Here is a 144179-nt window from a genome sequence, read left to right on the forward strand (position 1 = left end):
CCTGCGCCAGTCTCAACGCTCGTGCAGGTACAATTACGTAATAACAGTGTCCGATGAGAGTGCAAATTTTTATTTTGACCAACATATCGGGAATTATTGCGCACAATGATAAAACGAAAACTGCCAGGAACCCGACGTTGATTTTTGTTATGAATCGTCCGCAGCAAGCATGCTTCGTTTGTTTTCAAACTGTAGTAGTGTCCTTCTTTATCTCCAGTAAATACTGCATGTTTATAAATTTTTTGAGGTACCTACGACTAGTCACGATGCACCAATGTAGGTGAGGCTGTATGAAGAGGGAAATACAAAATCTGTATTACGAGTTGCTTTCTATTTTAGCAAGGATTTGAATGCGGATCGGAGACATCTAGTTTCGTCTCATCAATCCGACCATTCTTGCCTTCGAAGAGCATGCAGATCAGGGACAGCCAAAGAAAACAGCTTCTTCACTATTGCTCTAAGGATAGTCTGAGTTAGGGGCCAAAAGTTTGAGCTGACTCTTTTAGAACCCTGATTGTACTGAAGGAACATTAGCCTCATAGCTAAAGGAATTTTTTTTTTAATTTGTAAGGTGTGAAAAACAGCTCCCTTTTTGTACGAAACATCATTTTTGCTTTTGGAGAATTCTTATAGAACATCAACGCACGCTCTAAGCCAAACTTATGCAACAACAGCTGGGTTGGCATTACGATTTCTAATCTAGTTCCTCTATAACCGCCTGTTGTGCCTGTAGCATGTGGCTGGGCGTTTGCATGTCGCTGAATGTATCGCTTGGGTTCGACCGCTTTTGGCCGTTATCAGAGGCTTGCGATTGGCGCTCGCACAATGTGCATACATGCTACTCCAAACTGAAGCCCTTCTGTCCTCGGCAGCTAACTGAAACCACTGGCCAGTCGAGATTTTCCTGTGCATGGAGGAGCTGTTAGGATCGACGTCAACCGGCCTCGGCTAGAAGCACCCCCCTCCCCTCCCTTTTGTAAACATTTAGATCATAGCAGCTTATGCGTAATTGAAGAAAGGTGTCTCGCAGGCCTGCCAGGTTAGATCATGACGAGGCGAGCTGCATGAAAAAGCCTCTAGTTAATTCAGGGGCATCGCTCAGCACACGGGCGCCATGCTTTTCGCCTCCATCGATAGGCGGTTGCCGTGGCCGGGATGCGTATTTGGCTTTACTCGGGGCGGTGGCTCCGCGAGAGAGAAAACAACAGAAGAGTCGAAGAAAGCGGGCTGTTCCGACTAGCATCTACCGCCCCCAGAGGCGGTGCAAGCTTAAGGGAGCCGTGCGGGTGGCCTAGCGATTCAAGGCGCATTCTTTTTCAATGGCCGTCATGTCGGCCGCGGCACTAGCTTGAGAGAGCCTTGATATACAGCCCAAGGGCTAGGGCTTGAAACCGGCTCTTCCATAGCTTTGCGAAGCTTGCTGTAGTTGTCTTTGCCACTGTAGGTAGGAACAAAATAAAATGCATGGGCTCTGGCTCTTGTTTTGAGGAGGACTGCTTTTGTTTGTTTTTTTCTGGAGTTTACCTTTAAATCATTATTCTGACCCCATTCGCAGCGGTGGGTTAGCAAATTCAATAATAATAATAATAACCAATCAATCTTTATTTAATGTGCGCAGGAACAACCATGTGGTCTTCGTGCTGCAGCACAAAAAAAAAAAATGAAAATGCACACACAAGTTTTACACACACAGATAGAACACAAAAAGAAGAAACAAATAACACATGAAATGAAACTGAGAAGAAAAGTGTCACGCAAAGTAGAATGTCTTATATACACAGTCAGAGAATTATAGAGCACATCACGAAAAAAACATAGATAGGGAAAAAAGCAAATAACTGACATTGATTATAGTAATAGAAGTATACATAAAATAAACAACCATTCCAGGCGCAGTACAGGCTAGAAACACAGGGAAATACAATATAAAAATTGAATTTAATGAGGGACAGCAATATTCTAAAATAAATTTTAAAGTTAAAATAGTGCTACATTAGGCGGTGTATGCACTGATATCTGCATAAGGACGGAAGAAGAAGAATCTCATGAGTTTTGGTGAAGACGACGTTCAAGCAGTGTCGGTTGGTGCCCGGTTAACGCTGCTGTGTTTCTGTGTGCTGTATGCGGAGTCATCTTGGACTAATCTCTTGGCCTTACCTTGCCACGTATCATCTTGGTGGAGGTGACTAAAGATACCCGTGCGCTCAGAACAGAATATAAGAGCAAAATAGCACAGAAAAGCTGGATTTGCGCAGTGGCCGCCACCTACCTGGGCTCACAACGACATCAGCAACGACCACTATGACCTCCGAGGCAGCCCCTACCATCGCAGCAATATCGGCTCAGCCAGTGGTACTCACGAAGATCCGCCATCCTCCCATCTTTATGGCGAAGACAAGCCGGACGTTGACGACTGGCTAGATGAGTACGAGCGCTGCAGCAGAAACAACCACTGGGACGCGACCATTATGCTGGCGAACGTAATCTTCTATTTGTCGGGAACAGCTCGGACGTGGTTCCAAAATCACGAGCAAGAGCTAGTGACCTGGGAAATCTGTAAACAAAAGCTACAAGACTTGTTCGGGAAGCCGATTGGGCGGGCTGTCGCAGCAAAAAACAGAACTTTCCACTCGCACCCAATCCCCCACGGAGTCCTACCTTGCTTATATAGGGAACCTGCACTGGAGTTTTCCACGTACCGTCAGCGCCGCCTAGTGGCCGTCGCGCCACCACCTCGGTAGGACGGCTAAGACTGCCGTGGCTGGAGGCGCTGAAGAGCGTCTAATTTATCGCGAAACCAAAGACATGCTGCTGCGTTTAGAAGTGCTCTGTTACGATAAAAAGACTGCTCTGTGCTCTATTTCACCGCAGCTGTACAAAACACAGCGAGCTCAATTCAGGAGACTGGATGAGTACGGGGGATTGTTGAGCTTCTCGTTTGAGCGCTGCTCATTGCACTGCATAACGTGGCTTCTGTCATGCCGTACCGTACCCCTGCGGACAAAAGTAAACGGAGCGCGCTTTTTCTTCTATTATTTTTCATGCGTTGCATAACTGAAATTTGCAGTCGTGTTATGTGAGATCCGGTACAAGCTACGCCAGTGCCTTTTCACTACGACAAATATTGTTTTCGTATCTCCAGTGTAGAAGGCGTGATTTTAATTTGAACGTAAAAGCGTGCTCCGTTTACTTATGTCCGCACCTGTACATATAAAGTTCTGTTTATTCGCGTTTATCAATTGTGCAACCTGATGAGAACGTTTTGCGAAGGGCGCCTTTTAGAACTGGGCGTGAGTGGGGCCATTGCAAGACGGATGGAAAGTTAGCAAAGGGGGAACGTAAGTGGCATACCGATACGCATATTGCCATCATCTAGATGACAAACCGAGAGAATTTGCAACCTATCCGAACACGCAGTATTTTGTCGGAATTGCAGAGTCGCGCACTGCCTTAACCGGCATGCTTTCAGTCCTGCATTAAACTATCGCAACTCACCTAGTGACCGTTCAACAATTTTTCAATAGGTCAGTGAGTGAGCTGTGATTGAAAAAAGCTCCACAATTAGAGAATTCATTCGTTCGTTGTTTGCTTCGAATAAAAGACGTATTGCTTCGGAGAAAGCGCTTTTTGTTTTTGAGTTGGATGATATAGTTTGCTGGCTGAAGTACAGCTGAAAGTATTCATGCAGTATTAGTTTTACGATACCTACGAATTAATAGGTAGATATTCTTTCTTCATATTCAATAGAGAGCTTGCCTATTATAAATATCGCGCTGTACGATCTAGCTGCCTCACCATGAATGATTGTTATAAGGCACGTATGCTGATAACTGACCATGATTGCTCGAGTCGTTTATTTCGGCACGAAATAGTATAGATAAGCCGATCTCCAGTAGCAGTCGGCGCACGGGGCGGGTGGCAGCGCAGGTTCCCTATTTCCCAGGCTCCCAGGTTCCCCCTGGGCAGCGCAGGTTCCCTATTGAAGACGTCCTTTCGTTGTGCCGCAAGGTAAATAGCTCCATGCCAGAAAGTGGCAAGATAGGGCATATTCTCAAGGGTATAGCGGATGATGCGTTCAGCATCCTCTCCTGTACGGATTGCGCTACCGTCGACACGGTACTTCAAGTATGTCGAAAATTCGAGCAGGCTAAACAACGCCGTCTCGTACATCGCTTTGACCGCCTTCCAAACACGGCGGCTACATCATCCTGCGCTGACCTGCGGCCTTTGGAACAGCCTTCTCATCCAGCGAACATCACTCGGATCATCCGGAGAGAACTCGAGGTCTTGGCTCTTGCACCACTCACGTCTCCGCCGCCAGACACCATGGCCATGATACAGGCTGTTGTTCGCCAAGAACTCGCCAACGTCGGCATCTCCTCCAGCCCGTGCCGCCACCGTCACCAACGAACCCTGTTCCTGTAGTGGCTGCTGCTACCGCGAGCCAGGCTTCCCCACGTCGCTACCTTAGCCGCAATCCTGCAGAGTGGCGCACCTCAAACGATGGGCCAATTTGCTTCATTTGCTGTCGCGCCGGCCACACATCTCGTTATTGCCGTAGCCGTACCTTATTCGCCCCTCGCTCTTATTACAATGCCGACCGTCGATACTACAATAGACCTCGACGCATCCCTGCCCAACCAGAGGAGCCCCGCCCCGCCTATGATGGACCTGGACATTATCTTCCTCAAACAGATCAGCCTCGCAACGAAACCGTCCCCACTTCCCGTTGCCATACCCAGACGTACCCTCATTGACATTCTTGTGGACGGAGTCTCCGTTTCTGCCCTTATCGACACTGGAGCCCATATTTCAGTACTTAGTTCGTCGTTCCGCCAGCGCCTCAAAAACGTTCTTACGCCCGCTAACACCTCTACAGTTCGTGTTGTTGATGGAAACACTGCTACCATCATCGGAATGTGCACTGCGCGCGTCAGCATCGCCGGCCATCACGTCCCTGTGCTCTTCGCCATCCTTACTACTTGGCCTCAAGACGTGATTTTAGGCCTAGACTTTATAACAGCCCATTCCACTCTCATTGAATGTGCCTCCGGACTTCTGCGCCTAGGCCTGCCCCATTGTGTTCACGACTCTAGTGCTGACCATTCCCAGCCTCGTCTCCGCTCCAGTACATTTACTCGCCTACCTGCCGAGGCGGCAGTATACGTGCCCATGTCACCTTTTCCCTCCCTTCCTGACGGCGACTACGTTGTCAACCCCATCACCGACGTCACTCTACAGCGCAACATCGTCCTACCTCATAACATTGTACATGTCGAGCATAACCTCACCTACATTCCCGTACTCAACTTCAGCATGTCTTCGCAAGTTCTCCCGGAGGGCATTTTTCTTGCCGAGCTGTCACCTTTGTCCAGCTTTACTATTTCTGCAGTGCTGTCAGAACGTCACGCCGAGGTACCTGCACAACCTGTCCCGTCACATAGTCCGGAGGACCGCATTTCAGCCATGGTTGCCTCTGACCTGCGTTCCGAATATTCAAGCGCCCTTGCCGACCTTTTGCGGTCATACAGCAACATTTTTTATTTCGGTCGCGGATCCCTGGGCCAAACGTCCGTCGTCACACATCGCATCGATACTGGAGATGCCCGCCCTATTCACAGACGGCCTTACAGAGTTGCTCTTTCTGAACGCCGTGTCATTCAGGAAGAAATGGAGAAAATATAGCCCCTGGGCGTCTCCAGTAGTACTCGTTAAAAAGAAAGGCAACAGCTGGAGGTTTTGTGTAGATTATCAACACCTAAACAAAATAACAAAGAAAGACGTGTACCCTCTTCCAAGGATCGATGGCGCCCTCGACTGCCTGCATGGTGCCAACCACTTCTCCTCCATCGATCTCCGTTCTGGATATTGGCAGATCTGTGTTGACGAAAGAGATCGTGAAAAGACGGCTTTTTTCACCCCAGATGACCTCTACTAATTGAAGGTGATGCCTTTCGGCTTATGTAATACCCCTGCGACCTTCGAGCGCATGATGGACTCCCTATTACGGGGGCTTAAATGGACCACATGTCTGTGCTACCTCGATGACGTCATCGTATTTTCATCAACCTTTGAGGGCCACCTTCATCGTGTTTCAGCTAATCTTGGCGTCTTCCGACGAGCTGGCCTTCAGTTGAACTCCAAGAAGTGTAGCTTTGGTCACTGGGAACTCGAGGTCCTAGGACATTTAGTCAACACCCATGGCATCCAGCCGGACCCTGACAAATTCGCGCTGTAAGGGATTTCTCTATATCGAAATCTAGCAGCGACGTGCGTAGCTTTCTCGGACTTTGCTCATATTTCCGGTGATTTGTACCAAACTTCGCGGAAATTGCCGTCCGCTCACGCAGCTTCTAAAACAAGAGGTCTCGTTTTCCTGGGGCCACGAACAATCGGCCGCCTTCGTCGCTCTTATTGCCCACCTCACCGGTCCGCCAGTGTTGGCTCACTTCAATCCCTCAGCGCCCACAGAAGTACACACCGACGCAGGTGGTCATGGAACTGGTGCCGTTCTCGCACAACGTCAACTCGGTTCTCCTCGCGTCATCGCCTATGCCAGCCGACTCCTTTCTGCGGCCGAACAGAATTATTGCATCACTGAACGTGAGTACTTAGCCCTAGTTTGGGCCATTACAAAGTTCCGCCTTACTTGTATAGGCGGCCATTCACAGTAGTCACTGACCACCACGCATTGTGTTGGCTTTCCACACTCAAAGACCCTACTGGCCGCCTTGGATGTTGAGCCTTGCGCCTTCAGGAGTACAATTTTTCAGTATTTTATAAGTCTGGCCAGTGGCATCGAGACACCGATTACCTGTCCCGTCATCCAGTCGACCTGCCAAGCCAGCTTGAATGTGACAATGACGCTTGCGTGCTCTCTATTTCCGACTTTTCCAACATTCGCCGGGAGCAACGCCAGGACTCTCAGCTTCGCGAAATTAACAATCGCTTCAGCGCCGATCGCCATGACCCTTCCCTTCGTTTGTTTGTGCTCCACGACGGCACCTTATACCGGCACAATATGCGACCTGATGGCCCCGACCTTCTACTAGTAGTCCCTAAGCACCTACGCACAGCCGTCCTTGAACAGCTTCACGACGTTCCCACAGCGGGTCATCTAGGCGTCTCTCGCACATACTACAGTGTGCGCCGTCGGTTCGTTTGGCCAGGCCTATACTGCGCAGTCCGCCGCTACGTGGCTGCTTGTGACCACTGTCAACGCCGGAAAAAGCCATCAGTTTTACCAGCTGGACTCCTGCAGCCGATCGACATCCCCATAGACCCATTTTCTCGAGTGGGTCTGGATCTTCTAGGGCCTTTTCCACTGTCCGCATCGGGGAACGAATGGATTGCGGTAGCCACTGATTACACCAAACGCTACGCGGTAGCACGAGCATTACCAACCAGTTGTGCAACTGATTTTGCGGCTTTCCTCCTAAAAGACGTTATACTCGTCCATGGAGCTCCCCGCCAACTGCTCACCGACCTTGGCAGTTGCTTTCTTGCTCATATAGTCGACGAGATCCTACGGTTGTGCAACGTTCGTCATTAATTCACGACTGCCTACCATCCACAGACGAACGGGCTTACCGAACGCCTTAACCGGACACTGACTGACATGTTGTCTATGTACGTTTCTGATGACCACCACGACTAGGACATAACGCTGCCAGTTGTGACATTTGCATACAATTCGTCGCGTCACGACACTACTGGCTGACTCCCCCTTCTATCTTCTATACGGCCGTGAACCTCTTCTTCCTTTTGACAGTCTGCTCCCTTCTTCCGCCGCTGCTAGCTCATACGCTCGTGAAGCCATAGCCCGAGCTGATGCTGCCCGCTTTGTTGCTCGCAACCGACTAGCAGCCTCCCAGCACTCCCAGAAACGTCGCTATGTTTCCTGTCATCGCAACACCCAGTATTCTTGCGGCTCTGTCGTGCTTCTTTGGACCCCAGCTCGCCGCGTTAGCCTCTCGGAAAAACTTCCCCGTTATACAGGACCCTACCGCATTTTACGACAAGTGACTCTAGTAACATACGAAATCCGCCTTTTGCGGGAGGATGTCGCGCCATCATGCGGGAGCGGGCGAGAAACACATTGGACGGCAGTGTAGCAGATGACGCGAAAGCGCACCATACGAAATGGCCACGCCAACGCAGGTAGAAAGCGAAAGCTCCCCCTCCCCCTTTTTTTGGCCTCGGGGCGGAAAGTAGTGACAGTGATTGCAGTATATCATGTTCACGCAGTATGGGGGAATGTACAGCGTTTTCCCAATCCACTCATACCGCACGTACGCATATACTATCTTCGTATTGTAAGAGCGTGTAGCGCGGGCCGTTTTCGACGTGACAGAATGAGACGATCTCAGTGTGCAGGTTTTCGGCAGACAGGAGAGCACGGTGGCAGAGAGAGAGAGGGGGATCTCAAAGGGCAAAGCAGCCAGGGGTTTGTTGATGCTGCAGAACTAGGTTGAATCGTCTCCTGTGACTTCGAGCGGCGCATATGCGCGGGGTGTTTTGAGTTACCGAGCACAATGCGGTCACCGCGGCGCCGGCATGGTGCAAGGGCGTCGCTTCTTCCTCGCGTCATCTACAAGCGTGCAGCTATAGGATTTCATCTGCGAAGCTCGGAAGAGAGACACTTATACACACCCCCTGAAAAGGGCATTGTCCCGGCCGGAATGCACACCTGCAGGAAACGCGCGGCAATTTTCTGGCAACGGATGATTCAGCGCTGTAGCCGGTTTCTGCCCTCAGGAATCAGAACGGATGTGGTCGCAGTGGTGAAAAGGTTCTCAGTGCACAGAGAATGGTCATTCTGTTGTGAAAAGATCCACAACCGTTCTGCCTCCGCCGCGATTTCTGCGGAATCAACGACTTGGTGACACATGTGCATCTCGTGCATATCGGATGCGCATCTCGGTCAGGAACCAACCCTGTTCTACGTCCAGAGTGATCCACTCTGCAAGTGAACGAGCATGAACCCTCCAGGAGACTCATTTGTGGCGGGCAGTTTCCTTGCCGTTGCAAACGGTTGGACGAAGACGACAATTATCAAGCTCCCTAAGGAAGTGCATCTGATTGCGCACACCAAAGGAACAAAATCCGGATGCTTTGGCGTGCACGAAGGCGAGCCTTTAAGGTAAAAAAATACTCTGCGTCGTGCAAGAGTGTCAAGTGCATCATATGCTCCGAGCGGCAAAAACACACATACTACAGGTATGTATGCATCTGAAGGAAATATGCATGATGAAAAGTACCTACTGGAGTTTGCACCCAGCCTATATCGCACCAGTGATAGCTGCAATGAGGATTTCTTCGGTGCGTGATTGCTTTGGTTGCGCCGGGGCCTGAAGGCGATGTATTCTGTCGTTTCTTTTCTTTATGTGCGAAAGGGCTACGTAGCTTAGATATCACAGGCGGCTGTGTGCGCTAGGCCGTAATATTTAGCATGTTTTATCATGTCTGCCACCTGACTAACAAGAGAAAAAATACAGCGTTTTAATGCACTGCCCTTCGCGAGCCTCATGACCAGCTCAACAACTCGGCTCGCGAACGGCGGTGCATCACAACAAACGCCCAGTTTGTTTTTCTTTTCAGTCAGGCGGCAGTCGCGATAAAACATGCTAAATATTACGGTGTAGCACACACAGCCACCTGTGATATCTGCGCTGCCTGGCCCCTTCGCACATAAAGAAAATAAACGACAAAATACGTCGCCATCAAACACGCCGAAGAAATGCTCATTGCGGCTATCACTGGTGGGTTACAGGCTTGGTGTAAACTCCGGTAGAAACTTTTCATCATGCACATTTCCTTTAGATGCATACATACCTGTAACGAAGTGTTTTTCGCACAGTCGAGAGTACGCAGTCGGTTGCTAAGTTGGCCATTCACATCTTGACGCTTGGTGGCCCAAATTCAAGCTTCACGTCGTTGTTGGTCGCGGCTCGCCGAAGGAAACCTGAAAAACCGCGTCTTGGATCTTGGCACGCTTACAGAGTGGCAACCGTACGCGACAGATGTGGTTGGCATTGCTTTGCCAAGCCTGTGACGGTCACCGTGCCGCCCGGTGCCTCCAGCCCCGTGCACTGGCGGCGGCGAGAAACGCCGTCGACGCCGTCCAATGTGTTTCCATCGGTCGCCGCTACGGCTTCGCGCATGCGCAGAAAACTCGCGCAAAAGGTGGATTGCGCCCTTGCGCACCGCAACGCATACCTCCACACCACGCACCGAGACGGTCCATGTTGCACGCCTCAAGCCGTACTACATGGACCCTGGTTTGAACGCTAGTACGCACCGGGACGGCGCTTTTCAGCCGGCGGGGTAGTTCTACATTAGGCGGTGCATGCACTGATATCTGCATAAGGACGGAAGAAGAAGAATCTCGTGAGTTTTGGTGAAGACGACGTTCAAACAGTGTCGGTTGGGGCCTGGTTAACGCTGCTGTGTTTCTTTGTGCTGTGTGCGGAGTCATCTTGCACTAATCTCTTGGCCTTACCTTGCCACGTATCAATATAGATAGGAAACGGATAAAAAGCAGTACAATATACTTTAAACAGCACTGAACAGGAGAAAAAGCAATACGTGAAGTAAATAAATACAATACTTAAGCTAGAAAGTGGAAGTTATATGTGATAATTACAGTTTAGAATACAAAGCTACGAATGTCCAATATAAAATGAAGAGAGCGAATTTTGGAAGATGTTAAGGTGAAGACAAAAAGAGTTAAACAACATCTGCATTCTGTCAAGAGGGGAATGAGAATGTAGAAACAGAAAAACTTGAAACGGTATGAATTCCCCCATGCTCTTTCGCGGAACGCGCACAAGGATATGCTCTAAGAGCTGACGGCACATAACGTGGCCATGAAGGAGATTGTAGACAAAAACTATATCTACTCTGACACGACGGCAGTTAAGAGAAGAAAGATTCAGTGGGGCACTATTAGTGGAGCGAGAGAAGGAAGTTGAGAAAGGATACCGATATCGAAATATCCGTACACATTTTGGCTGTACTCTGTCAACCTTGTTCCAGTTCGATTTACAAGTGCCACTCGAACCAACCGACGCATACTCCAAAAGCGGCAAGCATATGGACAGGTACTGCTTTAGGAATGGAAGTGGAGTACGGAACTCTCTCGAAAGTCTGCAGACGAATCCTAGTGTCCAAGTAGCCCGCTGAGCAATGAGTTTAGTATGAGAGGAGAAGCTGAGGGTGCAGCCAAAAAGTACACCAAGGTCATTAATTTCATCAACCCTGTCCAACAGCCCAGCATTCACAGAATAATGGTAGAGAACGCTGTGCGTTTTACGAGTAAAGGAGACAACCCTAGTTTTAGAAGAATTGAGGGTAAGTCGATTCTTCGCACACCAATAAGAAAAAGCAGATATGTCCAATGGCAACAACAAGCAATCTTGAAAAGAATGTATTACCTTGAATATATTTATATCATCAGCATAAAGAAGAAACGAGGAGTTCTTGATCGCCGAGGAAGCATCATTAATAAAAACGGAGAAGAGAAGCGGGTCTAATACCGAACTTTGAGGAACTCTACTGGTTGCAGGATAAACGAAGGAGGTCTGTCCATTGACACTGACAAAGCAGGAGCGATCAAGGAGATAGTTGCATAGAAGGGCTACGAGTGAGACTTCAACGCCAGAGAGTAGAAGCTTTTCAAGAAGCAGTGAGTAACAACGGCGAAAGCTTTGCTCATATCACAATACACAGTGTCAACCTGACCTGTCTGAAGGACTGCTGCAGAAGCATACGTCATAAACGTGACTAGGTTGGTAGAAGTAGAGCGACCCGACATGAAGCCATGTTGATTCGGTACTATGATATCTTTGAGATGGAAAGTAAGTACGTTGTGCAAAGCTAATTCGAAAAGCTTAGAGGTTGCACACAGAAGAGAAATCGGACGATAATTGGAAACATCAGATTTGTTTACAGACTTGAAGACAGGAACCACGCGTGCTATTTTCCACACGCGAGGAAGGGCAGCATTTTTAAAACAGTTATTAAATATAGCAGTCAGTACTGGTACAAAAATATAACTGAAGGCTTTTATTATGGCGCTGGAATGCCATCAGGTCCAGGAGACAAAATGGTCTCAGACGCTTAAGAATCGCAGTTATTAACTTCTCGACAAAGAGCAAGGAATTAGATGGTGCACCAAATGGAAGGCATACGGAATCGCAGTGTGAAAGTTTGTATACAGAGGAAAAATGTTGGGCAAAACTGTCGGCAACATCCCGAATTTCAGACCCCAGAGAGTCAACTAAGTTGATACTAGAATCTGATTTAGGGGACGCTTGCGAACGGCCGCCAGAACTGACTAGGACGACTTGTGGCACTCCTCTCTAAAGACTCAAGATAACAATCGTAGTCCCGCTTGTATAAGCGTTTGCAAAGAGAACGCAAGCGGCGAACCTCCTCTGCCCAATTCTGAGCCCCAGGGCGTTTCGCTTTACGATGGGCCCGTTCCTTAAATTTTAACGCCGTTCTCAGTTCTCTTGAAAACCAGAAAGGAAACTTCCTGCGAGTAGGAATATGCAGAGGTATGTACTGATGCATACCATTAAGAACTATTTCAGTGAAGCGACTGACTTGTCCGTCGGCATCACTAATGTCATTTAAAAGGGTCCAATCCACAGAAGAGAAGAAATTGAAGAGACCAACCTAGTCACCACGTGCATAAGCGAAACGGGGCGAATTCCCCACTCGATCTGAATTAGTAGATGGTGAGGCAGAGACAGAAGTAGGTACAAGAAGTGGAGGGTGAAATTTGTCACAGCGAGTAAGTGGTATGTCGGAACTCGAGACTCGAACACTTTCTAAATTCGATAGACAGATATCGAGAATATTACCACAGCAGTCTTCATGAAATTGTGTTGCTGCAAAGAGTTAAAGGCTACAAAATCAAGTAGATGCTACTATTACTTAATATATAATGATTATTGTGAGAAGAAGTAAAGGAGTTCCAGTTGATACCTGGAGTATTAAAATCACCTAAAATGAGAAGTCTGTGTTTAATAATAATAATAATATCAATCAATCAATCAATCAATCAATCTTTATTTAATGTGCGCAGGAACAACCATGTGGTCTTTGTGCTGCAGCACACAAAAAAAAAATGAAAAAGCACAAACATGTTTACACACACAGAGAGAACACAAAAAAAAGAAATAAATAATACATGAAATGGAACTGAGACGAAAAGTATCACGGAAATTAAGCAAACAATGAGTATCATCACTTATATACACAGTGAGAGAATTTTTTAGCACACCAGGAAATAAAGAAAAAAAAAAAGAACGGTAGGTAGAAAAGAAAAAAAAACAGATGACTGACATTGATTATAGTAATATAGAAATATACATAAAATAAACAACCATTCCAGGCGCAACAAGTGCATGGTACTTAAAACACAGGCTAGAAATACAGAATAATACAATAAAGAAGTAAAATTGAACAAGGGACAGTAAGATTCGAATATAAAGTTTAAAGTTGAAATATAAGCAAGAAACGGATAAAAAGTAGTTCAAGATACAGACAGCATTGAACAGGAGAAAAAGAAAAAAGTGAAGTAAATACAATTTAAGGCTAGAAAGTGGGAGTTATATGTGATAAAGTACTATTTAGAATACAACGCTACGAACATCCAATGTAAATGAACAGAGCGAGTTTTGGAAGATGTCAAGGTGAGGACAAAAAGAGTTAAATAACCACTGCATCCTGTCCAGAGGGGAGTGGGAATGAAGAGGAGAAACCTGAAATGGTCTGAATTCCCTCATGCTCTTTCGCGGAACGCGCAGTAGGATGTACTCTAAGAGCTGAGGGCACATAATGTGGCCATGAAGGAGTTTGTACAGAAATATGATATCAAGTCTGATACGACGGCAGTGAAGGGAAGGAAGATTCAGTTGGGCGCTCCTGGTGGAGCGAGAGGGGGAAGTTGCGAAAGGAAAGCGATAATGAAATATCCGTAAAAATTTTTTTTGTACTCTGTCAACCTTGTCCAAGTTCGATTTGCAAGTGCCATTCCAAACAACCGACGCATACTCCAAGACCGGGAGGCATATGGACAGGTACAGTTTTAGGAACGGAAGTGGAGTATGGAACTCTCTCGAAAGTCTGCAAACGAATCCGAGTGTGCGCATAGCCCGCTGAGCAATGCGTTTAGTGTGAGAGGAGAAGCTGAGGGTGCGGTCAAAAAGTACACCAAGGTCATTAATTTCATCAACCCTATCCAACAGCACAGAATTGACAGCATAATGGTAGAGAAAGCTATGTGTTTTACGAGTAAAGGACACAACCCTAGTTTTGGAAGAATTGAGGGTAAGTCGATTCATCGCACACCAATCAGAAAAAGCAGATATGTCCGATTGCAACAACACGCAATCTTGAAAAGAATGTATTACCTTGAATATTTTTATATCATCAGCATAAAGAAGAAACGAGGAGTTCTTTATCGCCGAGGAAACATCATTAATAAAAACGGAGAAGAGAAGCGGGCCTAGTACTGAACCTTGAGGAACTCCACTCGTTGCAGGGTAAACGAAAGAAGTCTGTCCATTGACACTGACAAAGCAGAAGCGATCAAGGAGATAGTTGCGTAGGAGGGCCACGAGAGAGACTTCAACGCCAGAGAGTAGAAGTTTTTCAAGAAGTAGTGAGTGAGTAACAACGTCGAAAGCTTTGCTCATATCACAGTACACAGTGTCAACCTGACCCCTCTGAAGGACTGCTGCAGAGGCATACGTCATAAACGTGACTAGGTTGGTGGAAGTAGAGCGACCCGACATGAAGCCATGTTGATTCGGTACTATGATATGTTTGAGATGGAAGGAAAGTACGCTGTGCAAAGCTAATTCGAAAAGCTTAGAGGTTGCACATAGAAGAGAAATCGGACGATAATTGGAAACATCAGTTTTGTTTCCAGACTTGAAGACAGGAAACACGCGTGCCATTTTCCACACGCGAGGAAAGGCAGCATTTTTTAAACAGTTATTAAATATGGCAGTCAGTACTGGTACGAAGATATAACTGAAGGCTTTTATTATGGCAGCTGGAATGCCATCAGGTCCAGGAGACAAAGATGGTCTCAGACGCTTAAGACTCTCAGTTATCAACTCCTCGTCAAAGAGAATGGAATTAGATAGTGCACCAGATGGGAGGCAAACGGAATCACAATGTGGATGTTTGTAAACGGAGGAAAAATGTTGTGCAAAACTGTTGGCAACATCCCGAATTTCCGAACCCTGAGAGTCAACTAAGCTGATACTTAAATCTGATTTAATGGAACGCTTGCGAACGTAACGCCAGAACTGACTAGGACGATTTGAGGCATACCTCTCTAAAGACTCAAGATAGGAGTCGTAGTCCCGCTTGTATAAGCGTTTGCAAAGAGAACGCACACGGCGAAACTCATCTGCCCAATTGTGAAACCCAGGGCGTTTCGCTTTACGATGGGCCCGTTCCTTGAGCTTTAACGCCGTTATTAGTTCCCTTGAAAACCAGGAAGGGAACTTCCTACGCGTAGGAGTATGCAAAGGTATGTACCGACGCATACCATCAAGAACTATTTCTGTAAAGCGACTGACTTGTCCATCTGAATCATTAATGTCATTTAAAAGGGACCAGTCGACGGAAGAGAAGAAATTGAAAAGACCGACATAATCACCACGTGCATACGCGAAACGGGGCGAATTCCCCACCCGATCTGAGTTAGTAGAAGGTGAGGCAGAGACAGCAGTAGTAACTAGAAGCGGAGGGTGAAATTTGTCACAGCGAGTCAGCGGTATGTCCGAACTCGAGACTCGAACACTTTCAAAATTCGATAGACAGATGTCAAGAATATTACCGCAACAGTTTTCAATGAAATTGTATTGCTGCAAAGAGTTAAAGGCTATGAAATCAAGTAGAGCGTTACACTTACTTAATATGTAATGATTGTTGTGAGAAGAAATAAGTGAGTTCCAGTTGATACCAGGAGTATTAAAATCACCTAAAATAAGAAGTTTGTGTTTGCTATGACGGGTTATAACATGTTCGATTGAGAGCAGAACATCATCATAGGCTGAAGGAGGTAGATTCGGAGGAATGTAGAAAGCTGCAAGTAAAAGTTTTTCATGTCGATTTAAAGTGAGCTCGAGCCACACACATTCTTCAACAGTTTCCAGATCGGAACGTCGAACACACTTCACAAAACTGTCAATAGCAATGAGCACTCCACCTCCTCTTGATTTGGGACCTGTTTCAGGGCGGTCGCTACGAAAAACAGAGTAATTATTTGGAAAGAAATCATTGGAAGGAATATCACTTGACAGCCAGGTTTCGGTAACCACAACAGCGGTATAACAAGAGGACAAGACGCTAGAAAAAAATTCTGATCCCTTAGTCCGAAGACCTCGGGCGTTTTGATAATAGATATCCAAATTAGGGGCCACTGCAATTTTGCGTCAGTTCAGAGGGATGAAGCATATCGTCGTAAAGCTTCCCACGAAAGTCCTTGTATATGCAACCCATCGGCCACATCGAAGGCTCAACAAGCTTACTGTAGGATTCTTCATCAACTTCAATATGGAAGGACGAGTAGGAGTCGTACCTTGTTTTCAGCTGCCGGCAGGAAATGGGAGTAATATTCACTGATTTTAGATGGTTGGTAAGGTCTACCGATGTAGTATCGGGACTGAGTTTAGAGACGAAAATAGTCTTCGGACGCTTCTTTTGGTAAATGGCAACGTTCAGGACAGATGAGCTCGATGCGCCAGTAATGGCTCGACTTCGGTGCTTCTTCATCTCACTGGGTAAGTCAACCGCACGGCGAGGAGCAGAGGCAGAAGATGAACAGGGAATATCTCCAGGAGTCATCCCTCGATGAAGAGCGGCGGAGTAGTCCACAGATGGCTGCTCCTCACGGGTAGGATTGCCCACGGAGACAACGAGAGGACGCTCGACGAGAGGACGCTCACACTGCGAAGCAGCGCACCGCACAAGCTCCTGGCGTAGGCCGCGAACATCGGCACGTAAAGAGGCGATAACCTCGGCTTGTTGTACGAAAGCCCGCGAGTTCTCTACACGAAGGCGCTCGTTCTCTTCCCGTAGCTGGGCAACCTCATCGCTCAGAAAAGAGATTCCCTCAAGCGCGTCGAGGAGGAGAGCCCGTAGCGAGGCAAACTCACCGCCATGTTCGCCGGTCGCGGCTGAAGGGGGAAAACCGGTCGGGTGGCTGGGCAGGAGCGGGGCACCAGGGACTCTAGCACCACCGTCGCTAAGACTAACACCGTCAGACGACGACGACGCACACAAATTACACAAGAATGGCCGAGAGCCGGACTTCAGAAGTTGCAGCTCGTCATCCGCCCAGGTGACGCACTTCGTGTGAACACGTTTCGCACAGTCGGCACATCGTAAAAACTGCTGCTTGCCAAAAAACGGGCGGGAGCACAGCGCACATGCGTCCTTACTGGGCGCCATCTTGGAATATAATAATAATAATAATAATAATAATAATAATAATAATAATAATAATAATAATAATAATAATAATAATAATAATAATAATAATAATAATAATAATAATATTAATAATAATAATAATAATAATAATAATAATAATAATAATAATAATAATAATAATAATAATAATAATAATAATCATAATAATATGAAATAATATTAATATTATTATTAATGTATTCATAATATTAATAATAATCAATCAATCTTTATTTAATGTACGCGGGGGCAACCATGTGGTCTTTGTTCTGCAGCGCAATTGAGAAATGAAAAAAATGAAAATTGACACACAAGTTTCACACACAGATAGAACACAAAAAAAGAAGTAACACATAAAATGAAACTGAGACAAAAAGTGTCACGGAAGGAAAGAAATCAATTAGTAGCATTTTAAGATACACAGTGAGAGAATTGTTGAGCACATCACGAAAGAAAGAAAAACGATAAATACAGAGATAAAAAAACAACAACAAATAACTGACTGCTTAGAGTAATAAAGAAATGTACATAAACAAACAACCATTCCAGGCGCAACAAGTGCGTGGAACTTAAAAAACAAGCTGGAAATTACAGGAAAATAAAATAAAGGATTAGAACTGAACGCGGGGCAGTAAGGTTCGAATATAAAGTTTAAAGTTGAAATATAAGCAAGAAACGGATAAAAAGCAGTTCAAGATACAGACAGCATTGAACAGGAGAAAAAGCAAAAAGTGAAGTAAATACAATATTTTAGGCTAGAAAGTGGGAGTTGTATGTCATAAAGTACCTACTATTTAGAATACAACGCTACGATCACCCAATATAAATGAACACAGCGAATTTGGGAAGATATCAAGGTGAGGACAAGAAGAGTTAAATAACCACTGCATTCTTTCCAGAGGAGAATGGGAATGAAGAGACGGAGAAACTTGAAATGGTCTGAATTCCCTCATGCTCTTTCGCAGTACGCGCAGTAGGATGCATACACTTTAAGAGGTGAGGGCACAAATGCGGCCATGAAGGAGAATACTGTTAATAATGATAATATAATAATATTATTATTAATTTATATTGGACGTTCGTAGCTTTGTATTCTAAACTGTATTTATCACATATAACTTCCACTTTCTAGCCTTCACTTTTTGCTTTTTCTCCTGTTCAATGCTGTCTGTATCTTGAATTGCTTTTTATCCGTTTCTTATTTAAATTTAAACTCTAAACTTGATATTCGAATATTATTGTCCCGTATTCCATTTTGTTTCTTTATTGTATTATTCTGTATTTCTAGCCTGTGTATTAAATACCATGCACTTGTTGCGCCTGGATTGGTTGTTTATTTTATGTACATTTCTATATTACTCTAATCAATGTCAGTTATTTATTATTGTATTTTTCTCTATCTATCTATCGTTTTTTTTTTTTCTTTCGTGATGTGCTCAACAATTCTCTCACTGTATATAAGACGTGCTACTCATTGATTCCTTTCTTTCCGTGGCACTTTTCGTCTCAGTTTCATTTTCTGTGTTATTTATTTCTTCTTTTTGTGTTCTGTGTGTGTGTGTAAAACTTGTGTGTGAATTTTCTTTTTTTTTCTTTTTTTTTATTTGTGCTGCAAAACAAAGACCACATGGTGGCCCCTGCGTACATTAAATAAAGATTCATTGATTATTATTTTTTTATTATTATTTTTTTTTTCAAGATGGCGCCCAGTAAGGACGCATGTGTGCTGTACTCTCGCCCGTTTTTTGGCAAGCAGCAGTTTTTACGCTGTGCCGACTGTGCGAAACGTGTTCACACGAAGTGTGTCACTTGGGCGGATGATGAGTTGCAACTCTTGAAGTCCGGCTCTCCGCCATTCGTGTGCAATTTGTGTGCGTCTTCATCGTCTGACGGTGCTAGGCTCAGCGATGGTGGTGCGCCGGCAGCTACGTTCCTTTCTCCCATCGCCCCGCTCCTGGCCAGCCACCCGACCGGTTTTCCCCCTTCAACCGCGACCGGCGAACATGGCGGTGAGTTTGCCTCGCTACGGGCTCTCCTCCTCGACACGCTTGAGGGAAGCTCTTTTCTGAGCGATGAGGTTGCCCAGCTACGAGAGGAGAACGAGCGCCTTCGTGGAGAGAACTCGCGGGCTTTCGTACAACAAGCCGAGGTCATTGCCTCTCTACGTGCCGATGTTCGCGGCCTACGCCAGGAGCTTGTGCGGCGCGCTTCTTCGCGGTGTGAGCGTCCGTGGGCAATCCTACCGTGAGGAGCAGCCGTATGTGGACTACTCCGCCGCTCTTCATCGAGGGATGACTCCCGGCGACATCACCTGTTCATCTTCGGCCTCTGCTCCTCCCTGTGCGGGTAACCCACCTAGTGCGATGAAGAAGCACCGAAGTCGAGCCATCAGTGGCGCATCGAGCTCATCTGTCTTGAACGCTGCCATTTACCAAAAGAAGCGTCCGAAGACTATTTTCGTATCTAAGCTCACTCCCCAAACAACATCGGTAGACCTTACCAACCATCTAAAATCAATGAATATTAGCCCCATTTCCTGCCGGCAGCTGAAAACAAGGTACGACTCCTACTCGTCCTTCCATATTGAAGTTGATGAAGAATCCTACAGTAAGATTGTTGAGCCTTCGATGTGGCCGATGGGTTGCATATACAAGGACTTTCGTGGGAAGCTTTACGACGATATGCTGCATCCCTCGGAATTGACGCTAAATTGCAGTGGCCCCTAATTTGGACATCTATTATCAAAACGCCCGAGGTCTTCTGACTAAGGGATCTGAATTTTTTTTCTAGCGTTTTCTCCTGTTGTTATACCGCTGTTGTGGTTACCGAAACCTCGCTGTCAAGCTATATTCCTTCCAATGATTTCTTTCCAAATAATTACTCTGTTTTTCGTAGCGACCGCCCTGAAACAGGACCCAAACAAAGAGAAGGTGGAGTGCTCATTGCTATTGACAGTTCTGTGAAGTGTGTTCGACGTTCCGCTCTAGAAACTGATGAAGAATATGTTTGGCTTGAGCTCACTTTAAATAGACATGAAAAACTTTTACTTGCAGCTTTCTACATTCCTCCGAACATTCCACATCCAGCCTATGATGTTGTTCTGCTCTCAATCGAACATGTTATAACCCGTCATAGCAAACACAAACTTCTTATTTTAGGCAATTTTAATACTCCAGGTATCAACTGGAACTCATTTATTTCTTCTGACAACAATCATTATATATTAAGTAAGTGTAACACTCTACTTGATTATATAGCCTTTAACTCTTTGCAGCAACACAATTTCATTGAAAACTGCTTTGGTAACATTCTTGACATCTGTCTATCGAATTTTGAAAGTGTTCAAGTCTCGAGTTCAGACATACCGCTGACTCGCTGCGACGCATTTCATCCTCCACTTCTAGTTACTACTGCTGTCTCTGCCTCGCCTTCTACTAATTCAGATCGGGTGAGGAATTCGTCCCGTTTCGCGTATGCATGTGGTGATTATGTCGGTCTTTTCAATTTCGTCTCTTCCGTCGACTGGTCTCTTTTAAATGACATTAATGATTCAGACGGACAAGTCAGTCGCTTCACTGAAATAGTTCTTGATGGTATGCGTCGATACATACCTTTGCATACTCCTACGCGTAGGAAGTTCCCTTCCTGGTTTTCAAGAGAACTAATAACGGCGTTAAAACTCAAAGAACGGGCCCGTCGTAAAGCAAAACGCCCTGGGTTTCACAATTGGGCGGATGAGTTTCGCCGTGTGCGATCTTGAGTCTTTAGAGAGGAGTGCTCAAATCGTCCTAGTCAGTTCTGGCTTTACGTTCGCAAGCGTTCCATTAAATCAGATTTGAGTATCAGCTTAGTTGACTCTCAGGAGTGGGAAATTCGGGATGTTGCCGAAAGTTTTGCCCAACATTTTTCCTCCGTTAACAAACATCCACATTGTGATTCCGTTTGCCTCCCATCTGGTGCACTATCTAATTCCGTTCTCTTTGACGAGGATTTGATAACTGAGAGTCTTAAGCGTCTTAGACCATCTTTGTCTCCTGGACCTGATGGCATTCCGGCCGCCATAATAAAAGCCTTCAGTTATATCTTTATGCCAGTACTGACTGAAATATTTATTAACTGTTTAAAAAATGCTGCCTTTCCACGCGTGTGGAAAATGGCACAAGTGTTTCCTGTCTTCAAGTCTAGAAACAAATCTGATGTTTCCAATTATCGTCCGATTTCTCTTCTATGTGCAACCTCTAAGCTTTTCGAATTAGCTTTGCACAACGTACTTTCCTTACATCTCAAACATATCATAGTACCGAATCAACATGGCTTCATGTCGGGTCACTCTACTTCTACCAACCTAGTCACGTTTATGACGTATGCCTCTGCAGCAGTCCTTCAGACAGGTCAGGTTGACACTGTGTATTGTGATATGAGCAAAGCTTTCGACGTTGTTACTCACTACTTCTTGAAAAACTTCTACTCTCTGGCGTTGAAGTCTCTCTCGTAGCCCTCCTACGCAACTATCTCCTTAATCGCTTCTGTTTTGTCAGTGTCAATGGACAGACTTCCTTCGTTTATCCTGCAACCAGTGAAGTTTCTCAAGGTTCAGTACTAGGCCCGCTTCTCTTCTCCGTTTTTAGTAATGATGTTTCCTCGGCGATAAAGAACTCCTCGTTTCTTCTTTATGCTGATGATATAAAAATATTCAAGGTAATACATTCTTGTCAAGATTGCTTGTTGTTGCAATCGGACATATCTGCTTTTTCTGATTGGTGTGCGAAGAATTGACTTACCCTCAATTCTTCCAAAACTAGGGTTGTGTCCTTTACTCGTAAAACACATAGCTTTCTCTGCCATTATTCTGTGAATGCTGGGCTGTTGGACAGGGTTGATGAAATTAATGACTTTGGTGTACTTTTTGACCGCACCCTCCAGCTTCTCCTCTCACACTAAACGCATTGTTCAGCGGGCTATGCGCACACTCGGATTCGTTTGCAGACTTTCGAGAGAGTGCCATACTCCACTTCCGTTCCTAAAACTGTCCCTGTCCATATGCTTGCCGCTCTTGGAGTACGTGTCGGTTGTTTGGAATGGACCTTGCAAATCGAACTTGGACAAGGTTGACAGAGTACAAAAAAAATTTTTACGGATATTTCATTATCGCTTTCCTTTCGCAACTTCCCCCTCTCGCTCCACCAGGAGCGCCCAACTGAATCTTCCTTCCCTTCACTGCCGTCGTATCAGACTTGATATCATATTTCTGTACAAACTCCTTCATGGCCACATTATGTGCCCTCAGCTCTTAGAGTACATCCTACTGCGCGTACCGCGAAAGAGCATGAGGGAATTCAGACCATTTCAGGTGTCTGCGTCTCTTCACTCCCATTCCCCTCTGGACAGAATGCAGTGGTTATTTACCTCTTTTTGTCCTCACCTTGACATCTTCCAAAACGCGCTCTGTTCATTTATATTGGATGTTCGTAGCGTTGTATTCTAAATAGTACTTTATCACATATAACTACCACTTTCTAGCCTAAAATATTGTATTTACTTCACTTTTTGCTTTTTCTCCTGTTCAATGCTGTCTGTATCTTGAACTGCTTTTTATCCATTTCTTACTTATATTTCAACTTTAAACTTTATATTCGAATCTTACTGTCCCGTAATCTATTCTATATCTTTATTGTATTATTCTGGATTTCTAACCTGGTGTTTTAAGTACCATGCACTTGTTGCGCCTCGAATGGTTGTTTATTTTATGTATATTTCTATATTACTATATTCAATGTCAGTTATTTGTTGTTGTTTTTTTTTTTCTCCTCTATCTACCGTTCTTTTTTTTTTTCTTTTTCTTTCCTGATGTGCTCAAAAATTCTCTCACTGTGTATATAAGTGATGCTACTCATTGATTGCTTACTTTCCCTGATACTTTTCGTATCAGTTTCATTTCGTGTATTATTTATTTCTTCTTTTGTGTTCTCTCTGTGTGTGTAAACATGTTTGTGCATTTTCATTTTTCTTTCTTTTTTTTGTGCTGCAGCACGAAGACCACATGGTTGTTCCTGCGCACATTAAATAAAGATTGATTATTATTATTATTATTATTATTATTATTATTATTATTATTATTATTATTATTATTATTATTATTATTATTATTATTATTATTATTATTATTATTATTATTATTATTATTATTATTATTATTATTATTATTTTCGTAGCGACCGCCCTGAAACAGGTCCCAAATCAAGAGGAGGTGGAGTGCTCATTGCTATTGACAGTTTTGTGAAGTGTGTTCGACGTTCCGATCTGGAAACTGTTGAAGAATGTGTGTGGCTCGAGCTCACTTTAAATCGACATGAAAAACTTTTACTTGCAGCTTTCTACATTCCTCCGAATCTACCTCCTTCAGCCTATGATGATGTTCTGCTCTCAATCGAACATGTTATAACCCGTCATAGCAAACACAAACTTCTTATTTTAGGTGATTTTAATACTCCTGGTATCAACTGGAACTCACTTATTTCTTCTCACAACAATCATTACATATTAAGTAAGTGTAACGCTCTACTTGATTTCATAGCCTTTAACTCTTTGCAGCAATACAATTTCATTGAAAACTGTTGCGGTAATATTCTTGACATCTGTCTATCGAATTTTGAAAGTGTTCGAGTCTCGAGTTCGGACATACCGCTGACTCGCTGTGACAAATTTCACCCTCCGCTTCTAGTTACTACTGCTGTCTCTGCCTCACCTTCTACTAACTCAGATCGGGTGGGGAATTCGCCCCGTTTCGCGTATGCACGTGGTGATTATGTCGGTCTTTTCAATTTCTTCTCTTCCGTCGACTGGTCCCTTTTAAATGACATTAATGATTCAGATGGACAAGTCAGTCGCTTTACAGAAATAGTTCTTGATGGTATGCGTCGGTACATACCTTTGCATACTCCTACGCGTAGGAAGTTCCCTTCCTGGTTTTCAAGGGAACTAATAACGGCGTTAAAGCTCAAGGAACGGGCCCATCGTAAAGCGAAACGCCCTGGGTTTCACAATTGGGCAGATGAGTTTCGCCGTGTGCGTTCTCTTTGCAAACGCTTATACAAGTGGGACTACGACTCCTATCTTGAGTCTTTAGAGAGGTATGCCTCAAATCGTCCTAGTCAGTTCTGGCGTTACGTTCGCAAGCGTTCCATTAAATCAGATTTAAGTATCAGCTTAGTTGACTCTCAGGGTTCGGAAATTCGGGATGTTGCCGACAGTTTTGCACAACATTTTTCCTCCGTTTACAAACATCCACATTGTGATTCCGTTTGCCTCCCATCTGGTGCACTATCTAATTCCATTCTCTTTGACGAGGAGTTGATAACTGAGAGTCTTAAGCGTCTGAGACCATCTTTGTCTCCTGGACCTGATGGCATTCCAGCTGCCATAATAAAAGCCTTCAGTTATATCTTCGTACCAGTACTGACTGCCATATTTAATAACTGTTTAAAAAATGCTGCCTTTCCTTGCGTGTGGAAAATGGCACGCGTGTTTCCTGTCTTCAAGTCTGGAAACAAAACTGATGTTTCCAATTATCGTCCGATTTCTCTTCTATGTGCAACCTCTAAGCTTTTCGAATTAGCTTTGCACAGCGTACTTTCCTTCCATCTCAAACATATCATAGTACCGAATCAACATGGCTTCATGTCGGGTCGCTCTACTTCCACCAACCTAGTCACGTTTATGACGTATGCCTCTGCAGCAGTCCTTCAGAGGGGTCAGGTTGACACTGTGTACTGTGATATGAGCAAAGCTTTCGACGTTGTTACTCACTCACTACTTCTTGAAAAACTTCTACTCTCTGGCGTTGAAGTCTCTCTCGTAGCCCTCCTACGCAACTATCTCCTTGATCGCTTCTGCTTTGTCAGTGTCAATGGACAGACTTCTTTCGTTTACCCTGCAACGAGTGGAGTTCCTCAAGGTTCAGTACTAGGCCCGCTTCTCTTCTCCGTTTTTATTAATGATGTTTCCTCGGCGATAAAGAACTCCTCGTTTCTTCTTTATGCTGATGATATAAAAATATTCAAGGTAATACATTCTTTTCAAGATTGCGTGTTGTTGCAATCGGACATCTCTGCTTTTCCTGATTGGTGTGCGATGAATCGACTTACCCTCAATTCTTCCAAAACTAGGGTTGTGTCCTTTACTCGTAAAACACATAGCTTTCTCTACCATTATTCTGTCAATTCTGTGCTGTTGGATAGGGTTGATGAAATTAATGACCTTGGTGTACTTTTTGACCGCACCCTCAGCTTCTCTCACACTAAACGCATTGCTCAGCGGGCTATGCGCACACTCGGATTCGTTTGCAGACTTTCGAGAGAGTTCCATACTCCACTTCCGTTCCTAAAAGTGTACCTGTCCATATGCCTCCCGGTCTTGGAGTATGCGTCGGTTGTTTGGAATGGCACTTGCAAATCGAACTTGGACAAGGTTGACAGAGTACAAAAAAAATTTTTACGGATATTTCATTATCGCTTTCCTTTCGCAACTTCCCCCTCTCGCTCCACCAGGAGCGCCCAACTGAATCTTCCTTCCCTTCACTGCCGTCGTATCAGACTTGATATCATATTTCTGTACAAACTCCTTCATGGCCACATTATGTGCCCTCAGCTCTTAGAGTACATCCTACTGCGCGTTCCGCGAAAGAGCATGAGGGAATTCAGACCATTTCAGGTTTCTCCTCTTCATTCCCACTCCCCTCTGGACAGGATGCAGTGGTTATTTAACTCTTTTTGTCCTCACCTTGACATCTTCCAAAACTCGCTCTGTTCATTTACATTGGATGTTCGTAGCGTTGTATTCTAAATAGTACTTTATCACATATAACTCCCACTTTCTAGCCTTAAATTGTATTTACTTCACTTTTTGCTTTTTCTCCTGTTCAATGCTGTCTGTATCTTGAACTACTTTTTATCCGTTTCTTGCTTATATTTCAACTTTAAACTTTATATTCGAATCTTACTGTCCCTTGTTCAATTTTACTTCTTTATTGTATTATTCTGTATTTCTAGCCTGTGTTTTAAGTACCATGCACTTGTTGCGCCTGGAATGGTTGTTTATTTTATGTATATTTCTATATTACTATAATCAATGTCAGTCATCTGTTTTTTTTTTTTCTCTTCTACCTACCGTTCTTTTTTTTTTTCTTTATTTCCTGGTGTGCTAAAAAATTCTCTCACTGTGTATATAAGTGATGATACTCATTGTTTGCTTAATTTCCGTGATACTTTTCGTCTCAGTTTCATTTAATGTATTATTTATTTCTTTTTTTTGTGTTCTCTCTGTGTGTGTAAACATGTTTGTGCTTTTTCATTTTTTTTTTGTGCTGCAGCACAAAGACCACATGGTTGTTCCTGCGCACATTAAATAAAGATTGATTGATTGATTGATTGATTGATTATTATTATTAATTTTATTATTATTATTATTATTATTATTATTCTAGTCAGTTCTGGCGTTACGTTCGCAAGCGTTCCATTAAATCAGATTTAAGTTGTGGGATTCGGGCTTGCTGCGGCTGCCCTTTGCGCGGCCGCCGCCCGCTTCCCAATTGTTCTCCCCGTTCCCTTTCTCCCGCCTGAGGCGGCGGAGAGGGGCTCGAGCGACTTGTCACTGTCGTTCGGGCCACAGCTCCGCCCTGGCGTCCCAGTGGCTGTTCCCATTGGCGCCTTTTGGCGGGAACACGGCACCGCTTCGACAGCCGCGCTCGCGCGACTGTCCGAGCGGAGCTCAGAGAGAGAGACTCCTCCGAGACATCGCAAGGTGCGTACGCTACTGTTCTTGTCTGCCGACCTTTGTCCGCGCAGACCAGTGTGTACTCGAGTTCGTCTGCTCCGGGTCTTACCTGAGAGCGAAGCTCGAGCCTGTCGATCGTGATCCAACGATCCGCGACAGGCGTACCTTGCGGTGGTTGCCCACACTCTCTCAAAGGAACCCTTTGGTCACTGCGAGAGAGATCACAGCACGCCCTTGCGTGTTTGCGGCGCGCACTCCGTGTCACTTGTGCGCGCAGGGGAGCCTTGCTCCTCGCGCGCTCCCTTGACACGGTAACTGCGTATATGTGTGTATGTGCGTTTGTAAATATGTGTATGTGTGTGCGTGTGTGTGTGTGTGTGTGTGCCGCTGGAGGATGGCGTTTCAATAAACGTCTCCTTTGTGAACTTGGAGGTCTGTCCCTGCAGCGCAGTGCTCTCCTCCCGGTGGAGGTTGAGTGCGCGCTGCAGTGTTTCAGTGCGCGCGCGGTGACGGCTGATCGGGGCTTCGGCTCGCGCGACGCTCGAACCCGCGGTGGTTGGTGGCCTATGTCCACGTGGAAACCACAACTGGCGCCCAACGTGAATTGTCCCTGGCTCCATGAGTCGTTGGACAGCACATCGGCCGAGCCGGTCGCCTTGACGATCAAGCTCATGCGCCATGCCTGCCGCCCCCTGCGCGGCACTCGGCAAAGGCACTGAAACACGCTACATGGTTCTTCGGACCACCCTGCGGTGCGACCGTTGACCATATGCCTCCGCTGTTTGAGCTTTACGCCGTTGCGGAAGCAATGTGCGCGACGCCGCCGCTGCCGGCATCTTCGCACAACAGCACCCGTACCCCGCTTGCAGACATTTCTGTTCGGGGAACGGCGAGGCGTCGGCCGGGCTCCCTCTGGAGACCGGACCGACAGCGCGCTCAGTTGGCTGATGCGGCTCCTTGAACTTGCGAGCCGGCTGGCGCGCCATTCTCTCTTGGTACAGCATTTCGACTTTTCGGTGCAGTGTCTACAGGGGAGAACGAACGTGGTAGCTGACGCGCTATCCCGTGCCCCACTCGCCCGCGGCGGCGTCTTTACGGACGGCGGGCGAAGGGGGCGAAACAGCGGACGAGCCGCAGAGCGGCACGGAGGGGACGCCCGCAGACGGGTTCCCCATTCCGCTATCCGGGTAAGCAGCGCTTCGCAAAGCAGGCGAGGGTGAAAGCTCTTTGTGAGCACATCTGAGACGCCGATGCTAGCGGAAGTTTTGCTGCGAACCTGCGGGGGGACGAAACCAGGCTCTCCTTTGAGATGACTGGGATCGTTTTCGGCCATGAAGAGCTACGACGGTCCAGCAAAATGACCCGTTTTGTCGCGATGTCAGCGACGGTCTCTGGGAGACGAAGCGCCGTTACGCTGCTTGTATTGCAGCGGGCGCAGCGCCGTTACGCTACTTGTATTGAGCGGGCGCAGGGGGGCACGAGCCAGCGTGTGTCGCGGCGTGCCCCGGGGATTCATATTTGCTGGGCCATGACGGGCTCGCGCTGAAATACATAGCCACGGATGATGAGTCCTTGAACCATTTGAAGTGGTTATTCCCCAATGTCTGAGCGGCGCTCTGTTGCGTTCTCTCACGACAAACCATTGGCTGGTCATCTGAGTGGCTCCAAGGTTTTAAGAAACTGAGTCAATCGGTGACTGCAGCCGGCATGAAGCGCGACATTTTCCGCTGTTGCCGTTCCTGCCATGTCTGTCAAATGGAGAAGTCGAGGGGTGGCAGGCCACCGGGCATGACGAAACCAACTGACAGTGTGCGTCCGTGGCAGATGGCCACCTGCGATTTCATGGGGCATTTCCCCAGTAACAAGCAGGGGCTCATTGCTGGAGAATCCCCCTATGGGGAAAGCCAGCCGTGCCTACATAGCAGACCTGAAGGCCTTTGCGTAACGGTCTGACGAGCTTGCGCTGGTGCCCATTGTCACCATAGGCAAGCGCCAAGGCACACCCGATGCGGTGGAACGCAGCCGTGCCCCGCACCGGTACAAGGTGAGGCGACGATCACCTGTGTGATTGATGCCGGACGACGGGCCTTTTCCGCAACCGAAGGCATACCGCCTCACCGAGCGAGCTTGCTCGTTTAACCCTACCCAGAAGCAAGGTTGGTCTCCCCCTTTTCTGGCTCGCTCAGTTCCAGCCTGTGTGCTTTATTATTATTATTTTTTTTTGTGTGTGTGTGCCTCTGTTCCCATTTTTCGCTTTCTTCTGTTTCCATTCTTGATTCTTAACTTGTAAACTTTGTACAGCGAGTGCCTTCTTTTGTACAGCGCGTCATCTCTCTTCTTTTTTTTGAAATTGCGAGGGCTGCTCATTAGGCAGCCCCGACGCGCGGCTTTTCCGGTGTGTGTGGAGATGAAGTTGGGGCCATTTGGGGACGGGGAACATGGATGATGCCCCTTTCACCCAAGGCCGCCGCGGTTGCGAAGGTGCTCGGGACAGGTTCGTCGCTGAAGGTCGGCATCACCCTTTGTTTGGTGTGTGAGTGGCTGTGCGTGTGCGTGCCTGGGCGTGGAGGCGACGACGTCGCGCCATGTGTGTTTGCCGGCGCGTGCGGAGCGCGGTGGAAAGGAAGCCCCGCGCGGTCTTCCCATGTGCGCCTTGGATCGCCACGGAGTCACGGACTTTCAACGCCTGGGGCCCCTTCGGCGTGTTCGCTGCTCCTGCACCTAACCTGCACCACCACCGACCGAGATCTTTTGCAGCCAAGGATGAACGTTGGCCACCCAGAAGTCAACGAGCGGTGAGTCACCGCAGGCTCCCAGAGCTGCACCGACGAACTTTGAACTTCTCTACATAGTTGTGTTTGTACATAGTTGTGTTTGTACATAGTTGTGTTTGTACATAGTGGTGTTTGTACATAGTTGTTCTGTACATAGTTGTGTTCTGTACATGATTCTGTTCTGTACATAGTCGTTGTTACTTAGCCTCCGGAACTTTGTACATTATTCTTCATATCATCTTGTTCATTTTTTTTTTGTGCGCCTTGCTAATGTTTGTCTTTCTTGAGTGTCTGTCTTCTCGAGATCTTTCTTGCTGGAACTGAAGTGTAGTTGATTTGTTGCGTGAGGATAGCATTCTTTTCCTCATGCTGGGGACCTGCCGCGTGCTTTCACTGATGGGTAGGAGGGCAATTAAGGAGAGGAGGATGTGGGATTCGGGCTTGCTGCGGCTGCCCTTTGCGCGGCCGCCGCCCGCTTCCCAATTGTTCTCCCCGTTCCCTTTCTCCCGCCTGAGGCGGCGGAGAGGGGCTCGAGCGACTTGTCACTGTCGTTCGGGCCACAGCTCCGCCCTGGCGTCCCAGTGGCTGTTCCCATTGGCGCCTTTTGGCGGGAACACGGCACCGCTTCGACAGCCGCGCTCGCGCGACTGTCCGAGCGGAGCTCAGAGAGAGAGACCCCTCCGAGACATCGCAAGGTGCGTACGCAACTGTTTTGTCTGCCGGCCTTTGTCCGCGCAGACCAGTGTGTAATCGAGTTCGTCTGCTCCGGGTCGTACCTGAGAGCGCAACTCGAGCCTGTCGATCGTGATCCAACGATCCACGACAGGCGTACCTTGCGGTGGTTGCCCACACTCTCTCAATGGAACCCTTTGGTCACTGCGAGAGAGATCACAGCACGCCCTTGCGTGCTTGCGGCGCGCACTCCGTGTCACTTGTGCGCGCAGGGGAGCCTAGCTCCTCGCGCGCTCCCTTGACACGGTGACTGCGTATGTGTGTGTATGTGCGTTTGTAAATATGCGTATGTGCGTTTGTAAATATGTGTATGTGTGTGTGTGTGTGTGTGTGTGTGTGCCGCTGGAGGATGGCGTTTCAATAAACGTCTCCTTTGTGAACTTGGAGGTTGGTGTCCTTGCAGCGAAGTGCTCTCCTCCCGGTGGAGGTTGAGTGCGCGCTGCAGTGTTTCAGTGCGCGCGCGGTGACGGCTGATCGGGGCTTCGGCTCGCGCGACGCTCGAACCCGCGGTGGTTGGTGGCCTATGACCAAGTAGAAACCACAAAGTATCAGCTTAGTTGATTCTCAGGGTTCGGAAATTCGGGATGTTGCCGACAGTTTTGCACAACATTTTTCCTCCGTTTACAAACATCCACATTGTGATTCCGTTTGCCTCCCATCTGGTGCACTATCTAATTCCATTCTCTTTGACGAGGAGTTGATAACTGAGAGTCTTAAGCGTCTGAGACCATCTTTGTCTCCTGGACCTGATGGCATTCCAGCTGCCATAATAAAAGCCTTCAGTTATATCTTCGTACCAGTACTGACTGCCATATTTAATAACTGTTTAAAAAATGCTGCCTTTCCTTGCGTGTGGAAAATGGCACGCGTGTTTCCTGTCTTCAAGTCTGGAAACAAAACTGATGTTTCCAATTATCGTCCGATTTCTCTTCTATGTGCAACCTCTAAGCTTTTCGAATTAGCTTTGCACAGCGTACTTTCCTTCCATCTCAAACATATCATAGTACCGAATCAACATGGCTTCATGTCGGGTCGCTCTACTTCCACCAACCTAGTCACGTTTATGACGTATGCCTCTGCAGCAGTCCTTCAGAGGGGTCAGGTTGACACTGTGTACTGTGATATGAGCAAAGCTTTCGACGTTGTTACTCACTCACTACTTCTTGAAAAACTTCTACTCTCTGGCGTTGAAGTCTCTCTCGTAGCCCTCCTACGCAACTATCTCCTTGATCGCTTCTGCTTTGTCAGTGTCAATGGACAGACTTCTTTCGTTTACCCTGCAACGAGTGGAGTTCCTCAAGGTTCAGTACTAGGCCCGCTTCTCTTCTCCGTTTTTATTAATGATGTTTCCTCGGCGATAAAGAACTCCTCGTTTCTTCTTTATGCTGATGATATAAAAATATTCAAGGTAATACATTCTTTTCAAGATTGCGTGTTGTTGCAATCGGACATATCTGCTTTTTCTGATTGGTGTGCGATGAATCGACTTACCCTCAATTCTTCCAAAACTAGGGTTGTGTCCTTTACTCGTAAAACACATAGCTTTCTCTACCATTATTCTGTCAATTCTGTGCTGTTGGATAGGGTTGATGAAATTAATGACCTTGGTGTACTTTTTGACCGCGCCCTCAGCTTCTCCTCTCACACTAAACGCATTGCTCAGCGGGCTATGCGCACACTCGGATTCGTTTGCAGACTTTCGAAAGAGTTCCATACTCCACTTCCGTTCCTAAAACTGTACCTGTCCATATGCCTCCCGGTCTTGGAGTATGCGTCGGTTGTTTGGAATGGCACTTGCAAATCGAACTTGGACAAGGTTGACAGAGTACAAAAAAAAATTTTTACGGATATTTCATTATCGCTTTCCTTTCACAACTTCCCCCTCTCGCTCCACCAGGAGCGCCCAACTGAATCTTCCTTCCCTTCACTGCCGTCGTATCAGACTTGATATCATATTTCTGTACAAACTCCTTCATGGCCACATTATGTGCCCTCAGCTCTTAGAGTACATCCTACTGCGCGTTCCGCGAAAGAGCATGAGGGAATTCAGACCATTTCAGGTTTCTCCTCTTCATTCCCACTCCCCTCTGGACAGGATGCAGTGGTTATTTAACTCTTTTTGTCCTCACCTTGACATCTTCCAAAACTCGCTCTGTTCATTTACATTGGATGTTCGTAGCGTTGTATTCTAAATAGTACTTTATCACATATAACTCCCACTTTCTAGCCTTAAATTGTATTTACTTCACTTTTTGCTTTTTCTCCTGTTCAATGCTGTCTGTATCTTGAACTACTTTTTATCCGTTTCTTGCTTATATTTCAACTTTAAACTTTATATTCGAATCTTACTGTCCCTTGTTCAATTTTACTTCTTTATTGTATTATTCTGTATTTCTAGCCTGTGTTTTAAGTACCATGCACTTGTTGCGCCTGGAATGGTTGTTTATTTTATGTATATTTCTATATTACTATAATCAATGTCAGTCATCTGTTTTTTTTTTCTTTTCTCTTCTACCTACCGTTCTTTTTTTTTTTTCTTTATTTCCTGGTGTGCTAAAAAATTCTCTCACTGTGTATATAAGTGATGATACTCATTGTTTGCTTAATTTCCGTGATACTTTTCGTCTTAGTTTCATTTCATGTATTATTTATTTCTTTTTTTGTGTGTTCTCTCTGTGTGTGTAAACATGTTTGTGCTTTTTCATTTTTTTTTTGTGCTGCAGCACAAAGACCACATGGTTGTTCCTGCGCACATTAAATAAAGATTGATTGATTGATTGATTGATTGATTGATTGATTATTATTATTATTATTATTATTATTATTATTATTATTATTATTATTATTATTATTATTATTATTATTATTATTATTATTATTATTATTATTATTATTATTATTATTATTATTATTATTATTATTATTATTATTATTATTATTGAACCGCTGGATCACGAGGCTTTCTCAAGCTAGTGCGGCGGCCGACATGACGCCCATTGAAAAAGAATGCGCCTTGAATCGCTCGGCCGCCCGCTCGCCTCCCTCAAGCTTGCGCCGCCCCTAAGGGCGGTAGATGCTAGTCGGAACAGCCAGCTTTCTTCGACTCCTCTGTCGTTTTTTTTCTCTCGCGGAGCCACCGTCCAACAACTGAACCACCACGGCGGGGTACTGTAGATGTTATCTAGGTTTTATGAGCCTTGAAATGGTGTCGAAAGTCACAAATAAAAGCTCTGTTCAAAAATAGACGAACCTAAATAGAGCAATCAAGGCATTATAAGAGTTTTCTTGACCATCTTTGCTGAGCACAAGGTTCTTGTCCACAGCCAAGAGCAAAGTACGAAAGGAGTTCAATATGCCCTGTTTTTTACGCCGATATTGTAGCGCAGAAATTGATGTTTCTTTTTTAGGGGTTAAGTGATCTATAATAATGAATATGTGCTTATGAACCCTGTCTGGGTGTTACTGACTCCTGAACAGACTCAACTAAGGAGTTGATCATTTTGAAATCGCGATTCTCTTATTACCCCGCCGTGGTGGCGCAGTGGTTACGGCGCTCGACTACTGTTCCCAAGGATGCGGGATCGAATCCCGGCCCCGGCGGCCGCTTTTCGATGGAGGCGAAAAGCAAGGCGCCCGTGTGCTGTGCGATGCCAGTGCACGTTGAAGAACCCCAGGTGGTCGAAATTTCTGGATTCCTCCACTTCGGCGTCTCTCATAGCTTGAGTCGCTTTGGGACGTTAAACCCCACAAACCACAAACCAAACCATTTTCAAATCAATTACTGTAGTTACCTGCAGCCGTGTGGGCTTATGATGACATTATTTTATTAATTTTTCTTTAATATGAAGTTGATTTCATGCTTACTCGCATAATGAAATCGGACGTTTATTTTCGAGTCTCCACTCACTATCATCCAATGCACATATTCACAAAGAACGGCTGCAAAATTGGACATGCTACCTTCAGGAGGCCGGTAAATAACAAAAAGAACCCAACCGCATTGTAACCAGTGCATCCACAGTCCTCGAGGGTTATGGTAAACTCAACAAGAATGATGTATTGGAAAGATTTTACAATCGCTATAGTGACCCCGCCTCCCAGTTTATCCGTATAGTTCCGCACATGTCTTCCACTCAGCCAACTTCACAGCTTTGCTACTATTTTTATTGCAACGTTTAGTGTTTATTACATCGTTGAAACAAGAATTGGTGTGCAGAAAGACGCTTCCCTCTTACTACCATTGTTGCACAACAATTGCGCACTAACGCGACCGAAGTACACAGCTTTCTTTCTGCGGGGACTCTGCCCATAGGTCAGAAGGCAACAAGAATAGGCACATCTTAGATGTCGATTTAGGTTAGCTATTTGAAGAACCATGCTCAGACTATCTTATGAAGGTCTCGGGAGGAGATGCTCACAATTGTGGATGTTTCAGCGTTTTCTATCCAGTATCTACCCATTAAAGTTGCATCCTTGATCTTTTTTCCGCGCTACTGCCATGCCCGGCAGTTTCTTGAGCAATGTGCTCAAGTGTTCATTCTCATATGCGGTTTTTGAGACGAACAGGCCACTTAAAGATTTTCAGCACCGTCTGCATTGCTACCTGGTACGCCGTCGGTGCGGAACGCTGGCCAAACGGCGTCACCTTGAGCTCGCAGAGGCCATTCGGCGTGCCAATGCGGTCTTCTCGTAATCTCTTTCATTGACCTAAATTTGCGACTAATTCTTCTTGAGGTCCATCAAAGAGTAGACTGCCTGTAGAGAGCATCTCCAATGCGTTGTCCATGCCGGGCAGTGAGTAGACATCCTTCTTGCTCTTTTTAACGCGTCCGTTATCGGCACAGGACCAAAGTTTGCCGTTTTTCTTTCTCACGAGAACGCCCGACATTGTCCGAATGCTCCTGGGAGGCTGGACGATGTCGCGGAGCATTTTATCGGGGGTGGAACCTGGTATCGAACCAGGTTCCATCCTCGGATACCAGGTTGAAATGCTAGGAAAGGGGGTCATTGACCAAACACGTTTGGGCGTTGGGCTAGTCCAAACAATCCCTTTTAATTCACCGAAGCAGTTGCCTCGTGGAAGAGCATCGCATTCGGGAGGTACCAGATTCGATCCCCGATGGTGCCACGTACCCACCGGCTTACAATGCACGCAGGCTTTCCCTGGCGGTTAGTTCTTCTTGGGCGAAACGCTTGGGAAAAGGGATACCACTGCATGGTATCTGTTCAGATAGGAAAGCATGCTACATGTCTACTCCAACCGCAGTGGGAGCTATGGAAGCTAAATAATTCCCTTCTTTCGGATGAACATTTTCAGTGCTCTGTAGTTACGTGCTTCAAAAACACGTGGGCTCATGCCGATCTACCACACTTTTAAAAGTGGGATTTTTCTAAGCAGGAGGTTAGGAGTCGTGCAATTAAAGCATCATCACGGATCACATTCTTGAAGCGCCTTCCCATTCGTGAATTGAAGCGCACCTTAAAGGAACTTAAAGAATTTCTCCGTGGTCGTATCTTGTTGATCTCAACAATATTAAAACTCAGTTACAACAGTTTAGTGCAAAAAAATATCAGGGTGTCTTGATTAGGTCGCGAACACGGAGGTTCACTAATGAACAACCATTTCGCCCTGTTTTTTTTTTTTTTTTCTAGTGATGAAAGGCAAGCTGCTCTTTCTAAGGAGGTTTTAAAAATTCGTTGCGGAAGTGATGAGTACACTGACACGCCTGGCATTCTGAATGCCTTTTTTAACTATTATGCGTGGCTATTTAGTGGTGGTAATAACTCGAACAGTGGGTTTGATTTCAGTCATTGAAAAGATTTTCCTCGTCTTGAGGATGAGCAGCGGGCAACCATTGAGGGATCGATTACTCTAGATGGAGTCAAGTCGGCCACTTCTTCACTACAAGGGCAGGTCTCCTGGCCCGGATGGTCTAAGTAGTGGCTTCTATAGAATGTTTATGCCTACTTTAGTACCTGCTTTATTGGAAGTGTGCAGTGCAGCTTATGACTTATGCTTTTTGCCTCCCAAGTTCTATACTGGTCACACCATACTAATCCCGAAAACCACAGACGCATGTCGGTTGAAAACTGTTAAAGGGTACCGTTCGATATCCGTATGCAACGTGGGTTATTAGATATTTGCAAATGTACTTCTCGTTTGCTGCTTGTGGCTTTATATTTTTTAGGGCCACGCCAAGTGTGTGAGATCAAAGGCTGTAGTATTCAAAACCCATATTGCACGTTCTGGTATAGAAACAGTGTCAGATGAGATCAGTCAAGTGGTCCTAATTCAGATTGATCTGGCAAAAGCTTTTGATAAGGTGCGTCATGATTTTTGTTTGCTGTATTGGAGAGTGCAAACATTGGTGATGTCTTGCTTAAAGGCAATGAACTATGTTACAAAGCGGCCACAAGAGGACGGATTGTTAATCAAAACTTTACCAAACCTATTCCGCCTAAATGATCTGTTCGGCAGATCGCCTTTATTATTCGCGTTATATCTTGACCCCTATGACGTAGTATCATAAAAAACAAAGCCGTTCGAGGCTTCTCACTATCGCAATGTGAAATTAAGATTTTGGCTTATGCTGATGAGATTGCCCTTTTCTGTGCTGATAAAAAGAGTGTGACCGAGGTTTTGCGTGTAATTGAGCTTTTATGTGATAGTTTGAGCCTCTCTTAACCTCGATAAATCAAAGCGGTTCTGGTTAGGTCACTGGAGTACAAAGCCTAATTTTTTTGCCGGCATCAGGTGGGACTCCGAAGACTTAGAGTATTTGGGGGTTCCTTTGCATCAATATCGCAATAGTGGGCCTCACTTGGATTTTTAGATTCATCAGTTAGGAGACTAGCCAAGGCATGGATGTGTAGGGGACTGTCTTTATTTGCACGAGCACAAGTTTGCAATGTCTTCGTGATTTCTAAGCTTATATATGTATTGCAGGTGTTGCATTGTACAAGAAACAAAGTACAGTCCATGCATAGAATTTTTGCTACTTTTGTGTAGCACTCTCAATGGGAGGCTATGCGTCGAGATAATTTTGTTTCTCCCTCTGGAGGCTGGTAGAGCTGGCCTTCAGCACATGTTTGTTCATCAGCTTGTTTCAAGGTTTTTCTTTTTTAAAACAGCAGCCATACCTTCCTCCTAGCTGTGTTCAATAGACGATTGAGTGCCCATTGGCCTAATTTGTTTGCACCCACTGGTCATAGGAGTGAGGGTCCTTTGTGGAATTTTCTTAAGGAAGTTGCCGACACATTCCTTTCCTCACCGCAAGGCTTTCCTTGGAATACCTAAACAGTCAATCGCGAATACATGTGACAAAAGTTCTGATTGAGATGTTATTTCCAGTGCCGATGTATTGGCGGCCTTACCTCCCCTTTTAAGACAATAGTGTAATAAAGCGTGTTCAACGGATGTGTATACAATCAGCGGCAAAGGCTTTCTTTTTTAAACTTCACACATCGACCTTACCTGTCAAAACGTGGCTTCGTGCAAAAGAGACTTTTTTGCCATGGTCAGTGAACTGTCGCCTCTGTCAGCAGCCAGAAACTTTAGGTCATTGCTTTGTGTAATGCCGAGATGCAGTGCTTTTTTTGGCATTCTATAACGAACTCGCAAAAAGTACATCGATATTACACCTATACTATAAGATTTTTACTTATAATAAAATCTTCTGAGGCGCCATGTGACCTTTTTGTGCTCATGGGACTTTTTAGCCTGTGAAAGAAACGCATGACAGATCGCCGCGCAGAGCCACCACGTTCACCGCAATATCTGTTCAGAGAACAGTGTGCTATGGTGTGTGTGGAGATTGGGGGGGGGGGGGGGGGGGGGTATATGCTGCACATATTCGACCTTCTGCTTGGTTACCTTTACTAGATGTATGTATATGTCTCTGGAATTTTGATGTGTGGCCAAAGTGAGAGCTCGATGCTGGTGTAACTGTGTATGACAGGTTGCGGGATGCGACCTGGTTAAATTGGCTCGAAGTACTTCCACGCAGTAAGAAAAATAAATTCGGGGCGTGGCCTAGTTGGTAAAAAGCTGGGCTGGAGATCCCAGGGATGGAGGTTCGATTCCCGGTGGAGACAGCGTTTATTAATTTATTTTAACTCTCGCTCTCGAAAGCGTGACACCTCTGCCGCCAACTTTATGTCGTCACGATGAGGCATTAAAGGCTTTCGCCTTAATATGCCTGCTTGATCGAGAGCTCACTCGTTCGTGGTCGCTCTAGAACAAGATTAACTATCTTTTATTTTTTGTTTTTAAATATACCCGGCGCTATGAGCTCGGCGTTTTAATGTATGTGAACAGATATGGTGGCGCAGTAGATACGGCGTTGGGCTGTGCAGCACGCGTTCAATGTACACAGCTACTAGATGACAAAAAAAAATTTCTCCTCTCTCTCACACTTTCCCCCTTGTTTGCAGCCATATGGGGCAGCCACACTTCGTCAGACGTAAAAGCAATAAACATTCTATGTACTGATATTTTAGTGCTTATTAAGGAACGTTATGGGCGGTCGAAGTTACTCCAGAACCTTCGACACTGATGGGCGCCTCATAGCCAGCAGTGCTGTTTTGACGTCTGGAAATTAAGGCATTATTCAATACCTAGAAGCCAAAAGACTGCCACGTCAGCATATATAGCATTTAAAACAGTTCGCCAGACTGCTGTGCCAACGATGTTGCGAATGGACACCGGCAAAGAAGCGCTAGCGAGCATTTCCAAGCCCACTCCAGCCTCATTTTGCCCTTCCGGGCAAAACGAACGCCGGGGTGCCCCGCCGACAAAGTTAAGTTTCGGTTCATCGCTGCCACTTAGACGAAGCGAAGAGGCTGCGCGCCAACGCCGAGCGTTCCAAAAGCAAAGGAACGCGAGCGGCGCCAACGCATCAAGACTTGTCAGGTCATTGGTCCCTTCCTCTGACACGAAAACATTTCCGCGTAGACCAATCTGCGTCGACGTCCTGCGCGTCAACGCTAACTGCTGCTGCACCTCGAGGAGCCTCGCATCAAAAACGCTCGGGAGGACGTCCGGACTGTCTTGGCACAGGCACGCGCTCCTTGAGCACGTCAAGTTTTGTTTCTTACTTTTCGGCTTAGTTCGTTGACTTTTTTAGTCAGCAGGGCATGACACGCTGAACGCTAAAGACGTTTCGTGACACACCAATTAGAGCCCAGCATGTGAGCCCGAAGAAAGCAGGAAGCAACGGTTAGGTCAGTACTCGCCAGCGACCACGTCTCCAGACATAGCTTCATGAAAAAGGCGCGTGAAAACTTCTTTGCCAGCATCCTGCTTCATTGAGCATGGCCACACACGTCGAATAATTTCTGTATTTGTTCGATGTACTTCTGCCAATTTATTTTTTAAGATAGTCGGCTTGATCAGGAATATGATATATTTCTTTAACTGCATGAATCAAATTTTAAATCTAAGCTTGCTGCTGGCTAGAGATCTGACAACGCTTATCGGCAAAGGGAAGCAAATGTCCGGCGTTAGGTCTTGGGCAGAAATGGTTCCCTGCGGTGATGCTGAGATGGTCAGCGGTCATCGTTAAATCAGCGCAGGCACGCTTATTCTGTTTCAGCAAAGAGAATACAAACAAGTATGCGCTCCCAAACGGGGCAATGATTATCGTCGCTTGGTGCTGAGCTGAAAACAAATTGCCTATACTCATGGAAAAACATTTAAAGCTCTGTGCCACCTACGCCTTCAATTATGTCGTAATGTGGTGCGCTTTTGAAGTGTAATAAGCACCATTTGCAACTCGGGTTCAGCATCATCGACTCGCAAGGCAAAAAAAAAAAGTGTGAGAATTACAAAATTTTCGGAAAGGCTGCCGATGTCTTGAAACCGAATCAAAAATTCTTAAAATGAAACTGCGAAGCAGACCTGTCAAAACATCGCAAACTTGTCCTAGTGACTTGAGAGTGAGAAAAATCTGACGGTGAAAGGATTGTATTTGACCGGAAATGAACGAATGACCTCCGTCGTTTTCATTATAATATTTTGTTTCTCTGAAGTTTTGAGTTCAAAATGCCCATGTGATCACATATGTCTATGAGAAAGAAGTAGAATAAAGTGCGCTTTCGCATTGCATCGCACTTTTGCCTTGGCTGCCAAGGAGCAGCCGACAAAATGAGTGACTGAATTATTGAATCTATAAAAAAAAAAAACACAGTTCGTTATGCTTTCGTAAATAGAACAGATACTATTTCCAGCAACACTCTGGCCAAACACGCCACAGGAGCTAGCCGATCACATCAGATCCCATCAAGGCGGCGAGAGCAGCGGTAAAATAAGTCCCCTTCTTGTCCCCGACGTACTGCAATATGTGAACCCCCCTCTTCATCAGCGTCGTGTTAACCCCCTCGCCCCATCGAGTTTAGTTCTCCAAACGAAACCCGGAAGCGGGCGGAGCCGACGAATTCCATTGGGACAAAAACAAAGCTGCAAAGGCGAATTAAGGGACGCACACCCGAGTGCTCAAGAAGCGCGGATCCGGAGAGGCCAGCCTGCACTCGCACTCGGCTCACCGCAATGAGCCGCTCCGTGTTCATCTTTGCTCTGCTGGCCGTCGTGCTGGTGGCCGCCCGCGCAGCCGACGAGGCGGGCTGCAAGGACACCAGCGGCACCTACGAGACGTCCTACACGTGTTCGGGCTTCGTGGAGCCGCGCGACTTCGACCGCCACCTGGACCGCGGCCGCATTCCCCGCTCGTCGCGAGGTCTTAGCTTCATACTGCGCGACTCGCGGCCCGTCGACTTCCCCGACGGCTGGCTTCAGGGGGTCAATGCCACGCTGCTCGAGTTCCAGAACGTCACCTTCTCGTCGCCGGACACTGCTCTGGCTAGACTCGCGGGTAGCGCAGAGCCGCCGGCCACCGTCGAACGCCTCGTATTCAGGTATGTTTCGTTCTGCTCAGCTGCGGTTCCTGTTGAAAGTAAACTTGTAACTCGAAAGGGAGGCAGGAGCACAACGATTGTTGCAACAGCAATCACTGTGCCCTTTCATTTCTCCTCAGTGGCTGTGCTCAACTGTTAGCCTAAAACGAGACATGTTCAGGTGCATTTGGATTCATCAACCTCCCCTCTGTTTCCGCCGCTGCTGGTCGTGATGAGCGTTTATCGGAAAAAGGCTTGATGAACTGTGCGGACAGACGAAGAAGGCGTAAATCGCGCGTGTGAAAAGCGTTTCTGTGTACTAGCACTCATTCTTCAGTCAAAATCAGCTCGTTCATTTACGTACTCAGACTGGAAGTTCACCAGCACTTATTCTGACTGCTATTATCTGCAACTAAAGAGCAGTAATAGAGTACCACTGCCGATTCTCGTGCGCCTCGTTAACTCTCTCCCGTTTGTCGGCACTACATTGTATGTATACAGGGATACAGTAAAGGAATTTGTTTTACTGTTTACGGAGACTGAACCATGCAGCCAAACTTCGTATTCTACTACATAATACCAATTTCGATACCAGTGCACCCTTGCGACACCACGGCAGGTTGATAAGGAAAGCTGATTCAACGCTGTCGTAGTCCCAACGTAGTTTGATGGACTCGGAGAGCGCAGAAAGTGTCTTCTCAACCCACCCGTCCCCACGATGCCACAAACAAGCGATGGGCATTACCTTCCCCTCCGACAGTATAGCAAAGAACGTTGCAAACAAGTGTCCCCTTCCCACAGTAATTTAAGACTACAGATAAAATACAGAAATCGCATTTCCCTTTCTCGTGTCAGCCTTCGGGCAATGAGACGTCGGCGCGACCTCCAAAAAAAGTTGTTCAGCGAACAAGGTGTAAGTGGCATGCCTGTCATAAGTGTGCACATTCCAAAGGTCGGCAAATTATACATGATAGTGACCCAACGATATGGTGAACGTTTGAAATCGCTATCGAAGTCTGTGGCGAATCGCCTTCCCCTGGACATTTTCAACGCCAGGGCATCTCCAGCAATACTTTTTCCTCGGGTCAATGTTCGAAGCCAAAGAAAAAAAAAAACACTGGAGATTGTATTTACTCGTTCCAGCTAATAAAGCTCATTTTGCTTAAAGTAGCTTGTTATTTCTGTCTTATATCTGACATTAAAGTATTTGAAACAATATCGGCGCGTCATCGTTAATTCTTTACGCTCCCTACAATTCGCGTTTAGGTACAGACAATAAAATATGTTGGTTATTGCGTAATCCTGCAATAATTACCTTGTTTAGTTCAGTGTTGCATATTATTGTGACGCTTGCTTTTCAAGTCGTTTCATAGATCTTGGGTACAAAGTAATGACGGATATAATCAGCGTGAGGTGCAAGATTTAATTAATGAAACACGGTGCTCCAAGCGCATGGTATGTGCAATTAATAGTATATACGATGTGCTATATACTTTGTGCTATAAATACTTTGGGCTTCTACCTAAGTTCATTCGCTTTACGAAGCATAGACTTTATCGAAAGTTGTAAGCGCTCGCTTTTCACGTTTCTACCATTTACTACTGTACACGCTATAAAACGTGTCGTCGTCACGATCCAATCTATCGTCGCGGCTAACTTCAAGGGGGATAATTTAAGCACGGGACGTTTCTTTAAGCCTCGCCTTTGAGAGCAGACCACGATTGCGTTGTCGGGCCCCATTTGCATCACGAATTCAGTAGGTCCACATTAATTCAGCTTGAACCAGCGAGTCTTCATGGCCTATGAGCGACGTGTCTGTCTCGCAACCCGAATATCCTCGGTGTCGCTTCCACCTTATTCAAAGTTACCTCAATTTTCATTTCCGCTCAATTACTTTGTTTTGGTTACGGATCGTCCTTAAGAAATCTAATGCCAATCTGAACATTTCGACCTATTCCTAAATTTTAATGTTCCATCGTGATTTTTGCTCAAAGACGACGAGGATGGATTTTCTGCGACACGAGGACCTATAGCGACATGGTGTTAAAGTATTGTGAATTCGGCTGATGAAGCTAATACATCATGGTGGCACGATGTATAGGCGGGCGCCGCAGATTGTCTCATTGCTTGAAGGCGCGTCAGTATAAGCGCATGTATGAAATTAGCTTGCAAAGCAAAGGCAGCGTGAATGAAAAATGTTGAAAACAAAGCAAGTTTATCTGTTGAATTAATTGATCAGCCGTGAAGCTACAGGATCAGCATGGCAGCTGGTTATTTGGCGCTTGTTCTGGCACTGGCGCGTGTATACATTTGTATGCATTAGCGGCATCAATGTTTTCGTTTCTACAAAGACGTGTCTTAATTTAAATATTGGGGCCAATCGTTGGGAGCTTTAAAAAAAGAAAAACAAAGGTTGCTGCCGCGAAAGTCACCAATTCTTGCAATGACAGTTGAACAGCGGCAACTCTTATCCCGGAAAATTTTTCGAAAACGACCGCTAGGCAACTTTCAGTGGCGGCCCTATAGGTGGCGCACAGGGCCTGTAGGTGAAGGATAATGAAGGCGTCTCCGTGCGCAGCTACGACAGCACGCTTCCGGCCAGTTGGGAATCCCTGCGCCAGCTACCCCGACTCAAGACCCTGGGTCTGGTCAAGATGAACGGCCTACGGCTGGGGCCAGAGTTCGGCGGCCTGCCGCGCTCCGTGCGTGGCGTCAGCGTGCTCCACTCGAGCGTCGCCAGCATTGAGAATGGATGGCTCGCGGAGCTACCAGACCTGGAGTACGTGGTCATACGGGACTCGCGACTGGCCGTCTTCTCCAGAGACATGCTGCCGCGGCCAGCCCTCAAGCTACGGAGCATCGACCTCGAGTAAGTGAGAGTCGAACGCTAAGCATCCGCTGGGAAGCAAATGGGGCGCTTCGTTTTGTTACACACCACCAGTCACAGAGTGCTTAATAACGGTCAGACAACAAGAAAACATCAACGCGCAAAACAGGCAGATATGGGAAACACTAAGAGATCGACCCAATTCGTGCACGAACTGTCCATTTTGCTTATTAGTGAGTTGATTCCAGTACAGCAGCTGTTGAGTTATGTCGATGTTCGGTGTCTCCCGACTTCTCACGAGTTGTTTATGTGTCCAGAACACATGGCATTTTCATTCTTCTTAATGTAAATATACGAATTTTCTTCCAGTGAATTTGTGCACATGTGCTCCATAGCGGAGAACACAGGTGAGCATTCTCGAGGCTTCTAAGAAAAGGAGGCTAATGCTTGAAATAAAACAGATTCAGAAGTCATGAACAGAGTCTATTGAGCACTGCAGCCGATGGCATTCCAACATGCAGTTTTATACGGCGTCCTAAACGTCTTTGCAAGCTAAGATTCGCTTGAACACTGCGGACACCTGTACCAGGAAAGTTACAACAGCGCAAGACTGCTCGAGCTGAGGCCAAGTGGCGACAGTGCCGTTTCCAAGGCTTTTTCTCTTTTTTTTTTGAAAGAAAAGAGTGACAGCGAAACACTAAAACATCAATCAATTTTAACTCATGAAAACAGAGAGGGAGCGCTAAATTAGACGTCTGCGCAGGTGAAAACCGCGGGCAGTGGAACACGGCCAGCGTAGTTCCGTAAAAGGAGCTACCAACTTGCCATGTTTAAGAAAAGTTGTAGTTAAAAGCTATGCTGAAACAACATATGCGTGGAGCGTATAAATTGTGGGAATACTAAGAGTGTATGATGCGGAAACATGTCAAATATTAATATCCATGCGCTTTCCATACGATTTGCATGACCTCAGCCTCAGCCCGTATGAGCTCAGCTGGTATGAGCTGAGGTCTTTGCGCATGCATTGCCCGTATGTCCCGTTTCGTATGAGTTTTATACTGAAAACATAGAGCGTATAGATAGTGTAATTTTCAATTACTGATTTCCTTTTGAGCACTTTTCGAGCTCAGCTGGTATGAGCTGAGGTCTTTGCGCATGCATTGCCCGTATGTCCCGTTTCGTATGAGTTTTATACTGAAAACATAGAGCGTATAGATAGTGTAATTTTCAATTACTGATTTCCTTTTGAGCACTTTTCGGCCGCTTAATAATTGTTTAGATCTACTCGATACTGTCCATATTACTCTTCTTAATGTCATTCGCTTTGCTCTCATTTACTACATTTGACAGCTCTGCCAGCTCTATCCTGTATATGGGATTAGAAGCCGTAATACATTTGCGTCTTCTATGAGGCCTTTCGTCTCTTAAGAGAGATTGCCAGTATCATACCAAGCTCTCCTCAATATATATTGCGCACTCCGCAAATTTTTTGAGGTCATCGTTCTACTTGAGAATGCCAAGGCCGTCGTCCTCGGTTAAAGCCTAATATCTGTTCTGCAGCGAGATCCTGAGTTTCTGTACTCACCCTCGTACCGCTAGCTCTTTCATGGGCTTTTTTCTGTAACCTTTCTGAGATAGTCTCACTTTTCCGAGTACATCCTGCACTATGCCAGGATGCTTGCTTGGTTTCATTTTAGTCTCGCAATCCTAGCATTGTAAGTCCTCTTCCGGTTCTCCTGTTAGGGTAAGAAAGTATTCGTAATCCGTAAACTATTGGTTCTGCAAGCTTCACTAGCAAACACCTTTGCAATTCAACATGTGTCTCCCACTGCCTCGTCACATTAAGGCTTCTTAACTATTTTTTTAAACTGAGCCACCCATCATCACAGTGTACTGAAAGGGACATAGCAGCTAATTAGCGCATTCGATATGTATTATTCAAATTGTTAAAGCTAGGGACAGAACACTGCACTTGGAGCGTCCCATTTTCTTCGGCGCAATGTAAAGCTTCCTGTATAGAGTGGTCTATTCGGTAACCGTTTTGCCAAAAACGGTGTAGAATAAATTTACCAATAATTTTTCTAGCAGTGTATTCGCCCGTTTTTACGTAGTCCGATGCTGGAAACCATGAGTAGCAACCGCAGGGACGATTGCGCGTCAGCAAATATTATGTACCGGAAATTAATATTATTTCACCCCCCACATAGTGATTAGACACACTACACACAGTACATACACACAGTATGCACACAGTACGTCCAGTTTAGTTTCTATACGAAAGAGTGTTACGGCGACAGAAAGTACGCATTATCAACAGAAGTTTTAGTGGGCCATGGTCACCGCATCATCCAAAAATTTAAAAACACTGTGGAGCCATCTTGTGACAAGCGCTAAAGCACTTCATAGGCGATGCAAAAGGAGGCTGGTTTTTGCTGACGGGTGAAACGGAAATTGTGAAAATATTATAAAGCAAAGCGAGCACTCTTCAAAGAAAAGAAAACACTGTGCACTTACGAAAACCAGTGATATTTTCCCAAGATGTGGTCACGTGGGTAACTGCAGTGATAACTACATCGTCTCGCCGCAAGAGGCGACATCAGCTCTTTCCTTGCTACTTTCAGTGCCAAATTAAAATTATAAACCCTCATTTTTTGGATACTGTAGCGTTCGATCTACACCATGCGAGGCAAGATCTTTTCATTTCCACCATATTCCCATCACCAATTTTGATCAGTTCTCTGTTCATTTAAAAGGCCGCGCTCTTGCAGCAGCCCTACATAACCCTGAAGCCTGTGCCACTACACGTGCGCAGCAGGCACCCGGCAATCCCGTACACGCTAAAATACTGCGTTTCCATCTCTCTAATGGAGAGTTTGACGGAGGCGTCTTTCAAATGAATAGGCGCATACTGGATATGCCTGCTACGCGCGCGCAGTTTCGCGGTGTAAAGCGAGGTGACACGCGTACGTACCACTGCGTGTGCGTAGCAGGCGTCAATAAATCAGTACATGTAACACGCATACACTAATACATCTTTGCATTGCTAAAAGCTTCCGGGAGCGCAAAAAGAGACAGCGCTCTTCGTTCACGTATTTGTGTACACTGATCAGATATAACTGGTGCAGCCAAAAGCCAGGACACGTGCGCACAAAGACGGGGAGCGATCCCTCTGGTAAGCATGAGGGACACGGGTTTAAAATTTTTTCCATGTTATTTTCTATTACTCAGAAACCACAAAAGCGCTATCATGAAATTGTCGCCCCTTCCCCCAACATTAAATAGTAACATTTATTGTCCTCTAAATTATTTGCTACAAATTATGCCGCTAGGACCAGGTTTATATTCCTCTCCCAGACGAAAAAAAATGGTCATTTCCAGCTGGAGTATGAAACCTTGTACCCAATTTTCCAGCTTGAAAAAGGCATCTCCGGCTGGAATGATACCCAATTCCAGCTGTATTACGGAACCGGAAATCATGTTCAGTTGGAATATTCCCGTTTCCAGGTGGAAAATTTACACGTCCAGCCAGGGTCCAGCTGGAATCTTTTTCCGCCGGAATATTTCCAGCTCGAAAGTGCAAATCCAGCTGTATATTCAATTGGAAACATGTTTTCCAGCTGGAATGGGTACGCCTGAGAAAAGCCTACCAAGCATCTATTTTCATCTGCAGAGCCTTTCCTCTGAAGAACGCATTTAAAAACGGTGAGAAAACGAGGAGAAATAAAAACAAAGCGGAGAGTTTGTGAATGACATTGTGTAAAGGAGGATGGTCATGACGTTCTGTGAAGTGTACTTGACCTAGCTCTTGGCAATGGCGCAGTTAAACTGACTCGCTATACTTTCATGCGCACAGCTACAACGAGCTCAACGCTATTCCTGCAAAGTTTGGCGAAGGCTTTCCGGCGCTCGCATTTCTGGACCTTGAGGGCAACAATATTACCACCATTGCGGAGGACGAGCTCGGTGCTGTGCTCAACAACACCGGCACTGTCGTGCTGCTCGGACGTAAGTTGCATCTCCACTGTGGTTGAATTCGATGGGCAAAAGCTTCTCAGGCGTTGCACGTCAATAAGAAAGCTTATAACAGGAGATGTGTGGCACGCACCATGGACGGTAAAGCTGACGCTGTTTCTTGGTTAACAAATATGCTGCGATGTTTGCCGACATTTCAGCTTTGCGATTATCGTGGACCTCAGAGACGTGCATTTACAAAAGGCAGACAGATATACGAGGCAGCAGTCGTGTGCAGCGAAAATACTGATCCAGCATTGAAAGAAAAGAAAGAGTCGCATAGCTGAAGCCTGTCGACCGCCTCGCAGGAGGTATGCAAGTAATAAAGAGGATAATTTTCGAACAGTCACAAGAAGGGGAAATGACTGTGTCACGCAAGGGCATCTAAGACGGCGTTATAAAAATAAAAAAAGAATGAACAGAATGACATAGAGAAACAATTGAGGGGGTGGGGGGGGAGATTTAAAGATATGAAGCGACAGCGTTAAAGGCTCCCGTTCTGCTTGTGGAAGTGCCTTGACTATTCCGTAACGGAGGATCGGCGCTTGCAGCCAACCGGGCTAATGTCGTCGCATGGACCCGAAGTACTAATCGAATCGGCAAAAAGTCGCAGCCAATTACAGCGCACAAGTAAAGCTAAAGTCTCGAACGAGGCCTTAATCGTCCGACCGATCTGCGCCATGGGCCCCGCAACCACCGTGACGGAAATGAGTTGAATTTTGTTTTGACAAGGAAAGAACACTGAGGAGAAGCAGCCTTCGCTACCTGCAAAAATTGATTATCTGGCTTTGTTCTTGTTATTCTGCTGCAAATACTTATTTATTGCTGAGAAATGAACCAAAAATGCTTTCTTGCCACTCGATTCAAACATATATGACGTCGGCACCGAAGTAAACTCCATGATGTTAAGGGAGTAGGGACGTATAGCCTACGGCCTCTAGAATACGCGCGGAAAAATAGTTCCGGCGTCATCGCAGTTTGCAGGCGAAAACGGCCGAACATGGATTTTCTTTCGTTCATTATTCGTCTTTTCTAGTCTAGAAAAGCTCCCGTTTCAGCGAGAGCATGTATAGTTACCAGAAAAAGGCCGGTGGTGCACCGAAATTCTTCTCTCTTTCCTTTAAACAGCGACCAAAGGTTATGCATATTGAAGAGCAGAAAATGAAATGAATAGCCACATTCCTCAATAGCGTCCGCCAATGGGAAGTTGCTGTTACAAGCTAGAACTGCAACAAAAACAAAGCATCTTGCCATCAACCTCATTGTGCTCGCCGGCATGGCTTGACTTTTTGCTCGCTCTCTTCGCGGCACCTTCTTCGCTGCTGAAGGTGCCGCGAAAACAAACAGTATTTTCTAACGCGAGGTGGTGATGTTGACGATCGCACTTCAAATATTGTTTATTAAAAGCGCTGGCCAGTGTTCAATTTTAAAAAATCCGAGAGCACTGTGGAATCTTCAACGCAGAAATGCGAAAGCCGGAGCGTTGCTGGTGCACATGCATCACGTTTTCTCTCATTATCATTATCAATTAAATGCATCGTCATTATCATTCCTACTGTCACCATTGTCATTATCGCTAACTGCAGCTAACTGCAGCTTCATTGTTAGAATTGTCAGAATGATAATGTGTGTTTCACGATTCCAGGCGTGACGCAGTTGTAGAGAGGCATAAGTTGTAGAGAGGCAAAAAAAAGAAGGGCGTTCTGGGCCGCTGAGCCTGAAAATGTTGCTTGCTGGAAACAGCGCATCGGCCGTTGGGCGAGGTCTTTCGACTCCTCAGGACACTACCGAAACGTACAAAGTTGTCCTTCCACGCCTGCCCACCGGTAATGTTGTCCTTAATACCGTTTTCCTGCATGCCGACCTTAAGGTGGCGGTCCCACTCCAGCGGTGAAGAGACGACATTTTTGGTGATATTCATACGTATACTGTGCCTCACTCGTTTAGTTTATAAATGTGGTTTTAATATCTGTGTAAAGCTTATCTTCTCTCCTTTCGAATGGTGCATTTGGTTTAAAAATAGCTGCAAAAAATGTTTAAGTTGTAAAGAAAAACGCAAAGGTAAGAAACGGCTTTTCAGCTCTACTTGTCTCAGGAAATGCAAAATTGTGCAAAACCTTTTGCACCTAGAGAAAACCCGTTCGACATGTTTAGAGATTAGATGTTAATAAGCAAAGTTAAGCATTTTTATTATTGTGTATAGCTTAGTTTGTTAGCCACGCGCCTTTGAAAAGTGCATAAAACAGGTAATTGTATATAAAATAACTTTCAAGATATGTCTTCTGCTGCAGAGATGTTTTGCACAGTTGGAGGCCGTGCAGGGTTTGCCTTTTCCTGAAAATATCAGCTGTCTGGTACATTTAGTGTAAAAGTTATTTGTGATCAAAGTTGGCGTTTTTTGTAAAATGGCTAAAAGAAAATGCTAAACTGTTCAAGTAACAAGCTTTTGGCGGTGCTGAAATTTCGCGTGGAAAAACTTTACACTTCGCTGTCAGAGGATAAGCATCGGTTTTGCTCTACGACTCTCGAGGAATGTGCACAGTCAGGGTGATTTCAGCTAATTTTTTCGTGGTTCGCTTGAAGCGCGCGAGCTCTTCATGAAATGTTTAGGCACGATTTAAATGCTCCATGTCTTATTTTCTTCTGTTAAAGTTCCGGGCTTTCCTTCCTTTATTCAACTGGCAACAATTATCAGCTACAAAGTGTACAAAAAGCAAATAATAGTGAAATAGCAGAGCCATGTGCGATAAATTTAGTAGGTAGCGCCATCTATGAAATGTACGTTCAATAAGAATGTCACAGTTCAGAAAAATTACGAGCGTGGCACTACAAACACCCTGAATCGAGGGGTATTTACGAGAGGGCATGATGTTTCTACAACGTTTTCACTCTGCCCTTTCCATCCAGCGAGGGACATAAACAGTAGCGGGTCGGGTCGAGTCGAACTCCGGTGCACGGGTGGTTTGACTGGTCCCAACCCTGCTACACAAAGCATGTAAACGCGGTCGACTTGAGTAAGGGTATAGTGGAACGTCTTGCGACGGATTTGTCACGGAGGGGGAAATCCAAACAATGGCTGGGGTATTGTTTGAGTCTCCCCCTCCTTTCCGAATCGAGTCTCGCGACTTCCGCGAATGGACCTTTTTCCAATAGGACACTCTTCTTGTGGGCTTCAGGCAAAGTACTATTGACGGGACGCGTTGCCAAGAATTTGTGCAATCTTCCAAACGGTAGTTGAGTGTAGGGCTGCTCTTGTCTAGCCTGTGTGGAGACGCGTGAGTCATCTGTGAACATACCCCCCCCCTCCCCTACAATGACAACAGGTAGCTGGCGAACCTGACCGCGTCTTCTCTGTTGAGGCAAGCTGCGGGAGGCGGGGAGGGAGGGGGGGGGGGGGGTCAAGTTGCGGGAGGCCTGGAAAATGCTAGCACTGCACGCAATTATTGTGCAGCAGTTTGTCGCATTGATGAAGGGATGTCGTTTCCTGGAAAAGGACGTGCCGCAAAGTCCTCCCCCTATTTTCACATGGCATCCCAGCGAAAATGGCGTCCGAGGAGGCTGCGCGCATGCGCAGTAGCGCTACTTGAAAAAGATCTATTGTCAGTGTACACTTGCTTGTTTTGTGATGTATTTATTGCCTCCCATTCAGTGTGTAATGCTGTTAGTGTGCCGAGCTAGTCTTCAACAGAAACGCCGCCAGCTAAAGCTCTCGTGCGTGCAGCTGAGGTGCGCCCTGGCTACAGCGAACACTGTACCCCGGCGAAATATGCTCCCGGTACAGTACAAGTAGTGGCTTTCGTTACTCGTTTTTAGTTTTTTTTTTGTAGCACACAGGATGGGGTATGCTTTTGTTTGGCCATAGCCTCCTAGGAGGCTATGGCCAAACCATAGCCTCCAAACCATAGCCTTCTAGGAGGCTATGGTTTGGCAAAAGCAGGTATTTCGCTGCTCATGAGGCTGCCTCGCACGAGAAGCGAATAACCGCTAGTACACTCAACACGGGGAAACCGATGAACAGAGAGGCCTCTTTCCTTCCACAGAAACGACTAAGCGGAATCAGCCATTCAAAGAACAGTGCTGTCATAATTTCAACCTACCAGCTAGACATGCATCCAGACAACGCGAAATCTCTCTACATTCATATCATCGAGTCAGCCTAGCTTACACTGAAAGTGAGGCGTTGAAGTCTTGCGCGTTAGAGGGTTGGTATCATGCAATTCCTCGAAGGAAAAATAAAGCTTGATGCTATGGAAATTATCGAATGAGGAGTGGAGGTTGTTACGTGCCGCATAAATTTGTTGCATGATATAAAGACTTTACGAGCTCACAGCAAAGATAAAAGTGGCAAAAGAAATGCTAAAATTCTGCTTAGCTCTGCAAACTCATAAGAAAATGCATCGGATACTAAACTGTTTATTTAGTAGTATCAGCCCAAGTACATTGCTGTTTGTTTATTTTCCACATCTTAGGCAGGACTGGAAAAAAATGTTACAAAAATGTGAATAAATTTAACTTTGCCGCCGCAGTTCCGTTCAATCATCGTCAACTACTCATGCCCTCAGTCCAGCCGAGGGAGGAACAAAAAAAAAAATTGGTTGGCAGGGTCGTAGCAGCTAAATGACCCGACCTCGGTCTTCTGTGCTCAACGTTTCTTCGGCACTTCCCATTTCTTTTGGACGGACTTGTTTATTTTATTTGCGCGAGTTTTTGCTAAACTTGCTCTTTTCATTGTTTCCCTGAGTGACAAAGAGACGTTAGCGGTCGGAAACAGCAGTCCTGTGTACTTCACCATGCCCGTCATATTCCGTGAGGATGGAAACATCGACATCGGTCTCGGGGACTCTGCAGCAACCTTTTGGGTCGGAAATTATAAAAATGGTCGTTTTTAGGCTTTTCATCATCACGAGCGCAGAGGTGGTTTCGTAGCTTTAGTTCCTGCTCCTTTGTCGTTTCTACTGTTTTTTTTTTTATTATTTTTTCTTCGAAGCCTGGCTGGTAGCGCTTGTGCCCCGTTTCACTGCTTCTGTTTTCTCTACAACAGTACCAGTGGAGGAGGGAATGTGCTGGCCACTCGTGCCTCATATTCGCCGGCTACATTTTGTTGCTACAGAAACTATGCCTCTCGTGGAGCATTTGTCATCGCCCTCAAACTCTATCTTTCCCAGCCTCTCCCTGACCTCACCGCCTCTGCCTTCCTTCATCCTCGCCCTCACTAATTTTTCAGTGCTGATTCTCCCTCACCTCACCGAGTCAAATCCTCATAAGGTGAAGGTGCGGACCCCCTCATGAGGATGCCCATGTATATTAGAGTCAAGCGAATGTGATTTGATTGTGAACCTCTAAACGATCGTGACTAAGGGGCGCCGCGGTCCAAGGTTCGTGATGGAGCTAGGAGCGCTCGAAATTCGCATTTGACCTTTTTGAAGGCATGATGGAAAACTCGTGGTGATATTTGACGAGGTTAGGTAATGGAGGGAAGGCATGACTATTATGATCAAGGTGGATGTTCGGGCGAGCTGGTTCATCGTCAAAGAAATGCAGCGCTTTTGAGACATGGACAAAAAAAAAAAGAGATAGTGGGCAGCACGTGCGCTTTCAATGCATTATAGGATTTTATACACTGTAGGAGCATAGACAAAACATGATACCAGCATGCTATCGCGACGCACGTTACCACATAATTGCACAAATAATTTTCCCAAGAACTCAATCTCCTTCGTCGAGAGTGATATCGAAGGATCGCCTTGCACATCTTTTTTCAGCTCTCATTGTTTTGGCTTATACAATCTCGCGTCTCAGTTTTTCTTTATTTCTGCGTATGAGTAGCTTGCAGTCTGAAGATGGGGTGGCATTCAGATAGTGACCGGCAATATTACCTCTCTTGTTCTCAACGTTTTTGTTTGTTCTCAAAATCTCTCATTTAGGCACCTCCCGGTCTGCCCTACGTACACCTTACCACAAAACAACGGTAAGGAATACACAACGCCCTCCGAACACTGAACAAGGTTTTTATTGGGCTTTTTTTGTGCATCCTTGTTTCTTGAGAGCTAACGGATCGGTCATCCTACATAGTTTCGTTAGTTTATCAGCAGCTGAAAACATAACGTGTACATCTGCTCGCGGACCGATTTTTTTTTTCTTTCTTTTTTTCAGATTGTGCAATATCCGGGAAGATAGGGTAGTACGGAATTTTTCGCGCTTTTCTGCTTGGCTTTGAACTGGCAACTGTTTTGTAACGAGTAGTGTTTCTGCCGCTTCAGACTGCAAACTCATAAGCAGAAATAAAAAACAACTGACAAGCGGGATTGTAGAAGACAGAAAAATAAGAGAACTCGAATGTATAAGCGATCCTTGTATATCACTCTCGACAAAGGGGGTGGAGTTCTTGGGAAAAGAGAACCCCCCCCCCCCATGTTAATTTTTGCTATGAACTAAAAATAAGCAAGGACGACTGTTGACTGAAGTTCAGGTAATTATAGCTATATTATCATATTTTTAATAGCGTTTGATAAAGGGAAATTCTGTTGTTTGCAAGAGCTGGCAGTTCACACTCCAGTCAAGGAGTGTTCCGGTACCTACTATATCTATGGCATCAACAATAGGGAGCTTCAGAATATGGGGACCCTACCGCTCATTGGCATCGCACGCGCCGAGTGAGTGTACACTGGGCCTGCGCACTTGCGCCCCGCTATTACTCTATCTCCCTTATAGATTGGGTCCTCGTATTCTAAAGCCCCCTAATGATCACTTGATTGCACAGGGCTAAAGACGAGGATTAAAAGAACACAAGACAGGCGCCGACTTCAACTAAGGTTCATTGAGGAAGCCTGCAGAAATATATGTAATTCGCTTTTACTTTTCACTGGTACTAAAATTGCACTCTGTAATCATGTTGACACCCTGTTTTATTTTCATTCAGCAAGCTAGCCTACTGCAGTCCAGTCCAACCCCCTCACGCTCGGCGGGTAGGAGCAATCGGGTTCGTGGCTCTACAGCGGAAACTATACTTCGTCTCACAAGATATCTGCAGCACTGCAAAAAGCAGAGGAGCCCTTGCAATTGTGCTCCTAAGTGCCTGTCGCCTATGCGCATTATAATAGAGAATTGTGCTCCTACTGTCACCCCCCCCCCTCAAGTTGGGGGGCGAGAGGCGCGTAGGAGCATAATTGCCTATTGTAGTGCGCGTGATCCTGATTGTGCAGGGGTGCCTCTGCCTTTGGCAGGGCTGCAAACATCTTGTGAGACGAAGTATAGGCAGTAGAGGTAAGGCTCTTGTTCCGTCGTAAGTGCGATTATTGTTCGAAGTAGCGGTGCGGTGGGCTGAAGAGGGAGTTGAATGAGGCAGCCCCTGCTATGCAGGACGGGGACAAAAGCCCACCCCTTCTCTGCCTGGACGCGGCTGTGGAGCCACAAAATCTTTGAAAGCCCACGTATGCCACCATAGCCCACGCATCAACAAAAGAAAAGCCTTAGGTAGCGCAGGCCATGAGGGCTGGGTACTCAATTCCTTAGTCATGGATTAGTGGCGTAGCCTGGTGGCAGAATCTGAACTACTCTCAAGATGGCGACCGTGGAACCGCCACCTTAAGGGTCGCCCGTACCGAGCACCTGACTTTCGAGACGCACTTGCACAGATTTTGGACCTCAGGGAAATTTTGTGCATTGGTCAATACCAAATGAGCCACGTGTGGATGTTTACCTGCGAGAGTAGTTCTTCAAAGCAGAAGCTGATTAACAAAGCAGAGTTCCCTGTGAAAGGACTTCGGTGCATGGCGTTCGACCCGGATACAAAGAATGTCAAGGTTAAGCTCCTTTGGCTTCCCCGCTATATGGAGCACCGGAGGATTGTGGAAGCTTTCGAGCCTTATGGAACGATTCAATCTGTGGAGCGTGAAAAGTGGCGGTGCCCAGGGATGGAGCACATGGAAACGGCGAACCGTGAAATCTCCCTCACGCTCAAGGACGGAGTGTCAGCAAGTACAATTCCTCACATTCTTAATGTTTATGGGGTGCAGGCATTAGTGCTTATCTCAGGGAGACCTCCACTGTGTCTTCGATGCAGCCGGGTAGGTCATGTACGGCGTCAGTGCCGAACGCCTCGATGCACCCAGTGCCGGCGCTTTGGCCATACTGTGGAGAACTGTGTATTAAGTTATGCGGATAGACTGCGTCAAGGCCAGTGGTCACGAGAAGATGACGTGGCGTCCGAACATATCATGGATGTCTCAGAGGTTGTTGATGTAACTGGTGAGTTAGGTCGTGAACCTCAAATTGATGGGGACCAGAAGCCTTCTGCACCTCACATCAACTCAGAAGAATCTGCAGTGACTGGCCATCAAGAACCTGCTTCTCCAGAGCCAAAACCGCCGGACCCGGGCCCGCCTGTGAGTGCCACTCAGAGTGCTGCGCTTGCTGCCCAAGAACCACCTGTCATTGAAGGACGTCTGGATATGCCTCCTGTGGAGTCAATGGAGAAGATACTGCCAGTGAATGCTCGCCTATCCTCCTTCGTCGTTGGAGGGTAACAGTGAGCCGTCTGTGGCGCCGATCTCTGGTGCGTCCGGTTCTCTCTCGGCTGTCAGTGTGGCAGCGAGCGATGTGCTCCAATCAGGTTCGTGGGCCGAAGCCTTGAGTGTCTCAGAGGAGGACATGGACAACACGATGCCTTTGAAGCGTCCAGCAGATGATGAGGTGTGTATCGATGGTGCTGGCCAGAAGGCACACTGTGTATAGGCCACAGGAAGGGTGACTTCAAAGAGGAGGGCGATGTCTGCCCGAAAGGCCGCCAATTTGCAGGCGGGCCACCCCATTCCAGGGGATGATGTTTAGCAGGACTAGTACCAAAAATGGCTACCGTCGCAGCATATCAAGTCGCTACCCTTAAGGTCAGGGGTATGCGTAATCGTCGGAGACAGCAGCAGTTAAGACATCTGTTAAAGAAATGGAGTGTGTCTGTAGCAGCAATTCAGGAAACAAAGTTGTCCTCCGATGAAGAGACGGAAGCTGCTCTTGAGCCGTTTTTTCCGGAATATAACATTATTGTTAGCCACGCTAGAGGCTTGTCCGCAGGGTGTATGCTATTCCTGGCCAAAACACTAGAGATGACAGCCATGTCTTATTGCATAGATGACGAGGGACGACTTATATGCTGTGACCTCACAATCTCAGGTGTGCAGTGGCGAATTATTTGTGTTTACGCCCCTGTAAAACAGCGAGACAGAAGGCATTTTTTTTCTTTCATTAGTTAATCATTTGTGCACAGATCGCAAAATTATGTTGTTGGGAGATTTTAATTGTGTTTGTAGGGATGAGGACCGATCAGCATTATGTAAGAGATATGACCCTGGTGCTGCATTACTTAACGATTTGGCTTGTGAATATAACCTTGTGGATGTGGGGCAGGAAAAAGGCGACAGTATTCATTTCACTCATTTTCAGTTCTCCTCTAATGCCCGCCTTGACAGAATTTATGTTTCTGCAGGCACGTTAGCAAATGTTTTGGTTACTGGGTGCGGCCCATCTTCTTCAGTGACCATTGTATGGTGTCTCTTCAGGTAGGGAGGTACAGTCGGAAGATACTTCACCCTCGGTGGGAACTGTGGAAAATGAATCTGTTTGCTCTCAGATGAAATCTTTAAGCGTGCTGTACCTACTTGTTTGAAAGACATATGGTCACGCCATGATCTGTCAGTTTTTCAAAAATGGGACTTGTTTAAACAGGAAACCAAAAACTTAGCACTTGAAGCCTCTGCAAGAATCGCGTTCCTAAAGAGACACCACCTTCGTGAGCTTGGGCGCACTCTAACTGAGCTACATGAGCTAGAGAGGGTGAGCCCGGGAGCCTATGTTGAAGAAATTAATAACGTAAAGGCAGAGCTTCAACAATTTGCGACGGAAAGATACAAGGGGGCCCTAATAAGATCTAGGACTCGAAGGTTTCTTGACGAGCAACCTTCACGTCGGGCCCTCAGTGATGAAAGAGAGAATGCTCTTACGAAGGAAATATTGGAAATTCAGTATGGTGATTACACATATAGTGATGCTCCTAGTATTCTTGCTGCTTTCTATGATTATTATCGAAAGCTGTTCGGCAGTTGTAGAGATCCAAATCATGGTTTCGATTATAATTCCTTACTTGAGAACTTTCCTCGACTAGACGATGAGAAGTGTGCTGTAGTAGAGGGACCCATCACTTTGGAAGAAATTAAATCAGCCATTTCAGACCTTCAGAACCAGAAATCTCCTGGCCCAGATGGTATTACTAGCGAATTTTATAAAACATTTTCGCCTTGCCTAACACCTGTTTTGATGGAAGTATTCCAAGCATCTTATGATGTGGGTTTCCTGCCTCCCACTTTCTATTCAGGCCACACAATATTAATTCCCAAAAGCAAAGATACTAATCGGTTGAAAACTGTTGAAGGATATCGTCCAATTTCCCTCTGTAATGTTGATTACAAAATTTTGCCAAGGTCCTTTGTTCTCGTTTGCAGCTGGTTATCATGGACTTGATAGGTTCGCATCAGGTGTGTGGTATCAGAGGGCGCAGTATTCAAACACACATCCATATTGCACGTTCAGTAATCGAGACAGTATCAGATGAGACAGGCCAAGTAGCTCTGATTCAAATTGACCTGGCGAAAGCGTTCGATAAAGTTCGGCACAATTTCTTGTTCGCGGTCTTGGAGAATGCAAACATTGGTGACGTTTTGCTCAAAGGCATAAAGCTGTGCTATATGAACTCGTATACAAGAAAATTGTTAATCAGGAGCTAACGAAACCAATACCACTGGAATCATCTGTTCGTCAAGGATGTCCACTGTCTCCACTGTTGTTTGGCTTATATCTGGAGTCCCTCTGTCTCAGTATAATTAACAGTGCAGCCATCCGTGGTTTCTCTCTGGCTCAATGTGAAGTTAAGATTTTAGCTTACGCGGATGATATCGCCCTCTTTTGTTCTGACAAAAAGAGTGTACTTGAGGCTTTACACTTGACTGAACAGTTCTGCGATGTAACAGGCGCGGCCCTTAATTTAGATAAATCCAAAGGTTTTTGGTTGGGACACTGGGGCACTAGACCAAGCCAGTTTGGAGGCATATGCTTGGACTGTAGTCCTCTTCAGTACCTAGGGGTTCCGCTGCACCAAGTTCGTAACAGCGCAGCCTACTGGGATTCACAAATCGTACTTATGCGGCGACAAACGCAGGCTTGGATGGGTAGGGAACTCTCAGTGTTTGCTAGGGCACAGGTCTGTAACATATTTTTGTTTGCAAAGCTTGCGTATGTCCTTCAAGTCCTGCATTGTGCGAGGAGGAAAGTACAAGTTATACACAGAATATTTGCAACATTTGTGTGGCGCTCACAATGGGAGCCCATGCGGCGTGACAACTTGTTTCTTCCCTTAGAGTCTGGTGGAGTGGGCCTTGTTCACTTGTTTGTGCATCAACTTGTTTCCCGTTTTTTCTTTTTCAAATCGGCAAACCATCCGTTTCTTGTAACTGTGCTCATTAGGCGTCTTACTCCACATTTGCCTTACTTATTCGCACCAACTGGACAGGCTCGTGAGGGGCGTTTATGGGGATTCCTTAAGGAGGTTGCTGACACTTTCAATTTTCTCACTGTTCGTTTCTCTGTAGATTACCTGTATAGCCTCTCGAGAAAGCAGATGACCCAGGCTCTCACTGAGTCTTTGTTCCCTACACCGTTGTATCGGCAGCCTTATCTGGGGTTTTTGGACACCACTGTTCTAAAGCGTGTTAGGCAAATGTGCATTCAAGCAGCTGCAAAAACGTTTTTTTTTTTTTCAAATTACATACAACGACGTTGCCTGTCAAGACATTTCTTCACAATAAGGAGATGTTTGTGCCCTGGTCGGTAAATTGTCGTCTCTGTAACGTGCCTGAGACAATTGATCATTGCTTTATTCTGTGCCGTGATGCTATGTCCTTTTGGGACATACTACAAAGAACTCTTAAAAAGGACATTGAAATTACGCCTTATACAATTAGATTTTTGCCTCCTAACAAAAACTCTGTCGTGCCTTACGATCTATTTGTGTTGATGGGACTGTTCAGCCTTTGGAAAAGCCGCATGATCGACAGGCATGCAGAGCCACCAAGATCGTCCAAATCCGTGTTTCGGGAGCAGTGTGCTTTGGTGAGAAGTGTATATGCTGCACGTGAAGAACCTCCAAACTGGATGCCGTATCTAGACGCATGTGTATGTCTCCCAGACTTTTGATGTTCTGATTATTGTGCATTGTCGGGCTGGGGATATGACGGGCTCGTATTAAGCAGCCCGGTAAATTTTAGACATGGACATGTTTAAGTAAGTGGAGTTGTTCCTTTTAACGGAAGTTTTTCCATGCAATAAAGAAAAAAAAACAGGCGTGACGCAGTTAAAGCACTTGGCTGGGGATCTGAGGGAGGTAGGTTCGATTCCCGGTGGAGATAGGATTTTGGACTTATTTTTTGATGACTCCATCAGCGCACAGATCCCGCGCACGAGATTTTGTTCCATAAGCCAGAAAGGTTTTCGCCTTAATAACAGCACCAATATGCACGCAGTGAATATCTAATGCAAAACCAACCACCAGACATGAAGACCGCGTGGTATAGGCGTGATTCTGCATTCCTGATATTTTATCTGTTGTATGTACAGGACTATTATATTCATTAGAAATGGCGCGTAAAATTAGAAGCGGCCAAGATCAGGATGCCTAACAAGGGTACGCCTCAAGGATCTGTAATTTCTCCCCTTCTCTTCAACATCGCTATGGTTGGTTTGGCGGAGAAGTTGAACGTCATAGACGGCATTCAGCACGCAATATACGCCGATGACAACGATTTGGACGACGGAGGGCTCGCTAGGTCTCAAGGAGGAGAGGCTACAAGCAGCCGAGGACAGTGTCGACAGCTACGCAAGGGCTAGGGGACTTTCGTGTTCGCCCGAAAAATCTGAAATTCTCAGAGTATATAGGCCCCGATAAGACAGTGAAGTTGACCTCACCGTTATGCTATCCGAGGCTCGCATACCAGAAGTGCACGTGCTGAGAGTGTTGGGAATGTGGATTCAATCCAATCAGAGGTCGGACCACACGATCAGATTGCTACCTGGATCTTCGGCCCAGATAACGAGAATTATTAGGGCGAGTGACCTATAGAAGAAAGGGGATGAAGGACGAAGACACGCTCAAGTTAGAGCGGGCGCTTGTGGTAAGCAGAGCCACGTACAGTCTTCCCTATCAACACCTGAGCCAGACGGAGAAAGAGCAAGTAGAATCGATCCTCATGAAGGCATACAAGACAGCGCTGGGGCTGCCAATAAGAACGGAAAACGCGAATTTAATGGCCCTTGGCTTAACAAACACATACGAAGAGCACAGGGAAGCACAGCTTGTCTCTCAGAAGATGAGGCTACAACGCACTACGGCGGGGCGAGTTCTCCTTCGAAGACTAGGCTATCATGAGCACATGCTGGAGACTGAACGGACGATAGGCATATCGGACGCGATCCGGTCTACGTTTGTAGTAGCGCCAATTCCCAAGAATGTGCATCCTGTCGTGCATCAGGGTAGGCGTAGGGCCAGAACGGAAGCCTTAGCCAAGACCTATCAGAACAAGAACACCGTCTATGTAGACGCGGCGATGTATTCTAACGAAAGAGATGCGGTAGTGACGGTTGTAGATTTTCAGCTAAAGGAGAAAATCAGCGCCTCGCTACGGAACTGCACCGTGTCTGACGCCGAGGAGGCCGCTATTGCTCTAGCGGTCGCTGAGGGCAATAGGTCCGGGCGTTCGCTGGTAGTAATGACCGATTCGCAAGCCGCTTGCCGAGGATTCACCAACAGCAGCATTGGCAAAAAGGCGGCCGCCATCTTGAAGGCCGGCGGGATAAGCGACACAAAACAATTCGTACTTTGGGCTCCGGGGCACGGCGACATTCCCGGGAAAATCCAAGCCGATCTCTTAGCTCGAGGTTATGCAAACCGAGGGAGGTCAGAGGCCGAAGTGACCGGGACAGTGACTCGTACCTACGCAGACATTTTGGTGCACTACCGGGGGACCAGAAGACGGTATCCGCCACCCCTCAAGTTGTTGAACAGGGAGCAGTCAGTGTTTTGGCGGCAGCTACAAACAAATTCTTATCCATGCCTGTCTAAATACAGCAAGATACATCCGACCGTATGCTGGGACACGTGTCCTTGGTGTGTACAGAAACCGACAATTTATCTTATCACATGGGCCTGCCAGAAAATAGATGCAGTGCCGATAATTCACAGCGTCACACCGGAGCAGTGGGCGGCTGCGCTGTCCAGTTCGGAGTCGAAAGACCAGCTTTGGCTGATTGAACGGGCCAGCAGGGCAGCAAAGGCCGCGGGAGTCCTGGACTGAGGACCCAACCACGGGAGCTCTAGATTATTTTTATTTTTTGCATTATATAAAGTTTTTTCTCTCTCTCTCTCTCTCTAGGAGCGGCCGTTATTATATATATGGCTGATGGGCCAGAGAAATTGAAAAGGATGTCACACAACTTTCCCGATCCAATTGTCTTATTTTATTTTACCGACAGTTTCGGACGGTAGACCGTCGTTGTATATATATTGTTATGTGGTGTACCATGCTGGCATTCAGCAAGTGAAGAACGAAGTATCTGTGTGTGTGGGCGAAGACGACATTGAGTGTTGAGTTGTGCGGTTAAGCGGTGCCCATTGATTTCAGAGTGGTGTTGCTCACTGGTGCGTAATTTCCACTTGTAACATATTTGGTGGAGGTGAAATAATCGATCTCGTGCAACAGGCTGGATCTCCGCAGTGGAGGCCACGTCGTTACCGTCACTATGTCTACAGATGCCAACTCCTCTACGGCCGCCGCCAAAGCTGCAGTCATGGCGCAACCCCGGGACCCGGGCACCTTCTGCGGGACCGACGACGTTGATGTGGACGGCTGGTTGGCCCTCTACGAGCGAGTAAGCAAGCACAACCGCTGGGATGCAACACTCATGCTAGCAAATGTCATATTTTATTTGGCCGGAACCGCATGCGTCTGGTTTGAACCCCACAAAGACGAGCTGACATCTTGGGATGTGTGCAAACAAAAGCTTCACGACCTCTTCGGCAAACCCATTAGACGCCACCTTGCTGCCAAGAAAGAACTTGCATGTCACGCCCAAACTTCGTCCGAATCCTATATTTCCTACATCCAAGACATCCTATTCATGTGCCGAAACGTCGACTCGGCTATGACTGAGGAAGATAATGTGGGCCACATACTAAAGGGTGTAGCCGACGATGCTTTCTACCTCCTCTGGTGCAGGGACTGTTCTACTATGGAGTCTGTTCTCAGGCGAAACAAAAGCGCATATGCCACCGTTTTGACCGCCTTCCGAAGACAGCTGCTTGCTCGTCCTGTACTGACCTGCCTACTCTCCGTCAGCATTTCAACCAGACTAAGTTGACCCATATCGTCCGCCGCGAACTCGAAGCCATGGCTCCCGCTCTTTCCTCCTCGCAGCTAACGGACAACACCCTGCCTACGGTATCCTTCATTTAGGCTGTTGTTCGCCAGGAGGATGCTAATATAGGCATCTCTACTGGCCACGTCCCGGACACCATCGACTCCAACTCAGCCCATCGTGTAATCGCTGCTGCCTCTAACCGCCAGCTTTATGCCTCGATACCTCTACCGCAATCTTGATGACTGGCGTACCGCTGACGATTGCCCAATCTGCTTCACTTGTTCCCGTGTTGGTCATATTTCCCGTCACTGCCGCAACCGCTGGTACTTGTCGTCACACCCATTCCACTATGTCAATCGCAGTGGAGTCTCTGCACCGCACAGTTCCTCGCCCAATCTTCCACCTGTTCGTGTTTCCAGCCGGTCGCCTTCCCCGCAAACCCGACGTTTCCGCTCTCCTCTTCCTAGTCGTAATTCTTCACCGTCCTATGCCGGCCGCTTCTCGGAAAGTTAGACGATGCAGCTCCCAGAGGTGACCCTGCATTCGCGACCCGGGTTGAATCACCTCTGTTAACGTTTGCTCCCCAATCTAACCTCATCGAATTCCTTGTTGATGTTGTTCCTGTCTGTGCCCTTATTGACACTGGTGCCCAGCTCTGTTCTCAGTTCCTCGTTATGTAGTCACCTGAAGGAAGTCCTGACGCCAGCAGTTTCGCCCACCGTTCGTTTCGCCAATGGCAGCCCTGCTGCTGTGCTTGGCATGTGTACCGCCCTTGTAACCATTGCTGGTCGTCACACACCAGTCTTAATCACCGTGCTTCAAGAATGCCCTCATGACATGATCCTTGTCCTTGACGTCTTGACCGATCACGCAGCCCTTATTGACTGCTCAACCGGCATTCTACGCCTGGACCTTCCCCTCTGCTCTGAAGACCTCCCCACGCCACCTCGCCTTTGCTCAGCAAAATATTCCCGCCTGCATAGCAAAATATTCCCGCCTCCCTCCTGAAGCTGTTGTTTACATTACTATGAGCCCTTTCCCGCCCATGCCCGAAGGAGAATACCTGACGTGCCCCATTACAGACGTCGTCCTGCAGCGTCACGTTATCCTCCCACACCTCATCGTACATGTATCTCAGAATCGCACCACTCTCCCAGTCCTCAACTTCAGTTTGTCGACCCAAGTCTTCCCCGACGGAATTTCATTAGCTGAACTTTCCCCGCTGACTGACTGTGCAGTTTGAGTCCTAACTCCCGACCCTCACTCAGCACGCCGCACAGCCTCTACCGCTCCTATGTCGTCTCCTTCCCCCCGTGATCCTGTTTCCAGCATGATTGCGGCCGACCTGCTACCCGATTCTGTCGACACGTTCTGCAAGCTGTTGCTTTCATATAGCGACCTTTTTTATTTTGGGACCCGACTACTTGGGCAAACGTCTGTTGTAGCCCACCGCATTGACACCGGCGATGCTGCTCCTATTCACAAGCGACCGCATCGTGTCTCTCTTTCCGAGCGCCAGGTGATTCAACGTGAAGTCGACCAGATGCTGGCCGACGACATCATTGAGCCTTCAAGCAGTCCCTGGGCGCCACCTGTGGAGCTAGTACAGAAGAAAGGTCGGAGCTGAAGATTCTGCGTCGACTATCGCCATCTCCACAAGTTGACCAGAAAAGACGTCTACCCTCTTCAGCGCATCGACGATGCACTTAATTGCTTACATGGAGCGAGCTACTTTTCCTCCATCAACCTTCGCTCTGGCTGCTGGCAAATCTTCGTCTATGAACGAGACCGCGAAAAAAACGGCGTTTATCACACCTGATGGCCTCTACCAATTTAAAGTCATGCCTTTTGGCCTATGTAACGCCCCTGCAACTTTCGAACGGATGATGGACTCGTTGCTGCGCGGCTTCAAGTGGACGACTTGTCTGTTTTATTTAGACGACGTCATTGTTTTCTCGTCCACTTTTCACAGCCACCTCTCTCGCCTTTCTACCATTCTCGAGCTATTCCGCCGCTCCGACCTTCAACTCAACTCCAAGAAATGCAGTTTCGGTCATGGGGAAATCAAAGTTCTTGGTCATTTAGTGAATGCTGCTGGTGTTGAGCCTTACCCCCGATACGATTCGCGCCATTCGCACGTTTCCAACGCAACGTTCATCTAGTGATGTTGGAAGCTTTTTCAGCTTGGGTTCGTATTTCTGTCGTTTCCTTCAGAACTTCGCAGCCTTTGCTCGCACTCTCACCGCCCTCCTGAAAAAAGATGCACCTTTCTCTTGGGGCCCGGACCAAGCTGCAGCTTTTTCCGAACTTATCGCTGCTCTCACCAATCCACCCGTCTTGGGCCATTTCAATCCTTCGGCCCCTACCGAACTCCGCACTGACGCAAGTGGTCACGGCATTGGAGCTATCCTCGCTCAGCGACACCACGGCCGCACCAGAGTGATTGCATATGCCAGCCACCTACTATCTAGGGCAGAACAAAATCACTCTATCACCGAGAGGAAGTACCTAGCTCTTGTGTGGGCTGTTGCAAAATTTCGCCCTTGTTTGTTTGGGCGACCCTTTGCTCTTATCACGAACCACCATGCCATTTGCTAGCTTTCTTCACTCAAAGACCCTACTGGATGTTTGGGGCGCTGGGTGTTAAGGTTGCAAGAATACGCCTTTACCGTGGTTTATAGCTCTGGTCGGCTTCACCAAGATGCAGACTGCTTGTCCCGCCACCCTATCGATCCTCCCAGCTCTGCGGCTTGCGACATTGACGCGTGCGTCCTGTCTTTATCGGCCTTTCCCCACATAGCCGACGAAAAGCGCTTGGATTCTGCTCTCCTGTCGATCATCGACCGTCTGATTACCGGCCAGTCTCATCCTGCCCTCGCCATGTTCGTACTCCAAGGGGACGCACTATACCGCCGCAATATGCGACCTGATGGCGCTGAGCTCTTGATCGTCGTTATGAAACATCTGCGCTCCAATATCCTGGAACAATTTCATGATTCTCCCCCCGCTGGACATCTTGGCGTGTCCCGCACGTATGACAGCGTGCGCTGAGGTTTTACTGACCGGGTCTCTCGCTCAGTTCAGCATTATGTGGCCGCATGTGAGCTGTGCCAGCGTCGGAAAAAACCATCCATATTGCCATCTGGACACCTGCAGCCAATTTCCATCCCGACTCTCCCGTTTTTCCGTGCTGGTGTTGATTTGCTTGAACCCTTTCCAGTCTCTGCCTCGGGCAACAAATTGATCGCCGTTGCTACCGACTATGCTACGCGGCACGCCATTACCCGCGCGATCCCGACTAGCTGCGCTAAAGACGTCGCTTATTTCCTCCTCCACGACGTGATACTACAACACGGTGCCCCTTGTGAGCTACTCTGAGATCGTGGTCGCTGCTTCCTCTCCAGAGTGATTGACGAGCTACTTCGTGTGTGCACCGTCCGCCACAAATTTACCACCGCCTATCAACTTCAGACCAACGGCCTCACAAAACACCTCAACAATACGTTCACAGATATTTTATCAATGTATGTCTCCGGCGACCACCGGAATTGGATCATCAATCTACCCTTTCTAACATTCACCTATAACTATTCTCGTCATGATAACGCTGGCTACTCTCCCTTTTTCTACTCTTTGGTCGACACCCATTACTCCCTTTTGATACATCCGCCACAAATTTACCACCGCCTATCAACTTCAGACCAACGGCCTCACAAAACGCCTCAACAATACGTTCACAGATATTTTATCAATGTATGTCTCCGGCGACCACCGGAATTGGATCATCAATCTACCCTTTCTAACATTCACCTATAACCCACTACTGACTCCGCACTAGTACTTACGCTCATGATGCAATCTCACGTGCGAATGAGCTCGCCACATAGCTCGCGACAGGCTGTTTTCCTCCCAAGGCTTTACGCAATCCCGTTATAAAAGCTGCCACCGCGACGTGCACTACGCCCCAGGCTGTCTCGTCGGCTCTGGCTCCCATTCCGCCGGCTGGGCTTGTGCGAAAACCTTCTACCACGCTGCACAGGCCCCTACCGTATCTTGCGCCGAGTCACCGACGTCACATACGAAATCGAACCTTTGAACCCAAAGTCTTCTGCACCAAAAGCTTCCGACATTGTGCATGTGCCACGGCTCAAGCCGTATTATTCACGCCCTGCTTCGTTTACCTAGAACGAAACGGGACTGTGCTTCTGCGGCGGGGGTAATGTTATGTGGTGTACCATGCTGGTATTCAACAAGTGAAGAACGAAGTGTCTGCGTGTGTTGACGAAGACGACGTTGACTGTTGAGTTCTGCGGCGGTTAAGCGGTGCCCATCGATTTCAGAGTGGTGTTACCCTCTGGCGCGTGATTTCCACTCGTAACGATGTATATATATATATATATATATATATATATATATATATATATATATATATATATATATATATATATATATATATATATATATATACGGATGCCCAAGCTAACTTTAGGCAAAGGTTAAAATATGAAACATTTGAAGTAGGCCAGAGAAACCACTTGTATACAGCTTCCAGCCATTAAGCGCACCACAGGGAATTTGTTATTTTTCAGTTAACTAATTAGTAAAGATATTTTCTAATTTACGAAGTATTGCCTTCAGACAATAAATGTGATTTGCAAAGTTGGAGAGCACCTTCTCAAAACCCCCATTCCATTTATTTCCGATAAACAAAGCATCACGTGTGTTGTTTTTTCAAGCTCTAAAAGAAAGCCCACGAAATACAAAACATACCACGTGACTAGGGCATTCGTGCATAGTAGAAAGAGCAAATGGTAAAAAGTTCCCACAGAAGCCTGTGTGTCGACGCTGAGCGAGGCTTTAGTTTCTTCGCGCCCTCTGCAAACTGTGCGGCAAAGCAGACATGTCACCCACCGCTCATTCGTCGGTCATGGTTTTCATGAACTCCTCGTAATAACAAAATGACCTGAGCGTAGATCTGCAAACGGGACGTGGTGAGATTATAAAAGGGTAAGGATTTTGCGATCAAGCGAAGTACATATCAGTGCCAAAGAACATCAGCAACAAAATGAGCGGCATAACTGTAACGCTAGCGTTAGAACACCTAGCTTTATTAGATTAGGTAACAAGTTCACATGGGGTTGGTACTATTTAGAAGTTAATGCGTCTGAGAAGCTAAAATAACTGCGATATAGCTTCGCTCCATACAAATCAAATCTCGCCCTGTTGGCGATTCCATTCTTTTACTCGCGCTTCACATGTCTCTGAGTCAATGTGAGGCTACAAATTTACAACTTCAGCATTTAACATGTCTATGAGAACGATCCCACTGACAGAATGAACCTCCCTGTGATACCAGCTAAAGCACATTCAGCGAACGTTGGTACGGTAATGCGACGCAGTAAGCAAAACACGCACCAAAGGGAGCGGACCGAAATCTTTGCGCTTCTTGAGGGCAATAAAATCTCACCCTTCACAGTTCAATTAGAATAGATGAAGCGAGACGCCGTTCGTGCAGACGTGCATCCGAACAACAAGTCGCCACTTTTACGACATGCCTAGTAGGCCCAGCTGGCTTAGCCGCCGAGCTGTAACGCAGCATTGTCGCATCGTCCCAAAATGCGCACACGCAGCAGCAATTAGTTTATCAACAAGCACGCACAGTCTTCGTCTTGCTGTAAAGCTTACCACGACCAGCAGAACGAAATACTGAATAAATGGCGAGAATTGGGCCTAATTGGTTATTCATAGCGGTTCACCGCGCTAATACATAGAACGACAATAAACACAACGCCACGGAGCGCGAACTAACAACTGGTTTTAATGGAAGAAACTGAAGTCATTTTATACACAAAAACGTGATCGTCATCAGACAAACATAAAGACACGAGGAAACCTGAGGAAAGCAATCATCGTAAGGCTAAGTGAGCATGCAAACAATTGCAAATCTATCGCGCATCCAGGAAAGCTGGCTACGCATTGTCGGCACTGCAAATTCTAGCCTCAGTTTGAAAAAAACGCTGTTTTTTCGTTTTCTAATAAAAAAAAAACACAAAGAGAAATCACAGAAGCGTTCGAAATAAAATACGTCGATGCCGATATGTGTGTAAGCAATGTATTGCTGTCGTTGTCTACGAAAGAAGTTGACCTGCTTAGGCTATCGCGATGAGTGTGTCTAGCTGTATGCCTTTGATGCCTACGATGATTGCTTTCCCCGGGTTTCCTCGTGCCTTTATGTTTGTCTGATGACGATCACGTTCTTGTGTATAAAATGACTTCGGTTTCTTCCATTAATACCAGCTGTTCGCGCTCCGTGTGTTTATTGTTCTAGGTGTTAGCGCGGTGAATCACTAGAACTACTGACACAGATAACCCCCTTAGCACGCAGGCGCTTGCAAAAGGCAGCACGCAACGTTGGAGCGGTGACCGCATGATTGCCGCCATCATCAAACTGTTTGATGGTTGCCAGATAACTTTTCCTTGATCAACCTGGCCGATGAACGAGGTTTGAACCTGGAAACAAAGATCGTTAGAAGATGGCGGCACGCAGCTAACTGACGCCTGCAGTTGAGTAGCTGCTGTAAACAACGGCAAAATCGTCGCGTCCGGAACTTTTGTCATGATATGTTGCCTCGCGTATCTATTGTAAGATCTTATAGGAGTCAAGATTGTTCTATGTTGTTATCTTAAGGCCAGCTAGCCCTGTGATTGTTACGCGCTTAGCGTGCATTTCGTCCGTCGAGCACACATGCATCTCACCCTCTTCCGGGTTTATTCTGGATGGCCAGCGCTTCGCTCCGCACAGCAAACGTCAAAGACTGATTGCGTGTGTGTTTACTGTTCACTTTACCTGTCCTGTGTTCTTTTATAAATGACGGTTGAGAATGCTGTGAGCAGAGCAGCGTGTTCTGGTTTAACTGAGACGAGGGTAAACCCATAGCGTTTAACCAGTCCGGCTGTTCTCGCAAGAAAATCGGCGAATAAAAATAAAACGTTCAGTTCGCTTGCTGTCATTTCTCTCGGGATGTTTTCGTTCGCACGCCTTGCTGTCCATAGTTCTGGTATATTTCTCGTAGTGGAAAGAAAACCCTGCCATGAAATTTCCAAATTTAAGTTCAATGCGGGGCGTTTGCTCACATGTGCGTGAGGCGATATGGCGAATCTTTTTGGAGCTTTGGCCTTCCATACAACGCATGAAAGTTCCATTATGATGCACGAGAGCGCAAGTGCCTCTTTGTTACGAACAGCTTCTTTTGAATGTCTTGATCTTGCAACTTGAAGCTGAAGAGACAGTCGAAAACCAAACTTTCAACCGAAACTCGGAGCGTCTCCTCGGGAACATGATCCACAGTTGTCTTACATCAACTCCTTAAGTCCCAAACATTGTCTGAAAAATGTTTCAAAACTTGAAAAGGCGAGTGAAAATTTTGTAAAGCTGCGTTCTCTACCACAGTTTTTAAAGCCCCAATCCAAAGTTTGCTCGTTTTTGGCATAGCGAGGAAAAACTATGCTGGCCACAGTGATCAGTTTGATAATGGCGGCACTACATGTGGGAACTTCGTTTTCGTCTCAGCTTTATACCCCTGGGGCCCTATTCTCGACAATTCTCCATTTTGTTCAAATTGTCATGTACGCGTGACGTGTACAGTAGGGCGGTGCCAGGTTTTGTAAGCACACGATCGGGTTACGCATTCTGAAGAAAAAGAGAAATAAAGTGACAGAAAAAGCGCGCGGTCATCTGCTACTATACATTGGCGCCAAATATGAAAAACAACGATGCTCCTGCAGGAACCGATACGCTGCGGTGCATTCCGTACGTGATTCGGAAGCCTCGGGTTGCAGTGAGGCGAGTGAAGTATGTTGTGACGTTGCGGTATCAGTGTGTCATGACATACTTGCGGTCGAACATTCGGCATCAGCTACGCACGGAAAGGCCGCGCGAGTTTCTGCTGAAAAGCAAGGACGCCAACGGAATATTCGCAATGGTGCAAAATGGGAGCGAAAAGTCGCATTGCTGTTCATAAGCGCCGATGACCTCTCACGTTCGCTCGAGATGGCTTCTCTCACGATCACTTATCAGCGGCTTTTAAATCCAGGAACTAAAACGTTTAAGGACTTGGTCGTAAACAGGAAGAATCGACAGATTTCCAAAGTATCTCCAGCACTGACGAAGAGGCGCCGGCGCAGCCGGCATTGTCCACGTCTGAAGACAACGCTCACAGTCTCAAAGTATCAATTACTTTTAGGTACTGGCTGTACTACCCACCTTTTTCAAAAAGCCGTATTATGGCCAGCTACAGTCAGGTCACCAAGTTAACTTAAGTTTGTAACAATGTGTCGGCATGCGTTGTTGAGCGCGGAAAGCAGCGCAGAGAGAGAGATGGGGGGAGACAGAGAGAGGGAAAGAAAGTCTTCCACACACACACACACACACACACGAAGTAGAAGGCATACACTGGGCCTTACACCTAGTCGGTTAAATTTTCATGCGCTGGCGTGCGAAAAGCTCTTGCGAAACGGAAAAGATGTCCGAGAAAGAGAATGAAACAAAACAAAAAACGGAATGGCAGTAAGGTTAATTAGGCGATGCCCAGGGTACCATACTCGTGCAGAAGGGGATAAACGGACAATAAGGGAAGAAAATGAAAGATCACTGAGGAAATCGGGGTATGAAGCTAGAGCGGCGCCGCACGCACGCGCAACCTTACTGTCAAAACGGTAAAATGCAAATCAATAAAAGGAAATTATTTTCCGGTTGTAATAGAAAAACAGTCAACACAAAATGTGACTCAACTACATCATATGATTAGAGCATACCGTCATAACGTGACTCCGGAGTACTTATTGTTTTCTTAAAAATAAGCAAATGGTGAGCCGCGATGCTTAATAAAACAAAACTTTATATATAAAACACATCACATGTGGCAAGCAAACATGTGTCATGTTCATGGAACATACATTCCTTTATTGAAATAGAAGCTGTATTTTTGCTTGCTTTTCCCATCGTGGAAAGGCTGTTCAATTCATTAACATTGCAGTGAGTATAGTGCAAGGCAAAAAAGGCAGTGTTTAGGGCTGGCGTTTAAGACAGTCTTTGGTGATCCCTCGCTGCCTGTCGCGCGAAGTTCCTGCACAGCCATCTAACCATATGACCGCCCCTCAGGTTGTAGTCACGAACCGACCAGACAGATAATTAGGAAGCATCGCGGAGCTCTCTGAAATTCATGATGGTTTGGTGAGCGCTGTTTAACACAGAGACAAAGAGAAGAAAAAACGGGACTGGCGCCTTTATTTCTCTTCTTTTCTTTGACTCTGTGTTAAAGAGCGCCCAAGAAATCATCATGAACACCCTTCAACTCGCCCAACGTTCGCTTCTGTTGTTCTCTAAAATGCCTCGTCTCGTGCAGATCAACCGCTTGAGTTAGCTGGCCGCATTGCTGCGCTTGGCAACGACGGCACGGATCGATGGTTTCTCTATGAGAGCAAAGCATTTGCAACGGGAGGGTAGCTACGACCCTCGTGCGGCTGTAAATCTGGGTCTTCATTATTAATCCTCTAAAAGATGACGCAGCTGAAAAGTTCCCTTATAACGTCGTTTCAGTGCTTTATGCAATTACAGCAAGATGTGTCAACTTACTTCCCCACCCACCAAACTGTCTACCAAACTGCGGTGAGCTAACAGCCGCCTGCACTGCACGTCGAATTCGCCATGTGTTTTTCGCGGCCGCCTTAAGTGGTTCGAAATACGGAGCCCAACTTTGGTCATTTACAGCAATGGCAGCACATCCTTTACGTAATGAAATATCATTTTGGCATCATCATTAAATGTTTATGCATGACGCATTTCCCGTCATACCACGTCAGCCAATCAGATTTCAGAAGTCGGCTCTTGACAATGGGCAGTTCATTTCAGCCCATTCGTAATAAAGACGTAAGTGCTTCCCTTTCTATCATATATACCTCTGTTTTCTCTCCACAATTACTTATATATACAATCCAGACATCATGAATACCGCTGCTAAAAATCCGTTTTCACGCTCACGTCATTTATACGCCACCGCAAAAAGCTATTTTGACACACCACAAAATCGCGCCACAAATTTGAAACACGTGGCTGTCCTGAGAACCAAACAAAGAAACAAAATGGCGCAGAACGGCGGCCATGTGTGTCGAGAATAGGGCCTCTGGTCTGAGCAATGACCAAGGTCTTGGCACGTGGCGTACGCAGCGGATACTAAACGTCCCAGAAAGGTCGCTAAAATCAAGTTAAAATATTATTATAAATACGCACGTTTTTCTTGCACAAGAAACGAAAACTGCATTCATTCCTTCCCGTGAATATTTATTTACTTTGTAGTTCTATGAAGGAATTTTATTTTTTGTGCTTTAATATTTTTCGGCACAGTACGCAGGGACCCTTTGCATCATCCATCATCATCATCGAGTTGATGCCGCTGGCAATAGGCAGCTGCACGTGTTTTCTTTCAAGTAGCGCGACCTGTTGCTTTGATCTTGATTCGTGCGCCAAAATGTCGGTGCTCTGAAACGTGGTTTGAGTGAACAAAATTAGCTGCTGCCGTGACTCGACAGCCATTCCCACCGGTAGGTTGGTATGTTGGCGATGACTGCAGTCAGCGCGGTGAGCTCGCTGCGACTTTCCCCGCCACGTGGGCGGACTGCATGAAATGCACGGAGAAACCACCACAGACATATCAACCTGCCGTTGCAACTGGGTCGTGGAGCCAAGGCTACAGCTGATTTCGTCAAATGAAACCCAGGTTGAGAGCGACACATTCGTGGTGCACGAATGCGCCTGTTACGTGATATTTTTTGTAATCCGCGGGCTTTCTTCAGAGCTTGGAAAAACGATACAAGTGAGACTTTCTTTACCAGAAATAAATGGTATGCGGGTTTTAGAAGGTGGTCTCCAACTTTGCAAATCCATTTATTGTCTAAAGGCAATAGTGAGTAAATTAGAAAAATTATTTTAACTGCTAATCAGTAAATTGCAAAATGAAAAATTCTCTGTGATGCGCCATATAGCTGGCAGCTGTGTACAAGTGGTTTCTTCGACGAAGCAGACGCTTGGCCGTGCTCCCGCCTGAACTAACAGATGGCAAGCCACTACGGAGAAGGTCACCCTTCGCGCTCAACTGGAACGGCTTCCAACTCAGGCCGCGAACATCAAGTACCGGTCAATTCCTGGCCGCATCAGCGTTAGCCCATAACATCTTCTGGCCTGGCCGATAAGAATGTAGAGGACTGGCTGACGCGCACTACAAACTTCTCCGCAAATACAGTCGTTGGAACTCAGCCATGCAACTCGCGAACGCGGTCTTCTTTCTGAGCGGCACAGCGCTGCTGTGGTTCGAGAACCACGAAGAGAACCTCTCTACATGGGTGAAGTTTTTGGAAGAGATAACCAACTGTTCGGAGACTCCACATCAAAAATGTGCAAGGTGGAACCGACCTCAACGAGCGCAGCTGCCTGGAGAGGCCTGCACGGCATACATCGAGGAAGTCCTGAAGCTCTGTCGCATTGTGAATACACGCATGTCCGAAGAAGACAAGGCTGGCCATCTTTTAAAGGGGTTCGCCGAAGATGTTTATCATTCTGTTATCACAAAAGAAACCTACCTCGGACGTTATTCCGTACTGCCGTGCATTTGAAGCTTTAAAAATTCGGCGTGTTCTAAACAAATTTGGACGCCTGTCCAACGTCCCAACGGTGGCCAGCGTTGATTACACTGTCCACGACGATCCCGCCTCTCTGGTCCGCAAAGTTGTTAATGAAGAGCTAGCCAAGCACCTGCAAGGCGCCGACGCGCGACTTCTGTACTCGGAGTTCAGTCACAGCAGGTTGAGCACCCAGCCTCTTGGGCATGGCAACCAGAGCTTCCGCGCTACTCCTACGGTAATGAACGCGCCTCTGCACCTCTGAGCACCCGGTTTTCTCCTCATTCGAACGTGTGTCATGCATCTCCTACCTTATATCAACCACCGTCGAATTCCTCCGGCTACCTACGCTTTTCGTGAGTCGCCCGTTTGTTACAACTGTGGCCGCTGCGGGCACATCGTGCGGTTTTGTCAGCGTCGGTGACAGCAGGCCTCATGTTCTTGGACACGTCCTTGGGCAGGTTTCCGGGACAACGACATTTAATGGAGTCAAGCTTGTCAACTGCCTCGACCAGGCGCCCTTTTGCAGTGACCCTCCCGCTTCTGGCCGCAGCATCACACCATCAACCACGCACCGAGAAAGGTCCCCGTTCCCACGTCGACGCTCGTCTGCGCCACCGTTGGGAAACTAGCTGGAGTGGCCGATGGAGGCGAGGCCACAGAACGGTTATCTTCGCCAATTCCTCTGCCTGTTGTGATGTTGAAGAACAAAGTGCATGTTACTGTAAATGGTGTAAATACGTTTCTTTAGTGGGTACTGGTGCCACAATTTTCGTAATGAGCCTTAGTTTAAAAAGTCGCCTTAGATCGGCAATAATGTTTGCTTGGGACCGAAGTGCATGCTTTCGCAGTGTTAGGGGAGAACATTTGCGCCCTCTGCGTCTCTGCTGCGTGTCAGTCGCCATTGCTGGGGAAACTTTTCGAGTTTAATTTGCATCTTTAGCACAAGTGACACATCATCTTATTCTCGGCATTGATTTTCTGCGCTATTGTAAAGCAACGGTCGATTGCGCAGGAAGCGAAATTCTCTGCGCCGCAATATTATATCTGCTTTTCTAGAGGACACACCTAACCCTAGTGACGGCGCATTTTATGTCTCCAACGATATAGTGTTGCCTTCCATGGTTGCAATGTTCGTGCCAGTTCACGGCTCCCATGAGTTAGCAGGTACTCACATGTTTGTTGAAGCTGGCATGAACAACGCCGCGAAGAAACATTTACTAGTGTCCCGTGCCGTCGTTGAGGTCGTAGATGGTTGTGCCCACTTCTGGACTGTGAATATTTCGTCAGAACCCGTTTGTTTACCATCCGGCCTCAAGTTGGCTACATTTGACGGCTACGAGGTCCTGACTATTCGATTGCAAAAGATTGCAGCTGTGCGAGACTTTGCAAAACCTGAAAACGTAAAATATTTAAGAAGCTGTCTTGGCCTATGCTCATATTTCTGCCGTTTCATCCAGGATTCGTCTAAATTTCTCATCCGCTCACTTCCCTCCGGCAAAAAGACGCTCCGTTTGTTTGGTCCACGTAATGCGAGTCATCGCTTCGACAGCTTAAGTTTCTGCTCACATCTGGTTCTGTTTTACGCCATTTTGATCCAGCTGCTACTACCGAGGTTCACACTAATGCGAGCGACCAGTCGACTAGCTCGCTGGGCATTACGTCTACAGGAATATGACTTTTCTGTGTCCTATAGCAGTGGTCGCCGCCACGCCGACGCTCACTATTTGCCCCGATTTCCACATCCATGCACGTCAATCGGTGAAGATGGCCTGCCTGGCGCCTGTGGCCGAAACATTAACAGACCCCGTAAAGTTCTGGGAAGAGCAATGTCAAGAATACGCACTTACTCAATTGTTTGATAAGGCGCGCAAGTCTTCATCTAAATCTTTTGTTATTCAAGATGGTCTACTTTTCAAAAAGAACTGTTAAACTGATGGTGCCCGTCGACTGCTCGTCGTCCCGGCTTCTCTTCGCGGTGCCGTCCTACATGCGATGGATGACGACATCGCTTCAGGTCATCTTAGTTTTGCCTGTACTCTCGCGAGGGTCCGACAACGATTTTATTGGCCAAGGTTGTACACGACAGCGAAGCGCTATGTAGCAAGTTTTGTCCCTTGGCAATGTCTCAAACGAAGCACCACGCCACCGGCTGGCTTTCTTCAACCTGTCAAGCCTCCTAGATCGCATTTCGAGAAAAAGTGGGATTAATCTGATTGGTCCTTTTCCCAAATCGTCTGACGCGGCCGTCGCTGGAATATCGTAGCTATTGACTATTTGACCCGGTATCTGGCGACGTCTGCATTCGTTCCTGCGAAGGCAGCCAACGTGTTGAACTTTTTATTACATCAAATTATTCTTCGCCATGGCGCGCCCGAGTAATGATAAGTGAGCGCGGTCGACAGTTTACTGCAGATATTGTGGAAAAACTTTTGTGGTTCTGTGGCTCCGAATACCGTCATTCTACTCTCTGCCACCCTCACACAAATGGCCTTACCGAACGCCTAAACCGGGCTCTCATCAAAGTAACCAGGCTAAAGGGTTTGCTTCTCAGCCGTGTTTAGAGCCCCTGATCTGTCCTAAAAGGCAAATCACAGATAACAATGACTACAGGGCTACAGGGCTAAAGAGCAAACTGTACTGTCTGGTTACTTTTGGCAAAGCATCAGATCACAGGAACTGGAACGCTGCCTTGTCATTTGTGACTCACGCCTATAACAAAACAAAACATAAAGTGATCGGATATTCCCCTTTTTTTTCGTCTGTACGCAAGCTTGCCATCAACCTTCCCGGACACAATTCCACTACTATCCGTGCACGATGACCCATCCGTGTCGCAACATCTCTGTATTGCTGAAGAAGCATGTCGTCTTGCTCGTTTGCGAACCACCGCCTTCCCAGACCGCACAAAGGTTCGGTATGGTGCAGTTCATGCCGCAGCCACTTACGAACCCGGAGATTTGGGTTGGCTTCGGACGCCATTGCAACGCCGCAGACTGTACCAAAAGTTCTTGTGGCAATACGCCGGACCCTTTGTTCTTATAAGTTGATTGAGTGAAGCAACGTACGTTATCCCTAAATAGCATCGATAAATCGCTGCTCGCGAAAGACTCAGCTGGCTCATGTGGCACGAATGAAACGAAAGGTACTGGGATCGTCACCCAGCACTCCACCAAGTTGCTACGGAATGTACTTATTAATTACAAAATATGCGGGAAATGCATGAAATCCAGGAACAGTCAGAGTAAGGCTTGTTCCTGAACCAGTCCTCGCGCATTCACCTAATCCTTGTCTTTCACCTGCGCAACGGCGCACGGCGCAGCGTAATTGGCGTAACCATATATATGTGGCATGCACTGGCGCACAGCCGCGCCGCGGTGCACCGGCACGGCCCGCCATTATTGCGGTGCACGTAGCAGACGACCTAGTACATTGCTAGTGCGAGTGTTGTGCCTCGCGCTTATGCGGTTCTCGTGGCTGCAGCGCTTCGTTTGCGACTCGTGGTGTTGACACTGCTATCCAGGGTCCCGCGAACGCGTTTGGATGGCAAACAGTTTTAACTTGTGCAAGTTGCAGTCAGTTAGAAAACAGCGGTTCATGGTGGTGTTCTGCGCAGTTTAAGCTGCACCAACCGGTCACGAAACGGACGCAGCGATGAACATTTGCCTCGTGTGGGGCTCTCGATATCAAAACCAAGACAGGGAGGGTGCTCGAAGACGGCAGCGCTTTCGTTAAAGCGGAGGGCTATATGGCTGGAAAGAACTCGTAGAGAGGGCCCGAACGACTCGGCGACCCACTACCGCATGTGTGGTGCGCACTTCATACCGTCTGAGCGAAGTATCTGTAGAGAGCCTTCGATTGTGGAGCTCTTACAAATGCATTTGGTCCTACGTGGTGCTTCGAACTTTAATTGATGACCAGTGTACTACATGGACGAGGGACACCCTGACCGGGCGCCGAGTTTGAACCAAACTACAAGACCGCGCTTTTTGTAAGGCTGCAAATGACAGGTGCAAGTCAGAATTTTGCACAAAAATATAAGAAGAATGAGGAGAGAGGGGGAAGGTAGCAATCGAGCCGCTGATTTGTGGAGTCCAGCGACAGAGGGTTGCTTTTTTCCTAGGTACACACTATGTCGAGAACGGGCACGCGTGAGATCTGTGATTGCCGACTCTGATCCGTCAGGTGCACGAAATGTTGTCACGACGATTTATCGTTACTAAGTAAAAAAAAGGAAACCACTCCAATGTGAGAGCATGCCTCCCCCAAGCCAGCCTGCAGGTACAGTAGCCGTGGACAACTTCGCCATCAACCTTGATAAGGACCCAAGTAGCACACATTACGTCGCCCACCTGGGGTCCGTATGGGCAAGTTGGGCTTGGGCAACCAGAAAAATACCCATGAGGGCCCCCTTTAGGGATCAAGCGGGCAAGCCCAAATGGGCTTGCCCCTGCGTTTTCCACCTGTGCATCATATAGGCATGGAAAGGGCTAACTGAGTACATATTCCAAAATCTGGCCCTCAAGGGTCCCGCTGGGGGAATTTTAAGGCGATGAAAAGAACATTTGGGCTTTGTTTAGAAAACGCCTAGGCTAATCTCATTGGGGCAGCCCACTCAAAAGCCCAATAGGTCCCACATGGCCGCGGCGGGGTTAAATACGGGTATGCCCGCACATTGCCTACATGGGAATCTTGAGGGGTACTCGAGGGAAAGTCAGAAAATGTATGCTTCGTGCACAAAATTCCTGGGCTACCTCAAATGGGGCTGCCCACCAAAAACCTAGATAATTTCCGCATGGCCTGTAGCGGGGTAGGAAAGTGCTCCTTCCCGCTTCTGCCTGCATCGGTCTCTTGCGGGGCCCTTTAGGGCATATCAGATGCAAATGTGGGCCTAAAGAAAATACAAGACGGGCTAGCCCGAATGGGGCTGCCCACTCAAAAGTCGAATAGGTCCCGCATGGTTTGCGGCCGGGCTGAAAAGCAGAAATGCCTCCACGCTGCCCATTCGGATGTTTATTTGGCTACTTGTGGGCAAACGCAACATATGTTCGTATTCCATGCGGTAAAAATAAAATAAGCCCAATTGGGGCGGCCCATGAAAGCCCGAAGTGGGCCCCAAATTGGCCGCAGGCGGGCTTACCGCTCTGAAACGTCTCCACCCTATCTTTAAGGCACCATTTTATTTACGTAAGTCATGTTATACCGGCCGCTAATTGCTTCTTTTGGAGGTTTTGCATAACTGTCCTAAGCATATCCATGCCATGAATCAAGACTATCTATTTTTACTCTAAAACCTATAGTAATTATGCAGTACTGCCAGAAAATATGCAGCAGTAACTGTTCCGCTTTACGAGTATGTACTGAACTCCCTGCTAATTTTTCCTGCGCATTATTATTCTACACACAACACAGAAATAAATATTCAGACCAACATTTTGGGGGTAATGTGCACCAGCCCACATTATTGTAGTGTTGGGAATAAATTTCTCTTATCTGATTGTCGATTACAAGGTAAACAAACAGTACACATTGTTGCACACCTGATGATTAATGAAACTTGGGCAGACCCGAAAATGCCAGATTCAACCCACGAGGGCAGCACGTGGGCTAGCACGAAACGGACTGGCCTCCGCAAAGACCGCGCCGGTACATTTCAGGTACTGGAGGGATTAATCGACTTAAAAATTAAAACCTTGATAAATGGGGCGGCACTGCCTGCACAAACGTAGGACTCATTAGTGATTTTGGTATGGTGCACACATTCGGCTATCTGGGCTGAATGCCGGCAGCCCTATTTGGGCTGCCCACACGGATACAGATTGATACCGATCGCGGCAAAATTGGGCAGCCCACGCGGGGCCCGTATGGGCTGCCCCCCCCCCCCCCCCCGGGCTTAAAGCGGCCCCCGACGTCATAGCCCACTTTGTGCTACTTAGGGAGTCATGGATGAAAGAGTGGTTTTTCGCTAAATGACTATGAATGGCGCCGCTGAAGACGCACAGAGCAGAAAATGGCAAATTTTAGCGCGTGGTCAAGACTGGCTCGAAATCTGTGGTCGGAAAACACTTGCCTGTCCGATCACAAAGACGTTACCATCGTGGAGCACTTTCACCTTTCACTGCTTAACCAGACCATTCGCAAGGTAATTGTGCGACTGAAGACTTTTGTTTGCATTTTAACTGATCTCGGGTCAAAAAGCTTGTCCTGCGGACAAAATAGTAGTATATGACCACTGTATCCACACGTGGATAATTTCTACATCGTCGGTCAACTCGTTGTTGGCCAAAGTCAAGGGTCATCGCCAAACCATTTCCTGGCTTTTGTCACGTATCTGTCGCATTTAACCCTGGACAGACCTTTCGCGTACTCGCTGATGTTTCATCAATGCCGCAGGTCAGGTGCTGTGCAATTGACAAGGCAGCACACCTTTCACTGCCACACGAACCGCATACAAAGCACCGCGACCACGAGGCACGATACCCGCACCAGCAAAGTGCACTAGGTCCCCTGTGCAGAACACCAGTAGGAATTGTTGTTTACCCGTTAGATGCAACGTGTAGTAGTCCAAACGTTTTGCCGTCTAAACGCCACCGTGGTACCGTGGCCGGTAGCCCACACCACCAGTCACAAAGCGCTGAAACCACGAGACCCGTCCAGCAATGCCCTAGGTCGTCTGCATGGTGGTCGTCTGCTACGTGCACCGCAAAAATGGTGGGCTCGATACAATCAGAAATGACAATGAAAGATACAGAAGTAAAAAATCAGAAGATAGTAAATGTGAACACGTATGTCAAAAGCTAAATAATTAGCGCGACAAAAAAGATAGCGCCCCTAGGCTTTCGTTTAAACCTGACGAGATAGCGTCAAATTTGTAAATTAGATATGACTCACGCGTTTCTCTATCATGATGCCTCCTAAAACCTGACTGTAAAATGGTTACTCTTAATTTGTGTAACGAATTGCCAAGAATGCTGATGTGTTTGGAAAGCGGAAGATTGGGGAGAGATGTGCAGTGAGCCTTAAGGTCGTTGAAGCGTAAACAGAAGGAAGTTTCGGTTTGCTCTATGTATTGCTTATTGCACACTGAACACTCCAACAGATCGATTATATTTCAATTGATTTATTGGTGTCTCTTCATTGCTTTGCGCAAAGCGAAAACCTTCTCAGAGAGCAACGTGGGCACAGCAGCGGCCCGCCTGTTCCATGTCGACGCCTTTCTTCCATTCCCATTAGAATAATATCACTGAACAAAGCCAAAACAGTTGTGTGAATGCAACAATAACTCAGGAAATATAAGATTTTACGTCTCTACAGCACTTACTAGCACAAGCTGTAGCACAGTAGCAGCAGATAAAAAAAATGCGGCGTAATGAAGAGAAACAACGTATTCTAGTTACAGTGAAGATCCTTGATGCAGTTGTGATAGTGCATTCTTCCTTTACGGTTTGAAACCGTTTAGCCAGAATTTTCATGAAGATCTTATAATCTGTGCGCATCCCGGATATTGGTCTGTAAGCAATAACTTATTGAAGCTTGGCTTGGTCAACGTTTTTTGGTATTAAAATTGTATGAGCTGTTAAAAAAGACGGGGGAAGCATATTCTTGTCATAGACCTCATTAAATAATGTAGTCGTTGGTCATATGTGCACAAATTTTGCATATTGGCTTATTACACGCTCGGCAGCCTTCCGAGATGTGTAAAATTTTAGAAGTTAGCATGTCACGTAAATTTTTAACGCGATAGCGTTAAGGGCCCCATGTCGCAGAAAAGTCGGCGTCATCGTCGGCGGCCGCCGTCCCACGTCGTCCGGCGTTGGCCCTGAGCGAAAAATCCCAGAAGCATTAATAAATAAAAATGAGTAGGAAAATTTGCCGACCTGAGCAATCGATCGTGGGCCTCCGGGGTGCGAGACGAGCACGCTAACCACTCCGCCACGCCAGCTTTTTTTTTTCAGCATGGTATTTATTACATGGTTCTAAATTCACCGTAAAGCGTAGAGCGTAAATATACATTATTTACAGAGTAATCAGCCCGTAGGCGAAAAGTCCAATTGAAACATACAACACAACACCATACAACTAGAATACGACTTAGCACAACTTCACTAAAACGGTGGCAAGGGAAGACAACACATCCACAATGGCAGCCAGTCCGGTTGATAGTCACTATCTTCGTAAGTGTCTCCCATCGTAAGCCGGTGTACCATCTGGCCGAAATGAGTGCGGGGAAGACTAGAGGCTCGGCATTCCGATTCAACATACGCGTTTTCCACAGGATGTGCAGTCCAAGGAGCAAAATTATGTCAAAGGGTTCGTGGTCGTGTTCGTTGGTTATCAAGTAACGCACACTGTGGGAATTGAAAATAAAGTCTTTCTTCAATGTTCTTTGCAGAACATCCCAGAATAATATTCCATATTTGCAGGCAATAAAACAGTGTTCGATGGTTTCAAGTGTATCACATAACCGACCATTAAGAGAAGAAACGAAAATATTTTTTTCTGAAGCCACAATTTAACCGGCAAATCTTCGGCATGAAGTTTAAAGAAAAACGTTTAGTAGAAGGCTAGATCGGTATTTTGCGCACCCTTTTTAACACATCCTGCCCCATACATTTAGAATAGAGCGAACGATATAAGGGAGGCGGGAACAACATAGATATCAATTCTTGGTATACATTTTCCGTGAAACAGAGAATAAGTACTCATAAAAGAAGCGAACTGCAAGAAAACCTACTGAATTGTAAACTTCTTTCATAAAACCAAATAATAAGGGCCCATCGGTAAAGTTCGAAGAGGCCACTCAGTTTGGAAGAAGGTTCACAAGGTTAAGTTACAGGGATACTCTGGTAATTGGATCGGAGATATTACGGAAAAAGAAACGAACAACTGTCTGACATAGAGATGTGTCAAACCTAGTCCGCCAGCAGAAACAGGCCTGAATAAGTTATCGCGCCGCATAGGCTCAAAACTGGACGGTCATATGAACGTCGCAAACGTTCGGTGAAAACTGAGGATTTAATTCCTCGCGCAATGGAGTACCTGTAAAACATAATAAAGTTCTGTAGCCAGAAACATGTTACATGCCTGTGCTCGGCCAAAAATTAACAGGCGGTGCGGAACAAACGTCTGAGCATAGCTTTGAAGTGCCGTGACCCGCTCTTTCCAGTAACGCCCACTAAACTTGAATGCATGAAGGGGAACTCCAAGGTATTTAGGGGGAACACGAGACCATTCAATTCCAGCATAATGAGTCAGCATTGCTCCCCATGAATCGAACCACAGACCCGAACTTTCAGACTTGTTCATTTGAGAGCCAGATGCAATGCCAAACTGCTCAATGGTGATTGTAATTTTGTCAATCTTTGGTTTGTCTGTGCAGAAAAACGCCAAATCGTCGGCGTACGCAACCACTTTGACTACATTACTGAAGGCAGCATAACCACGGATACTGTGGTTTTGCAGTACACTCAAAGTGGCTCTAGGTAGAGGGCAGAGAGTAGCGGTGACATAGGACAGCCTTGCTTCACGGATGATAGAATTAGCACAGGCTCTGAGAGGTGACCATTAACAATCAAGCGAGTGGAACAGTTGTCGTAACAAAGTTGCACCCCTTTCAGTACACTTGATCCAAAATTTGCACGCTCGAGAAGAGAAAATAGAAACGAATGCCGGACAAGATCAAATGCCTTCGCAAGATCAATCTGGAGTAGAGCAAGCTGCTCATAAGAGCCAGAGCAAGATTCGAGAATAGTACGTGCAATATGTATGCTATTTTGTATGTAGCATCCCCTCAAGCCACACGTCTGATGAGGGCCAATGAGAACCGTCATGGCATACTGAAGACGATTTGATAGTACTTTCGCAAAAATTTTGTAGTCCACATTTACCAATGTGATTGGCCTGTAGCCATCCACTGAGAGCAATTTTTCTTTATCCGTACTCTTTGGAATTAAGACTGTGTGATTCCTAGTAAAGGACTGAGGAAGGACCCCCACATCAAAATTTAAAGCGAAAATCTGCAGCAAGACAGGGCTCAGCAATGGTTTAAAAGTTTTGTAAAATTCGCATGATATGCCATCAGGGCCAGGTATTTTAGAGGGGTAATTGGTCAATTGCGTGTTCTATTTCTTCCAACTTGAAAGGACCATTGATAAGAGCACAGTCTTCATCTGATAAAGGCGTTATAAGAGCTTTGAAGTTAGCTAGTAGATCCGAATTAGAAGTAGCAGAAGCGTCACTGAACAGTGTCGTGTAATCGCTCACAAACACAGAGATGACGTCACACGTTTTCGTTACTAGATTGCCATTGGACATCATTCCCGGTATCAATTTGGCAGTAGCATAACTGTGCTCATCAAGTAGAGCTTGTCGCGTAGGGGTTTCAGAGTGCAAAGCATGATTTGTACAAGATCGAACAAGGGCACCCCTGTATCTTTCGGCGTCCTGTTTTTGTAGGTCACACTTTACCCTAACAATTTTGTCTAAATATACTCCAGGTGCCTCACATTCTAATTCATAGATATTATACAAACTCTTATGCAATGTCCTCTCTTGAAATTTCCTGTAAAATGACTTAGCAGAAACAATTTCAATAGCTATCGCTCGCACCTCCTGTTTAAACAGCTCCCATGCAGCAAATATTGGCATGGCACCTGTCAAACACACTTGCAGCTGGGAGCGTATCCGAAAGGCAAACTCTTGATCATTTACAAGTGAAGAATTTAGCTTCCAAAGCTCCCATTGCTGCCGAAAATTTTGAACAGTAAGTTCTCCCGAGCCGAGAAACCACCATACAATGATCTGAAAACGAAACCGGTACAGTTTCACACAACAAATCACGGGAAATCAGCGTGGAAGAAACATAAATTCTGTCTTGGCGTGCGTGGGACCTCCTCTGAACATGCGTGAATAGTGTAGTTACATTATATGAGGCCCCTGTATCAATGAGTCCTGAGTCATCTATAACACGCGACAACACTTCACCACGTCTGTCTCTGTGTACACTAAGTCATTCAGGTAACATACACAATTAATGTCTCCCATTAGCGCAACATTCTTATCACAGTCTAGGAGGTTAGCCATGGCTTCAAACATATCAACACGTTCAGCTGCACTATTGAACGCATAAATATTGATAACTCTCCATAGCTTTCTGTGGAGCAAAGAATCACAGCTTATTAGCCGCCCTTCAGAGTCAGTATAGTAAGCTAATGCAGAATAAGGGAGAGCCTTTCGCAGAAACAAGAAGCAACCCGCCGAAAACCCAGTCACAATAACATTGTAATCAGACAAACAGGGTCCTAGTGCCCTCTCTGTATCATGCTCACTCTCAATCTTCGTTTCCTGGACGGCGACAAAATCAAGCCGCCTGCTGCTGAAACATCGACGAAGTGGCACCTGCTTCTGCGAGACCTAAGGCCTCTCACATTCAGCGTTGCAAACCTTAGCTCCTCAGGGGTCGCCATGGTGACCACACAAGTGCTAACTAGGCTTGTATTTGTCTCTCCGGAGATGGCGACGTCGCCTCCGGACCTCCACCACGACTGCGGGAACGCGAACGTTGGTATTTCCCCTTGTGTTTCGACGTGCGCCGGCGGCAGTGATGCTTCACGCTTACCAGATCACCATCTTCACTCGAGTCAGATGCGCATGTGCCCGGCGCTTATGAAGATGCTCTTCATCAGGAGGGGCGGCCTCAGTTGCAGGTAGAGTGGCCTGACCTGCAAGCTCTTCCTCGGCATTGACCTCAGTGGCTGGAGTAACCGGGGCGGCATCTTTGGCAGGATTAGAACAGATGGCAGGCTCCCTATCATATGCCGGATTCGGCGTCTCATATCGAGCCAGCGTCTCGCATTCCTTGGAGTCACCTTGAGGAACAACCGTTGTATTAGATTTGGAAGCCGTGTCCACAGTAGCGGCTGAAAGGGCACCAGCCGCATCAAGCACTTCTGTGGCGTCCATAATATGCTCTTGTAGAGCGTCGTCCGGGGGCCGCACACGATGCCGCAGCTTGTCCGTGTCAGCACACAGTTCATCACTTGAGACCACGCTCGAAACGACCCAACTCTCCCGTAACCGCGGCGACCCGAGAGGGCGTGCTAATGCCACGCGGAAGCCCGTGAAGAGCACGTTCGCTAGGTCGGTCTGTTCATCTGTCCACACCTCCGTTACGACCGCGCGGATACCGCGAAGAGCACGTTCGCTCGGTCGGTCTGTTATCTATTCACACCTCCGTTACGGCCACGCAGAGACTTCGCGGCCCGCGAACCCCGCCTGAGTTATGTCTCCCCTCAAACTTCGGAGAAGAAACGCGAGGACTCGATGCTTCGGGGAGAAGGCATTCGGAGCCGAGACGAGACGAAGCAGAGACGCGCACGAAGGCGCATCACATCTAGCCAGGCGACCATGTGTAGATCAACCGGATCTCTTTTTAAATATTAATAAACAGTTCGATTTTAACTCCTCATCTGGCCTCACTGCTATCATTGTGCAGCCGACAGGATCTGCAGAGGCATCTCTCGCACGCGAAGAACCACCGGAATCCACAGTGCGCAACAGAACAACCTGGCTGACGAGCTTCGAACTCGTGGACTACAGTGCAGTGGCCGTAAGGATGTTCTCGTCACACGCCTCCTGGACGACAACGTTCGCCTTCAGGGCTTGCTGGCTGCGTCCGAATCAGCTACCAGCCAGGCTGAAGCAGTAGGCGATGATAACGGAGCGGACACGGAGGGACCGACGACAGTCAAAATTCTGCAGGCAAGAGTTGACTAACTGGAACGGCTTGTAGCCCAACGACGCACGTCACACGCAGCGAGTGACGCAATGGGGCTACAGCATCCAGTGTCGACACGAACGGGGCATGATACGAACTCCCAATGCAACGACGGAAGGCTCGCGTCTACTACGACAACGAACCAACGGCCGGCAGACACAAATCGTGGTACACCTCCACAGTCCTCACGGGAGAACAACGCTCCAGCTCCCGAGGGTTTGCCAAGCCTGACTGAAATCATGGCCATGTTCGCACGCGAGCAACTGCAGATGACGGAGGTATTGTCGAGAGTGTCAGAGCCAGCTCAGCCCGTTCTGATCCAGTCAACGAACGACACCGCGTGCGCCATCCCCGAGTACGACGGCAATGCGCAACAAAATGTCCAGACGTAGATATCGCAGGTGGAGCTCGTTGCTGCGTTGGCACACTGGTCCCCATCACTGACACTCGCTACTGCAGCAACACGGCTGCAGGGAGCCGCGAAGGATTGGCACAGCTCTTACGTCATTAGTTGCGAATTGTGGGACTCAAGGAAGCAAACCTTTGCCTCGCGCTTCGACAGGCACGAAGGCTCACGATGCAGGAATTCCTGGACCTGCAGGCTGATCGAAGACTACGCTATTCGGAGATATTGGTTGAGTACATGTATTCGAAAAATGCTCTGCTTGACAAATCTCCGTACCCGATGGCGAACGAAGAGAGAATTTCACTGATTCTCAGCGGAATCGACGACGACACATGGGCTAATCCACTTGCTGCACAGCCCTGCAGCAATGTCACTGAACTGATCGACCGCGCAGTGCTACTCGACACCAGACGACGAAAGAGAGTCACGACGCAATCTGCTCCTGGCGGGCTAACCAGATGAGCAGCGATGGATCAAGGGCAGCGACAGACGGGCGCAGTGATCTCCGCGAACAGTCAAGGCCGCGAGAGCAGCGAGAACCGATGCAGGCCACGCGAGTACATACCTGCTTCAACTGCGGCACAACGGGCCACTTTTCGATAGAGTGCACGAAGCCGAAGACGCGAGCCACGATCGCTGAGGAACACCGCCGAGCAGCCAGATCCAACAGCGCAGGCAATACCGGGACGACAAACAGGCAAGCGAATTATTTTCTGCGATCAACGGGAGGGTATTTGCCCATCGTCAAGGGCCTCGTCGGCAACCAATCGGTGAGAGTTTGCAAAGACAGCGGCTCAAACGTGTTCATTTTTAACAAGAGCTCTGTGGGCCCTAACGTCCCCCCCCCAACCGTGGGCGTCTCCAGACCACATAGAAGTGCTTGACCGATGCATCAGACCGACACGAGTGGCAACGTTGGACGGTACTGTCGGGACATCGACCGTGCGGCTCGAAGAGGTCGTGATCGCGCCCTTGCCTAGTGCCGTGGATCTGGTTCTTGGTTCAAATTGGCGCCGTGCCGCGAACGTCGACGTCACGTTTAACCCTACGAACGATGTCACCCTCGTCCCAATACCGCCATCGGTGAGCGAACCGACCTTACACACTCCAGGCGCATGCAGTGTGAATCGTACTGGCGAGACGCTGATAGCAGCCTTCAGCAACCGTACAGTCATTGAAGAAATTTCACCAGAGAGCGACATCGGCTTCGTTAGATTGAACTCGAAGGGCCTGGGTCCCGACGAAAATTTCTTTGACGTGGTTGAAGAGCCCGCATGTAAAATGACCCGTGATGCGAACGCCAACGAAAGAAATGGGCCCCGCTCAATTCTGAATCGTCATGACGACGCGTTCACAGCGAGCACAGATGCGCTGGGACTTTGCGCTCACGTAGAACACAGCGATGAACTTAGGGACAACATTCCCGTCGCCACAGGGCCGTACCGATCTTGCCCCGGTAACCGACAGCTCATGAAGGACGAGTTCAATGACTACTTGGCTAAGGGGATTATCCGACCAAGCGAAAGCCAGTACTTTGCTCCTATCATTGTGATGGACCAACCACATCACCCAACTCCGCCCCGACGAATCGTACACGATTACAGAAAACTGAATGAGAAGACCATCAACCCACCGTACCCAATGCCAGTGATGAAAGATGTAATCGATGACATCATGCGAGAAGGCTCGATGTACTTCACCGTCTTGGACGTGAAGTCCGCCTTTCTCACGGTGCGAGTAAGGCCAGGCGACATCCATAAAACCGCCTTCGTTACGCCAGATGGAAAATCCAAGGCACCGCAGATAATGCAAGGAGTCAAGCGCGACACGCTTTACGGCACGAAAAGAACATCCACATACATGGACGATGTCGGCCACGGAGCAGCTACGATCCCCGAAGCGCTGTCACTGCTCGATGAGGCGCTGAGAAGAGTAATCGTCAACGGCCTAAAGATGGACATTAAGAAGCGTCAATTCGTGAGAGACGACATCTCATTTCTTGGCTATACGATCCCCGCAGAAGGGTGAACCCTGGACGAGACGAGATCGCAGCCGCCGACAAGTTCCAGCCTGAAAGCAACCTCAAGAAATTGTATTTGTTCCTGCAATTGGCAAACCATTACTGACGAGTTCGTGGATACGCGCGCCTGAGGATAGGCGGAAAATTTAGACGGGCCGTGTCAGCACACAGTTCATCACTTGAGACCACGCTCGAGACGCCCCAACTCTCCCGTAACCGCGGCGACCCGAGAGGGCGTGCTTACGCCACGCGGAACCCCGTGAAGAGCACGTTCGCTCGGGCGGTCTGTTCATCTGTCCACACCTCCGTTACGACCGCGCGGATACCGCGAAGAGCACGTTCGCTCTGTCGGTCTGTTATCTATTCACACCTCCGTTACGACTGCGCAGAGACTTTGTGGCCCGCAAACCCCGCCTGAGTTATGTCTTCCCTCGAACTTCGGAGAAGAAACGCTAGAACTCGACGCCTCGGGGAGAAGACGAGACGAAGCACAGACGCGCACGAAGGCGCACCACATTGCCAGGCGACCATGTGCAGATCAACCGGATCTCTTTTTAAATATTAATAAACGGTTTGATTTTAACTCCATCTGGCCTGCTATCATCCGCATAGGTAACGACGCACTCTTCTGCGGTGTGACCGAAGCGTCGGCAGTCGTCACAACGCGGCGTACGGCAGTGCCTATAAATGTGGCCAACCAGCTAGATGGTTTGAAATGGACAAAGGCGCGTCCATTGATTGCGGTGTTGTCTCAAAAATGTCCCTTAGAGAAGTGTATTGTGGCGTATAATAATAATTATGAGCATATAAATTACAGAATTACAGAACACGCAGTTAAGCGAGTGGCAAATTACTTTTCCGCTGTACTTCCTCTTCGCTTGGCGTGCACGTAGCGCCATAATGCATGTGGCGCACGGAATAAGATAGACAGGGCACGGCCTCCGAGATCTTCATCGTGCCGGCTCGGATCGGCAACGATGTTGCCGACGAACTACGACTGCAACTTGAGGTCCGCGCGTTTCGGCAAGGTTAACAAGTTAACGAGTGTTGTATTATGTGAACTGCGTCTTCTTGTCACTCAAAAGCGCGACAAGCAAATGAGTAGATGATGCGAACGGGGCACGATAACGCTATCGCGTTCCAAGGCAAAGCTTAAGCGTCCTTCAAATTTTTTGATCGTCTGTAGACTACCCTTGGCGGATCATGAATATCAATTTAAGGCGCTCGCTTTTTGTCCGATGATATTGTGATGCTTGCGAAGGATGCCAGTGACATTAAGAATTGAAGCTGATTGCGTCAGTATTAAGTTTAGTTGCCGGACTGAGTTAAGGCGATGGCGTGTCCAAGAGTGCTCTTCGGTCAATCTGATCCGCACGCGCAAACGTGTCAATTATTGAAGCGAGGTAGTTTTGTTCCAATAATGACCCTTTCAGGGCCAAGCAGTTGCGGTTGAAATTAGACTGATCAGAGCAGATTCGTTCGTTGCTTCTATTATAGGCGCCCAGGATGTCGTTTTGAACTGCCTTTCTGTAAGGATCAAAGCATCTGTCGCGTTAGCTTGGAGGTGTTCGTTTTGATGATCCCGAAAGACAAATCGCGTTGTTTGAAGCAGGTCGACCATAAAAGTACTCGCGTAGTCGCAGATTTCTGGCGAAGTTATCCAAGTCTTTCAAAAGTTGGAACTCATCAAAACCTCCGGGGCTGGTACCGAAATTCTACCCTCGTGACAAAGCACTAATTTCCTTACTGGATAAGTTATAGCAAAGAAGATTGATTATGTTATGAGAATTCGCTGGTTTATTTGATATTGTTTAAGTTGTTTCATCTACTGCCAAAGGTCGTGAGGACTCAGGCACGAGCACATCGTCACGAAGAAGCTTGCTTGCTTTTACCATGCCGATTTCAGCTTCTTTGTTGAGACAATATGTGTTCAACAACGCGATTGCTTGATCTTCCGCTTTCCAAACACGTCAGCATTACTGGCAACTCATTCAGCAAAGTAAGAGTAACCATTTTACATTCAGGTTTTAGGACTGAACATGATAGAGAAACCCATGAGTCATACCTAGTTTACAAATTTGACTCTATCACGGCAGGTTTAAACAAAAGCCCAGGAGCGCTGTCTTTTTTGTCACGCTAATTATTTGGCTTTTGACATATGTGTTCGTATTTATGATCTTTCGATTTTTTTTCTTTACCTTTAATTATCATTTCTGATTGTATCGAAACATCCAAGTGTGTTCTGTGCTTTGTTACGGGTCATATTTCTTGATAGATGCTGGCTTTTATTATCATTTCTGATTGTATCCAAACAGCCAAGTGTGCTTTGCTACGAGCCATATTTCTCACAGATAGTATGCCACATTGAAAAGGCGCCGCTGCGCTAAAAGATAGAAATAAAACATCAACATCGGACCTTGCAGGGGTGCAAGAACGAGACGGGGACTAAATAACAAAAAAAAAAAGCAGGACCGGGAGGGTACGGAAACAAAAGAGAGGGGAGGGGGGGAGAGAGAGAGAACCGTTAAGCGCAGCTCTGAATGCGGCGACCACCACCACGAAGCCGGGCGTCAGGGCGGCCCGTATCAGGTGTCCCGACGCGCGCTCTCGGGGAGGTGCAGAAGCAACAACCGAATGCCACTTGTTAGACAACGCCGAACCCGCAACGGCCACCGGCAACACCGCCAGCTGTGAGCTTTCACTACATTCCTTCTCTTGGTTTTACCGTGCGGCGCCCTTCCTCCCATAAACACCACAGCAGCATTTCAAACTGTCGTGGCGCCGCTTTTTCCACAGAAAAGGCGACTCACAAAAAAAGGGGGGGGGGGGGGGGGGGAATGCGCAGCACTGCTACCCCCCCCCCTTTAGTAAGTCAGATGTAAGTCAGATGTTTACTATATTTTCGAACGATTTTACTATGCAACTGGTAAGGGCTATTTGGTGTGTAACCGCTCGAACTTGTTGGTGATTTTCCAGGTTTCAGAAATGGAACGCCCGTTTTCCATGCCTCCGGTAATTTCCCAGTTATCCATATTTTATTTAAAAATGGCAAGAGTGCCCCTACGGCAGCCTGGAAGAGATGAGCTAGCATCGCGTAGTGTACACAGTTTGGGCACTGGTGCTGTTTGTTTTTCCCCAAGTGTAACACTGTTGTGCTCCTGTATTGTGAAAAGCTGGTTGTAAGATTGCTCCAGAAGGAAGTTTTTGCTTTTCTGCTATTTCTTTGTGTTTTTGAAACGTGTAATGAGATGAACTTGAGGCTTCTGCAAAATACTCTTCTAATATATTGGCCTGTTCTTCTAATAATGTCTGTGTTCCGGGTGTTGTTAACATTGGAAATGTGAATGGGGTATCCCCTCCAGTGAATTTCCGGACTGATTTCCACATTTCATTTTCTTTGAGTGCAGTACACTGTTGATAGAGGATACATATTGATAAGTGACAGAATGTTAGTTCAGGAAATCACAACAGCTGATGACAGGCGTAAGTGTTCTGGCAAGCACCTACCGTTGCTTCATCTTCGTCGTCTCTCTGTTGTCCATCGTTGTCTTCTTCAGTGGCATATACACAGCAATATTTTTGCCATGAATTTGTTTTTGCACTCCTTCGAATGTGGCCTGCCCTGGCCTTAGCCTTCTCAACGTTCAATAAATTCTATGCTCTGGGGTATCTACGGAGAGCTCCCCAGGCATTGTTCTGTTGTTGTTTTTTTTTTTTTTTGCTTGTGTGCATTCGTGTGTCCACCATACTCTGTACACCTCAAAGTAAATTGCTGCCCCGACGAACAACTGCCTGTGAAGAGAGTCCTTTCATTTTCAGGCCAAAGTAGATGCATGTTACAGATCAATCGTGTGGGTTGCGCTGTACCCCTCAGCGCTCTTCGTTTCATGGTAATATACAGATGGCAGCAGGTTGGTTCGAGACACAGTACATGTTTAGATCATGCGTTTGACAATATACCGTAGGCTCTAATTGTGTAAACTCACAGGTACGCCTATGAAAAGGCGATCAGGAACAATTCCTCAGAAAACATGCGCCAAAATGAGGAGGGAGCGAGGGGAACATTAAGAAAGACATTCCAGACTAGAAGAGTGCAATTAGGCAAGCAGGGCGCTCCATTGTTTTATCTCACCAGTCCCCCTCCCGTTATACTTGCTGCTCGCGCTAGGACCGAGCACTTGTACGTGTATGTGTGTGCATGTGTGTGGTTTCATGCACAAGCGCTTTTACTGATGCACGCGCGTTGCCTCCTCTTTTTTTCGTTAACTCGTTGGCGTATGCGAGGCGGAAAGGTAGTCGCGATAGCATTGTTGCCAACTTCAGCAGCCGGTCTTCTAGTATATTTGATACAATATTCTGGGCTAGCAGCAACCACCATGTGTTAGGCACGCCACTTTCCCTGTCCATTTGTGTAGTCAGTCGAGAAAGCTGTGAATGCACTCTAATGGAGCGGAACTTTCACCACGCAGACAATCGCCTGCACTGTGACTGCGCGCTGGGGCACCTTCGACGCCACTCGGACCGTCGTCTGCGCGCCCGGTGCCACTCGCCCGATGAGCTGAGAGGACGCAGCGTGCAGAGCCTCACGGATGCCGAACTCGGCTGCCCGCGCTAGCAGACGTAACGCCTGTCATGCGAATCAAAGAGCTTCCTTCGTCCACTGAGTCAACGCAAGAATAAATCGGTGTTCCGATTACATGGTGTGTATTTTTCTCGGCGCACGCTTACGAATTAAGTGCAAATTAAGCGTGCAGCGGTGGCGGAGGTGCCAAAACGTTTTTTAGGAGTTTTTGTAGCGGGAGATAAATGTGATTTGTAGCAAGAATTTCAGGTTTCGTAGCAAAAAATGCAAATTTGTAGCGGATGTTCCAGCTTTATCAGAAGAAAGAAAAAGTCCTTTTTAACAAACACAAGCTCCTGTATATAGCATGCAGGAAAGGGGAAAGTGTAGAGGAACTTTGTTGTTTTTTTGCGGAAATTAAGTTTGTACGTTTTCACTGTGACCACTGTCAGGCAAAAGCTTCCAAAGCCGGGCCAGAACTCAAAGGCAGTCCTTATACAGCGCCGTCAGTTCCGGAAGAAATCCAGAAATGTGCAAAATCACTCGAGATATAATAAAAACCAACAAGGTACAGGAAAACAAAGCGCGAAATTAATCATATCCCTTGAGCTGAGAACATAACACAATATTTTTATTAGCGGTTTCACATGTAGATCTGAATATGCAACTGTGAGTCATGTATTTGGCGGATTCACGTTTCGCAGAGCTAACGGAGGAGCTGTCGCACAACTTAATTAAAATGCAACCAGATCATTCTAGAAACCCACTAAGAGTAATAGCTAGAACGCTAAACGCCGGGAGGCAAAGCACCAGCTGTGAACACACCGATCCAAATGCGAAATTCTCAACGAGTCCTACTTGGCGCTCGTATATCAGTGCGGCGTAGTAAGGCTCACAAATGTTGCCATATCTGTAAGATAGTCATCATAGCGAAAATGACTCCATTTTTTTTCTCAGTACATGAAAAATGCTTGTCCGATTTGAGACCCTTGCTTCAGCGGTTTGCCGAAATTCCGCACTAAATTACCTTGGTGCTTAAAGGATTCTTTGAAAGGTGCTTTCGGTCATGCAGGTAGGCTGCAGTTCGAGAAACTTCAAATTACTTTCCCAATACTGGCGCCTACTCCGTGCGCTCGTGGACAACGTGAATTTTCTTGGAGGTGTTTTTGCGGTTTCATATCGATCGCCGTAGTGCGAAGCGCGCGCAAAAAGTGGCGTAAAAACGAAACTAATACCCCTGTCAAGCGCGCAAAATAAAGTGCACTTCACTTACGAAAAGTGCACTCTACCGCTGCTAAACGAAAGTGCACTTGCCAAAGTGTGCACTCAGGTCGGAGTGCGTTCGCAAGACAGACTTTGAGAGCCGAGTGCGTATAGCCTCGCCGGCAAAAATTTATTTGCCACAAATGTATTATGTAATAAGATATGTATACAAGTTGATTTTACGGGTTTTGTACGTATTTTCATTACAGGAATTGTTTCATAATAGCGACGGGCAAAATATCGCATAACAAAAACATGATGTAAGCGTACGCAACTTCCAAATTAAGCGTGGTGCGCCACCGTGGCTACGCCATTTTCAGTTAGGGGGCGGTTGTTTGTGTAATGGTGTTTGTTGATGGGGTCTCGGAATCATGGCTGTGTCGAATTTTAAGCATTTTTTGAATGTTTTACTATATTAAAAAGCAGTTCTCTAAACTTCGCACTTAGAGGTTCCAATTTCTTTTTTAAAACATGTTTTTCAGTTGCCAGTTTCATACCAACGAGCGCTTATGCGAGTGCACTCCGCTTTCCCGTTTAGCACTGCATAGCGTGAAGTCTCCTTTGAGCTGCGAAGTGCACTCCGCGTAAGTGCGCTTAACTTGCACGGTCGCTAAGCGTTCGCGTGCGAGTTGCGCGCGCGCCTTCTGCTTTTCCGCTCGTTTCATGTGGAGAGTAATTCTCCACACCAGTGTTTGTCAATGGGGGTCCGCGGACTCCGCAGGTCCACGAAGCGATTTTCGGAGTCCGCGAAACCCCCCACGCCTACACACACAAAAAAAAAGAAAGAAAGGTCGCGTACTTGTTCCCGAACGAGGAATCTCAAGCGGAGGGGAACAGGAGCTGTTAATAATAACAATAAAATTTGGTTCACAGCTGAAAGGAAAGGCGCAGTATCTGTCACACTTGTTCTGTGGACCCCTGGTCTGCGCCGTAAGGGATGGGAGAAAGTCGGGAGGGAAAGTGGAGAGAAAGAGGGGCCGTAATAGAGGGTTACGTAATAATTTTGACCGTCACGGGATCTTTAAAGTGCACTGGCATCACACAGCACGAGGACGCCGCTCGTTTTGCCTCCATCGAAACGCAGACGCTGGCGGTCGGGATATTGGAAATGTTAACGCTCCTTTAAAGGCCCAGCTTAATTAAAGGAAAACTGCAATAAAATTTTTCGCTGCTTGAAAAGCCGTTTCCTGCTGTTGTCACGTGGTGGTGACAATCCCGTTGGCAACAAATGAGAAGACCTGATCTTCACAGGAATCAACTCTTTATCGGGCTGACTTGCGCCCGAATCAGAGTGATAAGACCGCATGCCGGCGGCAGTCGAAAAAGAAATAAAGTTTTGAATTGTTAGCAGCATTACTCCTCCCTTCAAAAGGTATCAACCCGATGCTTACAAAATAAACAAGAAAGGTAAACAAAATACTAGATATTAAATTAACTTTAGCGCACGTAATAAGGTTTGAGGCGCGCAACAAGGACGACTTCTGGGCGCGCCCGGCGCCTTTAAAATGTAGTCGGGCCGTCGGGAATGACCGAGTAGTCGAACTGTCCGATGCGTCTAATGACTGTATGGTCCGAAGTACTGCCGCAAGAGCTTTTCACTGAGTCCGCGACGGCGTCGTCATCATCTTCAGCCTGACTATACCCACTGCAGGAAGAAGACCTCTCCCATATTCCTCCAATTATTAGCCCGGTCCTGTGCTAGCTCCATCCATTTCACCCCTGCCAACTTCTTAACCTCGTCCGCCCACCTAACTTTCTGCCCCCCCCTGCTGCACTTTCCTTCCCTTAGAATCCAGTTTGTTGCCTTAAGCCACCATCGGTTATCCTCTCTTCGCCCTACATGTCCTTCCCGCGACGACGTTTCGGCGTCCAAACTCAAACTTTATCTCCCGGCCTGAGCTCTGCGTCGCGTCGTCGCATGTTGTATCGTCGGGAGTCAGTGCGTTGATGGTCTTTGATGCGCACGCTTCCTCTGCCCGATGAAGGTAGGTAGCTACGCCCAGGTTCCCCTCGTCAATTACGTGTGCAGCATTGCATCGAGTGTCATTGTGGGCTCCCTGCCGCACACAAGCTAGAACGGGGTCGCTCTGGTTGTCTCCTGGACCGCCGTGTTGTACGCGAAGGTCACGTACGGCAAGATGGCGCCCCAGATCTTGTGTTCGGTGTCGACGTAAATTGCGATCATGTCCGCGATCGTTTTGTTGAGGCACTCCGTAAGACCGTTGGTCTGGGGAGGGTAGGCAGTTGTCCTCCGAGGGCTCGTTTGGCTGTAGTGAAGGATAGTCCGCGTGAGCTCAGCCGTAAATGCAGTTCCTCTGTCCGTGATGAGTACCTCATGAGCGCAGTGTCGCAGGGGAATGCACTCGACGAAAAACTTAGCAACTTCTGCTGCGGTACCATTGGGCAGGGCTTTCGCCTCGGCGTAACGTGTCATGTAATCGGTTTCCACGATGATCCGTTTGTTCCCCGATGATGAAGTTTGGAAGGGGCCGAGGAGTTCCATCCCAATTTGTTGAAAGAGCTTAATCGGGGGCGGTATTGGGTTCAGTAGACCAGCTGGTCTAATTAGGGGCGTCTTGCGTCGCTGGCATCACAGCACGTTTTCACATAATGAGCAACGTCGGTCGCTACCCGTGGCCAGTAATATTTATCTTGTGTCCCGTACAACGTGCGCGCAAACCCGAGATGCCCCACTGTCGGCTCATCGTGCAGTGCCTGCAGAATCTCCTGTCTGAGGTTTCTGGGCACACCAAGGAACTGCGCTGTTCTGTTGACTGCGAAGTTCTTCTTCACGACAACGTCGGTGTTTAAGATGAAAGACGAAAACTGACTCCTGAACACAGCAGGAGAAGCGATCTTTCCTTCGAGGTAATCAGCTAGGGCTTTCAACTAAGAATCTGAGCGCTGCTGCTGTGCAAAACTTCTGGCGCTTACCGGTCCAAAGAAGGCGTCTTCGTCATCTTCTTTCGGCGGCGCGTCAACGGGAGCTTGTTACAAGCAGTCTGCATCGAAAGGATTGCGGCCAGACTTGTAGACGACTGTGATGTCGAATTCTTGAAGACGCAGGCTCCATCGTGCAAGGCGCCGGAAGGATCTTTTAAGTTGGCGAGCCAACACAGAGCATGGTGGTCGCTTAACAACCCTGAATGGCCGTCCGTACAAATAGCGGCGAAATTTTGATGTGACCCAAAGGATGGCGAGGAATTCTTTCTCCGTCGACGAATAGTTGCCTTCTGCTTTCGACAGGGAACGGCTAGCGTACGCGATTGATTTGGTTTGAACGTCCTGTATTGAATGGGAAGGCTCATGGCCATGGATGGGGTAAAGGGAAGTAGGCAGAATCTTCGTTGTTTGCACAGGTCATCAATCAAATCATATTGCTCTGACCAGGCCACTAAGGGAGCCAAACTTGGTAATTATCATTTGTATGTTACGAAAACCTTTTTTTGTTGTTCAATTTTCTGAACAAGAGTGGCGCCTAGGCCAACGCTGCTTGCATCAGTATGAGTTTCGGTCTCCGCATTTCCGTCGAAGCGCCCGAGTACAGGAGGGGACTAAGTGGTTCTTAAGTTCCTTGAAAGCATCACATTGCGGCGCTTCCCATTTAAAAGGCACGTCAACCTTTGTAAGCTCGGCGATGCGCGAAAAATTCCTGACAAATCGGTGATAGCAAGTGCACAACCCAAGGAATCTGCTACAGCTTTCCTATCGGCTGGCTGTGGAAACTGTGCGATCGCAGCTGTTTTTCGTGGGTCGGGGCGAACACCATCCTTGCCTAACGATGTGACCTAGGACCCGTAGTTCACCGTAGTCAAAGTGGCATTTCTCTGATTTCAATGTAAGCCAAGATGTGTTGATTGCTTCGGGCACTGTTCGAAGCCTTTTCAAGTGGTCTTCAAAGCTGGAGGAGAAGACAACGTCATCTAGGTATGCCATAGTGTCACAAACCCCCACCTTTACGGTCAACAGAGGCGCGGGATCCACGGTTACCCGTCATCCTTCTGAGGTTTGAGAACACAGTTAAAAGTTAGGCCGTTCAACCCGTGAATTAAGTGTGTCGATGTGTGATTGAGGAATAAGCTCAAGAAAGTCACTTTCTTTTACTAGCAATTGAATATTTATAGATAGTAGTCCAAATTACACTGCATAATAATAGAGTACAATAAAAAAATAGATCGCCACGACACAATAGTGATAAACGACTACTCGGTAAATGACAAGAGGAAAAACCCGACAATGAAGATAACATTGCGACAAAAGAAGACTATAAAGATAGCAAAGCAAGTATTCCAGATATAATAAGTAGGGGCAAGAGTTACACAGAAAACACAGCGTAAAAATACCAAGTCAGATCAAGGTTTAAAGAAAGGCGAAAACAATATTGAATTAACCTAAAGTATGTGGCGAAAAGAATTCTCCCGGCTTTTTTGTTAGATTTGGCGTCGAAATCGCCGAGTTTATCGGTAGCGGCTGCCGTAAAAGAGGAGAAACGTTCAGTTGATCGCGGGCTCGGTGAAAAACAAGACGCTTTCTCAGAGTGGCCCCGAGAGAGGCCCGGAAGACGGAATGTTCCCAGAGCGCGTTGCCGCGGGCGTGTTGTGGTCTGCCTCCGCTGTTTGCGCTATGGCCGCGTCAAGGAGGCGCGCTTGCACGCTCGCTGCCCCGAAGCGTCATGTCGAAGCACTCGCGGAAGCGGGGAGATCCCGTATGTTCAACTCTATATGTGAGGCAGGAGATCCCGTAAGTTCCCCTCTATATGTAAGGTAGATTGTAGCACTGCCCCCCACTGAAAATACTGTCTCGAAATATTCCAGACATCCACAAGCGCTGAGAATGACGTTATTGCGCCCCGCAGGTGGGTGCAGTAGATTGGGTCCGTCCGATGCAGCTTAATTCCAAGGGAGTCTAGGATATACCGTCCATCTCCGGGCTCGGTGAAACACAAGACGCTTTCCCAGAGTGGTCGCGAGAGAGGCCCGGAAGACTGAATCTTCCCAGAGCGCACTGCCGCGGGCGTGCTGTGGTCTGCCTTTTTATACTCTCGGCTATTTGCGCTATGGCAGCGTCAAAGACGCGCGCTTGCACGGTCGCTGCCCCGAAGCGTCATGTCGAAGCATGCTCAGACTAGCGGGGAAATCCCGTATGTTCCGCTCTATATGTCAGGCAGCTTGTGACATAGACAAATCTGCCAGTTAAGCCCGCCACCCAGTGTCCATTACTCGTTAAAACGTCGCTGGTGCAGAGTAGAGGCCGAATGGCATCACCTTGAACTCAAATAGGTAGTCCGTTGTGATGAATGCGATCTTCTAACGATCTCTTTCATCGACCTCAATTGGTCGATAGCCATTATACAGAGCCATCGATGTGAAGTATTTAGCGTTGCATAATCGGTCCAGTGTACGTGTCGTCGACGCGAAGGAGGGGTTAGAGGCCTTTTTTTGTTATGTTATTCAAGCGCCGGTACTCGACGGAGAAGCGAAGAGTGCCGTCTTCCTTCTTTACCAAAACGACTGGCGTCACCCAGGAGCTTTTTATAGCAAGATAACATCGTCCCGAGACATTTCTACTTTATCGCGGATTACCTGGCGTTCTCGCGAGGATACACAGTAGGGGCTTTGGCACAGAGGTCTGGCGTGTTCATCCGTGACGATGCGATGCTTGATCAAAAGCGTTTGTCGCACTTTAAAGGCTGACGACAAGCATTCCGTACTCTGAGTGACATGCTGACCATGTACGTGAACAACGCTCATTCCAACCGGGACCAGGTTTCCCTTCGTAACCTACGCCTACAACACTGCGACACAGACCACCACGGGATTATCTTCCTTCTTTCTTTTTGATGGGTGCGAACCAACCTACACAACAGCCCCACTTCTTCCCTACCATCCTGATGTTTCTGAATCGACGCCACTCTCGGACGCCGCCAAGTACGCAGAAGAGTGCCGTCAGCTCGCTCGTTCGCTTACAACGGAAAGCCAGTGGCAACAAAAACACCACCGTGACACCGGCGAGGCTTCTTCATGAGCCTAACTCCCTGGTGGGGCTCTGGGTCTCTGCCACAACCCCCGGACTTTCAAAGAAGCTTCTTGTTCGGTACCACGGTCCATATCGAGTCCTTCAACAAACATCTGTCAACTACGTGGTTGAGCCCGTAACTCCCTCTGCGGACTTGCGTCGCCGTAGACGCGAAACAGGTCATGTGAACCCAATCAAGAACCACTACAATACGTCTGTCCTTTCGGCTACGTAAGTCACCAGGATGGCTCCTTCTCTACCCGGGGGGAAACGTGTGGTAATCTTTGTTGTAGCCACTGGCATGTATCGCGTACTGGCGCACTCGAGGACGAAGCAGTTGATCGCTGTCTATGTGATTCGCTACGCGTGACACTCTGCTGTGGGGTCATCCTGAGCAGCTGGATCCACCTGTGTCGGCTGAATAAACACACCCCTACAGCTATAATTTTGAAGAATAGCCCGTATCCGGTCTTGCCTGCTTCGGGGTAATGCTGGATTAATATCGAACCTGGGATGGCGGCCTTGGTCAGTTTGATCATTCGCGGGCTCGTCGGGGAGGGTGAAGACATTACTGGTGTCTGCTAATTTGTCGAGGAAGGCGACCGCTGTTCCTTTGTTGAGATGCCGGTATTCTTCGGTGAAGTTGGCTACCACCACCTGAGCTTGTCCATTGTGGAAATGGACGATGCCTCTTGCGATGCCATCTATCCAGTAACAACTGGTCTTCACTTCGACGACCCTTTGAGCGACTTCAACTTATTTTGTGCCCACATGGACGATGATGCTTATTAGGGCCGGTATGGTCAATTCTTTGTCGAGGACGTTGAGAGCGAAGCGATGCGTCGAAGTTCTCGTAACAGGTATGGCATTGTTGATCGAGAGTTTCATGAGTTTTGAGCGAAGGTCGATGATTGCCCGATGTTCATTCAGAAAATCCATACCCAAAATCACGTCGCGCGAGCCAGCGGCGGAGTACAGGGAGAACAGAGGAAGTCACTTGACCTTTTTGACGTCACTTTTGGTTATTCGCAGCCCGGAGCCCGGGCAGGATTGTCGAGAAAAATGGCGGAAGACGGCAGCGGTGGCGTTCGGCCGGCGGATACGGGCAACGCGACCGCGGGAAAATTTTGATCACATAACGCCTGACGTCACGCGCTCCCCCGCGCTACGCTGCTCTCCGAGCAGCGTGAATGTTCCGTTGGGGAGACGAGAACGCGCGTCCCCAGTGCTCTCGTGCGCCGCTCTGGCTGCTCGTTGCTCTTGCTCCTGTTCGCCCAATGGAAACCGGTATTACTCTAACCATTGCGGTGCATCGCCCAGATGGCTTAATAAGGTTACCCCCAGCGGTACGGATTAGCGCGCCATCACAACTGGTCGTAAATTTCATGAGCTGTGCGGCGAACGCTCCACTGATGACGAAATAATCGGCTCCGGTGTCCGCTAAGGCGGTAACCGTGCAACCGTCGACAACAACTTCGAGGTCATTTGTTCGCGTCCTCGTATTGCATGTTAGCTTCGGTGTTTGATCACGGCTTCATCGTTTGCTGGGGTCGTGGATGGGGCACACCGTTGTCACTTCGCTGGGCGGCGGCATCAACTTGGAGTCCGGTCATGCTCTAGTCGATGTTGTCGCCATGTGGAGCGGCGATTTATTGGCTGCGTGGTCGCCACTCGACGTCGGCGGCAGAGCATCTTCATGCTTTCGCCATGAAGCAGCCTCACCTTCAAAAGTTGCTCTCTTTAGTTTCCTTTGCGCTGGCTAGGAGCCCTTCCCTGCACATAGCTTCGACCCGGCGACGCAAAGCGGGACCTGAACGGCGATGGGGAGTGCGACAGACGACTTGGCGAAGCGTGATCTCCCCTTTGCAAGAAGCCGTCTATTTCCTGTGGTCGTTTACAGGACCAGGTCGTGGGCGTCGATGGCGAAACCGCACAGGCCAATATGCCTCTACAGAGAGTGACGAAAGATGTGTCCAGCCTCACCACAATGGATACAGAGGGGTCAGTTGTTAGAAGTCCCCCAGACATGGCATTTCCCGGGGCTTGAGGGTCGTTCGTAGGCTTGGCGGGCGGGCGAGGGCTTGGAAGGTCGAGTCGGGGCGCAGAACGACGTAATACAGTAGCATAATTTATGTATGTTGCTTCTTTCGTTTGAGCTTTCGGAGCCGTCGCCTGAGGAACGCTTGCTGGACTTCCTCGCGGATGACGTCCGTGAGTGACGCAACCTGCGGCTGCACTTGCGACGGCAGGAGTCGGCGAGTTGTTCATGAACGACTTGACGGATCATCTCACGGCGGTTATCTCTGCTTGTCTGTGTGGTGTCGTAGTGGTTTGCAGAAAGTGTTTTACGAGGGCGTTTGTAGAGTCGTGTCCTTGTTTCTACGGTATTTTCGACATTCGCTGCTTCCTTGCAGAATCGCAGTCTTGGCCAGCCTGCAAATAGCGGATCTTTAACACAGTGCATCAATAGGCTCACCTTTGTATCATCTGTCATGCTGGGATCGCGCGGCGGAAGAGGTAACATAAGCCTCAACGTAAGGCAGGGCAGACTCATTTGGGAGCTGAACTCTCGATTGGAGGACGGCTTGAACCCTTTCTTTTTGGATGGACCTTGCAAAGGTCTTTAAAAAACTCCGCTTTGAATTTTTTTTCAATCCTTCAAAGAAGTCTAGTGATTTTCGGACCAAACTCAGGTAAGTTCTTGAAGGGCAAAGTAGACTTGCCTAAGTTTCACAGCGTCGTTCCAGCCATTGAAATCTGCCACACGGTCGAAAAGGTCAATCCAGTCTTCTGCATCTTCAGTGGACAATCCCTGGAAGATGGACGGCTACCGGGGCTGCACGAAGACTACCGCCTACACGGCATTTGACATCCGACGGACGACCGTCGGTACGCCCGCTTCGGACCTCCGTCGGGCATCCGGATTTCGTCTCGAAGTCGTCTCTCTGACGTCCTACGGACCATCCGATGCAAGACCGCACAACATGCACAGTTAATCCAGCCGAAGTCCCAGCGCGGATATACGGACCATTCTCGGACTTTCATAGTAGCATGCATACCAAGCAAATTCGCGTGGTATTTACATGCATTTGTTTGTAAAACGGTGGCAGGCCACCGTTTTTATTAAAAGAACTACTCGTGAGTGAAATGAAAGTTTTATTTCACGAAATGTACATATATCAAGAAGAATGCGCTTAGTAAGTTGTGCTATTGCGGGTTGAGCTGACCGTTCCGATTAATTTCTCGGCCACGATTTCGCGACAACCTCAGTGATGCCCCTTGAGTCCAGGAGTAGGCTGCTCACTGCAGCTAGAAAAAAGCAGTCCAAAATACCACACTGAGATCAAATTGTTTGGTCGCGCAAAACATTTGCACAGCGAATGACAAGATAATCATGGGATGAGATTACCACTACTGTCTAAAAAGATAATAACAGTGCCGATGCAAGCAAACTGTGTGAACGTGTGCGATTTTACCTAGAGCTGCGTTCTAACTGTTGCAACTTGTATCACTAAACGCGAATCGTAACGGGTTTCTATCGGTTAGTCCGCTCGCTCCTTCGCGCTGGTATTTGCCAGATAGTACCGTCTTTGCCAAAAGTAACCAGGCTGCGGGTTTCGCTTCTCAGTCGTGTAGTAGAAAATTCGTACCTCTTCTGAAGCTGAAAATGTGTGCAAAGTAAAGGCGAGATCCTGTTCTCACTTAATAATAAGTTGTGATCCTCCGGAATGTCATGCCGGCTTTAGAATACCAGCGAGAAGCGAAACATGCAGCCTGGTTACTTTTGGCAAAGACGGTACATACCTGTGTCGTTTTTAACGTCAGTTTCCGCAATTTACTTGCCTGATACGATTACAATCAATCTGAAACATGTGTCTGCAGTATAGGCGGTCGGCGACCTATAGATAACGAGGCTTGGCTGCTTATGGGTCGCCGCGGCAACGATGCTTCAGAAGACAAGGATTTTGAATGATTTGTGGTCGAATCAGGCAAGTACATAATCTAAACTGGTATTAAAAAAGACAGACGGTTGTATGCTATACGTATGCCGAATTTTAGCGTGAGTAGGTGAGCGATTTAACCGACAGAAGCATTGTACGGTCCGTGTTGACCATTGGAGCACTCATACCAAATGAACCACGTTAAAGAACCGCAGGTGGTCGAAATTACCGGCATCTCCACTACGGCATCTCTCATAGCCTGAGTTTCTTTGTGACGTTAAACCCCACAAACGAAACAAACCAAACCAAACTCCTCAAACCAAAATTTGTGCTGTCAATTACTAGACAGATTGAAGTGCGCTTAAATAACCCGGGTGCCTTAAAAGGTGTTTACTTACCACGACACGGCTAGATGCCCAGGATTGTGAATCGCACGCCGACGAGCGAAGCTACAGTGAGAACACGGCTATAGTGCTCTAGAATATTGGGCAGTGTGACGACCGGCGCCGAAGAGCGGGCCGCTTTTGCGATGACAAGAACCGACTCCCGCGAGAGGGCGCGACGTGCAACAGGGGGGCCACGTTCGCCGCTCGGCGCGTAGCGGCCGCGGGATAGCGGGGGTACAGAGGAGGGTTGCGGTTTTCTTTGGAGCGATTTTCAGACGGTACGCAATTAGTGTGATAATTAATAAAGAGGCTACTTATTCCAGGTGCTTAAACTGATCCCTGCCATTCTTTTACGTCTATCGTGCACGCTTGGGTAGTCCTTCGAAGCAGCGCGCGATGTTTCAATCGCTATCTGAAACTCTCAACATTTCTTCCTGCGGACAGTTACAAATCGTCCAGATGAGCAATTTGTACTTAATGTTTGCAATGAAGCGTGGTGTTTTGCATTTGTAAATCCCGTAAGCGAATAAAGGCTGCTGCCCAGCAGTGCTAATAACACGCGGAGAAAAACAGTGTACATGCGAATCAAAGCTTGTGCTTCGTAAGGCCTCTTTAGGAACACCTATTTTTTACAAACCTTATTTACGAACACCTGCTTACATTTTGCAGCTTGCACTTATTAATACATAACAACGTTTATCTTAAATCGTCAGTAATCTGTAATATATCTCTTTAATAGGTGTTCTTTATGTGCCCTAATCACCGCTTATAGAAATTAATTATACAGTGTGCGAGCAAAACACATTTATTCACTACCGTACTAATTTAAAGCACTGTGGTATTTACCGGCAAAAAAAAAATAAAATAAACAAGGTATACGCGACTCAAGCATTTACTCTTTCTTCGTGATTAACAATTACGTATATCGCGGACATTTCTTTGCGTGCCACTAACCAAAGGGTGAACCAGCTGCTTAGATGAAAAAAAAAGACAAAAAGTCAAGTACAGCTAGGGCATTACTTCAAATAAAATATGAAAAATTAAACCCGTCACATACGTAATACGTTCATATTGGGCACTTGAGTGCGGACGCTTTACTGGCATCAAATGGTACAGAGCAAACAAACAAAAATAAAAGCACGGATAATTGCGCGTCGAATTGGCAGGTATGATGCAGTTCTTGGCGCGCACAGAGAGAAAGCGGAAAAATGCAAAAAAGATGACGAGCACCTAATACGCAAGCAATTAATATAATGCCGAAATCAAATGCGGACATAATGCGTGTTTATTCTTTAAGTGTGTGGTATGAAATATGAGTAATCGACTGGATATACTTGCAACTACTGCTGACCAGACTATAAATAATCGGGCTACTTGCCGCGGGTGCTCTTTGCAGTACTAACCAGACTATAATTGTTAACAAGGTTAATATTACACGTGAGATACTTCCAAGGCAATTTAATTATTTTCCATTTGGGAACTCTTGTCGTGATTCGCTTACTTCGCAAAGAGCGAAGCCGTAAAAACCCATCAAATTTCATTGCTTCAAGTGGGAGCTTTTCTGGTGCTCCAAGTAGGTAAACTTTTTGAACCTTCACATTTTACACGAAGTTTGCAAAATCTGAAGTGCAAAGCAGTCGAAAAGGACCATGCATCCGAGCCAAATTTTTGAGTAAATTGCGACCTAGCTTCGAACCTATGGCGCTATTTTTGTTCGTGGTGAGAAACCGTGCCGACCTCACAACCTCTCTTTCGCAGAAGGATGATCTAGCGGAAGCGAATTAAGCGTACCCTATAGCCTTCGCGTCCTCTATTTTCCGTCATTTCTTTTTCAAAGCTATTCTTTTTTTTTTTTTGGCATGTATACATAAAACAGGGCTAGAGCGATCTTCTGGAGGCAATGACTTGCATATTACCGGTGGCTTGCGCACCCTAGAATGGAAACATTTTCTGGAACAATTAGGTCATTGTTAACTATAACGCATTGAGATTAAATGTTTTAAGTATAGCGCACATCTCTGGGTATTTATAAAGCTACCCGTTACAACAATGTTTCAACTTATGGAGAGAAAAGAAAATGGTGTGTTCTTAGATTAGTGTACAGTTTCACAAATTGTTGTCTCTTAAATTTCGACGCTTATATCTTTATACGCGTTCGATTACAGCCTGTTTGTGCACTGCTTTCCTCTTCCCGGGCCTTCATTTGGTTCTTATGCTCGGTTGTTTCCTCTCTTTTTATTGTTTTTAATATATCTCCATTTTTCTTCCTCTTTAGCTGCCTGCTTTCTTCTTCGTGCGTTTGCCGTGCCGCACGAAAATTCTGAACCTTTATTCACATTCGCGGTCGCTCTTTTCACGGCGCTGCGTGCCTTCCACCAACCCCTTTCTCCCTCCCTGGTAGGCGACACGTTTCTTTTTATTTTCCTGTGAAACCTTTACCTCCCACTTCTACCACCTTTCCTGACCCACTGTGTTCTGTTATTCAGTAGCCAGTTGGCGTGGTGTCGTTCGTTTTTCATGTCCTTACTTTACTATATCTCTACCTCCATGCGGAGTAGTCCACATTTAATTCATATCCAAGTGAATGCTGACTTCTCTTGTGGCTTCAGTGACGTACTGTAGTCGGCATAGTTGGCGTGAAAAACAATGGAATATACCATTTTGGGCTGTTTTGATAGTGGGGTTACTGTGACCAGTTTTAGTTAGCGCTCGAACGCACGTGTTGTATGTTTCACTTCTTCATACATCCTGCCTCCACACAGCCCTCTTTTCAAAACGACTACATTTCTGGACGTGAATTAGGTGCTTTAGGAATGCTAAAGCAAGCTGTACGGCGAGTGAAGCGTGCTGTGCGAGTCGTACGCCGGCCCTCTCCAAACTGTTTTCTTCGGAGCCAACTCCTGTCATGTTACTTCCCCGAAGTGTTGCCGACGGCCAAAATGGAAAATAAATTAGGTGATTGCTAACAGTACTGAGCACCGTTAACCGGCATATTTGTAAAATCTTGTCGCGAACAGCTCGAGACGATGCACAAGCAAACAAGAACGTACAATCCGCGCGGTATCCGCCCCGCCGCACAGCGCGCATACGCGGGCGCCCGGACGGCTGACACACCAGTTGCTGGTGGCGCCCTCTGCGCTGCGGCGCCTCCGTCATCGCAAAAGCGGCCCCCCGCTCCCATGCATTGCGCGGCGCGGTCGACACACTGCCCAATCTTCTAGAGCACTATAACACGGCCACACCTTCCGCCATGGCCACTTGTGCTGACGGCTAGCGGCTATGGCTGGCGTAGGCTTAAGCTGGCTTAGCCGAGACTTTGGCCAATTGCCAGTAACGTATATTTAGCATGTTACCGCATTATGCCAAAATAACAACTTGGAAATAAATTTTCAATGTGTCACAATGACTAATATGCAGCATATTTTAATAAAACAGTCTTTTAACATTAACGCTATTTGTCCCCTTAGAGTCAAGACAAGACCGAAGCCATCTATGATATGTAAACAAACATGGCGGTTAAAACGTCGATGGTTCGTTACCTTAGTTATAATGAACTAGAATATATTCAATTACCGTAGTAATGTGCGTTCGAAGCGCTGGCAATGCATGTGCGATTGGAGTTCATGAACTGAGGACGTTTCTTTGCGGTTAGTGACATCATGAATGTAATAATTAGGATCAGAGCGCTGTGAGCGCGTTCAAGGAGCAGTGCGAAAAGTCCAGCGCACTGCTGAACGCCGCAGAACTGCTCTGACAGCTTCCTAAATGGATAGCTTTTCGCAAGAAAACGCGACCATTGATAACTTGATATAAATGGCAATGACTGGCAGGTACTATTGCTTTTTACTGGTACATTGATGTTATAATGAGTGCGCTCTCATCCCACTAATGAGTGCGCACACACGAACTGATGAGCACGGGTGCTGTTCAGATCTGTATTGAGAGACTGTTTTTCTGAAATTGTTTTAATGTTGATCTGAGAAAGATGATTCCTAATAGATCCTACGAACATCCCAATTCGGATGTCCTGTTTCCGGCTGTGTTTCGTTCATACTGGTTCATGTCCCAAATCAGATGACCGTTTTCGGGTGTGTTTCGTTCTTCCGGCGGATTTCCCGCTCCGGCTTCAGACGTGCGGACTTTAACCGGACGTCCGACGGACATCATTGGCCGTGTGGGCGGTGCTGTTGACTGGGCCATTGCCAAGTCCGGCAGAAAACCATGTTCGGGTTGGAGACCTTGAGATCGGAGACTAGTTTGGTGGCCTGTTGGCTGGCCCCCCTAGATGACAGGAAGAGGGCTGTGGTCTTGGACTGAAGGGGTAAAACGGGACACGAAGTGCATCACTTTCACCAGACGTCACGTAGTGGTGACCACGCCGTTGACAAAAATGAGGAGACTTGATCTTCACAGGAATCCCGAGCCCGATAAAGAAAAGAACTGAGCAACTCGGCGGCGGCGACAGCACCAATTGTGCTCAGAATCGTCGATCTACTACACCATCATACCGACAAACGCTAAATTTATAGGCGGCGAAGAAACATCCAGATAAAGCAGCAAACGGTCATGACTAGCACAGCCTAGAATATTGCAGAAACATATGAGAGTGGCTGGAACCTTCGGGACACATCTCGCCGCATCTTGCGCGACAAAGAAACTGATAAAGCTGCGTCTCGCGACAACGAGCATAATCAAACAAAGAACACAGAATTGATACGCGCGCCAGAATCAGAGTGATAAGGTCGCACGCCGGCAGCTGTCGAAAAAGGAACAAATAAATTTTTGTATGGTTTGCGCCACTATATTATAAGAGAAAACTAAAAACAAAATACGACATTCGTAACTGAATCGTTTCAGAAAGCGCTTGCAAAAGCCTTTTGGAACTGAAACTGGAAAGAAGGTGGCCATTACTAATAGTCAAAAATAACGTAGGAAGGGGCAGATCGACCGCTGGGCACTGTACGTAGTTGTGGCATTTTGAGGTATTCCAGCTACTTGTGAAAGTCTCAGCGAGTGGCGCATTATATTCGGGTATTGCGAGGGACGTAAAGCCGATCTTATGAATTCTCATCACTGCATGCTAACGAAAGCCAAGTGCAGATATGGTCTACAATTTGGTCTGCCCTACGTTTTCTGCACTACAGAAGTGCATGCACACGATGTCCGCCTTCCTTTCCTCGACCACGCTTCAGAATGGTGATCGCTAAGTAGATTGTTAAAACAAGCTATACCATTGTAACGGAGCTAGGACCTCCAAGCCATGCTTCAACTTCCAGATTCTTACTGCACCCCGCCCGAAATGCATTGACTCACAATGGGCCCGGCTTGAGGACACCTCTCGAGCATCTCGAGCGCCCCTTTCTACTTCAAGGCCTGTTCCACTGGCACGAGACGACGCCAACGCGACCCGACAAAAACACCGACTGTCGGCCAACTCGTCGGCCGACCGTGTCTGCGGCTGACCAAGCTGTCACACTAGGCCGACGACGACACCAGCACGACCGAAATCCAAATGTATTCCCAGTGTGACAGGCTTTGAGGCCGAGGACACCGACAAAGCCAGTCTGCCGACTGTAGGTGACCGAGTCTTTTCAAGATCGGTCAGCGAGCAAACCTTTTCTCAAAACGCAAAGCCGACTCAGTACACCACGTCGATGGCGAATACCTTTCAGCACCAATATATATATATATATATATATATATATATATATATATATATATGTATATATATATATATATATATATATATATATATATATATATATATATATATATATATATATATATATATATATATACGTAAAAAAAGTAGAATCAATGCATAATTCCTGACCAAAATGCGAGCGTGAGCCACCAAAGTACTCGGGGCCGCCGAATGCGTGTGGAATATCAACGGTAGCGTTTTCCTTTCGGGACGAGTAAATTCTGGGCGCATAATTTGCGGATCGCGTCGGGGCCATGAGCAATCTTTCCGCGTTTCCGAACTGCACAGAATAGTGGAAAATGAACATAGTACGTGACAAATAAATGATGAAAAGAAGCGATTATTTTCCTGGAGTCAGCATTAGCTGCCGATCCTCCTGTGCACTTCAATCGTTGTGTTTACGGTCATAACGTCTAGTCGCTGCGTCGCTACAACGCAAGCCAATTTCAGCGCTACGTTACGCATCATGCAATAACTTTTTGTTCCATGATTCAATGTGTTTCAAGAATTGTGTGCGCACAAAAGCGCAGAACTTGCGTTTCAACTTTACAACAGAACTAACACCAGTCGTGGTCCAGCGGCTGGCCCTGTGAAATCCGCCTAAGGTTGAAATCCACCGAAGGTTTTACCTGTTACTGTACTACACGGCATGATTCGATCTATCTGCAGTTTACTCTCAGCAAGCTGAACAGTCAATTAAGCGGTAAACGCACCTACTGCCTTCGCGACTTTCACACTGCAAGACAGCATATCAGCTAAAACCGTATTTCAACATCTGAAAGCTCTGGTTAGGCGTTACTTTTGTGGTGTATTGTCGTGTATTGCAAGCCCGTTTTTCGATTGAATATTTATCAACTGTGACGCGAAAGAAACTTTACAAGGACTTGTGCGATGTCTTTCTCCCGATCCCATTGTACAGATCGTTGTACTCTGCAGGTCCATGGAAGTCAGTCCTTAAACGAGTAAAAGATATGGCTGTACCAGAGGGAGCAAATACTTTCTTTTTCAAGCTCCATAGCAATACACTAGAAGTTAGGACTTATTTAGAAATTAAAGGTTTTTTTTTTTTTACCTTGGGGAAATCAGTTTCATATGCCGCGAACCGGAAACTATGGAACACGTTTTCTTAGACTGTTGGGAAGCCTTTTTCTTCTGGGACATTCTACAACGGCCAATTAAAAAAGACCTACCCGTGGATGCATTCGGAGTTCGATTTTTACCAGTTGAAGATGATGATGGGCTACCGCTGGAGATGATCATGCTATTGGGCCTGCACAGTATCTGGCGATCCAGAATGGCTTTCAGGCATGAAGACGTTGATGCGAGGAAAATACGGCAGTATTTTCGCGAAGCCGTTGCGAGTGTTATTGAAGTTCTCAGGACACAAGACGAAGTGCCTGAGTGGCTTCCGAGAATGGCACTGTTGCTGGAAATGACTGATTTGTAATGGATCACGCAGCCCAATTCACGTGGTTTTAACCCATGTTGTGTATTTGTCGCATAGTATTATCTCTGTGCATTAGTGTGTGGAGTAATGTTATTTATGTATAAAATCTGTGAATAAATTAGGCAATAAAGAAAAAAATTGTTGTGGTGCAGTGTTTAGCGCAGCTGGCTACTAAACAGGAGGTCGTAAGTTCAATGCCACGGTGTCACAGAATAGGCGGCATCCATTCATTTGCCCATGTTGCATTTATGCACACGCTGAATTGTTGTTCTGCAAACCCCATATTTATTTTTATTTATTTGTACATACTGCAGCTCCATCTGGAGCTATAGAAGGAGTAGGGGGGGGGGGGTGCATATTTTAAGAAATGACAAAATGAAAAGAAAAAATGTAAGGTAATCATACAGTACAATATCAATAAACAATTGAGCAAACAATTAAACAAACGCAGAAACAAACTAATCATTGAATTCAGGTTTACAGACAGTGATTAACAATGGCTGATTGCCCTAACAAATTCAAGCAATGAGAGGGAACGATGTGATCCAGGTATTCTGTTCCATGCCTCTATCGTACGAGGGGAAAAACTGTGTTTAAATGTATCGCTTCTGGCAAAATGGGTGCTAAGGTTTAGTTGATGATAATTCCTTGTGGATGTGCGATGCGCTGGATTAATACAACTGGTAGACTATAGCCGATAATGACCATGTACGATGCAGTAAAGAAATTTCAAGGATTCCACTTGCCGGCGACCTGATAATAAGATTGCAATAAACCAGTCCCCTTATATGTCTCCTGCATAAACACGCTATACGAGACATCATCATCCTGACTCACTGATACCCTATTATGCTCGAACTAACACGTTTATGTTTTCCTTTTTCCCTCGCACAATATCAGATTGGAACACTAATTTACAGATGGCTATGCATTGCGATTATTATTGTATAATTTCTTATTACTTTTTGTTGTTGTTCTCCGCACTTTTTTGTACTCAACTATGCCCCTCTACTTGGACCCAAGGGTCTGCAGTATGTAATAAAAAATTAAATAAATAAATAAAATGTTGTTAGGTGCAATGAAGGAAGGGCGGAAGTGGGCGAAAAATTCCGGTAATACTGGTGACAAATGAAACGTACAGCTTTTTTCTGAACATTTTCGATCTGGTAGATATCAGTTAGTTTATGAGGATTCCATATAACGCAAGCATAATCAAGTATGGGAAGGATTAACGATTTGTACATCAATAACTTTATGTCACACGGAGCTTGAGCAAAGTTTTGTCTCAGATAACCTAATTTCTTAAGGGCTTTCCCGCAAATTAAGTGGATATGTTTTGGCCAAGATAAGTTAGTAGTGAAAGTAATACCCAGATACTTATATTCAGAAACCCTTTCCAGTGATATGCTGTAATTGAGTAGGAAAATACGGAGGGCGATGAACTGTTATAAAATGACATTAATACAGACTTACGAAAATTGATATGTTCACGGAACCTGTATATGTGACCATCGGTCGGGCGCGCAAGAACGCGTATGTGCACGTTGCCTCGGAACGGTATAGCTTTCCCTGTCTTAGCTCCAACTCTCTCTATGCTCGAGCAGAAGAGTACGTGCTGCCTGTGTCGTACGTTCCCCACTCAGTCATCCCTACTACTTCCTTTGTATAACCGTACATTCTTTTTCCCCTGGCAATGTGACCCCCAGAAGAAGCGAAGTTAGGGGCGTACGTGACTGTTGTTTTTGTTGTGCGTTATGTTTTTCAAACCTAAGATGGGGGGGGGGGGGGGGGCGGCCATGCATTGCTAAAGTGTGGTGTGTCTACGTGAGCCTTCCTCTGTGAGTGAACGACTTTGTGCGCTCTAAGTGTGTGTTTTGTTTCGGACTCCGACCTTGCGCACAAGGCATCGTCGACAAGGGTTTAAAAAGGAGCCGCCGAGGCCCCAAAGTCAGTCCGCCCAATTCGCTCCCGAAGAAGGAAACCCGAGCTGCCGCGTGCTCCCGGGGGGTACCCGAGGGCCGCCGCCGGCACCGCATCCTCAGACCGCAAGCTGCACCGGAAGGACCGTCGCCTTCGAGTACCGTCCGTCTGCGTCGTCCCAGTGATGGACTGCTGCCGCGTTCCCCGGTCAATTGTATGTTCGAAACTGCTCTGAACTTTCTTTCCCTGCTGTTACTTGAATTGTTACTTCCATCCCGGAAAAGCATGGCCCTGTATACGTAATTCGGAGTATTTAATTCGATTGTTTCTTCACTCGTGTCGTTGCCGTTTATAATGTTAATTGCTGCCCTCTAAATGTTTTGTGTATTCCTCGTTCTGAGCCTATAAACGTATTATTATTGTTGTTTCAAGTCAACGCGGCTTCGTCTCATTCTCCACGTTTGCTTACCGGCTACGCCGGGCATCGAACGACCACCCCCATTTTTATCATGTCTCGGTGATGACCTCCGGTGATTACTGAGCGCGTGGCAATTAAACTGGCGTCCGCGAACAGGACGTTCGATGCAAAGGGAACGTGGTAAACGGAGAGAGAGAGACGTGTTGATTCTTGAAGTGTGCCTTCGTAGACTGGAAGAGTGTTGTGCGTGAACTGGAGTTTTTGTGGCGAGCTTCTATTTGAATTGTTGAAAGTTGTTTCGTAGATATAAGCATGGATTTTGAAAAGTTGATCGCGATGGGTAGCCAGCATGGCTTGAGTGGCACTGAGCTTAGGAAATGGGTAGAGGATAAGCAGCGTGAGGAGCGAGCGTTTGCTAGACAGGCGCAGCGGAGAAAAAGCGTACGGCCGCAAAGGAAGCTGACGAACGTCAGATTGAGATAATGCTCTTGAGATTGCAATGCCAGCAACTGGGGAAGGAGACCAGAGAAAAGGAAGGAAGCTGAGAAAAGGGTGAACTAAAGCTACACACAAGCAAACTCCTTATTCCATTTGATGAAAAAAAGGATGATTTAGACGCGTAAATAAGACGTTTTCAAAGCCTAGCGAAAAGCCAGAGGTGGCCAGAGAGCCAGTGGTCGACAGTTCTGGCTACTTGTTTGAGTGGGGAGGCACTCAGCGTTTACGGGCGTTTGCCACCGGGGGATGCCGCCGACTACACCACAGTTAAAACGAGCCTTTTAAAGAGATTTTGTTTCACGATGGAAGGCTTCAGAGACAAATTCAATTCCGGAAAACCTACAGATGGAGAAACTGTAGCTCAGTTCTCAGCTCGTCTTAGCCACTATTTTGATCGCTGGATCGAGCTGTCAGGTAAGAAAACGGAATTCAAAGACCTTCGAGAGCTCCTGATTAGGGAAACGTTTCTGAATGGATGTCATTCCCACATGGTACTGTACCTAAAGGAAAGAAAGGCGAAATCGCTCGAAGAGATGCTGAATTTAGCTGACCAGTTTTTAGAGGCTCAGGGAAGTCTAAATCTCGCTAAATCAAAGAAAGACAGCCGAGACGGTACCGAGAGGCCCGAGGCAGACGATAAAAGAGGAAGTCAAAGGACAGCTCCCCGATGTTATCTTTGCAACCGCACTGTGCATCAGGCTCCACAATACCGGACTCACGCCAGTAACAACTACAGCCCCACCTGCTTCAAGTGCGGGCGAAAGGGTCACAAGGCGGACGCGTGCCGTGCAGGGCCAAACGATAGGTCACAGGCGTCATGTGTTTACTCGCCCACCCAGGAAGTAAATCGGGAAAGCATTCGCGATGGCTATGTGGAGCTCAAAAACGGGAAGAGAATCCCTGTCGTGAAGGCAGTTATGATGACGCGACCAAAGTTTCTGGACGAAGGACTGCCGGTGGTGGCGGGCACGTGTTAAGGTAAAGAAATATCCGTATTACGGGATACCGGATGCAATACAGCCATCATGAGGAAAGAGCTCGTCCACTACGATCAGCCGACTGGAAAGAGCAGGCCTGTTTACTTAGACGACGGAACAGCGAAAATGCTGCCCGAGGCGCTGGTTGAGGTTGACACCCCGTATTTTTTGGGGATCATCCCCGCTCTCTGCATGAAGGAACCTCTTTACGACTTAATTCTGGGAAATGTAGAAGGAGCAAGGGCCCCTGATGACCCGAAGGAGGTGATTGAAGAACCAGTTTGTAGCGAGCCCGGCGACGAGGAAACTGTAGCAGCAGTTGTAACTCGCGCACAAACCAGGAAGCGACCAAGAGAATTTCAAGCGCTCAAAACGCCCGATGTAGCGGAGGGACCGAAAGGAAAGAGTTACGCGGATCAGCAAGGAGAGGACAAGTCGCTCGAGCCTTGTTTTTCCCAAATTGGCAAGAAGCTCACGTGCCGGGACACCGAGCGCAAGATAGAATTCAGGCGGGAAATGGGCTATCATAGAGAAGCTACACAGAGAAAACTAGGCAGGTGCTGCGTCAGCCGGTTGTCCCAAAATGCCACCGCGAGGCGGTATTGAAATTCGCACACGACGGAATAATGGCCGGACATTTGGGCGCGCAAAAGACCAAGGACCGGATATTGGAAGAATTTTTCTGGCCGGGAATCACCGCCGACATGAAAAGATTTGTTGCTTCATGTGACATCTGCCAGCGAACAATCCCGAAGGACAGGGTACCCCGTGTGCCGCTAGGAAAGACGCCACTAATTAAAACCCCCTTCAAAAGAGTGGCCATAGGCATCGTGGGTCCAATTCAGCCCCCCTCCAAGCACGGCAATCGGTATATCCTGACCTTAATGTATTATGCAACCCCATACCCACAAGCCGTAGCGCTGCCGAGCGTGAAAACTGAGAGAACCGCTCAGGCGCTGGTAGAGATGTTCTCTCGATTTGGAGTCCCTAACGAAGTTCTAAGCGACCGGGGCACCTATTTCACTTCCGACTTTATGAAGGAGGTGTCCAGGCTTCTCTCTATACGCCAGCTTCACACGACGCCGTACCACCCGATGGCGAACGGGATGGTCGAGAAATTTAACGGCACCCTGAAATTAATGTTAAATAGAATGTGCGCCGAAAAGCCTAGTGATTGGGACCGCTACCTAGCGCCGTTTCTCTTCGCATACAGGAAAGTGCCGCAAGCAAGTCTCGGTTTTTCGCCCTTTGAGTTGCTGTATGGAAGACAAGTGAGAGGACCCCTGGCGATTTTGAAGGAGTTGTGGACTAACCGCCAGCTCGACGAGGAGGCGAAGACAACGTATCAACATGTTTTCGACCTCCGTAATCGTCTAGAAGAACCTTTTAAGCTAGCGCACGAGGAACTCTCAAAGGTCGGAGCACGCTACGCGAAAATGTAAAACCGAAAAACCAAAGGAAGGATGTTCGATCCTGGAGACAAAGTCCTGATTTTGCTGCTTACCGACAACAACAAGCTACTAAAGTGAAAGGGGCCCTTCGAGATCAAGGAAAAGAAAGGTGAAGCAGACTACGTACTTGAGACAGCAGGAAGGAGAAAGATTTTTCACACCAACCTGCTTAAAAGATACGGAGTGAGAAAGCCAGTCAAGAGAAAGGGTATGCCATGCGGTCTGCGGCATCACTGAATCGGACAGCGATGTGGCTATTCCTATTCCGGCTTGTCAGACGACAGAGGACGAACAAGACGTGAAGATTTCTGATAGCTTGATGGTGGATGAACGGCAGCAGCTTCGAGGTGTAATTTCAGAACACGCTCGCGTTTTTTCCGACGTTCCGGGAAAAACGGACTGGGTTGAATGTCGGTTAGAGCTCACCACCAGCACTCCGGTGCTCGTAAGGCAATATGCCCTTCCATTCGCGACGAGACAAGGTGTCGAAAGAGAGGTGCAGCAGATGGAGAAACTCGGAATAATCGAGAAATCGCAGTCCCCTTACAATTCTGTAGTCATTTTGGTGAAGAAACCGGGCGGCACGAACCGGCTTTGCATCGATTTCCGGCGCCTGAACGACGTCTTGGTCGCCGATTCGGAACCCATGCCCAGAGCTGACGTGGTCTTCGCTACAGTCGGGGAGAAGAAATACTTCTCCAAGGTGGACTTCGTCAAAGGATATTGGCAAATTCCGTTGACCGAAGAGTCCAAGCCCAAGACTGCGTTTTCAACAACTGCGGGACTCTTCCAATTTTGTTTTATGCCGTTTGGCATAAAGACAGCCCCCGCAGTATTTTTCAAGTTGATGCAGAGAGTTGTGGAAGGAATTCCGGGAGTGCAACACTATAATGGCAATGTCCTGGTTGCCAGTACTACATGGGAAGAGCATCTCTCTTCACTACGACAGCTGTTTGCAAGGACCCAAGCAGCCGGTCTGACAGTGCGACCCAGCAATTACGAGTTCGGGATGGAGAACATCGAGTTCCTCGGGCATCGCATCGCTAGAGGTGAACTGGCGCCATTTGGGAAAACGCTGAAGATTCAGGCGGCACCAACCACTCGAACAAAGCGTCAGGTACGAGCATTCCGCGGTTTGAGTGGATATATTACCGCGACTTCATTCCAGACTATGCTCGAATACGCGAACTCCTCACCCAACTTACGAGGAAGGGTGAATGCAACGTCGTAAAGTGGACCCCGGTCCACCAGGAAGCCTTTGAAGAACTCAAGCGGCGAGCCTCGACCCCTCCCATACTACGACACCCAGAATTTTCCAAGCAGCTCGTGCTACGCATGGACGCCTCTGACACCAGCCTCCACAGGGAAGCAGCATACAGCACAATCTAGAGAGAGTGCTTGGCATTGGTTTGGGGGGTTCAGAAGTTTTTCACCTACCTGTACGGGGTGCCCATCCCAGGTCAAACGGATCACCAACCGCTGAGCTACATGCGACGGGCCAAGCAACTAAACAGCAGGGTCCTGCGCTGGAGCTTGCTGCTTCAAGAGTATCAGTTCAGAATCGAGCATATAAAGGGAAGGAAAACGTGGGAGCCGATTATCATAGCAGGTTATAGATTCTTTCGCATGATATTCACTGTATTGAGATTCAAATGCTGTATCATACGTGTAGGTTGACATATGTGCTAGTTTTATATAACTGTTATGTTTGTACCGCAAGCTTACTTGTGTATAGTATAGGGCCGTGTGCCGCCTTCTGTGTGTCTAGAATAATTTGCAATAATATTCCGAAAGTGGGGGGCCGTCTCACAGAAAAGGCGGCATCCATTAATTTGCCCATGTTGCAATTATGCACACTCTCAATTGTTGTTCTGTAAACCCCATATGTTCACGGGACCTGTATATGTGACCATCGGTCGGGCGCGCAAGAACGCGTACGTGCACGTTGCCTCGGAACGGTATAGCTTTCCCAGTGTTAGCTACAACTCTCTCCATGCTCGAGCAGTAGAGTACGTGCTACCTGTGTCGTACGTTCCCCACTCAGTCATCCCTACTACTTCCTTTGTATAACCGTACATTATTTTTCCCCTGGCAATGTGACCCCCAGAAGAAGCGAAGCTAGGGGCGTACGTGACTGTTGTTTTTGTTGTGCGTTATGTTTTTCAAACCTAAGATGGCGGCCATGCAGTGCTAAAATGTGGTGTGTCTACATGCGTCCTCCTCTGTGAGTGTACTTTGTGCGCTCTAAGTGTGTGTTTTGTTTCGGACCCCGACCCTGCGCACAAGGCATCGTCGACAAGGCTTTAAAAAGGAGCCGCCGAGGCCCCAAAGTCAGTCCGCCCAGTTCGCTCCCGAAGAAGGAAACCCGAACTGCCGCGTGCTCCCGGGAGGTACCCGACCGCCGCCGGCACCGCATTCTCAGGCCGCAAGCTGCACCAGAAGGACCGTCGCCTTCGAGTGCCGCCTGTCTGCGTTGCCTCAGTGATGGACTACCGCCGCGCTCCCCGGTCAATTGTATGTTCAAAACTGCTCTGAACTTTCTTTCCCTTACTGTTACTTGAATTGTTACTTCCATCCGGGAAAAGCATGACCCTGTATACATAATTCGAAGTATTTAATTAGATTGTTTCTTCCCTCATATCGTTTCCTTTTAGAATGTTAATTGCTGCCCTCTAAATGTTTTGTGTATTCCTCGTTCTGAGCCTATAAACGTCTTCTCATTGTTGTTTGAAGTCAACGCGTCTTCGTCTCACTCTCCACGTTTGCTTACCGGCTACACCGGGCTTCGAACGACCACCCCCATTTTGTCATGTCTCGGTGATGACCTCCGGTGATTACTGAGCGCGTGACCACGGGTAGATTTTTTGTTTTCGGCTTTTTAATATACTGTATCTTATTCGCCGTGGACAGCTTTTATTTTTTGAACACTGCCGTTCTGATCCGGCAACCACAACCGTAAAATACTGGGCAGTATTCAGTTTCGGCCCATAAACACGACTGTGAGGCGCTTGTTTTGGTATGGTCGAATTTATGAAATAGAATTAAAAATAAAGCATCCCTTAATATTATGAGATAGACCAAGTAAAATAGAAACAGAGGTAAGTATAGAAAAGAGAATCTCGCATGGTCGAAAAAATAAAAGGATTAAGAAAAGGAATAGTCTAATGACACGAGAAGAGAGTAGAGAACGAGAAGGCCTAGTCGGTAGGAGGTTTCGCTCGTTGTCTCGCTAGTGTGACATAAGAGTTAGGCAATTGTCGGCCAACAGCCAGCTTGCGAGGGACGCGACGCTGACACCGACTGTCGGCCGACTGTTTTCGTCGGCCCAGCGTGGCATAGACGTAGACATCAGGAAGACGCTCTGATGGCAGACCAAATCGGCGCCGTGTCGTGCTAGTGTGACAGGCCCTTAAATCCAGTCAGTTGCCCAACTCCGCAACACGTCGCCAGGCACATGTGTCTGATACACAAATTTTAAAACACTTGATTGTAACAAAACTGCTTTTATAGTTAGCATAAAACTTTGTGACGATCAGTTTAAGGACTCGGCGATCGCAACAGGCAAAAGCAAAATTTTGCTTTGGCTACGCAGTATGTTGATGTGATCACCGAGTCCTAAAACTAATCATCACAAGGTTTCATGCTCACTAGAAAATTGTAGTTTTGTTACATGCGCTTTTGTTACGTCGACCGTGCCACCCCGATCAAACGTCGTAGCGCAGACATCGAAACCGCCGAAAGGCGTTGTCGAAGGAAACACCCAGTTGCTCATGGAATGAGATCTCGGCATCACAAGAGGCATCGCCAAGTTCTGGGAAGGACAAGCCAAGGTCCTGGTGACGAACTTCACCGAAAAATACCGGCACTTTAACAAGGGGACAAAGATCGCTTTCCTCGACGCATTAGCAGAGACCCGAGATGTATTCGCAATAACCAACCAGCAGGCAGACAACGCACCCACCCGAGGAAACTGCCGACGTTCGACGTCAACCCAGCATTACCCCGGCGCAAAGAAGACCAGATTCGCAGTCTTCTCAAAAGTTACAGCGAGTGCTTTTCGTCATCGTCAAAGTTGCGACAAACTCCATTGGCCAACCATCGTATTATCACTGACGAATACACCCGGCTTCTCTGTCAGAGCCGTTATCGAGTATCGCCGTGAGAACGCCAAGTCATCCGAGAGCACGTCGACGAAATGCTTCGTGACAGCGTCATCTAGGCATCTCAGAGCCCCTGGGCAGCACCTGTCGTCCTAGTGAAAAAGGCAGACGGGACACTTCGTTTCTATGTTGATTATCGCCGCTTGAACAGCATCACGAAGAAGGATGTTTATGCACTACCTCGCCTCGACTACACACAGGACCGGCTCTGCAATGCAAGGTACTTCTCATCAATGGATTTAAAGAACGGCTACTGGCAAATTGAGGTCGGCGAAAGATGCCGCGAGAAGATCGTGTTCATCACACCAGATGTCCTCTTAATTCGAGTTAAAGGTAATGTCATTCGGTCTCTGCTCCGCACCCGCGACGTTCCAGCGAGTAATGGATACCGTACTGGCTGGCTTGCATAATTTGTCTGGTGTCACGTGTGAGTGAAAACCGCCGCTTAAGGCAGAAAATCAGGAACCATCCCGAACTGAACCAAGAGACTGTCGGCACGCAGCGTTCGAAGCAGACGCAACCGTCCGTGGGAAAGGAGCGGGGCAGACGGCATAAAGTGCGCGTGTCTGCTCGGAAGCAATAGCCATTGAGACGGCGGGAACACACGAAAACCAGACGCCGTGTCTCCGCTGTTCCGGGGACCTCGTGTTCACGCAAGTAGACTCTAAAGTCTCTAAATTAGAATTGTTTATCATTTGCTAAAGCCCACCTGCGTGTGGAATTACTGCGCATGTGCATGAGTATTGTTTAAGTGTAACGCCCTTACTTTTGCTTCTTTTATTGTTTATTATTGGATCAAATGTTGGTTTTTGAGATGTACACCTCTCTGGGTTTCTCGACTGACGTTCAAGACTAAGAAGTGGCATCTGGTGTACTTAGATGACGTCGTAGTCTTTTCTTCGACCTTTGAAGACCGCCTGAAAAGCTTCGCGCTCAACGCAATCAAGTCATCAGGGCTAAAGATGAAAGCAGAGAAGTGTTACTTCACCCAAGAAGAACTGTTGCTCCTGGGTCACATTGTAAGCAAGCACGGCGTTCGTCCAGACCCAAACAAAGCAGCTGCGATCGCGCAGTTTCCCCAGCCAGTTGATAAGAAAACTGTGCGCCGATTCCTCGGACTGTGCGCGTATTATCGACGATTCGTCAAGAACATTTCGCGCCTCGCCGAACCTTTCACGTCGCTTACAAAGGCAAACGTGCAATTTGAGTGGAAAGTACCGCAAGCAGAAGCCTTCGAGGAACTTAAGCGCCGCTTATACCTGGCCACCTGTCCTTGGGCATTTTGATGAAAACGCTGAGACTGAAATTAGTCTCTCCCGTGCTGTGCCTCCCGAAAATTCATCCTCGGCGACTTCAACGCCCATCATTGTACGTGGGAAAGTGCCCGAAACACCGCTCGAGGAGACGACCTATGTGCCATGGCAATGCAGCTGGGACTCACACCGTTGAACACCAGTGAGCCCACCTTCCGGCGACGTGGCACACTCGGCTCCTGCATCGACGTCGCCTTCGCGTCCAGCGGCATCGAGGCGACTGGCATCGTGCACCATCACTCTGGGGCTCTGATCACTTCTCCATCCTCATTGAGCACACTGCCAAGGAAGCGCGCGCCACGCACACTTACTCCATCATCGACTTGACCCGCTTCCGCAGCGAAGTAGAAGCCGCCGCTACGTCCGGCACGGATTTCTTCTCCAGTCTCGTCCGTAGCGCGCTCGCAGCCACTCGCCGCGTAGAGGTTCTGGCAGGGCAACCAACGCACGACAGCAAGCTGCTCGACTTGAGACAAAAACGCGACAAAGCTGAGCGGTGAGCGCGTCGGACGGACCGGCCATCTGACTGGACTTATACAACCGGCTGGACGCGGCAGCGAGGCGGCATTCCAACAAACTTTACCGCCGTCAGTGGGCATCGCTCTGCAGGACGATGGAGGAGGACAGTAGCTCGCGGTGGCTCTTTGCCACCCTGCGACGCATCACAACGCCACAAGCGAACCCGCAGCCGCTGGCCGCTCTCGCCATCTCGAGCGGCCTTACCTATGAGGAGCTAGCTGAGCGGTTTGCGGACCGCTTTGCGCTGCAAGCCCCTCGAACGCAGGCAGCCAAACCTCACCTGTGAGCCCCGGAGACAACACCAACATCCCTACCCCTGGTGGCCCTTGTGATGCCCCTTCACAGTGACAGAGCTCAACACCGCGCTTCAGCGCTGCCATCGTTGCTCGGCGCCAGGGCCGGATGGGGTGACTTACCAGATGCTGCGCAACCTTGACGCGGATCAACGGCTTGTTCTCCTGCAGCAGATCAACCTGATGTGGAAACGCGGGATCCTCCCGGAGGACTGGCGCACGGCAGTCGTCTGCCCCATCCTCAAGCCAGGACGCCCACCAGCCCAGCTCGCGGGATACCGTCCAGTGGCGCTAACATCTGCGGTTATGGTAAGGTCATGGAACACATGGCCTTATATCGTTGCTGCGGCGGCGGATTTGTTTGATGAGCGGCAGACGGGCTTTCGCGGAATGCGTTGCACTACGGATTCCATCTCCGACGTTGTCAGCGCGCTCGAGCACGCGAAGGCGGTGAGGCAGGTTGCGCTGCTTCTACTGCTGGACGTGTCAGGAGCGTTTGATAACGTCTGCCGCGCTCCCATTCTCGCGACGCTTGGGAAGGCTGGCGTGGGCGGACGCTTGCTGCAATACGTTTGGAGCTTTTTTCAGGCGCACTCCTTGCGCTTTCGGGTAGGGGGTACTCTCTCGGTGCCTCGCCCAGTCGGGTGGGCGTGTCGCAGGGCTCTGTCCTGTAACCTTTTCTGTTCAATGTGGCGATGTCGGTGGTGCCGAGCTCCCTGCCCGCAGGCACCCGGCATCACGTGTACATCTCCATATGCGCAAATGACATTGCTCTGCGGTGCCTGGGACCGCCGAGTGAGGCCGCGCGGGTGCGCGCTTGCCTAAAACCCCTCTGTCTTGGAAAGTAGCGAAATTGTAAGATCTTTGCCGCCATTTCCCTCTACCGGCGCTTTCCTCCTCGCTCCTTTACGCTCCCCTCTCCAAAGAGAGAGTGAGGGCGGTTTTTCTGGTTTGTCGGCTGCCGGGCCCCCTCACGTTGTCAACACGTCACCATACGTCATCAGCGCACGCAAAATCTTGTTTCGCTTGTTTTTATTTTCTCACTGCCGCCATTAAACTGCCTCGTCGTGCCGCTCTAGTGGCTAGCGCGCGTGCAGTTTTGTGCGCGCGATGCTGTGTTGCTGCGCGTTTCAGTGTTCAAGTAGAACAGAACGACTGCCGCGCTTCGCTGATTACCAACAAGGCACCGGCAAGGTTAATTGAGTTGAAGTTTTCACAGTCTCACATGTCACTGACGAACCCATCACCAGCCGTCATCGAAACTGTAAAAATTGCTGAGAACTTTTTCCGCAGTAACAGAGAGTCTCTCCTCAAAAATTCAATCAGCACTGCACAACTGCAGGCCCGGATAAAAGATAGCGTTTCATTGGTATCTTGATTCCCAGCCTGCCACGATGTTGTAAAAGAGATTGTGAGTGTTTTCACGAAAGTACGGATCCAGATCCTTGTACCAGATGAAGCCTTCAAATTATCTCCAGTGACTAGCAGTAAATGCGGTAGCAAAAGCGTAGGCATGCGGGTCGCTGCAACTCAGATTCGGTGACATTATGCATTCGTAATTTCATGTTTTATTAATTTAAAACATTTCTGAAAGTTGTGGTTTGAAAATCTGTATACAATCATTATTTCGCCTGTCGCCTGAATGAATCTGTAAATACTTCAAAATTTCTGGTAACTGCTTGCATCTTTTGAAGATATTCTCATGCATATCAGAAGCTTATTATCATCCAAATTAAAATTGGATTGCAGCGTGTGTGAAAAATGTTTGTACGAAAATTATTTGTTTGCGCTTCGTTTTCATATCTTTTCATTTCGTTAAGGGTTCTCAGCATCTTCCAATTGTCTAACAGTGTTTTTCTGTGCATTTATTTTTATTTGGAAATGTGTGCTTTGAATTAATGTGCCTGCGCCATGTCCTACGACCTTTTTCAAAGCGACCAGTGCTGTGTCACTAAAATCAAAGATGCTACTTGGTTCCAATGTGCAACAGTGTTTAACGCTAACTTCTTTTGTATTTGGAACTGTGTATCTTGTATGCGCCACATTTTACGACCTATAAAGCAAACCAGTATTGTGCCAATAAAATAAGACGCTATTTTGCCTCAGTCACTTTGCTGATCAATTGATTTTGCGAAGAAATAAAAGCCACTTTTTGCACCTATACTGCCTCTGATTAGCAGCCGTAGGAACATTGCTTCATCGTTTTCTTACAGATGCGATTTGAAAATTAAAGCATAAAACAATCGACGCTTTTGCTTATAGGTTAGCCAGAAGCGATCGACGTCAGAATTCGCCGGTTTGCCGCTCACGCGCAAAGATGCAGAAGATTTCTGAAGGGGGCATTGGCCCTCATTCAGGGTCATCTATTTGGCACCCAACACAGATGACACCATAATTGCCTGCTCAGTTTATTTTCCCGTTCTTGGTGCTTCAGAGTACCCGAGCGCGATGCTGAGTGCAAACATTTCTTGCCGTTTTGAGCGTGTCTTCTCCTTCCTTCTTTGTTCTGGCGAGCAATATGTGCCGCTTAAACCAAACATAACATTTTCAAATTGATTATATATTTACCTGCGCAAAGCAGATTTAAAAGAACTCTTTAAAAGGCAGCACAACAAGCCCTCGCCATTCACTACCATTGACCCTCCCGCGGCGCCCCTTCAGCGCAGGCAGGTTCAGCGTGCCGTGCGCAGCGCTTCCGCCGGTGGGAGAGTGAAATTAGAGGAGAATTGAGGAGGAAAGCAGCCGAAGGGAGGAGAGTTTCGCTACTTTCCAGATAGAGGAGTTTTACGCTTGCCTGCAGGGAGCTCTGACGGCGGTGAGCGACTGTTTGCGCGGCCTAGGTCATGCCTAGGTCTCTCGCTCAGCGCGGACAAGTCCGTCGCAATGGCCTGCGTTCCGAGCTCGCGCAAGCCACCGGGACCCTCCTGCCATGGCGACGTTCGGTGCAGTACCTGGGGGTAGACATAGACCAGCACCTTTCCTTCCGAACCGGGGCGACCAAGGCATGCCTGCAGATGAAGAGAACCACTGCCGCCGTACACAGGCTCACTCTCGAGGCAAGGGCACCTCCCAGCATGCTGCGTTACGGCTGTACAACTCCGCGGCTGGAGGGGCAATTCTCTACGCGCTACCGCTCGTCACGTTGCGCAAACCATGCTGGAAGAAGCTGGAGGTCGAGCATCGCAAGGCGCTCCGCATCTGCCTCGGCCTTCCTCAGAACTCTCAATGCGCAGCTACTATGGCCGAGGCACGCTCGTGGCCATTACAACTTCAGGCCACGCGGCGGGCGCTCCGACATATAGATCGCCTACAGCGCGCAGCGGACGGCGGACGGCTATTACATCGGCTGCGACAACATCGCCACTCACGCATGGGAGCGGCACTGCTCGAGTACGAGCAGCTCACCAATGCAACGCCACCCTATGACCTGTGCTCACCCTGGCCCGCTGCTACGGAGGTTCAGCGAGAGATCGTCGGCATCGCGGGGAAACGCACCACATCGCTTTGTGCAGTGCAATAGCTGACCGGAGCCGTAATCTACGAGGCACTCCAACACCACCTCCTCGTTTACTCCGACGGCTCCGTTGCCAGAGACAGTTGCTCGCTAGCAGCGGCGGCTACCATCCCCGCCCTGCAACTGCACAGACAGAGCTGCACCTGCCATACCTGGGTTCCTCCACCACGGCGGAGCTGCTGGGCATACGCCTAAGGCTGGATCTACTGCTTGAACTGACTCCGCAGCCACCCAAGTGTGCCGTGCTATGCGACTCCCGCGCCGCCCTCAGCCGCCTTCGAACCACCGGCCGGGGAACTCCGCTGCTGTGTCAGATTCGCGCGCGTCTCGAGCGCTTGGCGGAGCGCGGCTGCGCTATACGGGCACAGTGGATCCCCGGGCACTGCGGCATCGAGGGCAACGAACGTGCCGACGCGCTCGCTACCGCAGCACATGAACTCCCTCCCAGCGACGAGCAACTCGCTTTGGAGGACGTGCGTGCGGGAATCGATGACTACATCCGGACGCAGCACCCCGATCCACGCATCGCGAAAGGTGAGTGCGTTTACAGTGTCAGCGGCCGCTCGCTGACTCGGCTGCAACGCGCAATGATCCTCCGTGCACGCATTGGATGTGTGTGGCCTGGGGAACACCGGATGCGCCATGGACTTACTACCAATGACGTGTGTGACGGCTGTGGTGCAGTAGAAACATTCGAACATCTTCTACTGCATTGCGCCGCGTTAGCCGAACCACGACGTGAGTTGCTGGCGGCTTACAGAGCGCAGGGGGTAATCCCGGACAGCGTAGCTGTGCCCCTGTGGCCGCCGGGCAGTGCGCGCGTCCGCGAGCGAACACACGTGAGCCTGTGTGAATATATCGAACAAGCGGGCTTGGTGACCCGCCTATTTCACCTCGCCGGAGAGTGTGCGCTGTGACCGTACGCTCCGCGTGTGCTATTCTGAACGATAACGGTCGATCGCCCCACGTCGGCCGTCATTGCTTTGTGAAGTGTGCACTTCCGGGCGTCTTAAACACTTACATGGACGCAGAGCTAGTGCGAAGGCCCGCCCGATGTGCCGAGTGCTCAGTGACCTAAGACATTTGCGGGTGGGCCTCAAGCAAACTACTGTATATTGTTCTATAGTGTATATATTTCTTTTTTATCTTTACCCTGCCCTTTCCTTTCTCCCTATGGCTCACCTCTTTGATTTCCTATACCCCTTCCTCGCTATCCCTTTATTTCCGCCGCCCCAGTTCAGGTGCTTGATATATCAAATAGCAGATACCGGGGCTGGCAAGCACATTTTCGTTTCTTTTGTATATAAATAAAATAACCACTACCTCCACCACTACCACCACCGACGCAAGAAGCATGGGCGAAGGCGCCGTCCTTGTTCAAAGGAATGCCGGAGTGGGAAAAGTTATCGCTTATGCCAGCAGGTCCCTCTCAAAAGCCGAAACCAATTACTCGACGACGGGGAAGGAATGCCTCGCGATCATCCGGGCTACGTCGAAGTTCCGTCCGTACTTATACGGTCGGCCATTCAAAGTAGAAAGCGATCACCATGCTCTCTGCTGTCTTGCCAATTTGAAAGACCCCTCGGGCCGACTTGCTCGATGGAGCTTACATCTCCAAGAATTTGACATCACAGTGGTCTACAACTCTAGTCGCAAGCATTCCGACGCAGTCTGCTTGTTCCGGGCCCATGTGGACGCGCCCCCAAAAGACGACGACGACGATGCCTTCTTGGAGTTGGTAAGTGCCAGCAGTTTCGCTCAACATCAGCGCTCGGACCCTCAGTCGAAAGACCTAGCGGACGACTTAGAAGAAAAGATCGCTTCCCTTCCTGCTGTGTTCGGACGTCAGTTGTCATCCTTCGCTCTTCGCAGTGACATCCTCGTGAAGAACTTCGCGCCGAACAAGACCACATACCTCCTTGTTCTACCTAAGAAACTCCGAAAAGGAAGGTGGCAGGCTTCCCACGATGAGCCGACAGCTGGGCACCTCGGGATGGCGCGTACGTTGCAGCGGATCCAAGATATATGTTATTACTAGCCGCGGTTACCTGCCGACGTTACCCACTACGTGAAAACTTGCCAAGAGTGCCAGCGACCCAAGACACCCCCATCAGACCATCTGGACTACTGAACCCCATACCGCCTCTGACCAAACCATTTCAACAAATTGGGATGGATTTGCTTCGGTCCCTTTCCGACTTCATCTATGGGTAACAAGTGGGTCGTTGTCACCATTGACTACCTTACCCGCTACGCCGAAGCGAAAACTCTGCCTAATGGCACCGCGACAGAAGTCGCCAAGATTTTTGTTGAACAAATTATTTTGCGACGTTCAACACGGACAGGGAAACAGCATTCATGGCAGAACTGACGCAAGCCATCTTGACCTACAGTCATACGAGCCACCGTCGTACAACAGCGTACCATCCCCAGACCAGCGGACTAACCGAGCGCTTCAACAAAATGATCGCAGACATGATTGCAATGTACGTCGACGCCGAAAACAAGACCTGGGACGCTATCCCGCCGTACATGATATTCGTGCATAACACGGCCATCCAGCAGATGACCAAGGCGACCCCGTTCTAGCTTGTGTATGGCAGGGATCCAACGACCACGCTCGATGCAACGTATCAGACGAGGAGAATCTGGACTTCGCTGCCTACCTTAGCGTGCTGAGAAAGCTCGACGACTTACACGGCTGCGCTTATAAGGACTAATGCACCGACGCCCGACGATACAACTTGTGATGCTGCCGCGCGGAGTACAAGCCCGGAGACCAAGCCTGGATATGGACGCCAATTCACGGTCGCGGACTGAGTGAAAAGTTGTTGCGGCGATACTTTGGGCCATACAAAATCCTTCGCCGCATCGGTCAACTCGACTATGAAGTAATTCCCGACGGTACGACAGCATCACAGCGCGTTAAAGAATCCGTGGTGTTTTATGTTTATGTTTAAGTTGCTTTGTTTATTTTTGAACATCGAGGCGATTTTTTTAACGGGGAGTATTGCCGCGAAACTTTCAAAGGTCATTTATTGTTTCTTAGCAGCTGCGGCATGCGACCTTATCACTCTGATTCTGGCACACTTATCAATTTTGTATTCTTTGTTCATGCTCGACATGGAGGAAGGAAACAACTTAGGAGGGTCCCTTGCCATTCCCAATGCATTGGAGAAAGTGTGGCGGAAGTGACGTCAAAATTTAGGGTTAGCCAAATCAGGCCATTAGCAACGGCATCGCTGTTGCTTTGAAAACTCTAGCCACTAGCCGCTAGCAACAGCGTTGCTAGGGGCCCGAGGTACGTGAGCGTCGCGTAGAAAGAAAATGCGGAGGGTAAAGGAGGAGGAGAGACGTTGCAGCGTCCGGTCGCGGCGCGGCCGCGCCGGCTTCAAAAAAAGTGATGTCAGGGCCTCTCCTAAGTTCTTTCCTTCCTCCGTGATGCTCGATGTCGCGAGATGCACCTTTATCAGTTTCTTTGTCGCCCAAGATGCGCCGAGATCTGTCTCGAAGATTCCGGGCACTCGCGTATGTTTCTACAGTGTTCCAGGGTGTGCTGGTAACAGTTTGCGGCTTTATCTAGAGGTTCTGAGCCGCCTTTGAAGGAGTATAGACACCAATTTTTGAAGCATCAGAGAGAATGCGGTTGCTTTCCTGGTTATGCAGAGATGCTATCCAAGTAATCTCAACCTCTCATTTTGCCGCGGACATATTTTAATTTGATTTTAAATACTAGCCAGGCAAAGACTCCGTTTTTCAAAATCCATCGACCGTGACATCTCTGTGACGAAAACGTTTACATAGGTAAACAACATGACGTCATCGAACAACTATGACGTGGAGTCAGTAGAGCAAAGACCAGTGACGACACAGGATACCTCACCATGTCTGCCCTCTCTGTATCGACTGAGCACCCCAGAGAAAACTCTGCGCTTCTACTCGCTTGACTCGATGGCTTTTCCCGCGTCTTCTTTGCAGCATGCTCAATTACTTCACTTGGCGTCGATTTTGAAGTCAGCGAGTTTTTCAAGCGCAATGCCGTGGCTTGGGTACATACTTTGTGCGCGCGCACGAACATACAGAGCAGACTCCGAAAAGGGAAACACAATTTATTTACTCGTTTCATTGACGCCGCACTCGTGCAACTTGAACCTGGTGTACATTAAGGCTGCCTGCTTTACTCGGGTCCCAAGAGCATTCCTGCACAAGCGCACAGCTTTCGGCAAGGGCGCCACCCACTGGCGCGCCGGGAGACATGAAGGGAGATGGGGGACGCTGCTCCCCGCCTGCAGGGTTGGAAGTGCTGCTCCATTTGCTCCATTCTGCTCCAAACTGCTTTCCCTGCTCCATCTTGCTACAGAACAAAATACTGCTCCAAAACTGCTCCAAACTGACTGAGCTCGACGTTCTGCCATCAAGTTTAACAGAACACAGGAACAGTGTCACAGCACTGGTAGAAAAGATATCATACATCTTTCGTTGGGCTTAATGCAAATAAAGTTTCTGTAAGAAAGGGAAGCATGAAGTATAAAAATATTTGTCTGCAAGTAAATTTAGTATGAGCCACAGGCAACTGAAGGGAATTAATTGTGAAAACATGCACTGTGTATGGGATATAGCACCTCCTCTCAGCCTTTTGAATCGCCGGCGGAGAGAGAAGCAAGACCGGCAAGCAAAGGAGATAGCGCAAACTACTGTGAGCGGTTAGGAAACTTTATCATCATCATCAGCCAGATTATACCCACTGCAGGGCGAAGGCCTCTCCCATATTTCTCCACTTAACCCGGTTCTGTGCTAGCTGCATCCACTTGACCCCTGTGAACTTCTTAATCTCATCCGCCCTCCTAACTTTCTGCCGCCCCTGCTACGCTTTCCTTCCCTTGGAATCCAGTTTGTTACCCTCACCAACCATCGGTTATCCTCTCTTCGCACTACATGTCCTGCCCATGTCCATTTCTTCTTCTTAATTTCCACTAGAATGTCGGTAACTTGAGTTATTTCTCTGACCCACTCAGCACGCTTTCTATCTCTTATTTGCAACTGTTGTATACTTTCCTCTTGAGCGATACCGGTAAGCTGCTAGTCATAATCTGCGAGTGCTTGCGAAATTCGCTCCCTTCCAATCTTATTCTTCTTATTATTTCCTTTTCATGGTCCGGATCTGCAGTTACTACCTGTCCTAAGTAGACATATTCGCCTACTACTTCCAGTATTTCGCTACCTAATGTAAACTGCTGTTCTTTCCCGAGGCTGTTGAACATTACCTTAGTCTTCTGCATATTGATTTTCAAGCCTACCTTTCTACTTTTCCTGTCTAGGTCATCAATCGTTATTTGCAGTTCATCCCCCGAGTTGCTTAGCAAGGCAATGTCATCAGCAAATCGCAGATTACTGAGGTATCCTCCATCTACCCTTATCCCTAACTGCTCCCATTCCAAGTCTCTGAATACTTCCTCTAAACAAGCTGTGAATAGTACTGGGGAGATTGTGTCTCCTTGCCTAACACCTTTCTTTATGGGAACTTGTTCAACTGCAAACACTGCTCGAGTTATTCTAATGACCCTGCTGTGGGAACAAGCAAGTACTTCATCACTGAGCCTCTTTGTCAGTGACAAGCTTGTCAGGCCTATGGCAGACAATTAAAATCATACTTGAAGCACTGTGTGTTGGTATGGCAAAGGAGTCAATGACTAAGACCCCGACAACATGCCAACTCTCAAGGATGTCCCATTTAAATCCATACCTCCCACATCCTAAAAGAGTAATCCGCAGAACGTCCCCGCGAGCTCCTTTCTGGGCTATGTTCGAACCTCCAAAGAAGATATCCTTGGGACTTTCCATTTACTTGCCCTATATAACACCATGATAAAGACGTTCCAGGGCAGTTGTAAGGGATTGTGTACCCTGTCGCACGAAAGCAAGTGAATACGAACCACACAAATTAGCTTCAAATATGTCAAAAACAAAAGGCATATACTGGTCGTCACTATAACTAAATATTGGCGCCGTCCCTGCTACAATACTCAAAAATTGCGAACTGAATTTCGGTTGCGCTTTTCCAACAGTATGTTGCAGGGTTGCAACTGCTTGTTCATTCTGTTTTTTTTTTTTTTCAGAGCATATATAACAGCGAATGTGCGCTCATAATTGCATTAGCTGGAGCACGGGAATTGGTTCCTTTGGAAAATATATCAAAGGCGGCCACGAAGTATGCTGCATTACATGCAGACTACCATTATATGAGAAGTAAGATTCAATGTGAATCATCATCATCATCATCAGCCTTACTATACCCACTGCAGGGCGAAGGCCTCTCCCATATTTCTCCAATTAACCCGGTTCTGTGCTAGCTGCATCCATTTGACTCCTGCGAACTTAACCTCATCCGCCCACCTAACTTTCTGCCGCCCCCTGCTAAGCTTTCCTTCCCTTGGAATCCAGCTTGTTACCGTAAGCGACGATCGGTTATCCTCTCTTCGCACTACATGTCCTACCCATGCCAATTTCTTCTTGATTTCCACTAAGATGTAACGAGTTATTTCTCTGACCCACTCTGCACGCTTCCTATCTCTTAATATTACCCCTACCATTTTGTGCTCCATAGCCCTCTGCGTTGTCCTCCACTTAAGTAGAAACCTCTTGGTTAGCCTCTACATTTCAGCCCCATAGGTGAGTACAGGCAAGATGCAACTGTTGTATACTTTCCTCTTGAGCGATACCGGTAAGCTGCTAGTCATAATCTGCGAGTGCTTGCGAAATGCGCTCCCTTCCAATCTTCTTGTTATTTCCTTTTCATGGTCCGGATCTGCAGTTACTACCTGTCCTAAGTAGACATATTCGCCTACTACTTCCAGTACTTCGCTACCTAATGTAAACTGCTGTTCCTTCCAAGGCTGTTGAACATTACCTTAGTCTTCTGCATATTGATTTTCAAGCCTACCTTTCTACTTTTCCTGTCTAAGTCATCAATCATTATTTGCAGTTCATCCCCCGAGTTTCTTAGCAAGGCAATGTCATCAGCAAATTGCAGATTACTGAGGTATTCTCCATCTACCCTTATCCCTAACTGCTCCCATTCCAAGTCTCTGAATACTTCCTCTAAGCAAGCTGTGAATAGTACTGGGGAGGTCGTGTCTCTTTGCCTAACACCATTCTTTATGGGAATTTCGTTTCTTTATGCAGAACTATGGTTGCTGTGCAACCACTATATATATATATCTTCCAGCACTTTCATGTATGGGTCGTCTACCCCCTGATTTCGCAATGCCTGCACCACCGCCGAGGTTTCTACTGAGTCAAATGCTTTTTCGTAATCAATGAATGCTATGTATAAGAGCTGGTTATATTCCGAGCATTTTTCTATCACCTGGTTGATGGTATGGATAAGGTCGATAGTAGAGTACTGTTTCCGAAAACCTGCTTGATCATTTGCTTGATTGCAGTCTAAGGTTTTCCTGGTTCTATTAGCGATTACCTCAGTAAATACCTTATACTTACCAGACGTAACAAAATGCTAATCACATGTTCTCAAAAGGGCATATGTCAATTACAACAGTTAAACGTGGCGGCCAACATCATGGCACCCAATTATTGCGTGGTGCCCAACTTCTCCGAAGAACATGAAACAGCTCCAAATACTGGCTGTATTTTATTGTCGACAAAAATAATTAAAGGGTTCAATTACCAGAACGTGTGAGCCTGATTAACGGTACTGTAAACAAAATAAATAACTATCAAAGAGATTATTTTATGTAACTTTGCTCATATGCAGTCTTGTGCATGCACATACTAGGACACCTTTGTGGAGGAATTCTTTCTCTATTCCTATGCTAATCTCGGGATGCTGACTCCTGTATGCTTTTCAAAATGTGAACATGTCCATAAGCGTGGAGTTTTTGTAATTTGTCAATGACCGGCAATAAATGAAAACGTTTGTGCTGTGTGTGTTATAGATATTATGCGACATTCATTGTGTCTAAAACGACAGCCAATACTAGACATATTGCAGATGTACAGGCTACAGCATGCAGTTTCAACACCCCAAAATATTGCTTCTGCTCGTGGGCGTTTGAACTTTTTTAGCCAATGTGTTGAATCAGCCCATATTTCAATGCACTGAGTTCAACAGAAATTAATTATAAATAGAAATGTTGAGAATGGTCAACTCCAGCACAGTGGCTAATTGTCTCATTACAAATTAAAGATAGCATCTCGAGTATGACATACATGAGCTCGGAATTATTTTGAGAACTGGAAACAGCATTTTTGGAAGACTAAAATGCCTATGCAAGACAGGGCCTAGAATAGCAAGCCGAGGATAACCTCCATAACAATATCCCAATAAGCTCCCAAAATACCCCAAACATGTCCCATGGCGGTATTGTTTGGGACATCCTGCGGAAGTCACTTCTTGTTTCATTTGGGGTGTTTTGGGGGATTTTTGTTGGACTTCCCTAGGACGTCCCAATCTCCCATAATCTAAATCCCTGGGATGTCCCTGGGACATCTGTGTGTTGTCTGGGAAGTTTCTCAGGAGTGTTGGAAAGCCGTACGGGGCCTATTGCCAAGATGTTAAGAATGAGCCCCAGGATTGCTCAAGCAAAGAATAGAACTATCGGCAGTGAAGCGAAAAGGCTGAAAAAAAGCTGCCTGTCCTTCAATGCCATCTATATTTCCTGAATTCACTACTGACCAGTGTTCGGGAATTTATCAACACAGGCACAGGATCAAACAGAATATGCACAAGATAGAGAGTAGAAAGGTCGTGCCCATTAATCTAAGCTCCAAATTAATGTCGCTTTTAGAGCATATAGAAGTGGTAGACTCGACATTTCAATCTATCAAGTCAAAATAGGCAAATGTTTAGGTTAGACTATGTGTTCAGTTATGAAGTGTACCAGCAAGCTGTCCCTTTGCTGATAGTCTGTTCCAATTTGGCCGTTTGTCTTGTCAGAGGTGAGTGCGAAGTTGGAAAGGCATTAACCTTGAATAAAAAGAAAGCAGATTGGAGATTTTCTATTTCACAAAGAGCAAATTGCAATTATCAGAAGCATTTGGCCTTTGAAACTTGCTCCAAAATATAATTCAAATACTCCAAAACTCTCGTTTCATTGCTCCAAAGTTGCTTCAAAATGTTTTTATTGCTGCTCCCAAAGCTGCTCCAAAATGCCCAAGCCTCCTTCCATCCATGCACCTACCCTAGACGTCACTGGCCCTACTTGCATGGTTTCACATCGAAGTAGCAGCGGACGGCGCTTCGGAATGGGTTAATGCTGTAATAAACGTTGGACTTTCGGGCCGCTTTACTGGGAAGTCTGTCGCATAAAAGATACATTCTTGATAAGCAAGACGCCTCCAGCAGCGAAGCTAGCACATGCCAGGCGAGTCGCACCGGACAGCTGCAGCAAAGTAGACCTGGAAAAAAAGCTCGCTTGTACCGCTGTAATCACTCTGCAAGCACCTCATTATTTGTCAAACAGTATTCCCAGTTTATTCTTTATTGATAGTCCTTTGTATGAAGTTGTTATGCACGCGAATAAACAGTGATCCGCGAGAGATTACCAATGGCCACGGCAGGTCGGCGAACATTGGCTACGGCATTGCATGCCCAGATCGTATTAACAGCGCCAGATAGCGCCACATGCTTGGACGGCGCCACTCAGGCCCGCCGCGTCGGAACCAATCAGCGCGTGAGCAGGCGTGAGCATGGGCAGCATGGGAGTCGCGTTAGTCACGGTGGCTGACGTTGTCTGATCGGGCCAGCACTAGTTTTTTTTTTCTTTTTACTGCTAAAACTTTTTTTCGGATGCCAGCTTGGAGCTCAGAGGGCCGGCAAACCGGGCTGAGGGAGCAGCATCTTCGTAGTAATCAGTATCTTTATTCATGCCAACCGCCGAGCTTTCGTGGCTGCTGTTGGTTCCCGCTTTTCAACTTCAGTCGCTGGCGAGCGGATCAAAATCAAAGTGCTCGGCAAGGTCAATAAAATCTGCACCTTCGGGCGAAAGAACGTCGGAGAACCAATTATGCTACACTGAAACACTGCTCGACGACATTTTTTTGTACATGCGATCGCAAGCAGACGAAAAACGCTACCCGTATGCGTCATTAGATTGTATGTGTATGTGTCGCCAGTCTTGCCATCAAGAGGCGCTCGTGTGGCGCGCGCTCCCATCTGTGACGTCATCGCGCGCTCTTGCTTGGAGCTCGAAACCAAAACTGGTCCTGATAATTTGTCCTAATATATAATTAATTGAGGCGTGTTGGGGCTTTTTGGGTCGCAGTCTCTCTGTTTTGAACCATGGTGGATCCCCAAGTAGCACACATTACGTGGCCCACCTGGGATCCGTATGGGCAAGTTGGGCTTGGGCAACCACAATAATACCCATGAGGTCCCCTTTTACGGATCAAGCGGGCCTGCTTTTTTCATCTGGACATCATATAGGTGTGGAAAGGGCTGAGTACATATTCCAACGTCCGGCCCTCAAGGGTCCCGCTTGAGGAATTTCAGGGCTGATGCAAAGAAAATTTGGGCTGTGTGTAGAAAAAGTCTGGGCTAGTATAATTAGGGCTACCCATTCAAAAGCCCAATAGATCCCGCATGGGCCTCGGTGGGGCAAAATACGGGTATGACCGCACATTGCCTGCAGGGACCCTTGAGGGTTACTCGAGGGAAGGTCAGACGGAAATGTAGGCTATGCAAAACATTCCTTGGCTGTCGCAAATGGGGCTGCCCACCAAAAACCTAGATAATTTCCGCATGGCTTGCAGCGGAGCAGGAAAGTGCTCCTTTCACCTTCTGCCCGCATCGGTCTCATGCAAGGCCCTTTAGGGCAGATCCGATGCAAATATGGGCCTGAAGCAAATAGAAGACGGGCTAACCCGAATGGGGCTGCCCACTCAAAAGCCGAATAGGTCCCGCATGGTTTGCGGTCGGGCTGAAAAGCGGGTATGACCCCACGCTGCCCACACTGGTATCTCTTAGGGTACTTGCGGGCAAATGCAATATATTGTTACGTGGAGGAAAGAAGCGATGACAACAGGAGAACAGAGGACAGAAAGAAGATGCTCGATGGTAATGAGATGACATTTAATGAATCCGTGTGCGGGCCTAGCGCGCGCGCTCCTGCCCGCACCACTGCCCTCTTCCTCCTTCGTCCGTAACAAAACCTGGGTCCACCGAGCGATCGTCCCGATCGTAGACGAGGAAGTTTACCGATGATGATTCCATGGCATGATGATGGGCATGTATGGATACTTGAAGAGGAAGAAGTAAGAATAGAACGGCTTGCCGGTATTCTGTTTGATGCGTGGGTGATCCGCCTCCCCTGGAGCTGTCAACCATCCGTCACCAGAGTCCATGGGACCGATGGCTCGAGGTCACGTCGGGCAGCTTGGGCGGGGGTGCGTGTTCGTGTCCATCGGTTCCTTCGGGTCATTCGGGTCTTTCGGGTCCTTCGTCTCGGTTCTGATTGATCTGTCTGTTCTCCTTGTCTTCAGGTCCGGGCTGGGGGCTGGGCGGTGGTAGTTGGTCAGGTTTGGGCTTGAAGGGCTGGGGCGAAGCTGATCGGCGATGTCCCTGGGCCCTCGGTCGATGGTCCCGGCTTACAGATGGCGTCGATGCTCCAAGGCGAGGATGGGGATGACGCACCCAGCACCTCCACCAAATGTTACGTGGCGGCAAGCGATGACAAGAGGAGAACAGAGGACAGAGAGAAGATGCTCGATGGTCGTGAGATGACGTTTAATGAATCTGTGTGCGGGCCTAGCGTGCGCGCTCCTGCCCGCGCCACTGCCCTCTCCTTCCTCCTTCGTCCGTAACAATATGTTCGTATTCCATGCGGTAAAAATAAGGACAGCCCAATTGGGGCTGCCCATGAAAGGCCGCAGTGGTCCCCAAATTGGCCATAGGCGGGGCAACGTCTCCCCGCTATATTTAAGACACCATTTTAGTTCTGAATTCAAGTTATACTGGCCGCTAATTGCCTCTTCTGGAAGTTTCACATAACTGGCCTAAGCATGTCCATGCCATGATTAACTGTTTTTACTCTAAAAACTACGTTAATTATGCAGCATTGGCAGAACATATGCAGCAGTAACTGCTTCACTTTACGAGTATGTACTGAACTACCTCCAAATTGTTCCAACTCATTATTGATAACTTTTGTCCCATGCACTCGAATAAAATAAAACAGCAGCGGGAAAGTTGTCATGTATCCAAACAAAACTGGACTGTTCTCACCACGTATTTTTTGTATGTTATGCATGACACCATGTGAGATGAAAGGATTTTAGCGCCTGGTTTAAAGCGATGGTTTTTAACAGATGTTGCTGTTGTGAATAGGGAAAAAAAGAAACCTACGCTTTTGAAACAAACCATCTGGCGATATTCTGTGCCGCCACCATAGGGAATAATGGTGGCGGCACAGAATATCGCCAGATGGTTTGTTTCAAAAGCGTAGGTTTCTTTTTTTCGTGATCACTATATAAAAAATAACGTAACATATCCTGGAGCTGTTCCTCACTTTTTCAGTCGGTAAATTTTCTAACGCTACGCAGATATCAGGCTAAAATGAGTATTCCTGGTTACCAGCGGATACCGCAGAGCGCAGTATACTATAATCATTCTTTTTGGCTAAAGTAAAGTTACTGCGTTGTGCGAGGCTGGACAGAAATGTGAGAACCCGTGCGTGCGCACTGTGCTTGTCCACTCTGCTACCAGTCTGTTGCGGACAATTGAGCTTGCTCTTTAATAAAGCGGGCTCTGCAGGGCCGAGAAAGATACCTATCCCGTACAAATTACTGTACCGTAATAATTTAAGAACGCTGTAGCAGATGCGAGTGAAATAAGAGCGCTTTCACCCTAGCGCAATCGTGAAAACACGACTACAGGTTTTCCCACTGAGTTTAATCCTTGTGCCGGCGGAAATAATCTGAGCGCCGACTGATATAATCTAAGCGCCATGTAATTTAATTCGAGTGCCAAGAATTTAATCATAGCGCCAGCATATTTAATCTAAGCGCCAACTCGAATGTCAGCGCCAACCAATTTAATCCGAGTGCCAACGCAATTAATACAAGCTCTAGCGAATTTAATCCGAGTGCCAACCAATTTAATCCACATGTGAAATGTGGTGGAGGGCTCCAAGCACGAAACATGAATTTCAGAAATAAATAGAAGTTGAGATCACATTCCAGACCATGCGACAAGTAAGCGAAGCGTCAGCTTATGGGATGGCTTTCGTCAGTATTGTGACAAACGCACAATCTCGGCACTGAAATTCTGAAGGGTCCCAGAGCTGTGGCTTACTGGCTCTATATTCCAAGGGGACAATTTATCCCACAAATGTGCGCTGCTGATTACAGAATATATACAAAATTAAAATATCTTCGATGAAACACACAGTTATTTTATCACACATTTAAAAAACGTTTTAATAAACCGTATCTAATTTAGCTATATGTAATTTCATCAGCCAAACATTACACAGCCAATGCCAAAAAGTTCCAAAGCAGAAGGCAAGTTTTCCGCCTCCGTTTGCTCGGTGCCGCATTGTCGTCTGTTTTATCGCCATGTTAGGAGAATGGATGAAAGTACAGACACGTGAATTCACTATTAGAATTAGGTGTACTTTCTTTTGCAAGAAATAGAAATGTTTTCTCGAGAGCATAAAACAAGAACTGCTAGAAACGCAGAAGACAAGAGATCTCAAAGCAGGCGGTAATCTTTGCGCCTGCGTTGTGTCTGCCGCATTGTCGTCTGCATTTGCACGACGGAGTATACTCCGTCGTGCATATGGAGCCGGAATGTGGTGGTGCGTACTCGTATACTATAGGCAGGTGGTAGTCTGCGTGTTTTTATTAATTTCGCATGAACTTTAACGCACATTATTTTTCCCATGAAAGCTGATGAGCAGTGCCCTGACATCCTAATCGGGCACCGAAAACGGGGACCGCCGTTCAAGCCTCCAGGTACACCAAAAAGAAAAAACAGCAAAGTCTCCGAGCATGACAGGGCAAGAATTCTCGAAGTGTCGAGGCGTGGAGGAGATGTGAAAAATTGGCAGACACGCTGGGCATCAATTTAAAGACTGTGAGATCCATTCCAGCGAGCGATAGAGAAGCGTTGAAGAAAGGAGCAACATCGAAGAAATTCGGAAATGAGGTAGTAACGGCTCTAAAGAATATTGTGGATAACCCTGCTTTCACGCTAAAGCAAATAAAGCAAGCAGTGGAAGAAGAATTTCCGGAAATCGCCATCAGCACAAGTAGCATTGATCGCCTACTGGATTCGCACGGTTACTCTAGGAGACTCAGAGACCGATTGACCGCAACAGAGACGACGTGAAACGCAGCCACAAAACATACGTGCAATGGCTTTAGTGTGAAGGACCTCGCTTGTGCAGGTTTTACATCGATGAGACTAACTATAACATGGTGTTCAAGGAGCTTCGGCCGTGCAGTTAAGGGACAGCCTGTGGTGCAGATGACGACTGGCACCAAAGGACCAAACCTTACCATTCTCTCCTGCATGTTCGCAAATGGTGTCATTCATTGGACGGCCGTCGACAAGGTTCACTGGGTCGTTTTGAATGAATTTTTGAGCGATATATAAGCCCGTGTCGAAAGTGAAGAACCTGGTTCTGAAGCGGTTTTTATTTTTGACAACGCTCCAGCTCACAGTCGTGCGGAACAGACAAGCCTGGCCAGTAAGACGCACTCGATCAAGCGGCTGCCCCCTTACAGCCCGTTTTTCAACCATATATAAGAAAGTCTTTTCGAAATTCAAGTCGGAAGTCAAAGCTTTCCTCAGCGAGCGGAAAGACCTGGTGCTAATCACTCCTCCCGAAATGACTAAAAAGGACCATCGGCGTAGTTTGTTGCTCGACGCTGCCCGACACTATGCAGCAAATACAAAGGGTATAGACGATTTTAGTTTCGATGCCTGGGCGCAGCCATCCTAGTT

The 144179-nt window shown here is 47.4% G+C and overlaps 1 protein-coding gene across 1 annotated transcript; it reads left to right on the plus strand.

The window, feature by feature from the left end:
* Positions 1–41325: 41325 nt before the first annotated feature.
* On the plus strand, positions 41326–95458 carry LOC146171744 (uncharacterized). Its single transcript, XM_084586338.1, has 4 exons — positions 41326–41690; positions 44248–44538; positions 48350–48501; positions 95307–95458. Exons 1-4 carry the CDS (start codon positions 41326–41328, stop codon positions 95450–95452), a joined length of 954 nt encoding a protein of 317 aa, XP_084442464.1. The 3' UTR covers positions 95453–95458.
* Positions 95459–144179: the final 48721 nt, after the last annotated feature.

Source organism: Amblyomma maculatum, unplaced genomic scaffold (genome assembly GCF_055883805.1).
Source record: "Amblyomma maculatum isolate TAMU_Amacu unplaced genomic scaffold, ASM5588380v1 scaffold_18, whole genome shotgun sequence".
In the NCBI taxonomy this organism is placed as follows: Eukaryota; Metazoa; Arthropoda; class Arachnida; order Ixodida; family Ixodidae; genus Amblyomma; species Amblyomma maculatum.

Coding starts and splice junctions, on each gene's coding strand:
- LOC146171744 (XM_084586338.1), top strand. CDS start 41,326: ATGAGCCGCTCCGTGTTCATCTTTGCTCTGCTGGCCGTCGTGCTGGTG. Junction 41,691..44,247: donor GTCGAACGCCTCGTATTCAG/GTATGTTTCGTT, acceptor CTCCGTGCGCAG/CTACGACAGCACGCTTCCGG. Junction 44,539..48,349: donor CTACGGAGCATCGACCTCGA/GTAAGTGAGAGT, acceptor TCATGCGCACAG/CTACAACGAGCTCAACGCTA.